This window comes from Notamacropus eugenii, chromosome 6 (assembly GCF_028372415.1).
Source record: "Notamacropus eugenii isolate mMacEug1 chromosome 6, mMacEug1.pri_v2, whole genome shotgun sequence".
Lineage (NCBI taxonomy): Eukaryota > Metazoa > Chordata > Mammalia > Diprotodontia > Macropodidae > Notamacropus > Notamacropus eugenii.
In genome coordinates this window covers 142,391,719-142,535,897 of record NC_092877.1, presented here as the reverse complement: position 1 = coordinate 142,535,897, position 144,179 = coordinate 142,391,719, and the positions used below count along the sequence as shown (strand labels likewise).

The 144,179-nt window shown below is 40.0% G+C and overlaps 1 protein-coding gene across 2 annotated transcripts; it reads right to left on the bottom strand.

Annotated features, from left to right (window-relative positions):
• Positions 1 to 41,618: 41,618 nt before the first annotated feature.
• Positions 41,619 to 139,735, bottom strand: SMAD1 (SMAD family member 1). 2 transcript variants are annotated; one of them, XM_072621174.1, is made up of 7 exons: positions 139,419 to 139,735; positions 97,523 to 98,113; positions 68,791 to 69,048; positions 63,639 to 63,755; positions 57,583 to 57,804; positions 52,385 to 52,641; positions 41,619 to 43,071 (listed from the first exon to the last, which is right to left on the bottom strand). In XM_072621174.1, the coding sequence occupies exons 2-7, from the start codon at positions 97,920 to 97,922 to the stop codon at positions 42,928 to 42,930; spliced, it is 1,398 nt and encodes a 465-aa protein (XP_072477275.1). In that variant the 5' UTR covers positions 97,923 to 98,113; positions 139,419 to 139,735; the 3' UTR covers positions 41,619 to 42,927. The 2 variants fall into 2 exon arrangements, with proteins under 2 accessions (XP_072477275.1, XP_072477274.1); XM_072621173.1 differs by lacking the exon at positions 139,419 to 139,735 and adding an exon at positions 138,663 to 139,383.
• Between the last annotated feature and the right edge of the window lie 4,444 nt (positions 139,736 to 144,179).

The following is a 144,179-nucleotide window of genomic DNA, read 5'->3' as shown; positions in this document are numbered from 1 at the left end:
TTCCAACTTCCCTTCCTTCCTCCCTCCCCAGCCATCCCACCCAAGAAGGCAAGCAATTCAATATAAGTTATATATGTATAGTTTTGTCATGTTGTATAAGACTAACTATATTTCCCTCCATCCTATCCTGCCCCCCATTTCTTCTATTCTCTCTTTTGACCTTGTGCCTCCCCAAGAATGTTTACTTCTAATTGTTCCTTCCTCCCATTTGCCTTCCCTTCCATCATCCTCCCCACCCTGCTTATCCCCTTTTCCCCTACTTTTCTGTACTGTGATAGGTTTTTATACCAAATTGACTGTGCATGTTATTCCTTCCTTGAGCCAAATGTGATGAGAGTAAGCTTCACTTTTTCCATCTTACCTCCCCCCTTTCCCCCTCCATTGAAAAAGCTTTTTCTTGCCTCTTTTATGAGAGATAATTTGAGACGCACATACACATAGCTCCGAACACACAAACCACAGAACAGCTAGAGGGGACCAAGCCAGGGCGAATTCTGCACTCAGAGACCCACGGAATATTGGAGCGAGGGAGATTCCTGCTCCGGAGAGACCTGCGGACCTCTCGCGGGGGTCCTTCGCTGGGCGCCGGACGGGGAGCGGAGTGAGGCCCTGCCGCGGCCGCGACACTGAGGGGAGGAGATCCGAGAGGGCTACAGGGACGGGATCTCCAGCGGCCACGCGGGTCCCCCCACCCACAGAGGGACCTGCAAACCTCTCGCAAAAGGTCCGTCGCGCTGCAGACACGGAGCCCAGCCCGGACCTGCGGCAGCGGCAGCGGCGGCCATGGCTCCGAGAGGCACAGATCTGAGAGGGCTCTGGAGGCGGGATCTTCAGTGGCGGCACGGGCCCCCCCACCAACAGGTGACTGACGGGGGTGGGTGAGAGAGTCTCTTTGGCGGGTTGAGAGGGGAGTGGGGTGCCCCCAAGGCTCGGGCCCCCCTGGGAGGTGGGGGCTGAGAGGCGGCTGCGGACGGGGGCTCCCCAAACGGGCAGGAGCCTGGATCCATTGTGGAAGGTCTGTGCATAAACCCCCAGAGGGAACTATGCCTGAGAGGCGGCCCTGCCCCTGACCACCTGAACTTAATTCTCACACTGAATAGCAGCCCTGCCCCTGCCAAAAATCCTAAGGCGGGAAGCAGCATTTGAATCTCAGTCCCCAAACGCTGGCTGGGAGGACCAGGAGGCAAGGTGGGTGTGAGGAGAACATTCAGAGGTCAGGCCACTGGTTGGAGAAAATGCCAAGAAAAGGGAAAAGAAATAAAACTATTGAAGGGTACTTTACCGGAGAAAAGACACTTCCTCCCTTCCTTTCTGATGGGGAGGAACAATGCTTGCCATCAGGCAAAGACACAGAAATCGAGGATTCTGTGTCCCAGCCCACCCAATGGGCTCGGGCCATGGAAGAGCTCAAGAGGAATTTTGAAAATCAAGTTAGAGCGGTGGAGGAAAGACTGGGAAGGGAAATGAGAGGGATGAGGGAGAAGCATGAAAAGCAGATCAGCTCCCTGCTAAAGGAGAACCAAAAAAATCTTGAAGAAATTGGCACCTTGAGAACTAGCCTAACTCAGTTGGCAAGGGAGGTGCAAGGGGCCAATGAGGAGAAGAATGCTTTCAAAAGCAGAATTAACCAAATGGAAAAGGAGATTCAAAAGCTCACTGAAGAAAATAGATCTTTCAAAACTGGAATGGTATGGATGGACGCTAAGGACTTTTCGAGAAAGACAGATATCTCAGAACATACCGCGCAGATTCGAAAAATGGAAGATAATGTGAAATATCTTATTGGAAAAACAACTGACCTGGAAAATAGAATCAGGAGAGACAATGTAAAAAAAATTCTGGGACTACCTATGAGAGATAATTTGCCCCAATACTTTTCTCCTTTCTCCTCCCAATATATATCTCTCTCATCCTTAATTTTATTTTTTTAGATATGATCCCTTTCCATTCAACTCACCTTGTGCTCTCTGTCTCCCTCCCTCCCTCTCTCTCTCTCTCTCTCTCTCTCTCTCTCTCTCTCTCTCTCTCTCTCTCTCTCTCTCTCTCTCTCTCTCTCTCTCTCTCTATATATATATATATATATATATATATATATATATATATATATATATATGCGTGCGTGTGTGTGTATGTCTGTGTATAATCCCTCCAACTACCCAGATATTGAGAAAAGTTTCAAGAGTTACAAATATTATCTTTCCATGTAGGAATATGAACTGTTCAATTTTAGTAAGTCCCTTGTGATTTCTATCTCCTGTTTACCTTTTCATGCTTCTCTTGATTCTGGTGTTTGAAAGCCAGATTTTCTATTCAGCTTTAGTCTTTTCATCAAGAATGCTTGAAAGTCCTCTATTTCATTAAGTGACCATTTTTCCCCTGAAGTATTATACTCAGTTTTGCTGGGTGGGTGATTCTTGGTTTTAATCCTAATTCCTTTGACTTAAGAAATATCATATTCCAAGCCCTTTGATTGCTTAATGTGGAAGCTGCTAGATCTTGTGTTATCCTGACTGTATTTCCACAATACTCTAATTCTTTCTTTCTAGCTGCTTGCAATATTTTCTCCTTGACCTGGGAACTCTGGAATTTGGCTACAATATTCCTAGGAATTTCTCTTTTTGGATCTCTTTCAAGAGATGATTGATGGATTCTTTCAATATTTATTTTGCCCTCTAGTTCTAGAATATTAGAGCAGTTTTCATTGATAATTTCATGAAAGATGATGTCTAGGCTCTTTTTGTTGTTCATGGCTTTCAAGCAGTCCCATAATTTTCAAATTGTCTCTCCTGGGTCTATTTTCCAGGTCAGTTGTTTTTCCAATGAGATATTTCACATTATCTTCCATTTTTTCATTCTTTTGGTTTTGTCTTTTAATTTCTTTGTTTCTCATAAAGTCATTAGATTCCATCTGTTCCATTCTAATTTTTAAAGAACTATTTTCTTTAGCGAGCTTTTGAACCTCCTTTTCCATTTGGCTAATTCTGCTTGTTAAAGCATTCTTCTCCTCATTGGCTTTTTGGACCTCCTTTGCTAATTGAGTTAGCCTATTTTTAAAGGTGTTATTTTCTTCAGAATCTTTTTGGCTCTCCTTTAGCAAACTGTTGACTCACTTTTCATGATTTTCTTGCATTGCTCTCATTTTTCTTCCCAATTTTTCCTCCACCTCTCTTACTTGATTTTCAAAATCCTTTCTGAACTCTTCCATGGCCTGAGACCATTGCATATTTATTTTGGAGATTTTACATGCAGAAGCCTTGACTTTTATGTCTTCCCCTGATGGTAAGCATTGTTCTTCCTCATTGAAAAGATGGGAGAAAATACCTGTTCACCAAGAAAATAACCTTTCATAGTCTTATTTTTTTCCCTTTTTTTGGGCATTTTTCCAACCAGTTACTTGACTTTTGGGTCCTTTTTCAAGAGTAGGGTATACTCTGGGAACTTGTAAAACCTCAGTTCCTCCAAGGTGGCACAATCAAGGAAGAGGAGTTTACTCCTCAGTGGTTTCCAGCTCTGCCACGCCAGCACTCCTCCTTACCCCAGGACTGTGCTCAGGGCTGAGATTCAGATCAGCTGCTCAATTCCTCCAGGGGCTTTAGGGAGGAGTGGGGCTGCCACTCAGGGCTGAGGTGCAGATCAGCTGCTCAGTTCCCCCAGGGACTTTAAGCTGAGGGCTCCAACAATGGAAGCTGGCTGTTGTCTGCTGCAGACACTGCAGCCCACTGCTTCTGCCCCTACCACCATGGCCTGGGGCCAGAGCTAGAGGAGGACTCTGCTCCCTTGTCACTGAGGTGAAAAAGTCCTCTCACTGACTTTTGAAACTGCCTTTGGTGCCTGTGGTTTGAGGGATCTAAGAACTTCTGCTGCTGCTGAGGATTTTGCCCCCAAAGCCTGCTCTGTTCCTGCTCCTCCCAGTGCTGGGCAGCCAAGGTTGGGCTGTGCTCCACTCCATGCTCAGTGCAATTCCTGTCTGCCTTCCAGGCTGTCTTGGGCTGGAAATCTCTTTCATTCTGTCATTCTGTGGCTTCTGCTGCTCTAGAATTTGTTGAGAGTCATTCTTTACAGGTATTTTAGGGGATGTGGGGGAAAAGCTAGAGTATGTGCATCTTTCTACTCTGACATCTTGGCTCTGGCCCCCTACTAGGAATATTTTTGTACACATATTTTAAGGCAACACCCTGGTACGATCACTGATTCAACAGGTGTGAATAATTTTGTAGTTCTTATTCTATAATTATATATTCTTTTTTCAAAAGATTGTGTAAGTACAACTCCATCAACTATATATTATGTGCTTGTTTCTCTTACAATCCTCCTGCTATTAAATGTTATCGCTTTTAACTATCTTTGTCAATTTTAAGGGGGTACATTGGAGCTTCAACTTGTATTATTCTGATTGTTAGTAAATGTGAAGTTTTTTCCAGGTGCTGTATCTTTATTTTAAGAAATTATTCATTTCTTTGACCAATTTCTGTTAAGGAGTATGTCATATTCTTATTACCTGGCACACAGTAGGTGATTAATAATTTTTTTCATTGGTTATTAATTTGCATCAATTCTTGATAGATTTAGGATATCAGTTTTTATTAATAATATTTGGAATAAATGTTTTCTCCAATTCCATTTCTTTCTTTTTTATTCTGTCATTAGAATGCTTTTAGGTAAATGAAAACTTACGTACATAATCAAATCAGTTTTTGTTGCTTCTTATAATTTCAATTACTAAGCAAGTAGTCAAATCCTCTTCACAACTTTGACAGTTATAACATTGAATTATTGCTTTATTATTTTAAAAAGTTAAATAATTGATCCATTTGGAATATGTTGCAAATGGTATACTTGTGAATCCAATCCCACTTTCCTCAAAATCATTTTCACTATGGTTTTTATTGACTAATGAATTCTTTCCCCAGTATTTTATAATCTTGAGTTTTTAAAACCTTAGCTTCTTGACTGTCTTTGGTTCATATTTGGGAATAGCTAATCTTTCTGTTGACCTATTTTTATAACATATATGTGTGTGTTTTTATGTATTTAAGTTGGTTGGTTGGTTGTTATCCTTCATTCTCGAAGAGGACCAAAATAACATCACCATGATAAAGTGAAATTTCAGTGTGTAAGACTGTGGCTGATAAGACCAATACTAGTTCAGAATGTTCTACCACAGATTGGACACAAATAGTCTGCGTGAACATTTGAGGTGGATACTCCAAATTTGCACATCCTACATTTCCTTTGTGCTGTTTCAATTCTGCTTTGCTCAGAAAGCACCTTATCTGATGTAGGCACACCACGCTGAGCAGTCCAGTGCCAGTGTCTCCCAAGTCACACAACCAAATCCAAAGTTCTTGAGAGTATCCTTGTATCGCTTCTTCTGACCACCATGTGATTGCCTATCCTATGCGAGTTCTCCATAAAATAGTCTTTTTAGTAAGCATGCATTTTGCATTCGAACAATGTAGTCAGTCCATTGGAGTTTGGGCTCTCTGAAGCATAGTTTGAATGCTTGGCAGTTCAGTTCAAGCAAGGACCTCAATATCTGGTTCCTTATCCTATAACTTATATCATATATTAATATTGACTCTATTAATATATGATATATCATATGTGTGTGTGTTTGTGTATATAAGTACATACTATATAGATATGCACATATATACATACTAACATATATGTATATATCGCTTTACAAAATAATTTGAAATAATTAAAAAATAAATTGAAATAATTAAATCTCTATTTCTCCTCCTCCTCTTCAAATTCCCCTTGAAATTCTTGTCTCTTTGTCCACATACATTTTGTTGATTGGCAATGTTGGTAAAAGATTGATTAGCCTTGGAGTCAAGTCCCATCTCCAGCACTGTAGCTTTCTGATCAAGAGAAAGACATTTGACCTCTCAGTAGCCCAGGCAACTCCCTAAGACTATATGACCTGTCATGGTAAAAAAGAGCTTCTATCTAATGAAAACACAAGTCTTTATATTAAAATAATAAAATATTTTTAGCTAATCTTATGCAGTAGTACATTTATATTTTAATTGGTATTGCATTAAATCTACAAATTAATTGCATTACTATTATAATCTTTTTCATTATTACATTTTTCCTTTATTTCTATTTAAGTTGTTTGGTTTTGTATGCTAATGCTCAAATATTGGATACATTCTGTTGTTATTGTAAATTCTATTTCTTTCTACCAATTTCTTCTGCTTTTTGTTAGTGATATGTAGGAATGGTTGCGATTATTGTGGATTTATCTTCTACCCTAGTGCAGCTAGGTGATTCAGTGGATAGAGTACAGAGCCTAGAATCAGAAAGACTCATCTTCCTGAGTTCTAATGGGGTCTTAGACATTTACTAGATAAATGACCCTGGGCAAGTTGCTTAACCCTGTTTGCTCTAGTTTTCTCATCTGTAAAATGAGCTAGAGAAGGAAATTGAAAACCGCTCTAGTACCTTTGCCAGAAAAATCCAAAATGGGGTCACAAAGAGTTGAACATGACTGAAAATGACTGAAAATAACAAATACAGCACTATATGGTTACTTTGATTCCATGTCATGTCATGTGATTGAAAACCCCTATGCAAAAAAGAACATAAGGTTACTAAAGAGTCAAGGTGTACATCCTTATGGAGAGTCCCACCTTTTCCAATGTCCTACATAGTTATTCTAGATTTATAGTGTTGTCCTAAAACTGACCTGCCACTCCCATTTGAATGGAGAAAGAATCCAGGATTGGTAGAGAATTAATCCCCTTCTCCCAGATTTATACAATCCATATAAGTCATAGTACCAGTTAAATACAAAGCCTGCGTTTGTTAAGGACATGAGCAAGGATATTGCACTATATCAACTTCTCTGTCTCTGTGCTGTCCATGGCATCAACCCTCAATGAGAGCAAGGGGGCCTTCTCATGGGCTGGCTTTTGTACTTAATCTACCAGGAAGTAAATGAATAACCCAAGCCTGAGTCCTAAACCAATTAGGTGTAGAGGTTTGTTTCAATACTTTCATAGTACTCAAGTCCAATTCTATCTCCCTCTCAGAGTTCTCAGGCACACTGTGGGGTTTGTGGGTATCACTGTTCTCTGCTATTGGTTCCAATCCACACTGGCCATAATACTTCCATTTGTTAGGGTCCACTGACTAGTACACCCAGTTCCATTTAACATTGTATTAGCTTTTACAAAGAGACATTTACTTCAAACACACCATGAGAACAAGCATAAAAATGTTTCCTTCAATACCTAATTTCAACTCCACCCAGTCTCTTGAGGGGGATTAGGCTCAAAATTTAGCTTAATTCCGATATATTGCACTGGTCTCACAAAGTTCATCTCCAATAGTCTGCTGGATGAACCTGCATCTCAACTGCCACTACGTTGGGTTCCTAAAGATCTCTCCCAAAAGTCTCTTTTGCTCATCAGGACATCTATGCTCCATTGGCTGTGAAACCTCAGAGTGTATGCCAAGGAACCCTCTGGACCTTTCAAACTCACAAGGTTATAGGCTCCATTCCCTTCATCTGTTGCTAAGCACCTGCAAGAACTCTGAAATACAGAGAAGACACTGAACTTGATGGGCATTTTTAATGACTTGGCAGTCAATCAAAAAGCTTTCATGTGGTTAGCTGACCAGAACCAGCTACAATCTCTCAAAGGCATTTCCCTTACACATTATCACCATTCTCTTGCAAACAGCATCCTCCAAATACCATCTTCTCACTGGTGGCCTCCACATGGAGATGCCATCTGAGGCACTCTGGGCATGCATCAGACCTCTACTACAATACTAAATATTAGCCTGCCCTACTTAGCAAATACTGTTCTAACAGCCCTCTCCTCCTCACGCCTTTGTGCCTCATTGCTCCTTAATTCCAGCCCTTACCTTAGTCCCTGGGGCCAGAATTCCCTTCCATCCACTCTGATCTCTCTTCTTCCTTTAGGCCTCTGTTGCTCCAGTACTTCAGCCACTAGACCCAGCATTTCTCTTTCTTCCTTCAGCTTTGCATTACCCATGCTCTGGTTCCCATTTAGGTTCAAAGACCCTTCAATCCTTAAAGCTCCTTCACTGCCTCTGAAGATAACCCTCAGCCACAGGTATTCCAACTGCTTCCACAGCAAAATGTTATAGCACTTCTAAAAATGAGACCACCACATCCAATCTACTAATGTCCAGCTCTTTTGTTGGTCCCACTTAGCACTATAAATAGACCTCCTGAGGGCTTCTCAGAAGATCCCCAGCCTTCCATTATATTTGAGTTAGTATGACTGACTTCCATTCACATCTTCTTCTTTCAATTTTCAAACAGTATGATCCACACACACTCTAGTGTGGCAGTATGCTCTCCCTGAGGCTTTTTTAAGTCTGAGAGGGAAATACTCTTACTCCCTTCCATTCACTCTTCCAAATTTTGATTACTGTCATCTTCCCCATATGCCCAACCCCATCCCTTACTAAGACCATGAGGATATAGATGGTTTGAAAAAGCCTCAGAAGTGCCAGAAACACCACAGAAGAGTCACTCTTGCCAAACATGCAAAATAGATCTCTATTACATATGCAAGTATAATTCAATGTAAGTTAAGAAGGAAGAGAGCATTGACAACTGGAAGTACCAGGAAAACCTCTTTCTAGTGGGTGGTAGAATCAGAGCTCAGTCTTGGAGAAGTACTGAAAGGTGAGGTCATCCTCAGGTTCTCATCCTGCAGGAAGAGGAGACTGAGAGGTCACAGAAGGGTGAGGTCATCCTCAGGTTCTCATACTGCAGGACCTCCTCATTCTACAGAAGAGGAGACCGAGAGGTCACAGAGGGTTGAGGTCATCCTCAGGTTCTCATACTGCAGGACCTCCTCATTCTACAGAAGAGGAGACCGAGAGGTCACAGAGGGGTGGAATCATTGGCCCAAGTTCACACCGCTCTATGTCTGATCTAGCTGAAATCCTTTCTTCTTGTCTGGCATCAGGTCCTTGAAACCTAAAAAAAGGACCTGGCATTTCTGCCTCTGGCCCTTCTAGCTGGTCAGCTCATTAACTTTGCTCTTGATTCTGCCCCCTTCCCCTTTTTTCTCACAATTTTCCCAAACTGGGCTTGGCAGGATCTCCTCAGCTTCCCCTGTTCTCCATTCTCCAAACCAGAATGAATTCAATTAGCACCACGGATGGTGCTCTGCAGTGCAGGGTAAGTTGAGGTAGGGAAAAGTACAACAGGTAGTTAGCAGAGCTCACAGTCTGATGTTAATTTGTTAATTTGTCAAAGGTCTCTGGATTCTCAGTTCTTTTTCTTTTAACATACTGCCACACTAGAGTGAAATCTCTCCCTCTAACCACTAGCTTTTTCACCTTTGAAGCCAGAGCTTTTGTTCAAAATTTGCATTGAATGGTTCCTTCCTTATCAACTATTATACATATACAGAATGCCAAGTGACTTTTGAGAAAGCTGGAAGTTGCAAATGAATGGGCTATAGTAAACAACTTTTCTAAACATAATTAAAAGAACAATGATTTTAAAATAGAGATATGTTTTAAACAGACTCATGTCTTTCACCATAAGAAAAGACACAAATGAAAGTACATTACAATACATTGAATAAAAATAGAGAGAGAGTTTTCAGCTTACAAATGGTGCTTGGAATGATATCCAAGGACAGTGACTCCCATCAGGTAACTACAGATTCCTGTTCCCCATTCATATGTACAGAATGTTCCTAAATCAGATATTCTTAATTTAGAGACTAACTGTATTTGCCTTCCAGGGCCCAATTTATGTAGCACTTAGGAGGGAAAAAATGAATTAGGATAGTATATTAATAGGCAGAGCAGTTTTAGGCAGATCCATTAGGGCAGAAGAAGGATTTTTAGGACCTCTCAAATCCTCACTATGGTTCTAATTTCCTCTTCCTTTGTAGAGTGCCTCTAACATGATATTCTTACCTTCACTTTTAATAATAAACCATTCTTTTACATTTTGGGACTTTGTTGATTGAAAATCTATCATATCTACTGGGAAATGATTACTAAACAAATTGTACAAAAGAGTTGTAAAAAACGATTAATATGATGAATAGACAGAAACATAGGAAATTACCTGTGAACTGATGCAAAGTGTAGTAAGCAGAGTCAAGAAAACAATATGCACAATGACTAAAACAATGTAAAAGAAGAGAACAAACACCACAAAACACTTGAAAATAAATATTACAAAATTACATAAAGCAAGCATGGTCCCAAAAGAAGTATGAGAAAATACCTCTCCTTACTCTTTTGAACAGGTGATTTGTCCATAGATGTGGAACACTGCATGTATTTTCAGATTTCCCCCCAATTTATTGATTGGTTTTATGATATTTTTCTCTTCTTCCTAATTTTCTTTTAAAAAAAGTGTTTAGGCAGAAGCAACAGAGGCAGCCACTCAACTGAACTTTCTCAATAATCCCCTCCAAACAACTTTAAAATAATGCCTCATATCAAATTTTGAAGCAACAGTTCCAACAAAAGGTCAAAGTGAGATATTTTTCCAGCCTAAGACAATTTAGGAGGTCAGCGGGAGATCCATGACAGCAAGGTGGGGGCAGTACCAGCAACGGACCTTGGAGGTGGCTGGGATAGCAGCAACAGCAGCAGCTTTGTGAACCCTCAGCCTAGATTTGGTAAGGGGGTTGGACAACTGGTCAAAAAGATTACAGGGGACCCTTTATTGCTGTTAGATGCTACTGATATTGTTTAGCCCATACACACTTCTGGGTCACAATTCAAAGACAGAGAGGAGCCCTAACACTTGCAGCTGCAAGAGAGCAAGTCACAGTTTCAGAGCCAAGAGGAGCATCATTAGTACTTGCAGTTACAAAGGAATGGGGCAACTTTCTGGAAAAATATCAGAGCACAGACCAGAAGAGCAGGGACCATCCATCTCCTCAGATCACACACACCCTGGAAGCACTGATAACTTGCGGACCTCAGCTTTGAAAACAGCAACATGAAAAAATCTAAGACTTGGGATAGTGCCTCTCCAACCTCAGGTAAGTAGAGCCTAACTTTAACATAAAGTTCAAAGTTAAGAAATAGACAGTAAAATGAGCAAATAACACAAAAAGAGCTCGAACCTGACCATAAAAAGCTCCTACAGTGGCAGGAAGACTAAGACAAAAACTCAGAAGAAAACAGTGTATAAACAACTGCAACCAAAGCCTCGAAGAAAAATGTTCATTGAATGAGCATTTGTATGCCAAACAAGAATTCCTGGAAAAGTGAAAGAAAGCCATAAAAGTGGTAGAGGAAAAATTGAGAAGAGAAATAAGAGAGAATTAGCAACTTGGTAAAACAGGCAGGAAATAAATACTGAAGAAAATAATACCCAAAAAAACAGAATAAGCCTAATGGTAAAAGAGGCCCAAAAATTCATTGAAAGAAAGAACTACTTAAAAAGTAGAATTGGTCAAATGGAAAAAGGGTACAAAAGCTCACTGGAAAAAATAATTACTTAAAAATTAGCATCAGGCAAGTGAAAGCTAGTATTTCCACCAGACATCAGGAAATAATAAAAGTCAAAAGAATAAAATATCAGTAGAAAATGTGAAATATCTCATTGGAAAAACAACTGACCTGGAAAATAAATTGGGAGAAAACTTGAGAATTATGGACTCCCTGAAAGTCATAATAATAATAAAAAAGAGCCTCTTAGACATCATATTTCAAGAAATTATAAAGGAAAATTACCCTGATATCTTAGATTCATAGAATAAAATAGAAATAATCCACTGATTGCCTCTTGAAAGAGATTCCAAAATGAAAGCTCACAAGAATATTGTAGCACAAGACTCAAGAGAAGCATAAAAATTGTAAACATGAAAGAGAAATATGGGACTCAATAAAGTTTAACTTAACATTTCTACATGGGAAGATGATACATGTAACTCCTAAAAATTTTAACATTATTAGGGCAGTTGGAAAGGGTCCACATAGACAGGACATGAATGTGAGTCAATTATGTTGGAATGACCTCAAAAAAAAATGAAGGCATGAGAAAGAGGGAAGCACTGGGAGAAGAGGGAAAGGAGGGGTAGAATGGGGAAAATTATATTACATAAAAGAGGCACTGAAAGAAGAGCTTTTACAGTTGGGGGAGAATGAGGAGGGACAGCAGTGGGCAATGCTTAAACCTTACTCTCATCAGAACTGGTTCAAAGAGGGAATACCTAAATGTACACATTAAATACACACACACACACACACACACACACACACACACACACTCAGCTGGGTATAGAAATCTTATCTTACCCAACAGGGAAACAGAAGGGAAAGGGGATGACAGAAATGGGAGGGGGATGATAAAACGGAGGGTGGATTAAGGGAGGCAGTGGTCAAGAGCAAAACAGTCTTTCAGGAGGGACAGGATAAAGAGAGAGAGAGAAGGATGAACAGAAGAAAATAAGATGAAGGAAAATATGTAGTTAATAATCATAACTGTGAATGTGAATGAGATGAGCTCACCCATAAAACTGAACTAGATAGCAGAATGGATTAGATACAAGAATATAGCAATTTGTTGTTTAAAAGAGACACACTTGAAACAGAAAAACAAACATATAAAATTAAAATAAGGGTCTGGAGCAGAATCTGTAATGTTGTAGCTGAAGGAAAAAAGTCAGGGGCAGCAATTGTGATCTCAGACAAAGCGAAAACAAAAATAGATCTAATTAAAAGAGATAATCAGATAAACTACATCTTGCTAAAAGTTACTACAAACAATGAGGTGCTATCAAAAAATGTATAGCAATTTTCTCTGATAAATGCCTCATTTCTCAAATAACCAAGGAACTGAGACAAATTTATTTAAAGAAAGAACCATTTCCCAATTGACAAGTGGTCAAAGAATATGAATAGACAGTTTTCAGCAGAAGAAATCATAGGAAAAGTCATATGAAAAAATTCTCTAAATTAATATTGATTAGAGAAATATAAATTAAAATTATAAAATACAAATTAAATTATAAATTAAAATATAAATTAAAATTAAAACAACTCTAAGGTACCACTTCATACCTATAAGAAATGAAAAATGCAGGAGGGGATGAGGGACACTAAGGAACAGTTGGTGGAATTGGAAATTGTTCTAATCATTGTGCAAAACAATTTGGAACTATGCCCAAAGGACTATCAAACTATGCATACCATTTGATTTAATAATATCTTTACTAGTTCTATACTCCAAATAGATTTTTTTTTAAAAAAAAAAAAAAAAAGGAAAAGGATCTATATGCATGTGTGCGTGTGTGTGTATCAGCTGTTTTGTTCTGTGGTGACAAAGAATTGGAAATTGAGAAGGTGCCCATCAATTGAGGAATGACTAAACAAGTTGTGGCATATGATTTTGATGAAGTGAGCAGAACCAGGAGATCACTGTACACAGTAAAAGCACCATTGTAGTGCTGATCAACAGTGAAAGACTTAGCTACTCTGATCAATACACTGATCCAAGACAGTTCCAAAGAACCCATGATGAAAAATGCAATCCACCTGCAGAGAGAACTGATTAACTCTGAGTGCAAACTGAAGTATAATTTTCTCACTTTACTTTTCTTACTTTTCTTGGGGTTTTTTTTGGCAATCTGGCCAACATGGAAATATGTTTTGTATGATTTCACATGTATAGTTAGCATCATATTTCTTGCCTTCTCTATGGGTGGAGGAGGAACTGGAAGAAGGAAGAGAATTTGGAACTAAAAAAAAAATTGTTTTAATTTTAAAAATAAACAAATAATAATGGGGGCAGGGGGAGAGAAAGAGTATGACAGAGACATTTTGTACCCACTAGCTAAATAGTTAAGCAGCTTGGGAGCCATTCTAAATGTCAAGAACAAATTTCTAAGGGTTTATGAGATATCTAAGCACAGTAAACCATGGTGAATTAATAAAGACTGATGATAAAAGAACAAAAAATTGTGTAATTGTTATGTGCAGTGGTTCTCTGGAGAGGAAGAGTGGGAGAGATACAGAGGGGAATTTAAGTGATATAAAAATAAAACTATCGATAAAAATATATTAGAAAAAAATCCTAGGTCAAATTCAGCACGGTCAAAATGCTTGTAAGATCACGTAGTGTCTGAAATCATCGGAAAAGATGCCATCTAAGCTTGAACGAGTGAACATATTGTATCTACAGTCAGTAGTAACACCTTGACTCTCCAACGCTTGCTTTTTTTAGTCATACACTCTTAATGTAGAGCTTGTCTCTAAAGAAGACATGTTGAGAAAATACTGTTGACCTCTTTCCTGCTTTGCAGAGGTGGTAGACCATGGGTATAGCATATTATCTAAACTGTAAGATTCAGGCGATTTGGCAATTGGTACGGCTGGCCTGTTTTGTTTTTCTCTGTTTTTTTGTACTTTGGCGCAAGGGACAACTTAGAAAGAAATATATTCAGAAATAAAGTGATATAAGAACAAAAGACAGCCATCTTTTCAGTTCCAAAAGCTGGAAAAACCTAACAGAAACTATAAAATTAAAGGGTCTTACAAAAATTGTCTCACAAAACTATAAACGAACACAAAATTATAAAAGTCTTCCCCCAAAATGCAGTGACAGTATAGTCTAAAATCAAGATTGAAAGCCTTTATTGCCATAAACAAAGTAAATTGATTTTTACTTGTTTTTCATGCTTCGCTTGCATGTCTCTCATTTCTCTTCCCAGTTTTTCCTCCACCTCTCTAACTTGATTTTCAAAATCCTTTTTGAGATCTTCCGTGGCCTGAGCCCATTGAGTGGGCTGGGATACAGAGGCCTTGACTTCTGCCCCTGGTGGTAAGCATTGTTCTTCCTCATCAGAAAGGAAGGGAGGAAATGCCTGGTAACCAAGAAAGTAACCTTCTATAGTTTTATTTTTTTTCCCTTTTCTAGGCATTTTCCCAGCCAGTGACTTGACCTCTGAGTGTCCTCTCCACCCCCACCTCGCCTCCAGATCCGCCCAGCCAGCACTTGGGGTCTGAGATTCAAATGCTGCTTCCCAGACTCAGGGCTTTGGGCAGGGGCAGGGCTGCTACCCAGTGTGAGACCAAGTTCAGGTGCTCAGGTGGGGGCAGGGCCGCCCCACGGGCTCAGTTCCCCCAGGGGGCCCATGCAGAGACCTTCAACAATGGATCCAGGCCCCTGCCTGCTTGGGGAGCCCCAGTCTGCTCCCACCTCTGCAGCTGCCTCCTGAGGGGGCCCGAGTTATGGGGGCACCCCACACCCCTCTCGACCCGCCGAAGAGACCCTCTCACCGACCCCCATCACCTGCGGGTGGGGCGACCCACGCGGCCACTGGAGATTCCATCCCTGAAGCCTGCTCGGATCCGCTCCTTTCTGTGCCATGCCGCCGAGGCAGGGTTGGGCTCTGCTCTGGGTCCAGGGCACAAGGGACCTTTTGCAAGAGGTTTTCAGGCTCTCTGGAGCAGCAATCTCCTCCGCTCCGTTTTTCTGTGGCTTCTGCTGTTCCAGAATTCGCCAGTGGTTCTTTTTTTACAGATATTTTATGGGCAGTGGGTTCAGAGCTAGCGTATGTGTGTCTTTCTACTCCGCCATCTTGGCTCCGCCCCCCAGTAACTTGATTTTTTTAAAAAGAGATCCAATCTTTCATTAGAAATGTATTATACACATATTTACGGAATGAGAAGTACTAAATCCAGATTCTTATCCTCAAAAAACCTACAATAAAGATGGAGAGATGTAATATATATATATATATATATATATATATATACACAAATACCTATTCTATCTGTAAGGCACATATGATCAGAAATAGAGGAGATATGCAAACAACTGTTGTAGAAACACATAAGAAGGTAACATTATTTCTAATGAGGGAACTCAGGAAAAACTCATTCCACCAAAGCCGGTTCCATTAGTATGGAATTCATGTTGACTGACCTGTAGAAGGTTATGCTCTTTGGTCTTTGAATTGTTTACCCAATAGTGGAATCGATTTATGCTAAATCATCCACCATCTCAATCAAAAAATTATTAATTTATTCATTAAACATTTATTAAGTTCAAACCATGTGCCAAGAACTGTGCTACTGGGGATACAAAGACAAAAGACTATCCCTTTTCTCAAGAGCTTACATTCTATGTGTGTAGAACCCATATAAGCTAGCATGCTGTGTTAGGGAGGGAGGGAAGAGGGATGGGGAGAAAATTTAAAACATATGGAAGTGATTATTGAAAACTGAAAACAAATAATTAAATTTTTAAAAATAAAATAAAGCCACAAAAAAAAGCTTACATTCTACTAGATGTACACTCTATTGCCTAGTTATACCATACTCCCAACCAAATAATTCAATTCAACAAATACTTATTAAGCATGTATTTTTTGCAGAACACTGTGCTAGGGACTGAGTAAGATCCAAATACAAAATGCAGTCTCATGGAATTCACAGTCTAGTAGTAGGATGTGACATTTAGACAGACAATTTCAATTCAAAAGAAACAAAAACGCAGGAGAGAGGGCCAATGAAGGGCAGTATGAGGTCCAAAGGTGGAAGGAAGAGGAGCAATTAGAGAAGATTTTCTGGAAAACTTACCTTTCAGTTGAACTTCAAAGAGGGGACAAGAATTCAATAGGTTGAGAGATAAAGGGGGAGGGCAAAAGAAAAAGAGAACATTTCACGCATAGGAACAACATAGACAAAACTGAAGATATGGAAATATAGGGGCCTGCCAGATTGTGCTTGGCCTAGAATGCCAGGCTAAGAATTTAGAACTTTACTTGCAAGCCAATAGAGAGTCATCTAAGGGTTTTGAACAGAGGAACGTGATGGGATCTATGAATAACTAAAAGCACAGATTTGCAAGACTTCTGATTGGAGTTAGGGGTCCTATCTGTGGCCATTGAACAGTTTTGTCTCAGTTTGAAAGTGTACTGATTCATTTAGAAATTAGCCATGACCTCATTAGAATCCAACGAGCTAACCAGCCACTACCCTCTGAAATGGTGCCTTGGGAACAACCACCCAGGGAAGCCAAATGTGTGAAGCTACAGTATCACAGTCTCACAACCCATTTAAAATTCATAAACCTGTTTCCCTTGCTTACTTCCCCTCCCCTGCTATCTTGAAATCCTGGTGAGACATACAAGAACAAGACTGGGGATGTAGTTGACAAAACAGAAAAGCTGTTCCTGGACAGCTCTGGATGAATTTAATAAGTAGAAAGATAATGAAAGTAGGTTGTATTTGCATAAAGCCCTCAGAGATTCATGGAATTAAGCCGAATTCCTATGGAAAATGAAAGTTCTAGGACTAAATCTCTAATACTTATGGGGAAAATTATCCATTTAATGAAGATGCATGAAGACACTGCTAACCAAATGGATACCCACAAACACAGAGAAGCACACTAAATAAGGCTTGTTTCAAATACCCTATTCATTTAATTATTCTAATGGAAACTGGAAATTTTTCCCACCATATAGACAGACTCTAAGCATAAGGGATTTTCAGGGATTCATAAATTTCCCTGGCAGTTGACTCATAAAGCCTCTCTTATCATAATTAAAAAATTTTATTATCACCTTTTGTTTTTACACCATAGTTATTAATACTCTCCCACCCTCAAGCTATGCCCCCTTCCCTACCACATTGAATCTTTTCTCTTAAGAAAGAAAAACATTTAAGCAAAGCTGACCACACAGGATGGGCTGTTTCTGACTTTATAGATGGCATTCTGTATCCATCTGCTGCCACAGAACACACAACACACACACACACACACACACACACACACACACACACACACACACACACACACACACACACACACACACACACCTCCCCATTAAAGGGAGAAATCTTCAGTGTCAGTTCTCAGGGATCCAGATTGCTTTTTGAGTTCTGTTTTGTTTCTTTTTTTTAGCAATGTTAATGTTCACAACATTATAATCGTTACATAGATTATTCTCTATTATACTTTCCTCTTCATCTCTTCCCATGTTTCTCTGAATTTCTTCTACTTATCAATTCTTACAGTGCACTCCATTTATATACCATTGTTTGTTCAGCCATTTCCTGACTGATTCCACAGTCTGACCCCCTCCCATCCCCCATAATATTGAAAGCAGAGAGACTTGAGTAGTTCTGGCCTGATTTACTTTTAGCAAAATAGCCAAATTTCACTTTTTTGATATGTAAATGTGGCTCACATCTTCCTCCTCCACTAGCATCTTCCTTCCCCTTTTATAAAAGGTGTTTGTTAAAATGCTGTGCACATATTTCATAATTTCTGACTTCATTATATTTTTGTGACACCTTGGGGAGAGGGAATGGTCACATTTACCCAAAATTCTGAAGAAATCTCAATGTGAGACTACAGTATAAGACCACTGAGTCATCTGATCAGCTGTAAGCTTTCAGTAGTGATACACAGTTTCACCACTTGATGGTGCCGAGAAAATGAAAAGACTGGTTACAGATGTGGTTGGAGGCAAGCTTTGACATCAGCCTCAAAATCCAACTGCAATTGCTAATGGAATGGAATTAAGGTTGGAAAAAATAGAAAAGCAAAGTTGGGAAGAATAAAATATATCTTTTTTTAAAGTGATGAATGCAAACATGAAGAAGAAAAAAGATTTTTGGAGGATGATAGACTTTTAAATATGAGAATAAAAAAGAAAATGAGATCAGCAGAAGACAAAATGAACCTTTGATTATAAAAATTAGAAGAGAAACCAATAATTGGGGGGGAGGATCTTTACAGCATATTTCTCTGATAAAATCTCATATCCAAGATACATGAGAAACTAATTCAAATTTATTAGATTAAGAGCCATCTCCCAATAAATAGTCAAAGGATATGAACAGGCATTTTTCAAAGGAATAAATCCAAGATATGAAAAACCATATAAAACAATACTCCAAATCACTAATAATTAGAGCTATGTAATGAAAATAACTTCACATTCACTGGATTGACAAAGATGACAAAGAAGAAGTATGAAAAATATTGGAGGATCTGCAAGGAAAACAGGCAGGCTAATGCACTGTTTGTTGGTGAAACTGTGAATTGATCTAGCCATTCTGGAGAGTAATTTGGAATTATGCTCAAAAGTCACTGAATTGTACATTCCCTTTGATCCAGCAAGTATTTAGTAGCAGCATTACTAATCCTATACCCCAAAGAGATTAAACAAAGATGAAAAGGACCCATAATCTACAAAAATATTAATAGCAGATCTTTTTCATAGTAGCCCCAAACTGAAACTAAGGTCCAGACCATTTCTTGGAGAATGAGTGGACAAATTGTGGCATATATTAGCTAATATTTATACAGCGCTTACTATGTGCCAGGCCATGTGTTCAATGCTTTGCAATTATTATCTCATTTAAACATATTGGAATATTAAAAAATGTGAAATGGCCGGCTTCATGGGAGGACCTGCATGAAGGATTACAACTTACATAATGAGGAAGAGGAAAGATGAAATGGTTGAGGAAACAAAGTTTCGAGCTCTTGAGAACGTCGATTTATTTATTAATCAATACGTGCCAATTGCCTAAACAATCGGGACCAGACCCCTTTTCTTCAGATTAGAGCTAGAGGGGAAACAAACTTTTTTACATTAAAAACAATCAATCAAATAAAGCCAATTAATTAAAAGGAAACAATTAACCAGATACAACTTTGAAAGATAAGAACTCTTATCCATGTAATGAGGAAGCACAAGTCCAAAGAACTGAAGATGAAACATGCCACCCAGCTCCTGCCAGGAAAACATGGCCTTAAAATGCAAAATGAGATATCCTTTTTTGGATACGGACAATGTGGAATTGGTTTTGCTCGACCACATATGTTTATGAGGGTTTTAAAAATTATTGTTCAACTACAGGGAGCAATGGGAGGAAGGACAATAAATGCTTGCAAAAATAATGGTTTTTTTTTTTAAAAAATGAGCTCCTATATTTCTAAATTAATAGGTAGGACATATATTAGACACTTTGGAGAGGAGGGGTAGGCACCAAAGTAGAGGCACATGCAAACAACAGATTACAACAGTGTAAATGACTAAAAACGAGAAAGATTATAGAATGATGTCATTTCAGGGCTGTAGAGCATAATTACTCCAGTAAGGAGAAGATAATATAGTAAGTCCAGCCAGGATAGTAAAAGACAATAACTATGGGGCAGCGAGAGGGCTAGATGGGGCACTGAGTTTGGAATCAGGAAGACTCATCTTTAGGAGTTTAAATCCAGCCTCAGACAATTATCAGTCACGTGACCCTGGGCAAGTGGCTCAACCCTGTTTGTTTCAGTTTCCTCATCTGTAAAATGAACTAGAGAAGGAAATGGCTACTACAGTAGCTTGCCAGGAAATTCCCCAAATGTGGTCCCAAAGAGGTGGACACAACTGAAATGATTCAACTCTAACTACAAAGCAAGATTAGAGAATCCTTTCATGGAGATCATTTACCCCTCTTTTCTAGGAAATGTTACTTTTTCTCTTTCTCTACCATCTTAAAGGTGAATAGGTCATGGTTTTCATGTACACATTATAGCCAATCATTGCATATTCTTTCACCTTTAAAATGTCTCCAACTTCTTTTTAAAAATCTATATGAAAATCCACTTTTGACTGCCCTTTCTAAACACCTGGTTACTAGGAACAAGCTGTATCAAACATAGACTAAACACAATGGAAAAGTGCCACCTAACTTGACTGCTGTAGAATGACTGCTTGACAACAAATGTAATTGAAAATTATATTTTTCTAATACATTTTTGAAGTTTACATACAAGTAGTATCACTCACATGGGGAACTAAAGCTCAGAAAGAGAAAGTGACAACCAGGGTCCCACTGTTCATAAATATCATAGTATGGCTTTGAAACATAGTCTTCTGGGTCTTCTGGTTCCACTTCACTAATTCAATTCTACGCGCATTTATGAAGGGTCTACTGTGCGCAACTCATTGTGCCAAGTGATAGGGAGAAAAGGATAAAAAGGTCAGAATCTGTCCTCAAGAAGCTTACACTTTCCTTTTATTCCAGTTTCAACAGTCTTTCCACCAGACCACACCAACCCCCTACGTGGATTCAGCATGGAAAGGATAACACAAGTGAACAGTCTGGAAATACCCACGCTCTCTGAGTTAAAGCAGTATTTAAACTTTTTTTTTTTAAGTGAAGTATCATTAGCAAATCAGTTAGAATGAATTAGGAAAGTCTTCTGTACAAGACAAAATGAACCCAGCAAAAATATTTCATAGCAGCAGGAGTTTAATTAACAGTGATTGTTTTGTTAGTCGGAAAGATTCTTCAAGGTCTTCAATATCATTCCAGCTGACAGTTTTGCTGATAGCTACAATAATGGCTGGCTAGCTCATGGGATAGGGTTCTATAGGTGGAAGAGACCTCAGAAACCATCAAGTCCAATGAGACCCAAGGAACTGAAATGACTTGTCCATGGTCACTCAAGCAGTAAGTTTGAAATGTGGGATTTAGATCTAGGTCTTCTGACTCCAAAGCCAGCATGCTTTCCATTGTATCAAGCAGCCACCTATATGTGATAAAAATAAGATGTACTGATTTATAAGTGGCCCAAAAAATTAACCATTTAAAAATTCATTTCACTTTAAAAATTCTTCAAATCCCAGTGGAAGCAACTAGAACTTCTTGGCCACATCAGGGTTAGAATATAAGCTTCCTGAAAGCAGTGTCTGCATCATATCTAGTAATTATGCCCTATCAGTAAGAAGAATGTGGGCAAAGTGACTTACAAACTAAAAACTGCTGTGTAAACGTGGGCTATGAACTCTAATTCATATCCCCAGGGCTTTGCCCATGCACCGATATGTGCAGAACCTGGAACTGAACAGCATGGAAAGCTCCTTAAGGGGTTCCCTGAGGCACACAGAGGTTAAGTGACTTACCCATGGTGACACAGTTCATGTTTCAAGTCGAATTTAAATTTTAGGTCTTCCTGATTCCAAGCCCATGCACATAGTAGATATTTAGTAAAGGTTAAATTAAATGGCAAACAAACAGTTCAATAGGAACACTGTAGAGTCAGAGCAACTAGTATTTTATACATTCCCTAAGATATATGGCTATATGGTTGGATTTTGAACAACAAAGACCGGAGTTGGAATTGCCTCAGACACTTACTATTTATGTAACCCTGGACAAGTCACATAACTTCTATCTGCCTCAGTTTCCTTATGTGTCAAATGTGAGTAATAAAAGTATTGACCTCAAGCAGGGTTGTTACTGTTAGCTTCAAATTATAAAGCAAATGAAAGGCACTTTGCAAACCTTCAAGCATACGCGTGCGTGCGCACACACACACACACACACACACACACACACACCCCTACATACATATATACATAGGTATGTATGCATATATACACAAATATGTATGTGTATATGTATATATATGTATGTGTATATTTTACATATATGCATACACATATAGGCCATTATTACTGGTAACATCTGCCTTACTTTTAGCTGTAATGACATGATAACAACACTCCAAACTCCATGTATAGATAATTCAGCGATATGTGAATCCTTCTGCATGGATTTTTTTCCTGTTTTGGTCTGGACCTCCATCTTCATCAATGGAAGGAACTCTCAGTGTGGACAGTCCTCCTTCCCCTGTGCAGATCAGCAGCTAGTGTGTGGCTTCTAACCTTAGGGAAGCTGGTGGTAGCACCAGGGATTAAATGACATGTCCAGTCACATAGCCAGCATGTGTCAGAGGCCTCCTGGCGCAATGTGTTACTAGTCAGTAAGATGAAATTAAAGGCATAAAGATAGACAAAGAAGAGAAAAAACTATCCCTAATTACTGGTGACATGATGGTTTATTTGGGACCATTTTAGACTTGTGTAACAGAGTTTTAAAAAGAAAAGGAAAAAAAAAGCAGTTTCTCATCAAATCACTGGGCTGGAAGGGACCTTGGGAGGTCATCTAGTACATGACCTTTCATTTAGCTTACCCTCCCTCTTCCCACCCCCTACCTGAGGCATCAAAAAACTTCTTTGCTTCCACTTAAAAGTACATCAGAGGAGAGACTCTCCCTCCCACTCCTTCCCCACCCTTCCTCCCATGTTTAAGCTTTGCTAGTGTCCCTGTCTTTAACTCATGCTAAGTAGCTCCTGGTGTTTTGGGGGATAGTCTGAGCACAGAACTGAAAAGGAAGAATTGCTGAGTTGGACCGATAATTACAGGCCAGCCACACGTTCTGGTTTGCATGGCTGGTCACATAGACTGGGCTTTTCTTTCTTTTATCTGTCATCACCAGCATACCAAACTGGCCTCCAGCTTAGGACTTAGGTCAACTTTTGCACCTCTTCATGATAACACTGGCCAACTCTACCTTACCTTTTTCTCCCCTACGCCTCATAGAATTAGCCAGAGAAGGCTCATCCTTTTAGGACTATGGATAAGGGGTAAACATCATTATTCCAAAGAGGTTCCCTTTAACCATAAGAGAAAACCTAGGAATATTCATAAATTATAAAACCTTTAAACTTAACATCACTGACGTCATACATTTACAGACTTCAACCACGCTAAAAACAGCAATCATCTAGACAGTTTTAAATCATACCATCATAGAATCATGGAATTTTAGGGCTGCCAGGGAGCTTAGGGACCATGTACATTAAGAATAATAACTGACATTTATAGGGCATAGATGCTTTCAATTCATTATTTCCAAATGATGGTACTGTAAAAATAATACAGGTATTATTATCCCCATTTTACAAATGAGAAAATTGAGGTCCAGAAATGTTAAGTGAGCTGTACATGATCACACAGGAAGTGCCAGAGGCAGAATTTCAACTCATCTTTCCAGATTACAAGTCCTGTGCCCTTTCTACCATACTAACATAAAACAAATGATATAAATCCTCCAACACAATCAATACAAACTTTAACAATTACATACTGTCAATTTTTTTCTTATTTCTAAATGAACAATAATGTGTTTTTCTCCTCCCTTTAAAAAAAGAAAGAAAAAAATTCCTAATATCAAGCAAAAAAAAAAAAAAATCCCACATTGGCCATGTCCAAAAATGTATGTCTCATTCTTTATCTTGAATCCATCACCTCTTGACTAAATGGTAGGTAACATAGATCATAAAATAGTCCCGTGTACTCATGGTCAGCACAGTGCTTAGCCTAGGGCCTAGCACATATTAGGAGATTAATGGATATGTATTGATTGATTGATGGTTGGCCATGGCATTGATCTTAGGTCCTTCAAAGTGGTTTGTCTGGATAATTTTCTTTTGTGAGCTCTTGAAATATAATATTGTCTCTTTTTTTAGTCATGGCTTTCAGGTAGTACAATGCTTTTAAAATTATTTTTATTTTTTTTATTCTGAAAAAATATTCAAAAAAGAGAATGTCCACATGTACAGCAGAATGCATAAGAGGATTTGATAAGCAATCATGAATTTCCATTTCATAATGCTTGCTTTTTTTAAAAAAAAAGTACATAATAAATTCTATGTCACTTATAGTACTTTCCTGTTTATCTATGTTTCCTCCTGAATTTCCTTCTGTTCTCATCTGTGCATTTTATTTTTTAATCATTTTATTAATAGTGCCAATATTTTAATAAAAGGTCAGTGGCACTCTCCAATGCCAAAGACCCATCTATGCATTTTAAAAAATATTGTAATTGTCTTTTATTTTGCATCAGTATTGCTAATTCCCTCCTCTTTCCATTAAAAAAACTGAAATGAGAAAAAAACCCAAACTTTGTAGCTGTTATAAGTGTCTGATATGTGGGCAGACCCATCAGCTTACTCAAATGGTGTCTCCACATGGAGAACACTAGGGAGCAGATGGTATCACCAGGTGGAGGATGCTAGGGAGCAGATGGTGTCTGCATGTGGAGGAAGTTTGGGAGCTGCTTCTAGAAGAGTCATGCTGATACATGAGGGAAGCACCTTGGAGAGAATGATGCAGGCATGGAAATTCTCTAATTGTTTCTGGCTGGTCTACCACAAAGTTGGGGGGGGGGGGCTGAGCTTTTCTTCCTTTGGTAATGTAGCTGGCACCTTCAAAAGAACCTGACTCAGCTCCTACCATCTCTTTGTTACATTCACATCTGGGGAAGCAAGGTGACTTCTCTATTTACAGCATCTGGTAAGAAAACCATACTATAAGAGAAGGGACCCTCAACCCAGCAGAAGGATTTCTCTGGTGGTACCACCTTTGGATATGAACTTGGTGGGATCAAGGCTGCGTGTGAACAGAACCATGGTATGAGCCCAATCTTTCTACCCCAGAGAGAGGTCATATAAGCAGAAATATGCCCCTGAGGTAATAGGAGAAGTGTTTTTATGTTTGTTGTGTCTTTGAAGCAAATATACCTTTCGTAGAAGCCATCAAGTTTTAAGTGGTTAAATGGAATTGAGGTAATAGATATTGGACCCCAATAAATGAGAGCTGTGTAATTAGTCAGGGTTCAAGTCATGACAGAAGAAAGAAATGATAAAACAACAGCAATGCTAATGGTGCCCTAAAACTCTAAAGGGTGGTATAGTGGTTTTGGTCCTGAGAAAGCAAGATTGGAGCATTCATATTGCATAACAAATGAATATACTAAGGCAAAATGGAGCTAGACAATGGGCATGGTGAAAAAATATATGTCTTTACATCTGTTGCTCATCAGCTCTCTGTCAAGAAGTTGGTAACATGCTTCACCAAAAAGTCCTCTGGAGACACAGCTGGTCACAGCAATGATCAGAGTTCTTAAGTCTTTCAAAATTTCTCTTTACAATATTGCTTTCCTTATGGAAATTGTTTTACTGGTTATATTCATTTCACTCTGCATCAGTTCATTTAAGTCTTCCCAGGATTCTCTGAAACCACATACTTCACCATTTTTTCCTATAACCCAATAATATTCTATTACATTCATGTACCATCTTTTGTTCAGTCATTCCCTATTTGATGGGTACCACCTTAGTTTTCAGTTTTTTGCCATTACTCAGTTACTATAATGTTTTTATCTATATGATTCCTTTTTCTCTTTCTTTGATCTCTTTAGGGTATAGACCTAGTAGAGTTATCACTGAGTCAAAGGGTATATACATTCTAGTTACTTTAGGGGCATACTTCCAAAATTATTTCCAGAATGGCTGGACCAATGTCCTAAATGTTATAGTGCTAGAACCAGCACATATGTCCTGAACACCGAAAGAAGCACTCATCATTCTGCAGGTAATTGAATTCTCACAGTATTAGTGTCAAATTATGCCTTGTTTCATTTGTTTTTGGTATAGGTTACCTATTGCTGAGGGCCATAATATTAATGTAAGTAGAAATATCATTCCATTCTTTCCTATATGGAGAGGAAATGCAACTCAATGTATTTTTAAATTTCATTTTGGTGATGGTATTTTTAAATCAAAATTGGGGGAAAGAAATCTTTTAAAATATATATCACATATGAGCTGTTGCCCTGAAACATAATTCAATATTTACCAGAGGCTATCTGTTTTATGGCTAAGCTTGAACAGAGGAAAACTGTAGTATTTGTCTCAGATGACTTGTATTCAACTGGATATGATAAATATCCATATTTGCCCCTAAGCCAAATTCAACGTTAATTTTGTTGCTTTTCTATTTTAGGAGAGAAGGAGACAGACAGGATTGCTGAATGTTTCTTTTTTAAAAAAAAAAAAAAAAGGTAAATAGACCTATCTGAGTTTGTCAGCATTAATGAGCAATGTCTGTTTATTCAATTAAAAAATAAGTTATTGGCTATGTTACCCAATTTTCCTATTGATCCCATTCATCAGCCATTGCATTCACAAGAAGACCCAATAGCTTTTACTTTTTCTTAGCTTTATTACAGCTGCTTCTGTAGTGAGATGCTGGACAATTCTCAGAGAATTTTATTACAGTTTTGCTAAGAGCTGCTTCGAACTTTCCCAAGGTGAATTAGTTAAATGGCAGATGAAGAGACCAGGGAAAGGGAAAGAGAAGAAAAGAAGGAAGGGAAGAAGAGAGAGGTGAAAGGCAGAGAGGAGAAAGAAAAAGGAATAACATCCTAACCCTTATCACTATGCTGGTAAGGCTAGTTTTTTCTTGAAGGGTATTAAAACCATTTTTGAGAGTTGAATAAAGGTTCTAACTATAGACCACATTCCTGGACAGCTGTATCCAAAAGAGCCACCAGGAGCTCCAGGCATTCTCCAGTGCTTGGTTGGTGGGAAAATGGGCACCCTGGGCAAGGTAGCTTTATTCAGCTGAATAGGCATGAAGTGTCTTCCATAATTATCCTGGTTCAATGTCTTCCTACAATGCCCAAGTAAATCTCTGTTTATTAATTGTCACATGACCTAGGGGTGCCTCATTTTGTTCCAGTATTGAATTGGCCTGAGTCAGGCCCAAAGCCAAATAGAAGACAAGAGGCAGAAATGGAAGAAAGTATGAAGGGGAATAATTGATAGCTTAGGAAATCTAGAACAGGTCATTAGAGAAACCTTGAACAGATGTTTCCAAATGAACCCGAAAGGGCCCAGGGATGCATATATTGATCAGACAAACTACGTTTACCAGTACTCATAGCATACAGACCACCTTACTGAGGGGACAATTACAAGAGAATTCATAGGACTAGTCCTCATCATGTAGAAGCTTACTGTCTAGAGAAGAACATTTATGAGAAAGGTTCTTCCATGACACAAAACACCTAAGCACATTTCAAAAGATTTCACTCTTTTTAGCCCCCAACCAATAAATGTGGAAACTTACACCAAGATATATCCACTATGTTGTCAGCAACCCTCCTTACAAATACACAAGTATGAAATTCTTTGGAGAAAAGTTTTATTTTTAAGTTAAAGAGAATAAAATGAACACAACACAGACCTCATAAGGGAAAAAAATGATACCTGCCCATGAACAACTCTTCCTGAGGAATTCCTTGAAGGAAATCACTACCTTCAAAGGTTCCGCTAAAGTAGGAACCTTGAGGGAAAGTGACCTCCTCCATCTTAGCATCTGTAACAGAGGAAGATAAGAAAGCCAAACATGGCCTCATATGTGCCATGGAAGCAGATTTCAAAGGATTCACAAAAAGGATAAGTAGCCCCATGGCCTAAAATTCTGTAGGAGAAATCAGCCCAGAATGGTGGAGAATTGTAAAGAATGACATTTTAAGACATGAAGAGAAAAAATGTTTCATGAGGAGGAAAAAATAGAATAACGCTGAAACACAGTAGCCTCATCAATCAGCTTGGATTTTTAAAAGAAATGTATTACATGTAATATAAATTATATAATTATATACTTATATTTGAGAGAAAGAAAAAGATTAGTACTGTATTTGATGTTTTAGCACAAATCTGCCAGAAATAATTTTTATGTAATTCAACATTATGCCTCCCCACTCATCATAAGTGATTGGCTCCATGACCTCCCTAAGGCAGTGTCCTCTCTTGCAATGAAGGTTAAATTTAGCTGTCACCTTTATTGTGTGCCTAACAAGAGCTTTAACTCATCTTCTATGGACTTTTCTAAAGTTCCCCTCATCTGGAAAGAATTTTAGGCTGCAGAACATATTTCTTCTTAATATTTTCAGTTTACCTAAGAAGGAAATTTTTTATGTTTCCATGTATACAAGATCGAACAAATGACAAGTAATGAAGGATGAATAGAAAAGCATGGCCTTGTTCTCTAAGAATACTGTCAGGGGCACCACAGGTCAGAATGATCTGAGACTGGCATAGAAGACTGAAGAGGACTGTTTTCTGCTACTTTGGGGGGAAATGAGAAAGCAGCACTGTAGGGAGATAGGATGATGATAACAAGTGCCTGAGAGAAGGAATAAATACTCAATTCTTTCTTTGCCTTTGTCTCATCTTCAGATTGGAATGGATAAAACAAAAATGGCCACTAAGTAAATGGTACAAAAGATAACTTGGTTCATAGGACTGGAGATTTAGGGCTGGAAGTATTCTTAGCAGACATTTTAACCAAGTCCTTCATTATACAAATGAAGAAACTGAGACTTAGTAATTTACCTAAAGCCACATGGGTATTATTAAGTGGACCAACTTGGATTTGAATTCAGATTTTCTTACTCCAAATTCATCACATGTTAACCTACATCTCAGTTCCTTCCCAAGTAAGGAGACAATAAAAGAGTCCCTAGCGACCCTTGATAAATTCAAGGCACTAGGCTCAGATAAATTGTATCATCAGATACTGAAAGTACTGGCAGATATGAGTGCTGACTCATATGGAAAAGACTACGAAGAAGTCCAGGCAAAAGTCTTTTAGGAAGGCAGAAGTTTTCTGATTTTTAAAAAAGGGAAGAGAAAAGAATAAGTAAAGATCAGTGAGATTGCCTTAGATTCCTGGCAGAATTTCTGAATATTACAATTAAAAGGTTGGTTAGACACCATCTAGAAAAGGAAACAATGGTTTGAAGCCCCATGGTTATTAGACTGATAGATCAGGAGAATGTTATCAATACATTTACCTCAATGTTAACAAGACATAGAAAATGTCTCCCGTATTATTTTGTGGGAAATGGCATGGACTATATATACTGGTAACACAGTTAATAATTTGAAAACTGGTCCAATGACTGTATCTAAAGAGGAGTCCTTAGTGATTCAGTATTAGCCAAAAGAAGGTACCCAGCATAGTATTCCAAGGATTTGTGCTTGGCCCTCTATATGTAACATTTCATCAATTACCTGGGAAAAAACACAGATGTCTTGATTATCAGATTTGCAAATGACATAAAATTGGAAAACACAGCTAACACTCTGGTGAAAGAATTAGGGTACAAAACAGATGTTGACAGGCAAGAACATTGTGCCAAATTCATTAAGATGAAATTTGGTAGTGATAGTTGTGAAATCTTACAAATGGGTTAAAAAAGCTGACTTTACAAGTACAAGATGGTCTAGATCAGGGGTCCCTAAAGTACAGCCAAATCCAGCCCACAACAGAATAGTTTCTACATTTTAAAATTAAGTTTTATTGTATTCAAAAATGCAAAAACCATTCTTAGGTCAGAACCAGGGAAAAACAGGCTTTTCCTGCAATAGGCTGCTGAACTTCAGTCTAGCTCACAATTCATCTGAAGTTACAGTGAACTGCCAACTAAGTATGGTTCAAGGGTATGATACAGTAGCCAGAGTGAGTGTGATATTTGTCTACCACAAGAAATATCACATCCAGAACTAGGGAGGGGATTATCTGCCTGACTGGGTCAAATTACATCTGGAGCATTGTGAGCATTCCACATTTTTGGAAGGATACACATAAAATGGAGGACAACCAGAAAAGTGTGATGAGAATGATGAGGGGTCACACCTCCCAACTGATGAAAAATGTTACCTTTCTCTTGCCAGAGAGGGGATAGATTCAGGGTGCCAGATGGATTCAAAATGTCTCAAAATGGATGTGGCCAATGTGGGAGTTTGTTTTGCTTGACAATGCCTTTTTATTACCAAAGATTTCTTTTTTTTTTTCTTCCCCTGGTAGGGGAGTGGAGAGAAAATAAAAGTTTATTAGTGGGAGCAGGGCAGGGGGCAAATGTAATTTTTATTAAAGATCATATCATCTGAGGAGCATTTGAAGAAATTGGTGTTGTTCAATCTAGAGAAGGGAAGAAGGGGTGGTGGGAAAGGAAGGAAGGCTGATAACTGACTGCCTCCAAGTGTTTGAGGGATGATCACTTGAAAGTAGGATAGACTTCTCTATGTGACCCCAGAAGAAAAGGAAAACAGGTGGGGATTGCAGAGAGAAAAATTAAGTAAAGCTCGATATAAAGAAAAGCTTGCCAATAATTACAGCTATCCCAAAGTAGAACAGGCTGTCTCAGAAGAGTGGCCTTCCCTTTCACTGCAAGTCTTTAAGCAAAGACTCAGTGACTGTATATCAGATTTGCTTTGGTTGGGATTCTCACTTTGATTTAGGTTAGGCCATCTCCAGTCTTCCTGATAAGATTTCTGTTCCCTGGACCCAGATGGCTCTGAAGGAGAAAGTGAGGCTGCTGACTTTGCACAGTCCTGCCCAACTCAAATCAAAGTCAATTGTAAGTCATGTCATCATCTCCCTGATGTCATGGTCCTCTTCAAGAATGAAGGACAAATCACAACCTGTGAGATTAAATAGCCTCTGGGATTCCTTTCTACTCTGGAATTCTATATGAAAGCGAGGAGGAAGAAAGTGGCATGAGAGTGGTAAACAGCTGTCAATTCTCTTAGCTAGAAGTAGTGTATGTGATGGGTAAATGGTGAAGTGAGACTGGAAACAAACTAGATTGTAGGGAGCTTTAAGTGATGAATAAATGTCAACAAAGACGCAGTTAAAGGATGAACACAACACAGACTTGGAGGAAGAGGGTCCTTCAGGTGGCTGTATCCATTTGGTTTCCCAGAGAATAGGGCCTTAACATGAGGAAAGATGCAAGAGACAATCTCCATAAAAGAAAGAAACAAAAAAAGATGTCAATTCAACAAGAAAAATGCAACAGGGTGGAAAAAGAGAAAATGGCTTTGCTTGGAGTCATGTGAAACAATCAACAGCTATAGTCATGTAGATTGTTATGGGTTTTGTAGATTCTGTAGTGTTCTTGTGTGCTTTGTCCATGGGGGAAATAGAAGTATTTTCTTGCCTGTCTATGACATTAGATAGAAGCTTTTGTAGTATTTCTTTTGTGTAAATAAAACCTTTCTTATGTTGTTATGAGGCAAACCTGCCTAGCAGAAGTAATAAAGCATTATGAGGAAGATACAAGGGACAGCATTTGATGGGAGGATCAAATCACTATACCACCCTGACCACCACTACCCTAGGTGGGGACAGTCCTAGACCTTAAACCCAGGAACAGCAGTGCCCCCAAACCACCATGCCTACTTTCACCAGCCCCTACAGTATTCATCCATGGAAAGGGTTAGTAACCACTTCTGAAAGTGCTGTAGCTCCTACTTCCTCAGCAGCCATAGCTATGGAAGACTGCGAAAAGAAAGTTCTCACCAAAGTCTTTGGCACTGCTCAGCAATTGGTGTAATTTTATCAATGGAAAGATATTAAAGAAAATGTATTATTACCATTACTTTTTCTCTTCCCCCTAGGAAGCATAGAGCTTCTCCATCTAACTTGCAGCTAAAACCTATACTTTGTTATATCCTCTTCTTAGAGCATGAGCTCCTTGGGAACAGGAATTGTCTTGTTTTTCTCTCTGTATCCTCAATGGTTTGCACAAGTGTTTAATGCTCATTTATTCCTTTGTATTAGAATGTCTTATTAGCCTGAGAACTTGCAGTGGAATTGAGTATCTTTGGAAGGAGCAAAATAATCTAGATACGTAAATTTCCATAGTATTCTAGGGAGGGAACATGAGCCAGGAAAAATTTTGTAAAACGTCCTTCAAAGTCTAGCCAGCTCTCTCATTCAAGGGACCAGATCCCAGCTGACATAAGTTATTTTTACTTAATCTTTCAGCCAGCAAGACACCACTAAAGGTTTTTTATCCAGAGAGTAAAATTGACAAATCATCCTAACAGAAAAACTAATCTGACAGCTTTATGAAAGATGGATTGGAGTTGGAGGGAGAGACCTGAGGCACTGAAACAAGTTCAGAGGTCTTTACAATAGTCTAGGCCAAAGGTAATGAATTAATTTAGGCAACATGGCCTGAATTAGGATTGAGTCTATGTGAAGAGGGAATGGTTTAGAGAAATATTACCAAGGGAGAATTAACCAGATTTGGTAACCAATTGGAAATAAACATTAAGGGAGAATAAAGGGTCAAAGATGATTTGGAACTTTTTTTGCACTTTGGTGACTATTAGCTATTCCGCAGGGCATAGTTGTAAGAAGGACACCCCAAATCCCCAAAGTTTAGTACAAACAAAAAACTGAAATGACAGCATTTTGCTTTTAAATATTTTAACTTCCTGACAACGCTATACTAAGAAGTAGTAGGGGATAGAGGCTAGTGTTGGAGTCATGAAGACCTAGGTTTATGCTCATGGAATCATAAATCTAGAATTGGAAGGAACACCAGAGGCAATCTAGTCAACCCTCTTAATGGATTGGTGAAGAAATGAGGTGCTTAAAGGTTACCAGGCAGACAAGGGTTACTCAGGTAGCAAGTAGAAGAACCAAGGTCTCTCACTACTCCAAGTTGTTACATTAGGGTGATCACAGAGAAATGATGTATACCAAGTAACGTCAACACTCCTTGAAGTCAGAGATAATCCACAGTGACAGGAGTTTCAGATGGTCAAGGAAAATTCAGAAGTAAAGAATGCTCCTTGGTTTTAAGATTGGGAAGGAGATGAGAAACAGCCCTTGAGGGAAGGAGACGGACAGACAGAAAGGGGTCCACTCCTGGTGACCAGCCTGAAATAACCAGTCCTTGCTTACATTGTTTTGCTTCCTGACTATAATAACCCTCTGTAATCTTATGCATGTTTATTGATATAATAAATGCTTAATCTGGTGGCCACCTATATTTTTGTGTAATTAATGCCAGTGCAGACAGGGAGTTAGGAAGAAGTTTTGATCCTATAAGAAACAGGAGACCTCATACTTCTTTCAACAAGAACCCTGGAGTCAAACAAGATGGACATCCTACCTTCATACCTTTGCACATCCCTGGAATATACTCCTGCCTTGCTCAGGCGCCACATCGTACTAAGCAAATCACCTTTTGTTAACTGTTAAATGGATTGTAAATGTCTCATTTCCCTTCAATTTTGCATCTCAGCTCCAGCCCAGCCCAAGACTGGTCTGACCTACTACAAAAGATAATCTAAAACTAAAAAAAATCAATACAAAGTTTTCTGAAAAAAAAAAATTATAGTTAGAAACTAGAGTAAGTGTAGTAGGAGCAAAGGCTTCTCCTTGAAGGCTTTCTTGGTCCCTTCAATTGTTAATGCCCTCCCTAGTCCGAAAATGACTTTATGATGATTTTGTTTTCCTTTGTATTTCTTTCTGTCTGGACATGCTGGTTCCTTTCAGTAGCATCAAACTTCTTATTGATAGGGATTGTTTGGCTGTGTGCCTAAGATTTATGTGATTTTATGAAGGCTAATCTATATTATTCCATATGCTATACCATATATGTGTATGTATGTAAAAACAACATATTATATGCCTGACATATACTAAGTACTCCATAAATGCTTATTGAATGAATATTGACTATTGGAAAAGAATTCTGAGTGCATGGTGTAGTGGAAAGAACACTGGACTTTAAATTAGAGATGCTAGGTTAAAATTCTGACTCTCATTACCTCTGTAACCTTAGGGAAATCCCTCAAGCTTTCTGGGCCTGCTCCCTACTCTATAAAGTGACTAGTTGACTTCTCAGCTCTTTCCAGTTCTGCATCTATGATCTCTCATCCTACGATCCTAAACATGCAGGTATTGAAATGCAAACTACACTGTTCTTTGTGGGAATAAACTTTGCATATTTCCCTTGCATGGATGTATTGGTGGCAGGTGATGGCTTCCATTAAAGAGTATCATTTGAATGTCTACTAGGTGCCTACCTTGGTGCTAGATGACATCAGGAATAAATACAAAGGAGATATTTTTTCAAAAATCTGACTCTTGATTTTGTGTTCCTCTGAAATGACTTTCAAGTTCTAAACAACCAAGGAGAAGTAACACAATTGCTCAATGAGATGGAAGATTCCAGGAGCTTCTCGGATCAGTTTTTGGCTGGGATCCCACCATGGGGAAGACACAGAGTCTACTTTCTAAGGCTTTTGGAAAGTGTCTTCAAAAATTCCAACATCTGAATCACTTAGGCTGGTCTGAGAGATTTGGCAAATCTTGAAAGAGTGAAGTTCTGCGGAATCCACAAATAGTTTCTAGAGATAGCTCTGTTTCCCGAAGTCTGGGCTTTCATTCCTCATTGTTTATTCAATTGAGCTGTTTCTTCTTGTTCTTAGTTGGTGTTTTAAAAAATAGCTTTGGATTTTGTCATCATTTTGCTAAGTGGTATACATATAAATTCTACTCTGTGGTGATTGCAATCAATGAAATGTAGAGTCTGCCATATTTCTTTGGACATGTCTCCAAAATTAATTTGGCTTCTCATGTCAAGTCTTTTGTTTTCTCACCTGGGAGTTCTCTATATCAATGAAATCAAAGATATAGTTCCTATCCTTCCTAACATGTCATTTCCATAAATGCCTTTACTGCAAAAAAAATTGCACCCTTTGGCTCACTATCAAAAAGTAAACCCATTGATGGGGACTCCTGAATTATAGTTTTAGGAGCATGGACCCACAGAGCATGAACATGGGGTTCTCTTGTCTTTTTGGAGGCACAGTAAGTCTGAGCAGAAGTTAGAAGTTCCTCTTATTGTTTCTCCCAGGAGATAATTAGTCCCACATTAAGGACACTCTGTGGACACCTACAGACCACAGAATTAGAAATGGTGTGGACCTTACAGATCATCTAGTTAAATACCTCCATTTCACTGTTGAGGGAACTAAGGCCCCATAAGGGTTAAGTGACTAGCCCAAGGCCATCCAGGCAGAACCAGGATTTGAACTCAGGTTTTCTGACTCCTCTTTTCACTGTATCATGTTGCCTATCAAAAATGAAACAGAAAACATGAAGGAGATGACTGGTCCCCCAAATCTTTAAATCTTCACATCAGGATATGCTAGTTATTTAAGCCCAAGGTTTTAGGAAATGGTGGGGATTCTCACCTTGCCCCTGAGCAATGGGCTCTACTGGAAACTCAGTACTCCTGCCCAGGCCCTCTACCTATGCGTGGATGGGCAGTCTAGGACTGGGACACAGTGGCCTAGAACTGAAGGGGCCCCCAGAATAGCAGCACTCTCGAAGTTGACCACTGTGAGCCTCTGATGTCTGTTTCCACAAGGGGAAATGTAGATTCTTGCCCTGTTCACATCAGGGCTGGGAAGAGGGAGTGCAATCAACAGTGGGGAGGCCATAAATCTTCATCCTTTCCCTTCTGGCACAATATTTGCCCAGCAACTGGAGTAGTTTAAGGAAGGTTGGGGATCCATGATCCACCTTCTGCTCCATGTGTCCAGAACCCAGTCATGGCAAACTCTCCTTCTATCACCCAAACCAGCTGGAGTGAATTTACTGGGTTGCTCTTGCCTTTTGTGCCCTTTGAGGTAAACTCTGCTTTCTTCTGAATAAAGGATGTATTTTGTGGCAGCTGTATTTCTCAAACACACAGTCATTTTGGACATTGCTTCATGTCCCCCAGGGAGAACTTTGCGTCCCAACTCATCCCTTACAATCCCCACCCAGGTCTAGGCCACAGTTCAGAAAACTAGACTAACCCCTTTAGTTTTACCGATGAAGAACCAATATTGCAATATATTCAGGTGATGAGATTGTATACATAACGCACTTTGAAAACCTAATGATACTAGATATAAAAATTGTTAGCTCTTTGGGATTTGCAATACTAATACAAAAAAAAAAATCACTAAATTTGCATTGACTTGAATAAGGCAGAAACACTCTCTTGCTTTTTTCATAGAACCTATTGTTAGCCATACTAAATGCTCATGGAAATTGAATTTCACTGGCTGAGTTTTATCTCCTCTACACTCACCTCCTGGGTTTGTCCTGGATGGCAGGACAGTGAGTCAGGCCAATCGCCACCCCCACCTCCAAATCCATTTCTAAAAAAAACAGAGGAGAAAACTCAGGGCAAACACATAGGGGCCAAAGTGAGCCTTCCCTGTAGCAGAAGTGAATCATATTTAAAATAAAAAGGTGAACACCCGATTCATAAAAGAGGAGTTTTCCAGGCATCATGAACCATCAAATCAGTTTGAAACTACATATAAGTAGCTCTTGCAATTTGTTATGTACAATAATAACACTTTTTTTTTTTTGAGTGTGGGGAGATGTGGAGTTTAGGGGGAAGATTTTATTATTTAACTTTTAAAAATTTTGAATACTTTCCATATAAAAAAAACACAAAAAGATGATATGAAATTCTGAATTTCCATTTCATGATCTTGCTTTAAAGTAAATCACACATTACTGTCAAAACTGTCGTACTTGGTTCAAGACTTTGTAAGAATTTCAGAAGATCCTCATAAGCATCCCCACCATGCCTCAGGAGAATTTTATGAGTGCTCCACAAAGAGGAGAAAAAGATTCTAGTAACGTGATTTAAATTTGGACCCACCTGTATGTATATATTTGTGAGTGTACCATCAGTTGCGGGGGACATTTGTATTAAAAATTTCTGTTGTTTAGGTGATTAGTTGTGTCTGACTGTGACCCCATTTGGGGTTTTCTTGGCAGATACTGGAGTGATTTGCCATTTCCTTTTCCAGCTTACTTTACAGATGAGGAAACTGAGGCAAATAGGGTTAAGTAGCTTGCCCAGGGTCACACAGCTAGCAAGTGTCTGAGGCTGAATTTGAACTTGGATGCTCCTGCCTCCAAGGCCAGCAGTTCTATCCACTGCATCCCCTAGCTGCCCTTCTAAATATTCCTACTATGGCACTTTAATACTTCCTTCCAAAAGCTAACAACAAAAACGTGTTTTGCTTGTCTGTGCTTGTTTTCCACTGTGCATTTTTTAAAAAAATGCTCTACAGCCCCTTTTTTTTTTGTTTCACTACTGCCAGCTCCTCTTCTCTCTTCCTCCCTAACAATAAAAAAAAATCATATAAAGTAGGTTAGTAAGACTGTCATAACTGCTTTAGTGATTGAGAGAGAGAGATGGATTTGGAGGCTGGAACCCTTGGATTTGAATGCTGCCTAAGATACTTTCTAGTTATATGATGTTGGGCAATTTGTTTTAATCCTTCTGAGCCGCCCTTTCCTCATCTGTAAAATGTAGCTAATAGGATATACCCCATGGTTGCCGAGAAGAACCAGTAAGATAACATATGCAGAAGTGCTTTATAAACCTTAGCAGTATTCAAGGTTATCATTATCCTGTGATAAAATATGCTTGAGTCTTGGCCAGGCTGCTTAGGGAAAGGCTCAGCATTTGGGTCCTTCTAAAAAGAATGAATTCTTGTAAAAGGCAAACAACTAATATTTATTTGAGTGACTATAAGACCCAGTGTACCATGCTAGGCTGCGCTAAACTAGAGTGGTACAAGAGGATAGTTAAATTTTCAAAGCCATGTTCAGTAGTTTTCAGTCATGTCCCATTCTCTGACTCATTTGGGGTTTTCCTTGAAAAGATTCAGGAATGGTTTGCCATTTCCTTCCCCAGCTCATTTTACAGATGAGAAAACTGAGGCAAACAGTGTTAATAAGTGACTTGCCAAGCATCACACAACGAGTAAGCATCTGAGACTGAATTTGAATTCAGGTCTTCCTGACTCCAGGCCTGGTCCTCTCTGTTCACTATGATCATAATTATGAAGTGAGCTGAATGGATGAGTTTCTGAATGAAATGAATTCTGACAGTTAAGGGCAAATTTTCACGTAGACATTTAAAATTTTTTTTTTAAATCACTCCATCAACTTGGCCAAATATAACCTCCATCTGCAGTAGGATCATCATTTCCCCATTTTTAAGATAGATAAGTAGCAGAACTCATTGGTATTAGTATTTCTGAGGGCTTTCTTAAAACCAAAAGAACTAGCTCCAACATGGAAGAGCGCTCAAGGCTCATCTATAAAGTGGAGATTATCTCTGGAGAAATTTCTGTAACCTAGATGGATATCTCATGCACTGGATGAACCTTATGTTTAAATGAAATTATATCCCTTATAAATGTTAGATTTGCTTCTTTTCCCATCCTATTGAAAGAACCTGCATCAACTTCGGTCTCTTACTCGTGAGAGGGGGGTAAGGGAGAGTTAGTGGGAACATTAGTGGATGGCTTTTACTAGAAATACAAGGGAGGTATTAATATAGCACGGCTGGTAATGGTAGACTCTGCTGTGTACTTAGGCAGAGGCCCAGGGTACAGTGCTTGCCAGTTTACACAGATATGAATCATGAATCTCTAGAAGCAACCTAAGAGGCTTCAATGTCCTGAAGAGAGAAAGTGAAAAAGCAGCAAGAGAATCAGACTTTCAAAGTGACCCTTGCTGAGCAAAGAAGGAGCAGGGATGTGGAAATCACAAGAGAAGTAAATGGCAGGAGCAAGTATTAAGGGGTGGGGCTGGAAGGGAACACAACTTGAGGCCCACGGAAAAACCAATTCTGCCTTCTGTTAGCTGAATGAACAGGGATGGAGGAACAGGGCCCAGGCTAGATTGCTTCTGTAGTGGAAACAGGCATGAGAGGAGGAAAGACAAGAAAAAGTGCTTTCCTCAAAGCAGATCCAAACATCTTAACATTAAAGAGGGCTCAAACAGAGGGCAAATCCTACGTGCAGGGATACAAAATAGCCAGACTTACAAATCCCAGGATCGTATGAAGAATGAAGCTGTTTTCTTTAGCTTTCTTAAAACCAGAAAGCTAGCTCAGATATGAAAGAGTGCTCAGGGCTCATCTATAATGTGGAGATTATCCTTGGAAAAAAGCAGGGACAAACCAAAGACAAAACATATGGGAAATACAAGGGTGAGAGGGTGGAGGTATCCAAAGGTCAGTGAGTCACACGATATAGTGGTCCAGAATGTAACGGAAAGTTCTAACACCTAAACATCCCAAAAGCAGGAAGAGGCACTAAAACTGATGTAGACTGGGTAGGAGGGAACATAACACAAAAACATATTGTAATCCACAGAAACGGCTCCAGCGGGAAGCCTGGAATTAACGAGAGATTACTATTTTAACATGGAGCTTAACACTGTACATTTTTCCTCGAAGGAAGAAACAATCCTCAAAGCACCGATTGTATTTTCCTTTTCATTACTTCATGCAATAATAGTTCGAGGCTCTGAATTCCTTCTAGATCACAGGAGCACTGAGCACCAGCAAGCCCCTGAGAGGTCACCCAATCAAACCCCTTTTTGCAGATGAGGAAACAAGAGCTTGGAGTACTTATGTAACTTGCTCAGGGCAGCTGATGTTCAGACTAACCATTTTAGCAGGGTCTCTAGACTTGCAGATCAAGGCAATGCAATAACTAGTTTACCACGTTTCACCTTTTTTGTTGTTTTACAGAAGTCAACCAGCACATGAGTATGTCAAGGCATTTAACATCTGGCTTCTAAGGTCCCCTTCCTTTTCCTCTCTACAAAGGTGAGGGAATAGATTTAGAATTTAGCAAACTACTTGAAAAAGTCTCTCATGATCCTCTTGGGGGCCCTAAATAAAAAGCTGCGGGCTAGATAATAGTGCAATTAGGTGGATTTGGAGCTGTTTGAATGGTCAGACTTAAAGAACAATGATTTGTGGTTTTGTGTCAACTTGAACATCTCCAGTAGTTCCCCAGGCATCTGTGTTTGGCCCTATTCATTTAACTTTTTTTTTATCAAAGATATAAAGGCATGGGTGTCTTGCTTATCAGATTTGCAGATGAGAGGAAAGTTAGGAGGCATAGCTGATACACAGGATTATCTAATTACAAACCAAATAGATTTCAACAGGCAAAAATATATTGGGACAAATCACGAGGAAATTTAATATGGATAAAAATATGCCTGGGGTTCAAAAAGAAAACCCAAATTCATTGGTACCAGATGGAGGAATGGCTAAGGTTATCTTAAAAAAGAATTGTGGGGTTTTGGTGGGCTATAGGCTCTCTGATTTCAAAAAGGGGTTCAGGAGAAAACCATATAAGAAGTTATCAGTTCTTTCCCAATTTCATCCCTATACACATTTCCCTTTCTCTCCAAATGTGTCTACCTCCGGGGCAGGGAGGGGCGCGCGGTGCAACTTTGAAAAAAGAGACCTCCACTGGCTCTTTTCCAGCCAACTTTTGCCCTTGGATACTCCAGTCTCAACTTTCCTATCATAGCAGCACCTACTTCTTCGGATCACCTATGCCCACATCCACCTCCACACCTGAGATCTGTTGGTTGTAGAAATATAGTCAGGATTGCTTTTTTTTAAGGTATGGCTACAGTTCCTCTTCAGTGAATTAAGATAACCATCGCTTTTATTAACCTGGTGGTTCATTCAGTCAGAGACAAACACTTCTTGGATTCTCTGGGTTGTTTCCCAAATGGATTTATCTCACTCATTTTCCTATCCCCAATCTTCCTCAAATCCACATTTTAGTATATTAAGGACAGATTAATCAGCACTGAATACCTGAGATTCCCAGCAAGTAGTTCTAAGTCTGCTAGTACCTTTGGAAACTGTACTGAAAAATAAAACATCCACCCCCAAACCCAAGCTACCTACAAAATACCTACTTCTTCATCTAGGAGTTCATGCTTCTTTTTCAGTAGTGGAAATAACTCTGAATTTGGAATGGGACGACCAGGTTTCAACTCCCAATTCTGTAATTTGCTTGCTCAAGGCAAATATCTACCTTCCTGGAGCTAAATTTCCTCATCTATAAAATGGTAGGGATTGGGGGAGGGAGATTTCCACAGTCCCTTCATCTATTTCTAGATCTATGAATTGAAAGCATCAATTTAGTCCACACATGAAGATATGGACCATTGCCTATTTGACTTGGACTAGTATACAGATCTGTCAGAAGAGTAGAAAATCTGAATGATCATGCAAGTGGACTTGGAAAAACTGATGACACAAAGTGTTTAATCAAAGTAAGCAATGACAGGTTTATTTAAAATTTCCAGTAGAGAAGACCCACTAGTTTTGGAATAAAAGTACTCAAAGTACTACAGTTTAAGTGAATATAAAAGATTAGCAGAAAAAAATAAAACCAAACATAGTACAAAAAAACCTTGAAAATAAAAATAATTTTAAAGTTTGAAAGGAATTCAAAACAGGGGTGTTCTTTTAAGTCCTCCAAACATTTAAACAGTGACTAGGTTTGGCAAAATAATGCACTTACAGATAAAGCCAACTTGCTAACGTAAACTATGCAAAAATGCTCAATCCAAGTTCATTGTACAATATTTTGAAGGAGACTCCATCTCCTGGCTCTGGATTACTGATTTTTTCCCCAAAGATACATGGATTACTCAGTTGCATAACTGCTTATTTAGGGGGCAATGCAAAAAAAGGGGGTTTAAAAGTAGGATAAAGTTACTATAAAAATTAAATGAAATGCACAGTAAAAGTTCAGATATCAGTCTGTTTCTTTAAACTAAGAAACTGGGTTTACAGTATGGTCTACATTTTCAGTTGCCACATTCCCCTTCCTTCCTCCCCTCCCCCACCCCGAATACTCCCCAAATCTGCTAGTCTAATCAATTCTAAACTTCCAAATACACTGTACATACACATTTAGCAGAGAGCAGATGCTAACATTATTGTGACAGCAGTGTGGTCAGCCCACAAATTTTAGAAAGACTATTACACATTATATCATCAAGATTAACCTTTAAAAAAACAAACAAACAAAAAAAAAGAACAACCCAGGAACTCTTACTAAACAAATACTTTTTAAAAATATTGTGAAAAGCCCATTAAAAAGGAAACTCTCATCATGGGCTTCCAACCAGATAAAAAATACACTTCAGAGAGACTAACGGCTTAATGCTAAACACCTGCCAAACGATGCCCTTGAAAGTGCCAAATACAAAAGGATCTCTTAGGAACGCTTGTCCCTCAGACGAATTGTCCCTCATTTGGCCGTATCTTCTTGAGCGATACACAAAACCCCGCTGAAAGATCTGCATCCAGTCGACTTTACAAGAGAATGTAACAATGTAAACGAAATGAGTTCTTGATACCGACAGTATGTTACAATGGTTTTAGTTTTTCAATCAAACAGTTGGTCACAGAGGTCAAGTATTACCAAAGGCTCCTTTTTCAGCCTGTGGTCAGTTTGTAAATGGGTCTGACTCATACATCCTTCAAGTACATGCAAGGCTCAAGAGTTCCAAAAGAGGCAGAATCCTGGGGATAGGGGGTAGGGTGGGGTCAAGGGGTAGCAATTATGACACAGATGAAATGGGATTATGAGGTGAGCCCATCTGAGTAAGAACTTTATCCAACCACTGTAGAGGGCCATGCAGATGGATCTCGATCCAGCAGGGAGTGCTGGTGACATCCTGCCGGTGGTATTCTGCTCCCCAGCCCTGGAAACAAAACATAGTACACATCAGTGACCTACTCGGTTACATGGACACTGTCAGATCTGCTGAAGAGAAAACAGGACTTACAACCAGGTGTCTCAAACTCTGTGAATATAAGTAGAAAGCACGTTATTTTATTGCTTGACTTTATTACAAAAAGCAGATAAAGTGCAGGCACTAGTTACTCTTGATCGAAATAGTTATGGGATAACAGAAGGGCAAATTTAGAATTGCAAAGGTGAAAGAAGGCGAAACTGAGGCCCAGAGATATTTAAGTGACTTGCCCAGAGTCATGTAGGCACAAATAGCAGAGGTGGTACGTGAACCCTGATCCTTGGAGTTCAAATTCACTGCTCTTCCGTTACCTTGAGATGCCTCTACTGAAGAGGAGACTTCAAATCCTGCTTCTAACACTTGCCATTGGTGGACAGATAAGCCTCTCTGCCTCTCTATGCCTCAGTTGCCTTGAGGGTAAAATGGGAATACTTGCACTGTCTCATAGAAAGTAGTGAGAAAAATGTTCTAGAAAATGAGTCATTGAGTCATTTTAGATTGTAAGCTCTCCTTGTGAAGCATCCTTTAGGTAAAGCTTGCCACTCACCTCCTGATCTGAGAGCTAATAGATCTAAAATGTAGAATAAGACATAAGTTTCTGAACATGGGCAATGTGGGAATTTGTTTTGCTTGACTATGCATATTTATTATGAGTTTCCTTTTGAGGGTGGGTGTTTATTTTTGGGGGGAGGAAATAAATGTTTATTAATTAGAAAAATAAGAAAACTTACATTTAAAAAGAAAGCAAAATATAAACTCTGTGAAGATAGGAACTTAAAAAAAAACTGTCTTTGAATTCCCAAAACCTAGCAGAGTACCTGAAACATATGAATGGCACTTAATTATTGAAGGGATTTATACAACAAAAAACAAAACAAAATATCATCTTAAAACATTTCAGGTTATTAACTTCACAAAAATTCTATTTGGTTTGGAAGTCTAGGAGAGGACAGGACTCTTGGAATCCAAAAGATTTATTCTAGTATATGTTATCTACACTGGAGATGCTCTAAGAACAATCCTAGCAATGGTTGGCCCATCACTGGAAGAACAACCTATCTGAACATAAGAGGCTTACTTCCACAAAGTTGATCCCCTAGTAATTCATTTCTTGTACAGCACCTTATGAAAACAATCTAGTAAGGCCTGAAAACTGGATTAGTAGAGACTTTCAAGTGATGGCTTCATGGATATTCTGAAATAATAACTAGGAAAGGAAAAAAACTGAAGTGCTGAGGTAGGAGGAGACACTACAAAATAGAGACTTTGGAAAAACTCCATCCATCAATTGGGAAAGATGAACCACTCTAATTTAGAAAGACAAAGTACCTTTATGAAGAAAAGCACATTTCTAGTGAAGCAAAACCAAAACAAAGCAAGCCACCAAGTTCTGGGCTGGCACTGAATATGTTGATCATGCAGGTGTTCCAGCACAATGCTTTTATAACAGCAGCATCAACATCGGCATCAGGCCTTCTCTAATACTGTATATCTGGGTTCCTAGAGAAGCAGTGTGCTTCTTGAAGCCAAGTTAAGAGTGGAGCACAGACTTGCTTGGGTTCTCCCCAATCTGGAAAGCCCTAGTTACTCTGTAATTGTACATCACCAGGTTGGTCAGTCTGAGGAATTTTAGCCCCAGGAACTCTCACCATGGGAGAGTGGGTTGTATGGGAGCATGCCTGACTTTAAGTCACAATAAAGTAAAACATTAAATTATAATTTGAATAATTTTTATGTATGCTCCTTATATAGTATGTTTATACATTTAAATGATTACAGTAAAATAAATCATTACTTTAATACCTGTACTCTTTTTTTAATGACAATCAAAGATAGATGTTTTATTTTTCCCAGCACTAGCCATGAAGTCTCCTAAGGATAGCAACTTTGGAGTTACAAGTACTCTAAAGTCATGCTCACTTGTTCCCTCAAATAACACTATTAGTTGAATAGTACAAGGATTATCCTCATTTTACACACGAAGACAGTCTATTATCCATGAGCTAATCAAATGAAATGCTCTTGCCAGAGGTGAGGTGGTTGGTCAGGACACCTTCATCAACTCATTCCACCACCACCCTCAGTCCCACTGATGAAACTGATGCTGAGGGGTCAATGAATTTAGGTTTGGGTCAAAAGCTACCCAATGGCAAGCAGCTCTATGTCCATGCAATGAAGACTGAGGGTGCCAGGGGAGAGAAACTCCAAGACTAGCTGCTATGGTGTTGCTCTTCCAACAGGATTGAGGAAACTGCAAAAACAGGCATCTCCCTCTTCCTATAGGGCTGTGACATGCCATACACTTTGGGCAACTCCCACTGAGGCTGCAGCTGGGAGGACAGGCTGGGTGTGGGAAGGGATGGAAATAGTGACCAGGTGTCCGGAATGATCTGAGCTTCTGAAAGGCTGATGCTTAGTACTTGGGCACAAGAGTGAAAAAAAGTAGGGGGATACCCCAGGAACCACCTGGAATGGTTCATTAAAACAGTAAGTCAGTCAACAAACACTTATTAAATGTTTGCTAAGTACCATGGCACCATGCAAAGCAAAGGAGACAGAAAGACAAGAAATACTGTTCTTATCCCCAAGAAACATGTCTACATGTAAATAATTACGTACATACATTTATACAAAAAAGAAAAAAGAAAAGTAGTATCTCAGTGGAAAAGGGAATGGAAGAAAGGTAGGGAAAGGTCTCCTGCGGAAGACAGGATCTGAGCAGAGTTCAAAGGAAGCCAGGCAAACTACAGGGAAGTGCAGGGGCAGAGGATTTCAGGCACAGAGACAGCTAGCATGAAGGCCAGAGAGGGGAGGGGGAGAGTTACCTTTGAACAACCACAAGAAGGCTGCCATGGAGAGCCACAAGAGTGAGATGGAGAGCGGAGATGCAGAGCAGTGGATGGGAAAGGGTGTGCCAGTCCCTTGCACCATGCCCTAGCCCCACCAAGAAAGCCCTAACAAGCACCTATTTAACAATAATTAGCTAAACTGAGGAGCTACCACATAGTCTGCCTATTGCTCCCTGCTCCACTTACTGCAGCTGAGTTTATGGCCTCCTGCCAGCCCTATGTCTCTTCTCCCCAGAAACTAAAGGCACCTTTCCCATCTCTTGCCTCAGGTACAGAAATTCCTAATTAGAGCTCTGTCCGGAAGTGCTATGAGCGCTATGTGCTATGGTATGGTTTAGTGTTCTAAGGGAAAAAAAGTTCCTTCTAGTATATTCATCAGTACCTCAGCAGGTAGATTTTCAGACAATAAAATGTGGGAAAAGAAGTGTTTTGCTTAGTTTGGGGCAGGAAGGCAGAAAACCATTAGTGGAATCTGGGGACCATAAGACTTAGGAGAGCACATTTAAAACTAATGGCATGGACTAGTCAGTTAGATCCATTCTGATTCTCAGACTAAGTGGTGTATAATACTATCAAAAAACGACTTTTATTTTGTGTAACAGACCCATAATTAATGCTGCAAACTAATTCCTGAATAATCTCTATATTTTTTCTATATTTTTACTATATTTTTCTACCTACTAAGCGATTCCAAAAATTTCATCTGACTGGAAAAATCAACAACCATAAAGAAAGTTAAAATAGAGAGAATGTCTTCTCCAAAGTATTGTAAGCTGCACATAGTTACCATCTACCAGGGCTACCAGGCCAACTCAGATCCTTACACCTCTATTATATTCTCCTGGGGCCTTGCTGGAGCACATCAAAAAGGGAATCTGTCCATCCAGACAGAAATGATGGAAGGGACCTTTGGCTACTGGAACTATCAGTGACGTCTCATTAGCTTCTGGTTTTAAAAACAGCAACAACCAAAACACAATAACTTCTCCGTCCAGTTATGTTTGACTTTTCATGACCCCATGTGGCATTTTCTTGACAAAGATACTGGAATGGTTTGCCATTTCCTACCCCAGGGAATTAAGTCAAACAGAGTTGTTAAGTGACTTGCCCAGGGTCACACAGCTAGTCAGTATCTAAGGCAGGATTTGAACTCAGGTCTTTCTGACTCCAGGCACTCCAGCACTCTATCCACTGAGCCACCTGGCTGCCTCTCAAGTTTTCCCTAGGCATATTCAAAATGAAGCACAATTTTATTTTTTCACTAATAAATAGTCAAGAGGTCAGCAACCACTGACATAGGAATGTCCCACAGAATGAAAGGTTCAGGTTTTGCCAAAAGACCTATTTGTCACTCACCACAAGAATTCCTTTTAACTCCTTCACATTAAGTATACCCTCTCCTTATTCTCTCCCAACAGTCTTGTTCTCTCCACCCCTCAACTGCCCTTCTTTATGACAGACAATGAGACTGTCATATGGTTCTACAGGATCCAATCAAAGATTAGAATAGTGATGATAGCTCCTTAAATTAATATTCTCCAGGATTTCCCACCTCATCTTGGGGGCAGTAGGGTACAGGGGAAGAGGAAAAGATTTGAAGTCTAAGGATCTGGGCTCACATCTAGTCCCTATCAATTACTGCCTATCAGACATTAGGCAAGTCACTCAATCTCTTTCTCTGGACCTTAGCTAACTCATCTGTTCAATGGGAGTGGGGGTAAGGATAGCTTGCTTCTTCTGAAAGCCACACTCCAGCTCTAAATCTATGACCTTCTGACCTACATACCCAAACATAGCTCTTTGTCCCAACAGTTCCAGTTCACTAGCTCCTTTCACCCAGCTAGCCAGTTCAGCAGCACTGACTTAATGATCAGCTCCTGTAGAACGTTTCTCAAGCAGGCTTGCAAAGAGTCTGCCAGAATCTCCAAGAGAAGCCCTGTTTGATTATCTCTATTTGAGATGTCAGAGAAGCTGACTGTGCTACCTCATGACCTTGCCTTGAAATGCAGCTTTCCATGATTCTCACTGTGCTAGAAAGAAAAGCAGCCCAGCCTCTCTGAGCAGGAGATTACCACCATAACCGTTTACTAAAATGGCAAAAACTAATGTTAGGGTGATGGTCTTCCAGAAGGTTCTTCAAGTGGATTTCAGGTGGACTCAAAAGGCAAATCACATGAATCTATATGGTTGGATTTTTTAAAGCTCCTGCTCCATGGCAGATAAGCATCAGGTGATATGATAGGTTAAGTTCTGTTGAGGTGTTTCCTCTTATTTCTCTCTTTTTTGTTTTTTGCTACAAGTAATGGCTCCCTGTGTAGTGGGAGAGGGGGAAGGCAACCATGTTTTCAGAAATAAAGGTTTGATATGTATATATATATCAATACCAAAAGGTATAAAAAATTTGCAATGCAAAGCAAGTTTATATGTTGCTGCCGTCTTGAATCTGTATTAAAGCCACAAAATGAATGTTTTTGAAATGTGTCATCTACAAAAAGGCGATACTTCAGCCAAGACCTTCCCTGATTAAGACGTTATGGTATCAATGTGGCTGAACAGGAACAGGGCAATGAACCTGGGAGTCCCAAGAGCTGGATTTCCAGCCCTGTCTGAGACACTGTATGATTCCTCAGGTAAGTCACTTAAACTCTATCAACCTCAGTGACTTCATCTGTAAAACGGGGATTATCATGACCAGCACAGGATTCTAGTGAGAAAGGGCTGTGATCTTTAAAGAGATGGAAATAAATGTTTGTAATTATCATTAGGACCAAAATATCTGTTTGCAAAAGGGAAGGGAGGAAACCTGCCCTGGCTAGTTTTGTTAATATCTAGTGACTAGCCACTCTTCATGTTATCGATAAGGCCTCCTTGGGTAGTCATTCCATTAGGAGATGCTTAGCACACAAGAAAGTTGTCTGGTAGCCTTGGCCCTTCACAGCAATGCGAGGACCTAGAATATTCCCAAAGAACTCTTGAGGCAAAATGCCATCCACATCCAGAGAAAGAACTATGGAAGTTGAACACAGAATGAAGCAGAATACTTTGTCTTGTGTTAATGTTTTCTTTTTTCTCATGGTTTCCCTCATTCATTTTAATTACTTTATGCAACATAACTAATGTGAAAATGTGGTTAATAAGAATGTATGTACAGAAACCCTATGCCATCTCGTGGAGGGAGGGAGGAAGGAGGGAGAGAAAACCTAAGACGTATGGAAGTGACTGCAGAAAACTGAAAACAAATTAATTTAAAAAAAAAGAAAGTTGTCACCAAGGTCCTTGGCCCCGTCAAACGGTTTAACAGCAGAAACTGATGTGATTTTATCAGCATAAAAGACATTAAAAACAATGCTTTACCCATTCACCCAAAGGACCATAAGACCTTTCCAATTCATTTGGAGCTGAAACCTTCCACATGTGTTAGCCTCCCGTAAAGTGAGTTCCTTGGGAGCAGAAACTGTCTTACTTTTCTAGTTACATTTTCTAGCATTTAGAACAATGCACAGAATAAGCGCTTAATAAATGCTTTCCCCCCCATTCATTTCATTCATTCATAAATAGATATTTAACAAATTCATGCTACAAAATCCAATGTTGCTTGGTTAAATATTCAATGTAAAAAAACCAAAAAAAAACCAGACATGGTTTTTCTTTTGCAATTTCTTTTTTGCATACCCAAAAGTACCATTCAGAGTAATGCAGTTATGTCTTTTCAAACTGAGTATTCAGAATAATATTCTTGGAGAAATCACAGGATTTTAGAGCTGAAATGCGAGGTCATGTAAAAACTCATTTATGGCAAGAACACTGGATTTTAAAATTCTATTTATTCCTTGTATAAACTGCCCCGCCTCCCCAATCGCCAAACTTCTGTTTCCATATCTGCATAATTAAAGGGTAGCAACCAGAGGATCTGTACAGACACTTCTAGATTTAGATCTTAACAAAAAGCCTATGAGAAAAAAAAAAACAAAACACCTCTTTTCTGAGGCCAGAGATGTAAAGTGATTTGCCTGAGATAACAGGAGTTGCTGATTTGCATCCGGAGGGATTTTCCAAGTGGGGATCTGCCCACACTGATAAAAATAACAAGTTGGGATGATTGTCTTAAAGCACTGAATTCTTATATAAAATTTTACATGAAACGCAGAGCCAAAACAGTACTCAACGCTCATCAGAAACAAATTCGCTGGGTCTTGAGGGAACAATACTGCATTACCATATTGGTCACCCCTGAAAATAAGAGTGCACTCCTATAATAAGATCCCTTGGAAAGGAAAATTATATCCATGTGCATACACAAACAGAAAAATAACACATTGAAGTTTAGCATAAACCAATCTGAGAAAGACTGGCACAAGCAGAAACCTACTAAATGGATCTGCTTCTTTAAATTCTTTTGAGAACACACATGCAGGAAGACAGATTTAGAAAAGGGAATATGTTATGTCTACCTTATCAAGAAACTGCTTGAGCGGTCAAAGAATAGGAAAAAAATAAAAATTAAAAATACACCCTCTGCTTCACTTGTGAAAAGGCTTCCTTACTGGCCAGCTAATTAACAAATAGTTCTTCAAATCATCCTCAGAAATAAATACCATTCAGAACAGGTTTAACAACAAGTGGGGTAAAGCTTCTGAAGACAGGACATAAAAGACTGTGGGCCGGGCCCCACCCAGGTGTATAATTAGGCAGGGAGGTTTCCCAAAGTAGCAGAGGGAAGCTGCCTTCTTCATTTTCTAGATGCATCTGCCTCCCAGGGAATTAATTCAGGGATAAGAAGTCATATTGCCTCCAATCCGCCACCAAATCCTGTAGAAACCTCAACCAGTATTTAAATACCCATTTAAAAAACTGCCCTTGGAATCAAGAAAATGTAGGTTGAAGTTCCTGTCTCTGACATACGGTAAGCTGTGACCAAGGCAAGTCCCAACTGTTCTGTGCCCCCAGGCAACTCTTTAAGAGTGCATCTTACAGACCAGCCTGCAACAGGAGTTCCCACAGGGGCAGCGCCCCAACATCAATACAATCCCAGGTTCAGACACCAAAATTAAATAAATAAATAAATTCAGTGGCTTCTTATACCTTTTCCTGATGTCACAAATAGAAACAACAGAAATAAACTACTGCGTAAATCTTTTCCACCTCCACTTCATGGCTAAGGGCATAAAATACAGTCCAACTTTAAAGATAAGGGGACCGTGCAGCACGCTATTGAAAATTATTGAAATATTATTGAAAATCATGACAAGCTAAAAAAAAAGTCTGGATTTCTCCTCTTCTGGAGGAGAAAGGATTGGAGGAGAAGAAGTTACAAAAACCAAAAACAATTAAGTCATTTATTTACCCCTGAAACACAAGATGCAAATATTAACTTTAAAGAAGTACTAAAAAATGAATATGGGAGAAACAAGAAAACAAGGAAGAAGTCCTAATAAACGTACTCCATGACCGTGGATTCTGGCCCGAACACAGGCTCTCTATTGCACAGCATCAGCCTAGCGGGGCAGGCTCCATCCTAGCAGAGTAGGGACTTTATTAAGCCTCCCCGTTCTCCACATTTTTAACTTGGTAGGAATGCTTTAAGTTGGATGAGATTTTCCTCATTCACATCTCTGAAAACTACCTCTATCGAGTTAAACATGTCTGGGAGAAACTGTTATCAATTTTGACATTAAAAGTAAACCTTTTAAATTATGAATAGGGACAATTCATCAGATGGTTTGGTTTTTTTTTTAAGTATCCTACACCATGGAAAGAATTAGATGTCTATGAAATAGCTGGAAATTGCTGGGGGCTGAAGACTATCCCCGAATATGGAGACAGACTGATAAATAGAGAGATGGGTGCATATATTTGAATATTATATGTGGATTTTTAAATGCTTGTATATAAATTTATACTTATATGTAACATTTATTTTTGTTTATATATAAATATGTGTATATGTATACACATATCCAGAGATAATCTTAGGTTCCCAGCAGAGAGAGAGAGGGGGGGGGAGGGAGGAAGGGAGAGAGAGTGTGTGTGTATGTATGTATGTGTGTGTGTGTGTGTCTGTGCGTGTGTGTCTGTGTGTATGTGTGTATGTTGGGGAGGGAAACAACAGGTGATTTCACTGCGGTAGGAGAACTATGTAAGTCTGCTTTCTCTACACATCTGAAACATCTCTAATTTTTCTCATAAAATGCTGCCCAGAATCCCAGACAACATGTGCCAGGGCAAGGAACAGAACCCAGATTTTCCTGACTCCTAAGGTCGGCCTCTCTGAACTCGAGGAAAGAAGTCATAGAAAACTTATGAGACTTTTAAAAGGAAATTCTTCCTGGAGTTCCACAGACTTCCTCCCTCCCCCATCCAGCCCATTTCCAAAGGGGCTTTGCTGGAGAAGCTGCTGGGAGGAGGCTGCCCACCTTCACGAAGCTCATCCGGATTGTGCACATCTTCGTGAGCTCATAGACCGTCTCAAAGCCGTGGTTGACTGACTGGGCCAACAGCTGGGCAAACTCCTGGTTGTTGAAAATCTTGAGGCTGCAGCCACTGGGGATCTTGCACACGGTGGTGGGGTGAAAGCCATGGTGGTAGTTACAGTTGCGGCTCTGAACAAAGATGCTGCTGTCACTCAGGCACTCTGCATACACCTCCCCTCCAACGTAATACAGGTGAACACCTGAGAGAGAAGCAAGGATCAGTGGAGTTAGAACTGGGAGGATGGAGAGCAGATACGATGTGCAGATGAGGTTTGGGGGAGGTGGCAAATCAACTTAAAAGGAAAACGAAAATGTGAGTGAATGCCAAAGAAGACATAAGGCAGATGTACTTGCCCTCTCTCCACATCCATCAGCAGGAGGCCAGGGGGCTATGGAAGCAGAAGGGCACAGAGATTGCAATGGAATATCTCTTTTTCCTTTTTATTACTTCAGTAGGGGGAAGGGAAAGGAATAAGCATTACATACCCCTACTACGTGCTAGGCACTGTGACAAGCATTTTTCACAAATATTTTCTCATTGGGTCCTCACAAAAATCCCAGGAGGTGGGTGCTATTATTATCGGCATTTTATAGTTGAGGAAATTGAGGCAAATGGAGGCTATGGCTTGCTTAGGAACAAATAGTGCCTGAAAACCAGATGTGAACTCAGATCTTCCCAAAACCAAGACCAATACTCTAACCATTGCACCACCAACTACCTCCTTAGACAAGGGAGGATTAACTTCTGCAAGAGTGTGGAGTTTGGGGGACGGAGCAAGGTGCAAAATCCAGAAAGGACTGGGACCTAAAAGCAGAAAGAAAGGATCAAGAGAAACTTTTTTTCTTAAAGAAGTAGTGAAGCAGTTAAGAGACCTTTTATTTATTTATGTTTTGGCTGAGAAACAGTAGCTCATGCTTTGTTCCAAGCTTGATAAAATAATAACATTAATGCTATTTTATATAACACTTTAAGGTTTGCAAGGAACTGTATCTCATTTGGTCCTCACAAAAGACACGTGCTGCTATTAACCTCATTTTACAGAAGAGGAAACCGAGGCAGGCTTGCCCAGGGTCACACAGCTAGTAAGTGTGTAGAGGTCTTTCTGACATCAGTGCTCTATTGTGCCATCTAGCTGACTTCATTGTTACGGTTCAGTCCTTTCAGTCCTGTTTGACTCTTTGTGCCCCCATTTGGGGTTTTCTTAGTAAAGATTGCCATTTTCTTCTCCATCTCATTTTACACAGAGAGGAAACTGAGGCAAATAGGGTAAAGTACCTTGCCCAGGGTCATACTGCTAGTGTCTGAGCCCAGATTTGAATTCAAGAAGACTTATCTTCCTGACTTCAGGCCCAGAACTCTATCCATTTCATCACCTACCTGCCTTTAAAAAAGGATAATTTTTCCAAAATAGGCATAATTAATGTCAAAGTAACGTTCTTTAGAGGTATCATATGTGTATGTGTGTGTAGATATATATGTGTATATATACACATATATATCTACACACACATACACATATATATATATGTATGAATGTATTGCTCAGTATTTGGGAAACTCCAAAAAAAGCATGGGAGAGAAGAGGTATTAGACTGACTACCAAACTGAAGGTCTACAGAGCCATTGTGCTGACTTCGTTGTTGCATGCCTGTGAAACATGGACAGTCTACCAGCGCCATGTCAGGAAACTGAATCGCTTCCATTTGAACTGTCTTAGGAAGATTCTGAGGATCACCTGGCGGGATAAGGTACCAGACACTGAGGTCCTTGCTCAAACTAAACTGCCAAGCATTCAAACTCTGCTTCAAAGAGCACAAACTCCAACAGGCTGGCCACATTCTTCGAATGCAAACTTGCATGGGGCAGGTGATCACATGGTGGTCAGAAGAAATGATACAAGGACACTCTCAAGGTCTCTCTCAAGAATTTTGGAAATGACTGTGTGATATGGGAAACATGAGCATAGGATCACTCAGCATGGGTGCTGTGCTCCATGAGCAAAGCAGAATTGAAATAGCTCAAAAGACACATAGGATGCACAAATTTAGAGTAACCACCCAAATGTTTACTTGGACTATTTGTGCCCAATCTGTCGAGGAGCATTCCGAGTTCATGTTGGTCTGATCAGCCACAGCTGAACACACTGAAACTTGACTTTATCACAGTGATGTCATTTATCATAGTGAATGTCTTCATTTGAGAATGAAGGACAACAACCATGGATGTATATATAATGCCTGTAAACGCAGTATCTGGTGTTGGAAAAATTGAAGCAAAGTTTATTAGCTATGGCAACCAAACTCCAATCCTGGCGTGGCTTCAACAACTGTTAGAAAATGTTATATTGACCACGTTCTTTATTTTTATTTAATGCTAAACACGAAAGCATTGCTATTCAACAAGTGCTTATTTGTAGGAGACATCTCACTTTTTCCATCCCTTCCCCCCAAACACAATGACCAAGGTGACATTCAGGAGCCCTTGCTTGGCAGCTCTGCTGTGTGAGTGTTGGAAATCGAGGTATTGTTTGGGAGAGAGAGAAAAGTTGAGAAACCAGAGAGGCACAGGTGAAGGAAGTCCTGATGAATGAAAGCCACACAGATGCTAGGTCAGGAAAAGCTTTCCTGACCTAGGGGGAAAAATGATTCACACTGGGTGAAAACTGATCTCCCTGAGCCCACCACCTGCTTCACACACCTTCCTGTGAGAGCTCTGGTCCCAGCAGCATTAAGAAACGGATCTAACTCTGCTTTGAAAGTAAGTACATTCAATTTTTTTTTTTTAAGAAGAAATGAAAAAGAAGGCGGAGAAACACTTAGAGAGATCTGACCCCACACCTGTGTCATGATGAATTAAAGGAGATTAATTTCAATAGGCTGCCCTGTAAATAGTCCTCAATCTAGGGTGTCTTTAAAAAGGCCATACCTTGCAGTTAACCAGAATCTGGCTTAGTTCAAGCAAAGGCCCTTATCCCATGGAAGAATCACTGAGTGTATAAGGTCTAGCGGACCTATATAATTATTCACATGCCCATTTTCTGCAAAACTGCTAGAAAGTCATAAAGGGAGAAAACCACTTCTGGGACTAAGAAAAGATGAGCAAATGGACCCCACTTTTAAAAGTTACTACTGTTGGCCAGTCTTTTCAAGGGGATTTAAATCAAGTCCTTCCACTAAGCCTCCAGAGTTACCTAGTTCTTGATCCCATATAGGAACTCAACCCATAGTTTAAGAATTGCTGAAGTGGTCAGAAGTGGAAAAAGTTTAAGAATCTCTGATGCTAGGCCAACCTCCTCAGTTGCACAAATGAGAATCCTATTGAGAATGGGAGAATCCAAGGCCCATCACTGAGTGCCACCCAGGGGCTTCTGTGGGGCACACTACTGGTGTGGTGCAAATGGAGGTTAGAGAGCAGCCCTGGTCTGAGCTCCAAAATTCCATACAAGGTGGATGAAACCAAAGCCTCAACTGGAATGTGGGAAAACATCTGCAGCTCACACCTAATGTGCCAAAAGTGAACTCTTTGGGATGTGTTGTAATCAACAGATTCGATGGCCACCATGTTAACTGCTGCACTCCAAACCCTGGAATATTACAGAACAGAACCATGTGTTTCAGTTAAAGCAAGGGAATGGGGAGGGAACAGGTCACTGCTATAAGTCTAGAGAGGTTTCACTGATTTAAAAAAATTAAGATTTAAGATAAAAGGAGATTCACTTGGAAAGAGTCTTAAGGCTTCTAGCAAACATTTGTTTAAGAAACAGACATCATTTTAAAAATCTGGTGAAATTCACAACCCTCTCCTTAGATCAATGCCACAAGGAACATGGGATAAGCTCACCATGTTGCTCTGTTCCAATTTTTTGGAAGTAAATGGCTATTACAATATGAATTTAAATGACATTTTGGAAAAACTTAAGTAGTTGTGAATGAGTCAATTTCCACCTTCCCTTCTCCTCACACACAGCCTCACTGGTTTGTATTGGGAGGGTGGGGCTGGAACTATGGAGTCCTCAGTCCACCCAATTTTCTCTATTTATAAAGACTGGAATTCCCCTTGCTTGACAGATAACCAACTAAGGCCACTGAGGTTAAGTAATTTTCCCCAGGTGATAGGTATTAAGTACCAGAGCTGGGATTTGAGCTCCTGCTTGCTAGACTCTAAAAGTCAACAGTTTCTCAATGCACCATACAACACTGGTTGGTCATAATCTTAGAGAGTTGTCAGGGGTTTATTAGGCGTTAGAGAAGCATTTGAACCACAAGTGTAGTCATAAAGAGTCAGACATGGCTGAAACAAAACTCAACAACAAAATCTGCAATTGGACATTAGAGAAAGTCCTGGGATGAGATCCAAAATTCCTTAAAAGGTGAATGAAACAAAAACTCTATGAAACAAAGGATTTGGTCCATACTGGGATTTCATAAATGTGGGAAAGGCTTACCAGTGAGTCTGCTGGTGCTGAAAATCCCTTCACTGATAACAGAATAACAAATCTGAGGTAGTGTGGTGAAGTGCACAGAAGGTAGCATGGTGCCTTGGATAACCTCTCTATTTTACTAGTTACTTTTCAATAAATCTGAGTCATGTAAATTGGTTCAGAGGAGCTTGGTTTGCAATATGTACATGAATGGTAATCCCATCTGGACATAGGTACAAAATACAATGAGCTCCAGACTCATTCTCTCGGTGATTAGGAGAAAGAATGGTTATAGCTCAGAAAGCGTAGAAGTTGTATTCCTAGGTGGGGAATGTGAAAGGCTGGTAAGGAAAGGCAATAGCCATGGAAAAATGTTTCTTAAGAATGGATTATTTTGTCCCAATTTATAAAAGAGTCAAACTTCTGAAACAGCCAACATAGGGAAGCCATTATTGATGTTAATTAAAATTAATGTTGTTATGAGAGTTGGCAGACCATAAAAATAAATGATTTAGAAAGTGAAGGACTTCCTGGTAACACATACATTCCTAAAAAAAAAATTACAAACCACAATAAACCAATAGAACCTGTGTTGATATTTGCTGAAACTTCTTGTCCCAAGAAGAGCAGGAGGGACCAAATCAGTTCTGGAACAGAGGCAAGGGAGAAAAATATTCAAGAAAGGACAGAGTACACACACATATACACGCGCATACACACCTTTCCCAATGTGCCGTCTGGTGTTTTCAATAGTAGAATTCCGGTTAACATTGGAGAGGAGCCCAAGGCAGAACCGGTTCTTGTTGTTGGAAGGATCAGTGAAACCATCCACCAACACACTTGTGGAGGAGGCATGGAATGCTTCACCCACGCGGTTGTTGAGCTCATAGTAGACAATAGAGCACCAGTGTTTGGGCTCCTCATAAGCAACTGCCTGCACATCTGCAAAGAAGAAAAGGTTACAGTCAACCCCAGATGGAATGAATGAATGTCTGCTGTTTCCAAAGTTGAGTTACGATCCTGCAGTGACATTCTAGATAAGCAATTGCTATTGAAACAGAGCTTTAAGACATCCAAAGTCAGTAATTCTCACTGAAGGATCACAGGAGCGTACAGGTATAGCTGGAAGGGGCCTCAGAGGCACTATCTTGTCTAAACCCCTTTTTTACAGATAAGGAAACAGAGGCTGAAAAGTTGAAGTGACTTGCCCAAGGTCACACAGGTAGTTAAGCAGATGAGCTGGGATACAAACCCAGCTTCCAGATCTAAGCCTGAAGATTCCCTCCTCCCACAATTTCTAGTCACTATCTTAATAGTTGCAGATTAAAACTCCCTAATACAATTTAAGAAAAAAAAATTGGCAAACCAAAATGGTAGCCAGGCATCCAAGTCACCATATTTACAGTACACCAACTGGATGCTATATAATATATAGAATCCAAGATGGACCCAGTTTAGAACCTGGCTTTACTATCTACATGAATTCAACAAGTGTCAGAGGGAAAAAAACAACCAAAAAACAAAAGACCAAGTAGCAGAAACAGAACTTTGATGGACACTCAGGCCAGGAAACATGCCAGGAAATGCCAGTGTAAAAAGGATTAAGTTCCACAGAACCTCAGTATTCCTCGGCTTCCACAAAGCCATTGAAAACAACTTTTTAATTATTGGTAAGAAGCTACTCTACTTTTAAAGTTGCCAACGAACTCTCAAGGCCACGTCTTTGCCCCAATTCTCAAACTCAGGAAGAAATCTTGCCAGCTGGCCATTCTTCCAGAATGAATCATATCTGTCTCCCACAGATGTCACGCAGACTTCCTTACATTTGCTTTAAGTCATGCAGAGCAGGTGCGTTTTGTCTCTCCATTCCCAGAATGGGCCAACAATGGAAATTACCCAACTTCACTGACAGGATGCAGCTTGTTAAGTCAAGTCTCTTAAGACCAACAAATCTCTGTACTGAACAGGCTCCTGAACATTTGCAACTAAAAGGTTTTTTTTTTTTTAAAGAAAAGTCTCTATGTAATAAGATTTCCTTTACCACTAACTACAGAGGTTCGATCCACTATGCCAATATACAATGACTTGAGGATTATGAAGTCTTATCTATATAATCATTAGAAAGACAGACAGAAAGAAGGAAAGAAAGGAAGGAAGCAAGAAAGAGAGGGAGAGAAAGAAAGAAAGAAAAAAGAAAGAAAGAAAGAAAGAAAGAAAGAAAGAAAGAAAGAAAGAAAGAAGGAGGAAGGAAGGAAGAAAGAGAGAAAGAAAGAGAGAGAGAAAGAAAGAAAGAGAGAAAGAGAGAGAGAAAGAAAGAAAGGAAGAAAGAAAGAAAGGAAGAAAGAAAGGAAGGAAGGAAAGAAGGAAGGAAGAAAGAAAAAGAAAGAAAGAAAGAAAGAAAGAAAGAAAGAAAGAAAGAAAGAAAGAAAGAAAGAAAGAAAGAAAGAAAGGAAGGAAGAAAGGAAGAAAGGAAGAAAGAAAAGGTAGGAAGATACCTCAGGAAGGAGCTGAGTCCTTCACGTCAACAGAGAAACCACAAATCATAAAATGCTTTCAGTGACAGGATTTGGGAAAAACAGAAAAGGAAATGAAAATATAAAAAGAAAAAAGAAAATACTACTCAGTGTTTTGGTGGCACACAAAGATATGTGAAACCAAAAATGGAAACTTTTTCTTCCTCTCCTAATGTCTGCTCTACTATGGAACACAAAGAACCAAGAGGAGAAGTGGAAAGAGAAGTAGACTCGAAATAAGAAAACTCCATTTAAAATTTTGGCTCTGCCACACCCTACCCATGTGACCTTAGGTGAAGTGTATCACCTCTCTTGGTCTCAGTCTTCGCATCTGTAAAATGAGCAGAAGTGCCGAGATGAGCTCTCAGGTTACTTTCAGCTTTAAATCCATAATTTAAGTGGAGTGATTACTAAAAGGAAACTGAACTCTGAGTAAATGCAAAAGCAATAACGGTTCCAGGGAACAGATAAATACTTCCCTGCTCCCAACGCAGAGGTACAGAGCTATCAGACCAGACTACTGTAGACATCAGACATCTAACTGTTTTTCATTTACAGTAGGGGCTTCAATCTAGGTGGCAGCTATTAGGAAAAGTGAGAATTTCCAGGAATAACTGAGTTTTTAAAGCTATCAACAGAACATACATATATATACATGTAATATACATATGTAATTGTTTAAAACATACCTATGTGTATGTTCTATATATGTATGTACATGTGTGTATGTTCTATTGAGAGCCTTAAAAACCAGTTATGTAGAAATATAACAAACATATAATATGTACATTACAAATAAAATATATAATATAAATATATAATTATATTAAAATATATACTTATGCACATATATTTGGAAATGAAGTTAATATAAAAACAAAGTATATCCATTTTTTTAAAAAATCCCAGATTTTCCTAAAATTAGCATTTCTATAGTATGTCAAGGTTTTCAAAGCATTTCAATCTATTATTTCATTTAATTCCCATAACCCTTTGAAGTAAGTGCTTTTATCACGGCCATTTTACAGATTTTTAAAACTGAGAGCTGCAACAAGACATAGATCCTGGCAAATGTGGGGAGGAAAATGTCTGAGCTACAAGGATCAACCCACAAGTGAGAAATGCTACCTAAAGGACAAATTCATTTCCTGAATTCAGGCTCCTCAGGCTTATCTGGGACACAAGCCGGACATTAAACAAGGGTAAAGAGCTGTTTTGGCTTGTCAACCTCGCCAAGGTCACTTGGCTCCTCTGCTTGCTTTATGCCTGGACTATCTGTTCCCTCTCTGCTTGCTGCTGTTTCACTATTTCAATGCACACTCAAGGGTGTGTGGTGTTAGGAAGAAGTTAAATTTTTTTCACTTCTTTATCCTGTGGTTTGTGGTCTTTTTATGTTTGAGAAATCTATGCTGGAGATGATACGCAAGCCGCAGGATGAGAGCCCAGAGGAAGAGGCACAAACTCTCCCTCTGACTGCAAAGCCCTATGTAGTAAACCCTCATCAGAAAGGCGACTGAGCTAGTCCTTTGAGAGCTGGAGAAGCATGTGGAAATGCAGCATCTAGATTCCACAGAGACATCAGCAGGAGTCTGGAAACTACGCCCATAAGAAGTGAGGTGCAAAGCCCAATTCATTACTTTTTGCATTTCTAAAACAGGGCCAAAGTATAAGCCCTCTGAGTCTGCCAACACTTTTATAGATTTGAGATATCGGCCACTGTGTGATAACCAAGCTTCATATCAATAAAAAAGTGACTGGGGAATTCTGGTCAAGTCCAAAAGGTCTACTTTCTTAATGAGAATAGTTAACACTTAATACACTACTTCCTACGTGCCGGGTACTGTACTAAGAGCTTTACAAACATTGGCTCATTTGATCCTTACGACAACCTTGGGAGGTAGGTGCTGCTTTATCCCCATTTGAGGAAACCGAGGCAAACAGAGGTATACATGGTCAAATGGCCAGTAACGGCCTCTTAATTTTAATTAAAAAATAAATGTTGTACAATGCATGCCTAGTTATCAAATGGCATCTTACTTCAATTTGCAACTACACTCAAACTGAATTAGCTATGCCTTGTGCCAACTGTACCAGAAACATCTCTTCAATGAAATGCTATTTTGGGACAGGAGTCTATGCAACATGACTACCATGGTTACTGATAATCACCTGCCAATCAGATACCCTTGGAATCTTCAAGGTCATTTGTCCTGATCTTGCACCCTCTTAGGCCTTTGCAACTTGGCATCTCAGACTGGCAAGAACACAGTCCTTGCATCAGATGGCTCTAAACACTCCCACTCTCCTATCCCCAGGGAACTTCCCAGTGCAATGCCAGTCCTGAGGGCAGAGGATGGTGACCATGCAGGGAAGTGCTGGCAGTAATTTTAATTAGTTCACCAGCAGCAATTATCTGTGGCCAGGGATACTGCTGAAGTCAGAGGATGGGAGATTTAGAGCTAGAGAGGTCCTTACAGGTCATCTAGTTCACGCTCCTCATTTTACCAAGGTGACCCAGAGAGGAAGAACAACCTGCCTCAGGTCACATGGATACAAAGTGCCCAGGTCAGGATACACACCCAGGTGTGACTAACTAAATTTTCTCTACTGCGTTACACTGCTTTTCTCAGAAAGAACTTGAATGGGTCATAAGAGCGAGGCAAAGGAACTTTCCAGAAGACCCAGTCTCATCCACTTCCAATTTTGGAATTTCTGACCAAGTTCCTAATTCCACATTACTATCTCCATCCCCTGCTCAGCATCCCTTCACCCTTATTTCAGGTAATGCCTATGATTTCTCTTTTTTTCTAATTCTAAATTAATAGGTGTTTAATTATGGGGCAGAATGACAATAAATTTTGTTCTAGTTAAAATTCAAATTTATTGTTGTTGTTCAGTCAGGTTAGTCACATCTCACTCCTTGTGATCTCATTTGGGGTTTTCTGGGCAAAGATACTGGAGTGGTTTGTCATTTCTTTCTCCTGTTCATTTTCCAGATGAGGAAACTGAAATAAACAAGGTTAAGTGACTTGCTCAGGGTCACACAGCTAGTAAGTGTCTGATGCCAGATCTGAACTCAGGAAGATGAGTATTCTTAACTTCAGGCTGGGCACTTTACCCACTGCACCGCTCAGTTGCCCCTTCAGATTTATATTTGTCCTTTTAAAAAGGCTTTTGGTTTTCCATTTGTTACCCAACTGATTCTGAGCATCTGATTAGTCCAACCTGGATGCTCAGAAAATACAGCCACTCCCAAATATACTGCTCTACATGTTAACAAGAATGCACACGGAGGAGAGCGGGGTACAGACAAGACCCTCTATGAGGACACGTAAATGTGAACAAGTGAACCGAGAAGTGCAAAAGAAGACTGAGACTGCAAGGTTAGCCATATTTGGGGGATGAATTCCTCTTTTTAATTTAAATGATGGCTGATTAAAAGTTTAAATGATGTCTTTGTTTCTCTTTTTACATTCAGTTAGGAGAAACAGAGGGACCACAGTGAGTTAGAGACCTGCCTTTGGAGGCCAGAAGATCATACCCTCTTAAAGATACTGGCTGCATGACCCAGAGCAAATCAATCAGCCTCTCAGCGTTCTCAGCCAGTGGTAGCAAACTCAGGTCAGGTGGACTTGGAAAACCTCAAATTAACATTATCTATGATATATCCCATTTTTATTCATTTTGTTAAAATTTCCAATTACATTTTGATCTGTGGAGTTTTGCAACAGGTCATTGGGACAGCTTTGTGCCCGTAATGGTCTCAGACTTTAAGGTGCTTTAGGTATTCATCTGGACTGGGGAGGAATTTCTTCACTGGGGTGTTTCCTCTATCAGTGAATTTACAAGTCTAGCCATATTTGTGAAAGGATAAGCAAAGTGCCTGACACATAGGAGACCCTTAATAATCTCTTCTCCTATCCTTGTCATTTCTGGATCTATCTCTCCTCTGCCCTACAGAGAAGCCTTTCCTTTCAACAAGGATTTACAAAAGGAAAAAAAAACTAAAGCTTCAGCCAAATTAAAACCAACCAAAACACTGTCCACATCAGGCAGTGTAAGGGATTATTTCACACCTTAGGGCATGATTTCCACTAGTCTAATGTAAACACAGTTACAAAGTAAACTGATGTTATTGATGTTCAATATTGCTTATAACAAGTCATTAAAAAACAAACAAAAAAAGAAAGGAAAAGGGCACATTAACATTTATACTTGATAAACATAAGCCCAAGGACACTCATTAGCGGTCATTTGTTTTACCTCCTCTGTTTATTTCGGGAGGCATGGGAGGAGCCATCATGTTTGTATCCATCGGCTGGGAGCCATCCTGGGTCATAGGGTCTTCTGGAGGAAGGTAAGCAGGAGGAGGAGTATCCGCTGTAAAGTTGGGGGAAAAAAATCACAGAACTTTATCCCTTCAAGCCAGATTAAATACACACACAGACACACAGACTCACAGACACACACCCCTTAGCCTTGACATACCTGGTAGATGAAGCAAGTTTCCATATTCACCAAAAGAAATAACAAGTACGAGGCAAACTGGGGTTGGTCCCAGGGTATAGGCATTTTAGTTGAGAGGTGTGCTTCCTATCCAGGGATCACTTTCCCCAATGTCTGCCCCATTACTGCTGCCCTCCTTCACCTTCTCCTCTAAATGCTCGCCACTCTGAGGGTCAGGAAAGCTCGTCTCCTGGGGTAACTTTATTGCTGGTCAGACTATCCTTTCCCTCATCCCTGTCTTACTATGTCCCGATTTTGTCCAAGGCACAAGACTTCCTATTTACAGCTGTCTCTCCACTCCCCTGACCTCAACAAGGTGTACGTAGAAGACAAGGGTCTTTATGCAAAGTGAATTGTTTATAAGTTAGATATAGCTTCTGAAAGTAATTGCCACAATGCCTTCCTATACTCAGTGAGGGAGAACAGAGAGTTAGAAAAATCCTCTCATTTCAAAATGAGCCACACAGCACCCACTGCACACACCAATGCATGCCAACTTCAAAAATCTGACTGCTTTTCCCATTTTCAAAGCATATAGGAAAATGGCCTGAATGATGACCCTTTTGATTTTAGGTTAAGAAGCTTCAGAACATGTTTTATTCAACATGCCCACGCTGAAAGAATTGCTGCATTCATCTCCACTACAATCTAGCAAATGAGTGATCTGTAGCAAAGCAATTGCTGGGTTATCAGTACTTCCTCCTCCCCACCCATTCTGGGAATCCTGAGATTTCAAACTATCAGCACAGTTTAACAGTGGAGGAATTCGTTAGCCCCAGAAAGCTCAGCTTGGCTCTTTAAGTGTACAGTTCAGAAAAGCACCTAGCCAATTTACAGATCAAAAAGCATGATAATATGCTTTTAGCAATGAGAACTCAATATTCATTGGTCCTCCCACATAAATCTTATCCCACCCTGAAGAGTAGGAAAGAAACAAGGATTTATTAAGTGTATTAAATATTAAGTATTAATATGAATAATTTATATCAATTACATCAATTAATTTATATTAATAATATTAATATTAAATATTAAGTATTGAATATTTATTAATATTTAAAAATATTATCTCTTTTGAGCCATACGACAGGCTGAAGAGGTAGAAGCTATTGTGATCTCCTTTACAGATAGGAAACTGAGGCAGGCAGTCATTGAGTGACTTGCCTATGGTCACATGGCTACTAAGTGTTTGAAACTGAATGCGAACTCAGGACTTCTTGACTCCAGTTCCAGGGTTCTATCCACTGTGCTACTTTCTCCAAACAACTCTCACAGGATATTCTGAGCTACTACAGACTTTATAAGGCCAACCAGACCAACCCTTTCATTTTGGAGAGAATATGGCAGTGCTGGGATCTGAACCTAGGCTCTCGACTTCAGATCCACTGCACCATCTTCACCCAGTCACCCCAGCTAAGTGTCCTTAGGGATCAAATATTAACTAGGGCAGGGAGCTAGACAGATGGCACCATAGTGCATAGAGCTTCCAGACCTAGGGTCAAGAAGACTCACATTCCTGAGCTTAAATTTGACCTCAAACACTTACTAGCAGTCTGACCCTGGGCACGTCACTTACCTGTTTGCCTCAGTTTCCTCATCTGTAAAATGAGTTGGAGAAAGAAATGGCAAACCACTCCAGTATGCCAAGAAAACTCCAATGGGTTCGCAAAGATTCAGACACGACTGAAAACGACTGAATAACAGTAACTACCTTCACAAGACCAGGTACTGCCCTGGCATTTAAGGCAGCTAGGAGTTTCAAGCTATCAGTACTATCTTTCTTCTCTATGTCTAGGGATTCCCAGGACAGAGGAGGTAGTCCCACAAAATAATAAGTTCAATGGCCTGGGAATCAGAAAGACCTGGATTCTAGCCCTACCTTTTTAATACTAAGTAAATATGTAAGATTTGGCAAGTCAGTCTACCTCTCTGAGAGGTCAGTTTCTTGCCCTGTCTACCTTACTTTGCTGAAATAATAAGCTTCCCAACTCATTTCCCCATATAATTTAAGTTCTCCAGAGCAGACTATTTCCTCTTTTGCCTTTGTATCTTTGAATCCAGTGTCTACGATATAATACTTAATAGTTACTGAATGAATGAATAGGAAAGTAAGAAGGTGTAGGCCCATCACAAACATAAAGACTCATTATACTCCAAGTACATCCTGGCTCTGGTCTCTCATCCCACAGTGGCTAATGGAGGGTGCCTGCCTAAAGAGTTTTTAAGGGAATGACTCAAAGGCCTGAGCTGGGGACCCGGGGCCTCCTCTGGATGCCTTTTTCACCCTCTCTCCAATTCCTTTTAATTCAATTTCTCCACCACAGCTGCATTGCTGACTGCTTCACCTCTGGCCAGGAATGCAGACAAACAACCTCCTCAGAGACCAGATTCAATGAAGTTCTACAAACCAGCTGGTGGAATGAATCGAGAGAATTCTCTCACAGGGGACAGAAGAGCATACACAGAACCACGATGCTGTGATGTGTGGTGATTCATATGGGGAATGGTTTCAAGAATCAGGCCAAAGCTAAGACACTTACAACACTGGTACCAAGTTAATGGTTTGTGTCAATCAGGGTGGTACAGTGGAAAGGACACTGGATTTGCATTCAGAGGACTGGGGTTTAAAGCACAGCTCAGCTGGGATATCTAACGATACTGTATAAGCCACCTGACCTCTCCAGGCCTTAATTTTCTCCTCTGTAAAATGGGATGGTTGGATTAGATAAATCTTTGAAGTCCCTTCTCTTTCTTTACGCTTTCAGTGAAGAAGAATGTTACCTACCTCCTCACAGAGCAGTGGTGGACCGAATACAAAGAGTAAGAATACATTTTTGGACACAGTTAATGTGAGACTTAGGTTTACTTGACTGTGTATGCTCATTTATAAGGTTTTGTTTTTTCTATTTTTTGAGGGAGTCAACAGCGTCGCAGATAGGAGCACCAGGCATGGAGTCAGGAAGGCCTGAGTTCAAATCCGTCCTCAGATACTCACTAGCTATGTGACTCAGTTTCCTCATCTGTAATATGAGCTGGAGAAGGAAATGACAAATCTCTCCAATGGTTTTCCCAAGAAAACCCCAAATGGGGTCATGAAGCATCAGGCACAACTGAACAAGCAATTGGAATGGGTAGTAGGTAAGCAAGTTCATTTTAGAATGCTTAATTAAAATCAAGGCAAAAAACTCTGATCAGGAACCTGTTTTTCCTCCTTTGCATTTCATCTCTCCATTCCTTTCCCTTCCGGATGATCCTATCTATCCCAGGCACGCAGTAACAATGGTTTACCCCGAGAGTGGAATACACTTAGTTCCTTCAGATCCCAGGACATTAATTATTCAACACTATCCATTCTTCTCCTTAGAAAACTAGCCCTGCCCCCACTGGGCACCCAACCCTTAAATGGATCATTATGTTACTCACTTTCCCTCCTTTCCATGTGTCTGCGAGGACACAGCCTTGAGACAAAGGCAAAGGAAGAGAAAACACCTCACAAACCTCAAGGGACTATTTTTAGGGCACAGTCAACACTGGAGCGGAATTTATGGGAAGAGGGGAATGAGAGAAAAGGAAAAGAAAGAGCTGGGAAGGGAGATAAAAAAGGGAAGAAAAAAAGAAAGAAAGGAGGAAAGAAAAAGAGAGGGGGAGGAGAGACAGAGATAGAGAGAAAGAGGGAGAAAGGGAGAAAGAGAAAAAGGGAGGAGAAAGAGAGAGGTAATGAGAGAAAGAGAGAGGAAGAAAGAGAACGAATCCCTTTCATTCAGTGACTAAAACTACATTCTTGGCCATAGTCCTTCAAGAAAGTAAAATATTTATTGATGTCAAGTATATTTGGTGTATCTGTTCCCTTGGTCTTCTGAGGATCTACCAGCTGCTCATGGAGCCTTGATCCCCACCCGCCTTAGCTGCTCCTGTAGCTTCAGAAGGGGAAAAGGCGAGGATTTAATTCTTCTCTCTGACCTGATATCACTAAACAAGACTTGGGCAGGGGAAGAGGGCAACAGTAATTCTGTTGTCTCTAAGACATTAAACAGGTGGATGCTTTCCAGGACTTCTGCTGCAATTGTTTTGTAGCTCTAGTATGTTTGTTTCTTGTGATTACATCAGCATTCAAATCCATTTAATCAAAGGGGGGCAGGATGAACTGTAGGGAAACATCTTTCTTTTGTGGAATAGTAACCCAAGGCTGAACTCACAACTAGGTATCTTTCCTGTATTGAGATGATGTGGAAGCACACACATGCGTGCACGCACACACATACACACACATGCAGACACACACACACACATGCAGACACACACACATGCGCAGACACACACCCTTCCCCACACAAGGACCAAAGGCTGCAACAACCTCACTGCTCCCAGAAGGATGCAGCTGTTTTCAAACCTTTTAAGATTGAAGTGGGGGGGTGGGGGTGGAGAAAGGAAATCTCTTTTAAGCATCTGTGCTGATGTAGAAATTGGACCATACAACAGCCCACTAGTCATCTGCTTGCTTGGCTGTGATGCTGCTTTTTGTCAAAATCTGTGTTTCAAGAACAATTTTGGGGAATAGCACTGGCCACCAGCCAGAGAAACAACAAGGACTTTACAAGGGTTCAGAATCACAACACATCACTAGAGCTAGCTGACTCAGCTCCTGGACATTGGAGAAAAAGAGAACACTGACCTGACTTTACTCCCCCCTCCCCCAGGAAGGAAGGAAGGGAGGAAGGAAGGAAGGAAGGAGGGAAGGTAGGAGGGAAGGAAGGAAGGAAAGAAGGGGAGAGAGACAGACATACAGAAAGACATAAAGATAGACTGAGAGAGAGAGAGAAAGAGGGAGAGAGAGAAAAAGAACAGAAGAAACCAAATTTCACACCAATTTCATTTCCATGGCCCTCAGTCACGCAGAGGCACAACTTACCTGGCATCTGAAAAGGACTTCCTGGATCTGAACTGGTGGGAGAGTGCGGATAGGTGCTGCTGCTGCTTCCTGGAGAGTTTGGATAGCTGCTGCTGGGCGAATGAGGGAAAGGGTGGCTGTTGGGTTGTGGGAAAGAGTCTGGGAAGGTGGCATTGAGTGGCATGTGAGGCTCATTTTGTCCCAAGTTACGGAACTGAGCTAACAGGCTGTGCTGAGGGTTATATTCACTGTGTCTTGGAACCAATACAGGTGGAAGGACTGGATGGGGAGGAAAAAGAAACAAAAATGAGATCAGTGACGCTCTGAATTAGATCTTAGCAAGGCTGAAACAAGTTATACATAAATAAATAAAAATATAGAACATAAGCTGTAAACATATAAAATCAGTTTAAATCTACTAATTTTCAGTAAGGACCTTCTGTGAGCAAAAGCACTCTAAGTGTCTACTCTCTAGGAGTTTCTAATCTAGTGGCCCTTTGTAAGACGTATATACAAGGAATAAGCCAGAAAAATAAAATATTGTTGGAACTGGGGAGAAGGGAAAGAATGGGGATGCAGTATTGGAGAAAAGACAGAGAGAGGGAGGGGGAAAGGGAAAGACGGAGAAAGAGGCAGAGAGAATGAAAAAGGGGTAAAAAAACACCTTACTCAGTTTAGAATAGGGGATGGGGAAGATTTAATATCAAATGTCCAAGAAAAAGGTAATACTTAAGGTCTGAGCTTTAAAGGATGGATAGTTATCATGGCTAACATTTATTTGGTGCTTTTAAGTTTTACAAAATGCTTAATCCCTTTTTTTTTTCCTACCAGTCTGGTCACTTAAGTATTATCATATTCTCTCCAGTTTATAGATAAGAAAATAGTCTCAAAGAGTTAAATGACTTGCCCATGGTCACAAAGCAAGTAGGGAGGCACACTAGTCTTAGAGGACCTGGGTTCATATCCTGTCTCTAAAGCTTTATCTTGTGGGACCTTGAGCAAATCGCTTCACCTCCCTTGGCCTCAGTTTCCTTATCCTTAAGTAAAATAAGAAAGTTGGACTTAGATGGTCTCTGATGCCCCTTCCGGTGCTAGATCCAAGAAACCTTTTAATCACGTGAAGTAGAATATGAACCTAGGTCTCCCAACTCCAAGTGTGGTGCCCTTCCTACTGTACCAGGCTAGAGAAAGGGCAGGGTATTCTAGATGTAAGAAGCATAGCCAGAAGGAGGGAAAGCAGTTAGGGAAAAGTGAATATCATTTGTTTGAGGTCCATGAAGAAACGCGGAAAAGATTAGAAAGGTGTGCTGGATCCAGACTGCAGAAGACTTTGAACACCAAATTAAGCAGTTTGGACCTTGTTTTGTGAACAATGGGGAAACACTGAAATGTTGTCTGTTTTCACCCAGATAAGAGATATTCACTGCGAAGACAGATATGGCAAGGGGAACAGGAAGGGAAGAGCACCCAGGTGTGAGGCAATGGGGGCCAGCAGGAGGATTGTGGGAATGCAAAGGAGGGGGAAATGCTAAGTTCTGAGTAGAGAGAATCAAAATGACTCTGGTTACTGCTGGATGAGAAAGGGAGGGAGGGAGGACTCATAGTTTATCATCACCTCCACCTCCTCATTACCCACTCACTCCTCAGAGCCTCGTCATCTGGCTTCCTTCCTGACCGCTCTCCTTCAACTGTTCTTTCAGAGGTCATGGACAACCTTCTAATTACCTCATCTCAGAGCCTCTTCCCAGGCCCTACCCCGCTCAGCCACGGAGCATTCGTCATGCTGGACCACGGTCCTTCTATCTTGAGATGTCGCTTCCTTTACTGCTTCTGCTCCTTCTCAATCTCCCCTAACTTTCCAACCATCCCTTCTTGGTCTCTTACTATGGATCCCTTCTCTACAGCTTGCTCCTTCATGCATAGGACCTGTCTTCAGCCCTCTCCTCCTCTCTCAGTACTTTCTGCCTTGGTGGCTACACTTTCTCCCAAGGCTTCAAAGCATCATCTCTGTTGGAATGCATTTAAAAATCTCACTCAGCACCCAAGTCTACTTAATTTCAGACCTATGTCTCTAATGGCCTATAGGACATCTTGAATGCATTACCAGCACCTAAAACTCAACTGAAGAAAGCGCTCTTTGCAGGGGGGGTGGGGGGGGTGCAATATGATTTTTTCTCCCTGTGTCTTCCCTTCTTTCAGTTCTATAATGACACCGAGGGACTCATTTAAGAAACTAAGTTGCCCAGGGGATAGGGATAGGCAAAGCTAATAGGCAGGATTCTAGTGTGGATAAGGTAGATCTGACTCTTCCCAGGATGGGGGAGGGGGAAGAGGGAGGGAGATCTCCCACAATGAGTTTGAAATACTTCTTAGTAATCATTCCCATCACTTGAATGGGTCAAAGACACAAAGACAAAGCAAGTGTCAGAGAATCCCAGCCTAGGCTCTGACCTTGCTACCTGTTTGACTTTGGGCAAACAGATTATTTCATTAATTTGGACCTCCCTTAGGTGACCTCAAAGGTCCCTGGCTGACATATAAATAAAAGAGAGCAATAACATTTTAAAGGAGAAAAATCATGACAAAAGTTCCTCTGCTTATATCACCTCCACTACAAATTTTCAATGTCCATTATTATTTTGAAATACTGATAAATGCTAGCTAATGCAACCTCCCTTTCACTGTGTCCTCATCTTTAAAAATACACATTCTGTTTTGTATCCCAAATTCCTTTAGAGGAAAAGGCAGAGTAAGAATTTCCATAAAGTGTCTTCTGGAAGGTACCAGTCAAAAATATTTTTTTATCACCTTCAAACCTTAGTAATATTCCATGTGCCTTTAAAGCATCGGAGCCAGAACCGATCAACAACCATTTGCTCACAAGGAGCTCACATTCAAGCTCACATCCACAGATGAGAAAACAGCCCTCCGGAGACCCTGAAAAGTAACCCCTGCTCAATATCCACACAATTGTTTTTAAGACTCAAATATCAATCACTGCTCTCCAGCCTTCATCGCCATGTATCTGGAGAGAAGTCCAAATGATGACAAGCTTCATTTTGGATGGAAAAAAGTACCAAAAACACCCCACTCTTTTCCCACCCATATCTTATTTTTACACAATGACCCACATGACATCACAGGAAGTTAGGGAAGTTACAGCTTCAAAAATAAGTTGAAAGGGACTACTTTAAATTATCCTTTACAAGAAAAAAAATACTGCCGAAAGATTCCATGACCTATCCCTTTCTCTACCACCTCCCCCACTCCCTCCAAAGTCATCCGGGTTAGGTCTGGGGAGTCAGCCTTTCCTATAGAAAGATCCTAACTTACTATAGCCACCTCCCTTGGCAATTTGTGAAAGATACCTCTAAACGCATTCTTGGGGAAGAAATTCCTGTAGACAACAGATTCAGAGCCCTAGAACTACAAACCCAGAGACAGTTCACTCTCTGCTTTCCTGAAATTTCCAAAACAACAGCAAGTATTTCTATGTCATTTTAAAGTTTGCGAAGCACTTTGTACAAGGGACGGATGAATGAATTTATTAAGCACTTACTGTGTGTTGAGCACTAGGTGGAATGCTGGGGGTAAAAACACAGAGAAATGCCCCCCAGCCCATATTATAATAAGAGGCCCATACATAAAGGAGTATGTAGACAAGGGTAGGGAGTCTGGGGCTAGGAAATCACCGGGAGGGTGAACGGAACACACCCTTTCCTACAGCAATGGTTGTATTGACTGATTCCAGTTCTCAGACTAACCTCAAAACTGTGCTAGGTCACTGCAAGCATTCTTATTCCCCTTCTCAGATCACAAAGCAGAATATGAGAAAGAGAGCCAAGTCTGGCATTTTACTCCCTATAGCATACTGCCTCTCCCAATTAGATAGTGGGCAGGGCAGGTCTCTGTGCTTAATTTATGGGCAAAACAATGAGTACAAACTCATTCTACAGGAAAAAATAGAAATAGGTAATAGACTAGATGATATATATGTATGTGTATATATGTGAATATATGTATATATATGCATATGTATTTATGTATGTATGTATGTACATAAGTATGGCAGTACTTATAAGTATGGCTAGAGTTAGGAAGAGCTGGGTTAAAATTCTACCTTAGACACTTACTAGCTCTGTAACCCATGGCAAGTCACACAACTTCTTTTAGACTCAGTTTCCTCATCTTTAAAATGGGGGTACAAATAGCACCTATTTTTCATAGAGCTGTTGTGACAATCAAATAAGATAATATGTAAAGTATTTTGCAAGAGATGAAAGAAAAGGGAAAAAATCTATCAGTACAAAAATATTTATAACAGCAAAAATTGGAAATGGACATTTCCATCAACTGGCAAATGGCTAAACAAGTTGTGGTATGTGATTGTGATAGAATATTACTGTGCTGTAAAAAATGATGATTTCAGAAAAACCTGCGAAGACTTTTATGAACTGATGCAAAGTAAAGTAAGCAGAACCAGTTAAATGTTGTACACAGTAACAGCAAATGACATACTAAAGGATGACCAACCGTGAAAGACTAGCTACTATGATCAGACAATGATCTAATACAATTACAAAGGAACCCATGATGAAAAGTGCTATCCACTTCCAAAGAAAGAACTAATGAACTCTGAGTGCACATTGAAGTACACTTTTTTTTTTACATGTTATTGGGAAATATCTAACAAAATAAGTAAATATATATGTATATATATTTTAAATTTAAGTGTTTTGTAAACCTTGAAGTGCTTCATCAATGCCAACTATTGCTAGTTACTATTATTCAGCTTCACACCATTACAAAGAAGTTTGTTTAGGAATATCCACGAATATAAAAATTTCAGGGAAAATAACATGTCAGACAACCTGATCCAGATTACGTCTGTATTGCAAAACACTTTTATTAACAGAGGAATTGCTATGAGTCCTACTCTGATGCTTTATCGCAGCCTGGAGATGCTGCATGCTGCCCCTGGGTGTTGGATGGCCATTCCTGTGCGACCTTTGGATCAAGAAAGACTCTCTGAACTTGGGCTGCACTGATGTGTTGATAGAGATCAGAGGCATCATCAAAAGGTCTTTTGTTTGGGCTAGGTGAAGTACTCTCCTTTGCCTTCAGGAATCACAGCACATTATGGGGAACATGCATATATGAAAACACATCCTTTTCCCATTTAGTACAGAAACAAGGACATTCTCTGAGGGCACCACTATATTACAGCAGAATAAAATAAAGTACTAAAAAGTTTAAAAATGCTGAAATAAAATAAGTTTAAAAAACATCAAGTCACTAGAAACATCTGTCATTTCTATCCTTAGTAGAATGCGTGGTTGGGATGGAACGCCAGAGACAGTCAGGTGAAGCAGGTTGGACCTGGAGTCAGGATTCAAGTTCAAATTTGACTTAAACACTTACAAGCTATGTGACCCTAGGCAAGTCACTCAAACTGTTTGCCTCAGTTTCCCCAACTGTAAAATATGAGGAGAATGATAGCACCTACCATCCAGGTAGGCTCTGAGGATCAAATGAAGTATTTTACTCAGGACAGAGTAAATGTGCTCCCTACAATACATATTATATTTACTATATAATGCTCCTCCTCATTCGTACCCCTAAATGATCTCCAAGAGCTCTTTTAGCTAATATATTCTAGGAGTAAGTATTGCAAAGGGAGGAGAATGATCACTCAGACAAGTTAGGCCTGCAAATGGACAACTGAGGCAAAAAGGGTACAAAAAATAAGTTATTTCTACTTAAATCTACACAGAGATCCCTCTAAGATAGTGAAGCCCAGACTCATCTTAGACACTGTTACTGGTTACTGGAGATTTCCTCCCTCCTCTTCCTTTTCAAACCTATGGCCCCATCTCTCTCATTCTGCCCACAGGGTCATTAGGACATGCATTACAGATCTTCAGAGAAGGAGAAAACCCTACAAAGAAGCATCTGTTTTAGGCTATTATCTTTGAAATTCTCCTACTGCTGCCCACCTTAGGAAGAGATTAGCTCTACAGCTTCTATGCACCCCCTTCTTCCTTCTGTATTCTTGAGTTGTTTGGTCTTTTAACCCTACCACCTGGAACAAAGTAAAAGCAGCTTCATAAATGTTTGCTAAAATTACATTACACTGGACAATGCATTGGAAACAGCTGCCTTTTTAGTCTTGACAAAAAAGCTGAGCCTGTGTGACTGACCACAACTGAGAGCAGGAATACGCCCTGCTATTTCTTAGGTTTCAGATTGGAGCCATTTTTTATTTTACGGTAAAACTAGAGGACTGAGTGCTACAACGTTCTTGGGTCCGTGATTCCTGCAGCTGTCGCCTTTAGCTGCCTAAGTGTGGCCTCCTAGGGCTACTCTCAGACTCAATTCCAAAGGATGGTTCCTGTTCTCTATATCTTTTCAGACTCCCCTTTCAGCTGGTACGAATTGGAAACATTTCCCTTGAAAGCAAAACCCAATAGCCCAGCAACTGAATAATTCATTTCACTCTTTCAAACTTCTTTAACCCCCAAATCCTGCCAAGTCTGTGAACCAGAGGCCACTTAAAAATCAGGCCGAGTTTGCTGCTGTCTTCTTCTGTGCTCTCTGCTTTCAGGCCGTCTGCCCCAACTTGTCCTAGGAGAAGAGCCTCAGACGAATCCTTTGCTCAGCGCCTTGCCTCTATTTTCAGGTTAAAGAACACACACACACGCACACACACACACACACACACACACAACCCTTCTCCAGTCAACTGGGAAACCAAACCAAGAGCAAGGCAAGAGTCCCAGGGGTTCGAGGAAATACTTGAGCCTGCAATTCTAGTCTGTTTTTACTCTGCTGCCAAAACTCAGAGGAGCAAAAAAGTACTGGAGAGAATTGAAAAAAAGGGGTGAGTTCTGGGAAGGATTTCACCCTGTGTTCTATATGGGGGAGGGAGGGAATATTTTGCCACCCCCACCCCCACCCCCGGTTTAGAAAATATGGCTTGAAGTGTATACTCACCACATCACTACTGACTGCACAATTGTTCCTGGTAGCCAGGTGAGATGCCTAGCCAAATCAGTGCCTGGCTTTGCTTGGTCATGTGCCCCTGGGAAGGGAGCTTCAATGCTCCCTCTGTCCCAAGAGATGCCTCTTCTCTAGCTCTAACCTTGGCAAAGAAACAGGCAAGTCCATGCCCAGGACTGTGTCCTCCACCTCCTACCCACCTTCTGGGTAGACTGGAACCAAACCTGGAGATGTAAAGTCTGGTATCACGAAGAAAAGAAAGGACTCCTTATCTGCGCTTAGCACAGAGCCAGATGTATAGTACAGCCCTTATTTACTGACTGACTTTTCTCAGAACAGTCAAGTGGAAAGTATGGTGGATTTGATAGCAAAGGCTTGGGGCTTCCAACAGCAACCTCACAGACTGATGGAGGGAAGGGGCCTTAGAGATCAATACAAGGGGTGCTCCATTTGGAGTTAGAGGCAGCTGGTGGCACCATACAGAGTTCTGGGCCTGGAGTGAGGAAAATCTGAGTTCCAGTATGGCCTCAGATACTTACCAGCTTATGCGATCTTGGGCAAGTTTTTAAATTTCTCTGCTTCAGTTTCTATAAAATGGGGATGATGAGAGCACCTATCTCCCAGGGTTGTTGTAGGAATCAAATGAGATACAACTCTGTTGTTGTTTAGTCATTTCAGTCATGTCAGACCTTTCATGACCCCATCTGGGGTTTTTTCTTGGCTAAGATAAATGGAGTGATTTGTCGTTTCTTTCTCCAGTTCATTTTACAGATGAGGTAACAAAGCTGTGTTAAGTGACTTGCCCAGAGTCACATAGCTAGTAAGTGTGTGAGGCTGAATTTGAACTCAGGCCTTTCAGACGCCAAGCCCAGTGCTCTGCCCACTGCATCACCTTAGCATAGCACCTGGGCAAACAGTACAAGCTATGTAAATGCTTATTCCTTCCCTCACCTATCATGAGATAATATTTATAAAATGCTTTATGGACCTTAAAGTGCAATAGAAATGACAGCTACCTTTAATCTTGGTTATGCTGTATATTATTTCTAAGACTTTGGACATCTCACTTGACCTCTCTGGGCCTCAGTTTCCTACTCTGAACAAATGAGAAATTTGGCTTAGATATGACTTGAAGACCCTTTCAGATCTAAATCTATGATGGGCCCAGAAAGGATAAGTGACTTGCCCCAAGATCACAAAAAGTAGTACCAAGTGAAAGAACAGGGATTTGAAATGTAATCTGGGCTTTAAATCTCAAGCTATCTCCACTGGTCCAAATGCTCATGGGAGTTCAGACATCTTGTCCCTCAGAGCCCTGCTTTGATGATCTGTATTATGAAGGTGCTGAACTAAATAATCTCTAAGGTTCTTCCCAGATTTAAATCTAAGCTGCCGAGATCTCAATCTGGCTTCTTCTTGCTATCTCGCTTGTCTCTGAAACACCACTAGGGTGTGTTGAGAAAATATAAACTCAGCATTGAACTCCAGTGCTCACCCCCTGGCACTGGGGGATGTCATGGTGGTTCCCCCAACACTGGCAAGAGCTGAAGCAAGGAGTCTCTTAAAACCTACTAGCTCTGTGACCCTGAGCATTCACTTGATTTCTCTCAGACTCAATTTTCCTCATCTTTAAAATGGGATACAAACAGAACCTTTTTCATAGGGCTGTTGTGAGTATCAAGTAAGATAAAGTAAGTACAATGAATTGGAAAGAGTCCTACTACCTGCTCTCCCTCGACAAGATGAATCTGTACATATGAACTGAAAATGGCAGCACCTTATATAACATCTTTTAAATAGTGTGGCAGAGTGGGAAGATGGCTGAATTTGGAGTCAAAGTAAACCAATGCTTACTTTGTAGTCACTTAAACTACACATGGCTCCACTGATCTGGGTTTCAGTTTCCTCATCTTTTAAATGAGGAGTGATAGCTCTAAGGTTCCTTTCCAGCTTTGCAGAATCTCAGCATTCTTTATTTTAAAACTACCAGAGTATAAAAGTGCAACTTACACATTTCAAACTGTCATCAAGTAACTTTTATATTTGGGAGGGAAAAAGTATAGGCTCAATGATACTATCCCACCCACCACTCAGCATGTACCTCCGAACAGGACAGAGACGCAATGTCCCATACGTCCCCAAATGGTAATAGCAGTACTTTTTGGTAACAAAAAAAAAAATATTAATAAAGTGGATACTGGAGAATGGCAAAACTAACTGTGGCAAATGAATTAAATGGAACATGACTGCAGTATCATAAGGAATTCAGAGAAACATGAGAAGACTTGTATGAACTGATACTGGATACCTTAACTGAAGAAAGGTAGAACTATGGCAAATGAATCAAATGGAATGTGATTGCAGTATCATGAGAAACTCAGAGAAACATGGAAAGATTTGTACGAACTAATGCAGAGTAAAGAGAACACATGCAACAATTACATTATAAAATGAAATAACAGTAAGATACAGGAAATCAACTTGGTTTTAAAGAGGGGAGGGGGGAGTGGGAATAGGGAATTTTGTAAATGTAGCTGCCATATCTCTTGGTTTTGTGTAACTATTTTTGTTATAGGGGAAAGGCTAACTGGGGGTGGGGTGGGAAGGTGGAGATTATATCCAGGAATGACTGTAACATCAAAACACTGCATCAGTAAAACAAAGAAAAATCACAGTGTTGATCAAATGGTAACTTTTTATTCATACGAACAATCTGAAGGTCGGAAATAAAAAGTAAACCAATATTGAAGCAATAAGGGGGTAGGGGTGGCACTCACATGCTCCCTTGATTTCCCTAGATTAGCAGCATAAGGAAGGTCCTCAGATATTTGGGGGAACCTCCTGGGGCTGGGGAAATTACAGGGGGATATAAATGAGTCCCACAACATGGGCTGTGATCTGCACTGCTACCAGTAATACACCAACAAGACTGCAGCGCCATTAAAGGTCTGCATGGAGCAAGGTTGGGAAGCAAAGCAGGAATGACATTTATCTTTCCTTACTATTTTGTTCTGCATCTTAAGTTCAGTAAAACAAAAAATAATACAAACATAAGCTATAAAGAGACCTCAGAGGTCATCTGACCCCCAGTCTCATTTTACAGATGAGGAAACTGAATCAAAGAGAGGACAAGTCTAAGATTACAGGGAGGAAGGGAAAAGGGAATGATCTGAACCCAAGTCCTCTGATTCCAGGGTCAGTGATTTTCAAGCACATATGGGAATCTATTTGACAGAAAAGAGAAGTAGTAATTTTCTATGAAGAGAGGTAATTAAAAACTTGAACTGGTACTTGGGAGTAAACGTAGTGCTATGGGGATGAGGATGAGAAAGCATAATCACAGAGATGAAAAAAAGATCTCATAAAAATTCAGAAATTCTATCCTTTTGCAGAGGTAAAGCAGGAAATATTCAGGTTTTTTTACACAAAAAGTTGAACTCCACACCAAGAATTTACCTATCAATATATACATTAACTATAATATCGAATGGAAATGGAAAGAACTGCCCAACATACATGCATGTGTGCATGTGCACACATACACACACACACACGAATGTTCAAATTACGAAGTCATAAGCATGACTACAAAGAAGAGATAGGAGAAGACACCAGCACTCCCACCCTTCTATGCAGATGTTAGAAGTCCAAGAGTGTGGAAAATTGCACATATTTTCAGAGATTTTTTGTGTATTGATCAGTTTTGCTAATGGTTTTTTGTTTTTGTCTTTAAAAATATTATGTTTATAATATAGGAAGGTGAATTTTCTGTGATTAAGAAAAGACATTAATAAAAAGTTATTTTTTAAAAAAGAAATTGTCTATTACACAGTTTGGCTTGTTGGCTTTGATTAGAGGAGGTGGTAGAGGGGGGCTCCCAAGAAGAGAGAACTCCAATGAACCATGTAAAACTACAAAGGGAGCGGACAGGGAGATAAATGAGAAGGGCAGTGTTTGTCCTACCATGTGAACACTGATACATACTTTGAAAAAATTTCACACGGTAGATTATACATGAACAATCAATCTAAACAAACCAATCCCCGGACCACATGTGGAAGTGAATGCCTCCTTCTACATGTAATATCTGCCCCCTCTCTGCTGAGAGGCTAAAAGTACCTAACACTGTCCTCAATGGTTGCACTAAGTTATTATTCCTGGAGTCCTTATGCAATGATTACAAATTCATCAATATGGACTATATGTGATAAAAAAAAGGCAGAATAAACGAATCGTTTAATAATGCCTACATTTTCACCCAACATACTAGCAAAACATGAAAACATCAGGTTTCCCAATATCAGAAAACTACATGTAGTCAAAGCCTCCTACCAATCTTTTGCCACCTGCTAAGGGGAAGTCAGTTCTCACTGGAAAATCTGAAAAATTAATGGACCCTCGATGCCACGGGTTCTTAAACTAGGACCCAAAAATTTGCCCTCCTCAATATTTTGATAATTGTATTTTAATGCATTTTGTATTTTAGTTTCTTTTTTCATAATAAAATTTTATCCCTCCCCATTACATGTTAAAACAATTTTTGAAGTTTTTTTAAGTTTTGAGTTTTAAATTCTATCCTTCCCTCCTCTCCCCAGCCTTCTCTGAGACAGTAAGCAATCCAACATAGTTTAGACATATGCAATCAGGTGAAACATTTCCATTTTAGCTTGACTTCTTTTAAAATTCTATTTTATGCATTTAAAAACATTACTGAAAGGGATCCATAAAGAATTATATGAACTGATACTGAATGAAATGAGCAGAACCAGGAGAACATTGTACACCATAACAGCCAGTGTTGGAGGACTGTTTCTGATAGACTTAGCTTTTCACAGCAATGCAAGGACCTAAAACAATCCCAAAGGACTCGAGGCAAAATGCCATTCACATCCAGAGAAAAACCTAAGGAACTGGAATGCAGAATGAAGCGGACTATTTTCTCTTGTTTTATGTTTTGTTTTTTCTCATGGTTTCTCCCATTTGTTTTAATTCTTCTTTGCAACATGACTAATATGTAAATGTGTTTAATAAGAATGTATGTGTAGAACCCATACAAGATTGCATGCCATCTCAGGAAGGGAGGCGGAAGGGAGGAGGAGAAAATCTAAGACTTATAGAAGTGATTGTTGAAAACTGAAAACAAATAAATTAATTTTAAAAAAGGGGATCCATAGAACTCTGACTGCCAAAGAGGTCCACACTGTTGTGGTCTGGATGTTTCTCAGTCACGTCTGACCCTTGATGATGCCATTTTGGGGTTTTTTTGGCAGAAATACTGGAGTGGCTTGCTGTCTCCTTCTCCAGTTCGTTTTACAGATGAGGAAACTGAGGCAAACAAGGTGAAGCGACTTGCACTCAGGAAGATGAAATCTTCCTCTCTCCAGGCCCAGCACTCTATCCACTGTGCCACCTAGCTGCCCAAGGAGAGGAGGGAGTCTGCAACTCAAACACAAAAAATTTAACAGACCCTGCAGTTTAAAAAAAAAAAAAGTCCCATGTATTCCAAATTTGGCCTTCAAAGATACTGAAGATAAGAAATCTCCAACCACTGCTGTGCCAATTAGTGAGGAAACAGAGGCTCTACTCCTGAATGAGATCAGTCTGCATGGGCCCAAAAGGAAGTCAGGCTCCTGATGAGAATTTTAGTAAAAACCACAGGTGAGAATATCCAAAGCCAACTTGTAACCCACACTCCAAGAACCTTGACTCACTGAGATGAGTCAGGCTGCTTCTGGTAGAACTGCCTTAAGAATTAGGTGTTTCTCTAGGACACACACTGCCCAGTGTAAGACAATGACATAGATTTTTCCAAATCTATCTTCCAGTTTGAGTATCCAGTGAAACTGGGTGGTGGTGATGGTGGGGGCGAGCAGGAAGAGATGAGAAGGTAAAGGAAAAAACACCGAATTAGGAATCAAGTGCCATGGTTTAGTTCCAATGCTGCCAGTAATTAGTTATATTATCTTGGGCAAGCCCTTCAACCTTCAACCCCCTCTGGTTTCAGTTTCCTTCTCTTATAAGCATTATCAAGTGAGATAACATTTGTAAAGTGCTTAGAGCGGTGCCTGGCACAGAGCAGAGGCTTACTGAAGGTTTATTCCCTTCCCTGTTAAGTGAGAGGGGTAGAAGAGATGATCAACAAGAGGACCTTCTGGCTCTGACATTCAACAATTCTACCATAATACAGTAAGAAGAGCACTGGTTCCAGAGTCAATAGGTTCAAATCCCACTTCTGACACTACTTGTGTGACCTCAGCCAAGTCATTTAACTGCCCTGGGCCTCAGTTTCCTCATCTGTAACATGAAGAAGAAAGGTTAGCTCTAAGAGCTTATGATGAACCAATGGCTCCCAAGTGGTAGAGCCACCAGCAGAGATTACACTGAGCTGATGTTCAAGAGGAACATTTTCTTTTTCATCCCACTTGGTAGTGTGAATTTAGATTTCAAGAGCCCAGGAGGATGATGAGATAACACGTCCTTATTCTCCATGTGGGGACTTTAACTGTATCTCCAAGACTGACGGCACTGATATTTATTTATGACAAAACATCTGATGTTTCTAAACAGCTGTTCTTTTTCCCCATTCAAGAGCCAGCTGGCCAAAGGTTACACATTTCAATAGTATTTTACCCACAGCTGTTACTTAACTTTTTGCCATTTTATTTAAATAGCACTATCAGGAACAATGCCATCCCCATAGAAAGCTTCCAAGATGAGCAGAGAGGATACTGTCTTCAGTTAAAAACTGCAAGAGCTGCTATGGAGACCCAAGAATAAAACAGAGGAAGCATAACTAAAGGTAAAAGAGAAATTTAAGCAGAAGAGTATAAAGCAACTCTTGTCATCAATTCTTCATAAAAGCCTTCCCAAAGCTACTGGTACCCCAATTTAGAAAGCTGTGGAATGTTCATCCCTTAGTTTTACTTTGTATACACTGGCCAAACCGTCTTTCCCTGGGATTGCCACAAAGCACAACAACCCAGAAGATGGCCAGGACGAACTATAGCTCATGCCAGAATCATTCCTGGGCTTTAAAATTCTCAAGCAAAGACTGTTTGTACATCTTTTAAAATATATGTGTGTATATGTGTGTGTGTGTGTGTGTGTGTATCTCTCATATACATATATTAAAATATATGTGTGCGTGTGTGTGTGTATCTCTCTCATATATATATATATATATATATATATATATATATATATATATATATATATAGCGACAGAGAGAGAGAGAGAGACACTCAGGTCTTATTAGTGGGCTTATACTGAGCAATCCAACTTTCTAGGACTCAGTTTCCTTTCGAATTACATAAAGGGTTTGTACTCTAAGGCTTGTCACTTTTTTTCCTTGGACACGTGTGGGTGCACATACAATGTTCATTAGACACTCTAGGCCTCAGTTTCAGGCAGAGTTCATGGAGGAGCCTCTAGTGAAAATGCTTTTCATTTTCAAAGCCCAAGTTCCACTTAATGGCTGGCTTAGAATGATTATCAATAGTAACAGTTTCTCTTTCCCTCCCAGCTTCATTTAGTTATTTTTTTCCTTTGGCACTAAAAGGGTCATTCCACAACTACTTCTTAAAGAGGTCTATTTTACTCAATGGGCATTACCTCTCTCTAAGTGAATACCTGAAAAGGCCAGGGTCCCCCACTGCATCCTGGACCACCGTCAATCATCCTGATGAATATCTGGTCACTGGATTCAGATGGCTCAGGAGGAGAAAGTGAGGCTGGTGACCTCCATAGCCCTCCCTCACTCAAAACAAAGTCCAGCACAACTCATGTCATCATTTCTCTGATGTCATGGTCTTCTTTGAAAATGAAGGACGAACACAACAACATGTGTGTGTATGGGCATTTATGGGAATGACATGGCATCACTGTAAACTTTATCTTCCTTTGTAAGAATAATCAATACTCCTGGTCAAACCACTTACATTTAGATCATAGCTCTAGAGAGGGAAGCTTAACCCACACTTTTTTACATATGAGAAAACTGAAGACACTCCCCTCCTGGACCCAAGCAGTTTTGTACACATTCAGAATATGACTCAAATCAGATACCTGATAGGTCAAAGCTTAGGAGATGACCTATTCGCTGACTCTCCCATTATTACAACGAGGATATTGAGGTCCAGAGAGATTAAGTGCTTTGCCCAAAGTCACACAGTCAATGATTAGCAGAGTAGATACTGGATTCCAAGCCTCCAAATTCCCTGGCTAGTGGCTTTCCACTACACAAAACACTGACTATACTTTCAATAAAGTAAGCCACATGGACAAGTTACTGAAAGAGCACCCCGAAAATAGTGAGCCTATATTTTAAGGAGCAGTCCTACTAAAAGGTCTCAGGAAGAGGAAAATCTTGCAAAAGGGGTAGAGGGAAGAGGCAGCTGTTGAAGTAGAAGAGCACAGGCTGCCTAAAAAGGGAGTACTGGGAAAAACTTCACTGGAACCCTTGCAAACTCCTTCCCCTTGAGGCGGTGGCTTTGCTTACATCTTGCCCACCAAACTACCTAGTGCTTTCATGTTGTCCCAAGGCTGTCCAAAGTACCTCCCCCAGGTGCAGGCTTGCCCTCCTAAATCTGCCTTGCTTCCTTCTTCTCAATTCTTTACAGAAAAGAGCCAGAGGATATAGATTTGAACCCTAGCTCGAGATCTTCATGTGATCACCTAAAGCAGGTCACCTCACTCATCTGGGCCAATTTCTTGCTCTGGAGAATGACCTCTATGATCTCTTCCAGCTTACATCCCAAGATCCAGTGAAGAAAAAAGGTTTAACTAGGTAGAATAAATCACAAGATGTCAAAAAGGCTAGTGGGGAAGAAGAGTCAAATAGGATAAGATGCTACCCAAAATTACCTTCCCAAAGGCAGAATATGCAAAGAAACATTTTGGGGGCAAGGGGATCCTTCAAGTACTCCCTGATTATTTTAGATAATCTCCTCCTCTCTCTCCAGTACTAAAAAAGATGGCCACAAACTAACCCATCCCTCCTCTTCATGTAACAGATATGTCATAATGCTTTGGAAAAACTAGTCTTATGGACAGAGCATGGGATTCCCACTTAGGTGTATGACAATGACCAAGTCATCTTATCAGGTCTCAATTCTTCATCTGTAAGATGGAGACCAGATGCCATCTAAGGTCCCCCTCCAACTCTAAAGTTCTATAGTTTTCACACTAAAAAACCCCACAATATGCTTTTCCAAGATTCACTGGTTGTCTTCAGATCTTCCTGACATTTGGACTGACAAGGGTGGATTTACTTTTAAATTAGTCAGGAAATACCAGAAATACCCACCTTCTTTCCTGCCTACTAATATAATTCTTAACCTGAAAGAAAGAAGTCATGACAATTCTACCTAAATTAATTTACTTATTCAGTGCCATACCAATCAAACTATCAGATAATTATTTTCTAGAGCTAGAAAAAATAGTATCAAAATTCATCTGGAAGAACCAAAAGTTCAGAATATCAATGGAACTAATGAAAAGAAATGCTAGGGAAGGTGGCCTAGTACTACCAGATCTCAAATTGTATTATAAAGCAGCAATTATCAAAACCACTTTACTTGGTAATGGCTAAGAAACAGAGGAGTAGATCAGTGGAATAGGTTAGGTGCTCAAATCTCAGTAGTCAATGAATATAGTAATCTACTGTTTGATAAACCCAAGGATCCCAGATTCTGGGATAAGCACTCACTGTTTGACAAAAATTGTTGGGAAAACTGGATAAAAGTGTGGTGAAAGCTGGGCATAGACCAATGCCTGACACTGTACGCAAGATTAAAATCCAAATGGGTACATGATCTAGGTATAAAGATTGATACTATAAACAAATTAGTGTAGCAAGGAATAGTGTATCTATCAGATTTATGGAGAATGGAGAAATTTTTGACTAAACAAGAGGTAGAGAACATTATGAAATACAAAATGGATAATTTTGATTACATTAAACTGAAAAGTTTTTGCACAAACAAACCGAATGCAACCAAGATTAGGAGGGAAGCAGAAAACTGGGAAAGAATTTTTGCAACTAGTGTCTGTGATAAGGTCTCGTTTCTAAAATATATAGAGAACTGAGTCAAATGTACAAGAATACAAGTCACTCCCCAATTCATAAATGGTCAAAGAATATGAACAGAGAGTTTTCAGAGGAAGAAATTAAAGCTACCTATAGTCATATGAAAAAATGCTCTAAATTACTATTGATTAGAGAGATGCAAATCAAAACAACTTTGAGGTACCACATCACACCTATCAGATTGGCTAACATGACAAAATAGGAAGATGATAAATGATGGAGAAGATGTGGGAGACTTGGAACACTAATTCATTGTTAGTGGAGCTGTGAGCAGACCCAATCATTCTGGAGAACAATTTGGAACCATGTCCAAAGGGCTACAAAAATGTACAAACCCTTTGACCTAGCAATATCATTTCTAGGACTGTATACCCAAGAGATCATAAAACTGGGAAAGGGTCCCACAAGTACAAAAATATTTATAGCAGTTCTCTTTGTGGTGGCCAAAAACTGGAAATCAAGGGTATGCCCATCAATTGGGGAATGGCTGAATAAATTATGGTATATGAATGTAATGGAATACTATTGTGCTATAAGAAATGATGAACAGGAAGACTTCAGAGAGGCCTGGAAAGACTTATATAAACTGATACTGAATAAAAGGGGCAGAACCAGGAGAACTTTGTACACAGCAACAACCACAGTGTGCAAGGAATTTTTCTGGTAGACTTAGTACTTCATTGCAATGCAAGGACCTAAAAAATTCCTAATGAACTCCTGAGGCAAAATGCCTTCCACATCCTGAGAAAGAACTATGGAATTTGATTGCAGAATGAAGCAGACCATTTTCTTTTGTGTTTTGTTTTATGATTTTTCTCATTCATGTTAATTCTTCTATGCAACGTGACTAAAGTGAAAATGTATTTAATAGGAATGTATGTGTAGAACCTTTGTGAAATTGTATACCCTCTTGGGGAAAGAGTGGGGAGGGAGGCGAAGAAATCTAGGATATATGGAAGTGATTGTAAAACACTGAAGACAAATAAAATAATTTAATTTTAAAAAATAAACAATTATTAGGCACCTAAAAAAAAAGTCATGTAAGGAAAAAAATAAAAACCAAAGAACCAAAAGAGAAAGCTGAAGAGGCTGTGCGCGCGCACGCACACACACACACGCGCACACACACACACACACACACACACACACACATACACACACAATGAATGTTTTGATTCCTCCTTAGGCCCATATTACAATGAATGTAGTAAAAGATGAGCTTCCCCATGAACAAAAGAAATTCAGTTTCTGGTATCTGCTCCCACTCTGGGAGAGCAGATTGGTATCTGTTTAATCCTGAATCTCATTATGTTAGCAGTGATCCTGGAGAAGAGACTGTCATGTAAGCTGAACGTTCAGCTGGATGTTCGACAGAGTGGATGCTATGACTTGTCACAGTGAGCACAACCTAACCACAGACAGATGAACACTACACCAAAGCGATGACCATTGGGCTGCAACTGCAAATGACATTCATTTATTCATGGAATATGAGTAGGATGACTCCTATTAAACAACTCCCTCGGCAAAAGGGAAAAAACCCTAGCATGTACAAAGGTCCTGCCTTCAACTTTTGATCTCACAACAATATCTCAGAAAAGAAATGCCATAAGCAAAATATTTGAAGAGAAGATGTACATATTCTAAAGTATTTTGCACTGCATTTACCAAAAACAGAATTAATGAAAAGGAATATACTTCATGAGGTTAGCTAAGAACACTTCCAGTGCTGCTTAGTAACATTCATGCCCTTAGCCTGAAAGCTACTAGCTAGCATTTATCCTCTCATCTGGGATATGACTAATTCCACAGATACAAAGGGGAAATAATGTCTTCCAGAGATATTCGTAATCTCAAATTTCAGAGATATTGACGTGAATCAGATCTTCTCCCACCTTTCCAAGATGGAGAGCTACTAAATGGTCAGACTTAAAACCACATTTCCAGGCATCAGTTTTCACACTTAGTTTAGATGGAATTTTATTTCTACTTCAGATTCAATAAACTCCAAAGGTTCATGGTTACCTCCAGGATTAAATGCAAAATCCTGTTTCATGTTCAAAGCCTTCATAACCTGCCTCTTCCCGCCACCACCACCCCCACATCTGTAGTCTTCTTACACCTTACACTGCACACCCTGCTGTGAGATCCAGTGACACTGACCTCATTGTTCCCCACACAAGGCACTCCATCTCCTGACTGAGCATTTTCATTGACTGTTTCTCAAGCTTGGAAAGTTCTCCTTCCTCATCTCTGCCCCCTGGTTTCTTGGGCTTGCTTCAATTCCCAACTAAAAGATCACCTATTATAGGGATTCCTTCCCTAATCTTCTTAACTCTAGTGCCTTCTCTCTGATGACTATTTCCAGTTAATCCTGTAAAAAGTTGGTTGATGCATAGTTATATGCACTTAATGTTTACCAGAATTCATAGAACAAAATAATGTCTGTAAAGAATCATGACATAGCAGAAAAAGCTGTGGATGGTGTTGGAAGATCTGAGTTTTGACCTGGCTCTAACAGGAACATGGGACCTAAAACAAATCGCTTTGCTTCTCTCAGGGTCAGGCTCCTGACTTTGAAAAGGGAGGGTTAGACCAGTTGACTTCTAAGGTACCTTTTCACCTCCAAATCAATGACGCCATGTTCCTTCTAGCTTTGACAGGCAGGATGCTGTGCCTCTTTTTTTTTTTTTTTAAAAAAACAATGATGACAATGACAAAGTGTAAAGAATAGAACTCAATGATGTGCAACTAGACAATGTGATCAAGAAGTGGTTGAGGAGTCGATTTCTCAGCTGTCCAATGGTCCAAAGCATTCAAGGACGGTGTGAGGAGCTATAAATTTAACATATTTAAAGTGAACACCACCTGCCTTGAAGAGAATTTCTAAGAAGAGTCTGGTGCCATCAACTTCAGATATAAAACATTCAGCTTACTGTGCTCAAAAGCCTCTTTAAAACCTTTGATGTGAGTAAGTCAAGGAAAAAGTCAAGATGACATGGGAGACATCTTAGTGAGCTTGAAGACTTTTCCCAGAACTCCAAAACTGCCACATCCCAAGGAGATGGAGCTAGAATTCAGTATATTTTGATATTCACTGACCAAAATCTCTTGTACATCAATCTTATAGTGATAAAGTAGTCATTGAAATTCATGATCTGGAGAGACTTCCAGGAGCCAAGATGGCAGAGTGGTCAGTAATTGTGATCTCCCTCCCCTTGTTGACCTTGACGAGCCCAGAGAATATCTCCCCGGGAAAAATCCTGGAACAGTGGGAGCAGCAGAAGGGGTAAACAGTCCCTCAGCCCATGAGGCTAGAAAGATTGCTAAGAAAGGTTCCTCTTGCTGTGACTGAAGGGGACCAGTGCAGGATCAGAGCTATCTGAGACAGCTCCACCTCAGCAAACTGGGAGAAGATCCTGAGCCCCAGGGGGCAAAGTCCACAACCACCAACACTGGGAACCCAGACGTGCCTCAGCACCCCAGGGGAATCAGGAAGACACTAGCGCAGACGCAATCACCAACCACTGAGCCTGCCTATACTATAGCTCAGCAGAGGAGAGCTAGCTCCAGGGAAACTCCATGGAAACCCAAAAAGACTTCACCTGGCCTCTGCTTTCCAACACCAGCCATCTCAGCACCAGGTAAACTGCAACATTTTAGCTTCTAGTTGAAAGAACCAGAGGCCATAACACACAAAGCCTCAAGTTTTAGGCACAAGAGCTGTGGGACAGAGTCCCCTGTGCCCCAGATGCAGAGATCTACTTTAAAACCAGGAAAAGGGTGATCATCATGAGTAAGAAGCAAAGAAAAAAAGACCACAGAATCTTTCTATGGAGACAGGGACCAAAACACAAATAACAAAGAGGTCAGCATTGAGACTGTGCCCCATCTGAAACATCAGAAGGGAATATGAACTGGTCTGAAACACAAAGAGCATTCTTGGAAGAGCTCAGGAAGGATTTTAAAAGTCAAATTAAAGAAATAAAAGAAAAACTGACCAATGACTTTAAAAGTATGAAAAAAGAATTTAAAAGGAAAACTGGACAAATGGAAAAGGAAGTACAAAACCTAACTGGAAAAAATAACTCCTTAAACATTTGGATAGATGGAAAAGGAGATGCAAAAGTTAACTGAAGAAAACAATTTCATAAAAATTAGAATCAGACAAGTAGAAATTAATGATTCTATGAGACATCAAGAATCAGTCAAATAGAATCTAAAGAATGAAAAGATAGAATAAAAATGTAAAATATCTAATTGGAAAAACAACTGACCTGGAAAATAGATCCAGGAGAGAAAAATCTAAGGATTATTGGTCTACCAGAAAGCCAGGATGATGAAAAAAAGAGACTGGACAATATCTACCAAGAAATCAAGGAAAACTGCCCAGAAGTCCTAGATCCAGAGGGCAAAATAGTCATCGAAAGAATCCACCTCACCTCCTGAAAGGGATTCCAAACTAAAAACACCAAGGAATATTGTTACCAAATTCCAGAACTATCAAGTAAAGGAGAAAATACTGCAGGCAGCCAGAAAGAAACCATTCAAATATCAAGGAACAACAGTCAGGATCACACAGGACCTTGTAGGTCTACATTAAAAGATTGGAGGGATTAGAATATGATATTCCGTGAGGCAAAGGAGCTGGGACTACAACCAAGGATCAAAGTTGAGCAAAATATTTTAGGCAAGGAGATTGACATGCAATGAAATAAGGGATTTCCAGACCTTCCTGATGAAAAGACCAGAGTTCAATAGAAAATTCAGTCTTCAAATGGAGGTCTCAAGAGAAGTATAAAAAAGTAAACAGGGGAAAAAAACGAAATTCATGATCTGGTATGTCCTTAGCCTTCCACTACTACTTGGTAGCACAGAGAGAGCCTGGGTCATCAAAGGCTCTGCTAGAACAGCACAAGCCCTGGCAAGTCCTACTAAGATGGAAAAGTTTCAAGTAAGAGCCTAGGAACTCTATGTCTGTCATGGGAGGACAAGTCTAGTGAAATCCAGAAAAGCTGACTCCTCCCCACAGGGCTGGGTCCAAATGGAAGTGATCCTGGGCTAATTCTATCACCTCTGTAAAATGAGGCTTGACTAGGTGGCCTCTGAGGCCCCTTGTGGCTCTAGATGGATGGTCTCTGACCAAGCAGGAGGGATGTAGTAGAAAGAATAGCTATCTCAGGAGTCACAGGTTTCCCTCTTTTACTGTGTGAACTTGGCTTAGACAATTCACTTTGACTTATTATCATTAATATTAATAATTGCTATTTTTAATCCTCATTTTACAGACAAGGAAACTGAGGTAGATAGGTGAATTGCCCAAAGTTATTCAGGGAGTAAGTGGAACAGGCAGAACTCAGAATCACATAGCTAAGTAAGTATCTGAGGTTAGATTTGAACTCAGCTCTTTCTGACTGTGGGTGCAGAGCTCTCCAAACTGTTGTCACCTAGTTGTTCTGAATCTTAACTATCTGATCTATAAAATGAGGGAGAGGCTGGACTAGGTGACCTCTGACGTCCCTATAACCATAAAATCTGTACTATCGGTTAATTTGCTGATCTGATACTGCGAGACACAGATATTTCTGCACAGAACCTTAATCCATGGACACATCAACACAGCCTGGTGTAAGAGGCATGAAACAGACATTGGGCTCTCGAGAGCTGGCTCTGTCACCGATTCAATACTCTGCTCATGGTAGGTGTTTAATTGATAGCTGCTGAATGGATGAATGAATGGCTCCCTTCACCTCTAGAGATGTTAGTATCACCATTAATAAAAAATGGGCTGAGATGCTTTAATGTCTCTTCCTCAAAAGTATTTTCCAATAATTTATCATTTTAACTTCTCAATTCAACTCCCATCCATCTTCCCCACAGCTGCAAAGTTGATATTCCTGAAGAACACTTAAGAGGCTCCTGACTGGCTCTAGAAAGAAATGAAAAACTCTGGTATTTCAAGCCCTTCGTAACCTAGTTTCTAGACTGCTACCACATGGCTCCCTATCATGCTAGACATTCAGGCCAAACTGGTCCCTGTACATGCCATTCTATCCATTGCCCTGGTGCACGCCTTGGCACAGGCAGCGTATGCTGGAATGCTCTCACCTCTGCCTCCTGGGATGCCTAGCTCCATTCAAGGCTCAGCTCATGGGCTCCCTCCTACACTAATGATTCCCGGCTGCTAGTACTTAACCTCTCCCCATGATGATTTTGCACATTTGTATTTACTTATCTGTGACATGTTGCTTCCTCTCATTAAACATAAACCTGTATTCCCTCCCCATCTCCTGGTGTTTATCATACCTCAGGCCCTTAATACAATTTTTCTAGAGTACTACCTTTTAAAGATTTTACCAAGATATCAAGTCCATGTAATGCACAAATGGTTCTAAGGTAAAAATGACATCCAAAGGGTTTTGGTTCTTCCAGTTGGCAAACCTGTTGATTTGTGTAGATTTTAGCTAACCATTTGTAAGGCAAGAGAAGGATCAAGAAAGAGACCTTAAGTAAACACCTGATCCAAGCAACCCATTTTAGAGCTGAGGAAGCCTAAGCCCAAAGAAGGGTAACTCACTCATAAATGGTACCTTTTTATTATTATACACTCCTTTGCACATTGTAGGGACATAATAGAAACAAAGATTCAGAGTGGGAAGGGACCACAGAAATCATCTCATCCAATCTCCTCATTGCAGAGATGAGAAAACTAAGGCATACAGATTTCAGGTGACTTATCCAGTGTCATGAGAAGCTAGGTTAGGACAGTGAATAATATAGCGCCAGGCATGAGGTCAGTAAGACTCATCTTCCTGAGTTCAAATCCACCTTCGGATGCTTATTAGCTGAGTGATCCTGGGCAAGTCATTTAACCCTGTTTGCCTCAGTTTCCTCACCTGTAAAATGAACTGGAGAAGGAAATGGCAAACCACTGTGATATCTTTGCCAAGAAAACCCCAAACAGAGTAACGAAGAGTGAGACACAGTTGAACATACCCAGTGTCATAAAGGTATTAAGTGGCAATGGAATGATTTGAATCAGGTCCTTTTTACTATGAATCCAGCATCCCTCCCACCCCATTTTACCACATTTTCTTCTTTCATTAAGTAAATGCTGAATTCAGTTGAGCTGCAACCAGAATTCAGTGTTTTCTTCCGGTCTCCTGGATCTCAGTCCATTGGCTCCTGACAGCGTATCACCCACATACTAATGTACAAGCTAACCTGGCTGTAACATCTACTAACACAACTACAGAATTTCAAGCCTCAGGGTTTAACACATCCTTTCCAGTTAAGTTCGAGGCTGGAGAAGACTATTTAATTTTCAAAGGCCTTGTGAAGAATGCCAAGAATTAAGACCAAATGGCAAGAGATCTCCATCAGACCACTGTTTAAAACAGTAGATAGCAACTGAACTGACTTTTCAAATAGTAAAGAGTTAAACAGATTGTTTTTCCTTCCCACTACTAAATCCCCTTTATTGAAGGGGGATGTAATAGGGGTGAGGGTTTTAGCTATAAAATTCAAACCCTGAATAAAACATGTTAGTCAATGCCTGATAAAGATGTTAGGTTGAACCCTCCCACACATTCCATAATACTATCTGGAAGATCACAGATTTAAGGACTTTAGAAGTCACCTATTCTAGCTTTCTCATTTTATTGATACAGAAAGTGATTTACCTAAGATCACAGATAGTAAGCTGCAAAGCTGGCAGTGATGAAGAAAGCCATGTAGGCAAACTAGCCTGCTGGGTGGTTTTCATACATTTCCACATTAGAGTTTACAAAATACTTTCCTCACAAAAAAACCAGAGAGCTTGGGAATGAGAGTTTTATTATCACTATTTTACAAATAAGGAAATTTGAGGCTCTCAACAGGCTGATCTTGACTCTCATTCCTGCACTTTAACCTTTTTTGGAGCCCAAATCAGCCTTCAGAAGGTTCTCCTTACTATCCAGAAGTGACTTCTGTTCCACCTTTGCTAGATCTGCCAATGGTATCTTCTGTCCTCCCTTGTGATGAAAGTTCCAGTGCTAAGGAAGCCTACCCACTCTTTGAAAGCTGGGATTTCTCCTCACTACAACTTGCAGGTGAATGCCAAATGATCACCTCCTGGTGTCAGAAAACAAATCTGAAAGGAGACGAAAAGAACTGAAATATGAAAAATCTCAGATATGAATTATAAACCTCAGGTTTGTCTGCTGCCTTCTAAGTCCCCCACCCTCTCCTTTTATTCTGAGATCCATGACAACACACACACACACACACACACACACACACACACACACACATACAGAAGAGTCAAGAAAATGTCTTCCTTCTTTGAAAAGACTGGGGGCTTATAGGTATGGAATTTTGAACATACTTTTGGACATATTTCATGTGTTGGTAGGTTCTATTGAACGGCCTTTTTTTCCCTTTTATTGCTACAATTTTTGCTACAAAGTATTGCTTGAAAGGAAAAGGAAAGAGATGAGATTTTTGTAGAAATGAAGGAAATAGAAAATAGGATAAGTCAAAAAGGTTTAGAAATATCTACAACTGTCTTAAATCTATAACATAACAAGCTTATAGGCACAGTAACCATAGCATTAATTTTAGCGTTAGCAGAGCTGAGTTCAAGCCACAAGTCAGATTCCAACTGTACAACCTACGTAGTTGGCCATCTCAGTATTCTCACCTACAAAATGGGCAGAATAAAACTGTCACTGCCATGGTGACAGGACTGAGTAAAGTGAGCAAGTAGGAACATGACTTATTATTCTCAAAGTCATCAAGGAAAGATGATGACAAGCTGCAGAAGCAGCCACAAAATGTTCTAAGTCCGTTGTCAACAAAGAGATCTCAGGAGGCTAACAGGGACTAAAGTTTGGAAATGAAAACCTTCCATTTGGGCGTGTTCTCCCTTCCCTTTCCTATAAAATACTTAAGAAAAAAGAATCAGAATGCTAGGGAAGGCTATTTAAGCAACTTTAATAATTAAGAAGTCTTGAGTAACAAAAATCATCTCATACAGGACATTTAAATGCAAGAAAATTCCAGAAAGGCAGCACACTATAGTGGCAAGTCAGAAAATTCAAACCGGTGAGTGATGAAACAGACTACTCCTCAGATTTTAGGTAACGAAAAAAGAGATGAAGTTGTAGTCATGGGGTGTTTTTAATCAGTTCTTCTGGAGTAAAAGACCAAGGAGAAGATTTGGATCTGGAAGGGACCAGAGGTTGTTCAGTCCAACAGCCTTTCTAGATGAAAAAAACTGATCCCACAGATGTTGAGGGACTTAGCTACAGTCACACAGGCAGAACAATCAGAGATGGAATTCAAACCCAATCCTTTGTCCTTAAACCTCACACTGCTTTTACTGTGCCATATAAGAGACTCCTCCACCTCTCCCAGGTGCTCACAACTCCTGGATACAGATTTTTGTCCTGAGATTGGCTTATTCTTTAGGAATTCAGCAGAAAATACCAAGGAGGTCCTGCTCCTCCTTTACAGAAACATCGACAAGTATAATGGAGCTGGTTCTGTGCAGTAACTTACCTAAGATTAACAACGATATGGTTCACAAATCAACAATGTTCAGCAGCAGTTTAGAATTCTATGCTCTTTTCCTAGAAACTTAGCCTAGGAAAAGGATTAAGTATACCTCTCTTAATGAAGCCAAGACTGCCCTATAACCTAGTTAGCTACCAGTGGTTATCAAAGGGAGTGGATGCCCTCTACCCCCAACTGCAGTCTGCTGCCTGCTCTTCCTGCCTTGGCATTGAGCTAGAGGCCCAAAGGCACATAACAGCTACAAGTCCTGGGAAAGAAAACAAAGAAAGCAGGGGAGGGGAAGAGGAAGGGAGAAAATCCCAAGACCTGAGTAATGGGTTTGAAGGCCATTCCAAAGGAAAACCTTTGTTGTGAGATCAACTGTTTAATATGCTACCATTCCTTCCAGCAAATGCCTTGAGTTTAAAAAGTCTGAAAACATTTATCTAGTCTCATGAATACCTTAACAAGAATTCCATCTACAATCTTACAACCTACATCCAAAATGGTGTCCTAGCTTTCCCTTGAATATTTACAGCAAAGAGGTGGCAGTAGCTCCCACAACGTTCCACTCTATTATAACTGATCAAAGCTTTTCTTGACATCAAGCCTAAATCTGATCCTTTGTAATCTATAGCCATTTCTTCTACTTTGTCTGTGACCAAATACTTAGCCTGTAGAACAGAAGAGTGGGAAGGTGGCTGGGGGGAACCATCTTTAAGCCCAAATCTTTTTTGGCATGACTGCCTTTCAAATACTTTAAGACAGTCATTCTACCTTTCCCCTTACTTCTCTTTCACAAACTAAATATGCACAGTTCTATCAATTGATTCTTACATTAAAGGGGATAAAAAGATGCTTCAGCATCCTAGTTAGCATCCTCTCAATCCTATCCAGTTTTTTGAGACCCTTCTTAAAATGGTGCACTCAGGAACTGAACACAGGATCTGACCAGCACGTAGCACAGTGAGGTTATCATCTCCATATTCCTCGTTGTCATCTCAATGTGGTCTAAGACTGCATTCATCTTTTGGCTGCAGTTGTTACTGTTGCTACATCATCCACGCAAACTGAGCTTGCAGTTTGGTAAAAGCCCCAGATCTTTGGAAGACAGATGGGAGCAGGGGTCACTCCCTCCCTACATCATCCCTGCCCACTTCTCCCCAAGAAAAATTAGCCTCAGGCAACCGCCGCAAGGTCCTATCACTAAGGCACACCTTCTTGGAGGCTACCTTTCCCCCAATCCTCTTTAGATGTGATTTGTATTTGTAAGTAGATAGGTCACCCATTCTCCTAAAATAACTATATAGCAACTCAATGATCCTGTATGTGTCAACTTCCTCCATCTCCACAAATGAATTCTTACATAAGAATTTGAATATGGGGAGGATTTCCTTGTCTTTTCTCGCCCACCCCCATCCATGCAAGTGGAACATTAAACGGGCTATAAAGAAGTAGCCTCTCCTTACTCCTCCTTTGGCCCTATTCTTTATATAAAATGACTGGAAAATGTGGTTGGCAAAAACTGTTTTAAGTTACACGACCATAAGAGCTTCCCAAAACATCATACTGGAATCATAGCATGGTGCTTGCAAATTACAAGGACTTAACAAAGCCAGGATACCTTCACTTTCTTCACTTCTACTTCAGATCTACCTTTCTGAATATTAGTAATGGTCTGGAGGCAGGCACAGACTCCTGCCTCTCCTTTTTTCCACCTACCTCTTTGGGAAATGCAGAATTCAAACCACATGCTGCTGCCAATATATATAAATCTTTCTAAAAACTATATGAAGTTAAATTTAGAAACCATAAAAACACTTAAGTTAGAGGTCCTGGCATCACAGTGACAACTGGCATTTTCTCATCATCCTTCTCCTTCAAAGGTGAGACAATTGTGTAACAGGTGACCCAGTTTTCACTTTCTAATTGTGTGAAACATTGAAGGGAGGCAAGAGGAGTAAGAATTTCAAATATCAAAAAGTTATTTGTTGTTTTTATATGATTTAAAAAAAGAAAATGGTCATTTCGCTATCTTCAGCATCACTAGTCTTCTAAGGGATTCACTTAGGGGGAGTGTGCACATATATATATGTATATATATAGAATAAATAAGAAGGGTTCACCTACCAGGGCTTTCTACTCGTTTGTAGTGGTATGGATTGATGCAGACCTCCTTCTGCTTGGAGCCAAAGGGAAACTCACAGCACTCCAGTGGTTTCAGTTCATGGTGGCTCTGAAGGTCTGGCCAGCGCCACACTCGACAATAAATGACATGCGGGAGCCCCTTACGGTGGGAGACCTGCAGCCTGCCATCCAGCGATCGCGGAATGGTCACACAGTTGCTGGGCTGCCCTGGACAGCTCAGAGCCTTTTCTAACTCCTCCATCGCACCCTTCTTTTTCTTCAGTTTTTTGACCAGGGCATCGACAGCCTTCTCTGCCCATTTTTCTTCTTCATCCCCTTGTTTCCAACCCAGAAGCCGCTTCACAGCTGGGCTGGTAAAGGAGAATAAACTTGTCACGTTCATAATGGAGTGCTTTAAGGCTTCCAGATATGTTGGGAAATCAAGACCTGGAATGTCCAGAAAGCAAGTGCTGGGAAGGACCGAAGAAGATGCTGAACTCTAATTCACACCAGGTTTTAGAAATCCTGAAAGGCGGAAACTAACATTCCCAGTGCCAAAGAAAATCAAGATAGACTTCTACCCAAATCCAGGACCTAGAAGAGAAAAGAGGAAAGGGAGAACAGGTTTTTAAAATGGACTTTAGTGATATCCCACAGGTATCCAAATACAGACGTCAGACTGATTAAACGAGTATCACAGGGTAAAGAAACAATTTTCACAGAATATTCAGGTGCTACTTTTTATTAAATCTTACATTTCAACTATTTAGAAGGATGAGAAGGCATTCAAACCACTTCTGTCACTACTGTTTAATCCCAAGAGAACAAAATCAGATAAGCAGTATATATGCCAAACTAGTCACAGCAGCAATTCATGTGGTAACAAACAAAAACTGGAAACAAAGCCGATGAGCAGTGATTATGGAACAGCTACGCATTTTATGGACAGCTCTGAGCGACTAAGGCATTTAGACAATTATAAATACTCAAATTAACTACAAGGGCTTTAACTAGGAAGGAAGACACTATCTGCATCTAGAGAAAGAACTGATGAACAGAAGCATGTATAGAAAGGTTTTACACAGACATATATACATACACACATATTTGTGTCTAATGGTAGCTAGGCTGGAGTAAGAAAGTGATATAATATATATGCATATATACATAAATAAAAAGAATAATAAGTTATACATAATAGATTTCCAGTTTTACATGCAATTATCTTTTCCCCCCATTCTACTGTTATGGAAATGCTTGTTTTATTTCTTAAGTTCAGAAAAAATGTTTTAAAAAAGGAATGGCTAAGAAAATGAATGCTACAGAAGACTACTGCGCAAGAGAAATGAAGAATTCAGAGGAATATTAGAAGACATACATAAACGGATGCAGTGAAGTAAACAGAACAAGGAGGACAACATAGTATACTAACATAAAGGAAAAAAAACTAGCAAAAGGCAACTGAACTCAGTTTAAGTGCAAGGACCAATAATCAAACAACTCATTCTTCCCATTAAGGGGGTGAGAGACACTGAGGCACAGAATGTGACATACACTGTCAGCTGTGAACAACCACTGCGCTTGGTACAAGAGAAGGTTCAATGGGAACGGGGCGGGGTGGGGGTGTAAATGTCTGGGAAATGACTTATTTTTTTTTAATTGTTATTCTGAACTAATGCAAAATAAAATGAGCATATATATTCATGCATATAGAGAGAAAACAAAATAATTGTAAATAAAATAGTAGCTCATTATTATGTATAGTATGCTTTTACAAATATATATTAAGCTCAACCTTTATATTTCAAAAGTGGAAATGATTATTGTGTAAAAATAAAAACAATTAACAAAGCGAAAGCAAAAAACAAGTGTCTTTCCCACCAATCTTTTGTCAGCGGTGAGAGTACTAAAGAAACCAGCACGTACAAAGTCTGAAAGTGGACAAGGCTCATTTTTTAACATCGCAGAATAACAGCACCCATCCCCTCTCAAAGCCAAGGGGCCCCACATTTTTCGTTACTGTCATCCTTTTCCCTTGCTCCCCATTTTAACTATTTTCAACACTCCTACCATACCATGTCTACTAGTAGTATTAACACTTCACCTTAATAAACTAATAAACTTAATAAACGCATTTTGATGCCTTACCTACATTAACTCCTTTATTTACCATGTACTCAACCCATTTATCATCCATATGATGCCCCCATCCCAAGATTCTGGTGGTTATAAATAATTTCTGCCTGAACAGGAAATGACACTAGGTCAAAATGCCTGGAATCAAACCATGAATTTTCACTGAACTTAGGAACTTTTCATAAACCTGGCTCCAAAAGTCTCGAAGGGGGCTTTACTCAAGTTTATCCTAACTTTTTCAGGATAGGTTTTGGCACTGCCATTTTAGAACTGGGGAAGACACCAAAGAAGTTAACTAGTTGTCCAACATCATCTGTTTTTGTGTTGAGTCCTTTCAGTTGTGTCCAACTCTTCATGACCCTATTTTGGGTTTTCTTGGCAAAGACGCTGGAGCAGTTTGCCATTTCCTTCTCTAGCTCATTTTAAAGATGAGGAATTGAGGCAAATAGGGTGAAGTGACTTGTCCAGAATGACAGAGCTAGTGTCTGAGGCCAGAATTGAACTCAGGAAGATGAATCTTCCTGACTGCCAGCCTCTGCTGGGATACTAGCCACCCCAAGATCACCTATAATACTTGGTGAGAGTTTCTTTAATTTTTACTCTTGGCATAGAGAACAACAAGGTTGTTCAACAAGATGACACCTAAATGGGTAATTTAGTTACAAATTAGAAAACTCCCAGTAGACCAAAAGCTCAATTAGGTTAGGGATCTAAACCTTACAACAAACATGAGTATTACTGTGATACCGAATGAGGAGTATGAGGAATTCAAAGATAAATGGGAAGACGTGAATGAACTGATGCAAAGTCATGAAAGTTAAACCAGGAGAAAAATCCATACAATGAAACAAAACATCCTAAATTGAAGCAATACTAAAAAGTGCAGCTCTACAAAAGTTAATAAAATGTAAAGGACAATCTTGGTCAGGAGAACAATGATGAAAAATCCTTTCCAGGAGTCTTAACTTACAGTCTGTAAACTTTTTTTTTTTTTAATATTTTGGTAAGTATATTTCAACATAATTGATTTCCTTTGTAGTATTTTATTCCAGGCATTTAAAATCACGATTCCGAGAAGGGCTTCCATAGGCTCCACCAGCCTGTCCAAGGGATCCAAGATACAAAAAAAGTGATGAAGCCCTACTGTGGGTAGAGAGGAAAGACCAAAGATGGCATGTGACATATTCTGGTTGCTGGACGCCTAATTAGTTGGCCTTCCTTAGGTGTTTTTATTTCTGTTACAAAAGAAGGTTCAAGTGAGGGGTAGAGGCAGACTATTGGAGAAGATTGTGTTGTAGAAAATAAAAGTCATCAGGATGACTTCAAACACAAATTAAAATTAACTTTGTACCAGAAAGAATGGTAGTTCAAGGCAGGTACTTAACTAAGTATCTGCTGAATTGAAAACAAGTTTTAGGTCCCTACTTCAGCTGTGAAAAATAACAGGCGCATTTTGCTAATGCTAAGTCCAATTAAGCAGTTACCTATTACATGACAAATATAATAAATCTTAACAACCACACCACTCATCGCTGTGCTACACATTTGGAATACCTACTTTATTGCCACACAACAGCTGGTGTGATCCCAGAATATTCTTACAAGTGCGAAAATAAACTGAATGTAACCAATAGAAAGAGCCTCAAACTATTCTCCTCCTGACCCCCCTCCCCAATATACACCAAGGGTTCTTAACCTTTTCCGTGTCATGGACTTCTTTGACAGTCTGATGAAATCTACAGACCCCCTTCTCAGAATAACTAGTTTTAAATGTTTAAAAATAAAATACACAGGATGACAAAGGCAACCAATTATTTTAAAATACAATTACCAAAAGATCAGTAATAAAAAAGTTAAGAACCTTTTGCCTAGACCACACTTAGCCACATGAGTAGCATGAGTTGGAATTGAATTCCAACACTAAATTAAAAAGCATTATTTGAATTATCCTTGGAAAAGGAAGCTATTTAAACCAAAAAAATCTGATAATAATAATGCTAACCATGATGACAATGAGAAAGAGAAGGAACGGTCAGGGAGATGAAGTTTTTTACTTATAAGTTTTATTAACAACGAACATAAATTCAACCAACTAAGCTCATTTAGTAACTTTATATTTTATTCATTTCAATACAAATCAGCATAACTTTTTAGCCACAACTATAATATAGCTACAGAATAATGAATTTGAAGCCAGAGGCCCTGGGTTCAAATCATCTGCCATTTGTTATCTGTGTGCATGGTTTTGAGTGACTTTACTTCTCTGAGTCTCAGTTTTCTCAACTGTAAAACAAGAGGGTTGGATTTAAGCGAACTCTAAGGTCTTTGCTGGCTCTAGATCTATAACTGTATGACCCTGTGACCTTTTACGTCTGCTGGAGGATTCTTTTTTCAATTCATTATATTTTATCTATTTATTCATCTATTACTTTTCCTCCTCTCTCTCTCCATTCTTCTGTCTCTGCATCCTTTCATAAAGGTTTTCCCTTTTGTATCCCTAAGTCCTCATGGCACAATATATTCCCTTCCATGAATGTATCAGAATTTGTTCCATCCCCCCACTACTGAATATTTAGGTTGCTTTCTGCTATTTTCTAAAATTACATATACTATGAAAATCTTTTGAGGAGATAACTAGTTCTTTTTTGTTTTGTTTTTTTTAACAGCTCAGGGTATACTCCACTAGATGGAAGTATTTATTGGCTTTTTAGAAAAAGAAAGCCTTTTAGATGAGGCAGGACTGCTCTATATTCCCCCTCCCTCACCTCCCACTGCTTCAATGAACTCCATCATCAAAAGGAAAATCCTCCATTGGGCTTTTAAAGCCCTTCACAACTTGTCCCTCTTCTGCCTGTCCAGTTTTCTTACATTTTGCTACTGGGCCAAATATTCTATACAGTCCAGTAACACTGTATTTCCTTGCAGTTCCTCAGACAAGACACTCCATACCCTCATTCCAGGTGATTCACTGGCTGTTCTCCATTCCTGGATGCTCTCCCTCCTCATCCCTCTTGGATGGAATCCCTCTTGGATTCCTTCAAATCTCATCTTGAAGGCTTTCATCACCCCACTCCCTCCCTGCCCCCCAATCCAGTGCCTGCCCTCTGAAATTATCTCATTTTTACCAAGTACAGGTCATTTGTACACAATCCTTTGCCTGTCAATCTCCCCTTTAGAATGTGAACTCTTTGGGGGCAGAGACTTTTTTTGACTTTATGCTGCTTTCAGTCAGTCAGTCAATTATCATTCATTAAGTAGCTATTAGTATTCTGTACTAGGCTACACACTGGGGATGCCAAAAAAAGGCAAAAAACAACAAAACCCCCCAAAACCAAAAACCCAAATGAAACAAAATGCTATAGTCCCTGCCCCCCAAAGGTGCTCACAGTCTACTGGGGAGACAACAGTAATCCACTATGCACAAAAAGATGTAGACAGGAAAAGTCAGGGGTAGTCTCACAGAGAAGCACTGAGAGCAAGGAGGACAAGGAAAGGCTCCTTGAGAAGGCAGGGCTTTAGCTGGGATACTGGAGGGGCTTCTGAAGTGGTTGAGAACTATTTTTTAAGGTAAAATCTTTTTAAGATAAAACGATACAATCTCTTAAGAAATTTATCCAGACATGCAAGAGGCATGTGGATATGGCTCATTATACTATCACAGCTTTTATAACTGGCAAATTTACCCCTTGACCCAGCAATACCACTACTAGGCCTATTTCCCAAGATAATTAGAGGAAAAGGAAAATAACTTACATGTTCTAAAATATTTACAGCAGCTCTCTTTGTGGTGGCAAAGAACTAGAAACTGTCGGGATGCCCGTCATTTGGGGAATGTCTGAACAAGCTGTGGTACATGATTGTGACGGAATACTACTGTGCTATCTGGAGCGATGAGCTCAATGACATTAGCAAAACATGGATAGAGTTGCATGAAATAATGAACTAAATGAGCAGAATCAAGAGAACGTTGTACAGTAACAGTAATACTGTTTTAAGCACAACTTCGATCCACCATGTCATTGTATCACAAATACACAAATTAACTACAAAGGCCCTAGGAAGGAAGATGCTATCCACATCCCGAGAAAGAACTCTCTCTCTCTCTCTCTCTCTCTCTCTCTCTCTGTCACATGTGTGCGCGCACACACAAGTCTAATGGTAGCCATCTCTAGGGTGAGGAGGGGAAAAGGAGGGAGAAAATATAGTTACATAATAACTTTGTTGTATGTTTTAAAGAAATAGCAAGTTATACATAATAACACATCTGCAGTTTCAGGTGCAATCCTCTTTTTTTCAAAATTCCACTTAATTATGGAAATGCTTGTTTTATCTCTTAAGTTCAGAATAAATTTTTTTTTAAAAAAATTGGTAAATTTCTATTTTCTTACTTTTGTCCCAAAAGAACTGACCATGTCAACTTAGAACCAATTAAAATAAAGGGAGAAAGCAAATGAGACCTCTTTCCCTGATGTTTATCAGCCTCAAATCATAAGACAAAGTCCATGTTGAGAAAGAAAGTGGAACAATTAAAAAGAAAAGGAACAAGGTAAAGGATTTCTTCACCAACAAGTATCTTGATTTTTCTCCTTTACTTAATTCAATCAAATTCAAAGCACTTTAAAAAAAATTACTTAGTAAAACCTCTGAATTTCTTATCTTTCAACCTGAGTAGAGCTGAAGTTTACTTTTGTACTACTTCCAAAATGACTTGCAAAATAACTGAATACCAGACGAGATGGAGGAGGCTTAATTAAACCAGCTAGAAAAAACAAACTTTCCAAAGGGCTTTCAGCACATTCTTTGTATGTAAAATGGTTGCTGCTTATTATAATAACTTATCAGTTCATTATAGCTGACTCTTATCGGTTCATTAAATATCTCCCACTAGGTAGTTCTTTGCTAACAGTTGGGACAGGCCAATCTGTATACTAACAAGTATCTTCCTAAATCAAAGTTCTGATGAGGTCACTCTCCGGTTCAATAGCTTTCCATGATCCCTCATACTTTATAGGATAAAATACAAACTGCTCAGACTGATACTAAAGGTCTTCCAAAATATGGCTCCAGACAACCTTTACAATCTTTGTTCATGCTGATACGCTTCACACAACTCATATATTAGCAGACGAGCATTTATTAAGTGCCCTCTATATGTCAGAGCTGTGTTAAAAGGATGTAAAAAAGGGGATGTTTTAAGGGGATGTAAAAAAGGAAAAAATCACCTCTTATCCTCAAGGAGTTCAATTGGGGAGATGACATATGAATAAGTACGTACCCACAAGATATATACAAAGTAAATGGGTAGAAACCTCAAAGGGAAGACACGTTAAAAAAGGCTGAGAAAGGCTTCTGGCAGAAAATGAGATTTAAGCTGAGAGTTTAGGAAAGCCTGGGAAACTAAGAGACAAAGATAAAGAGGGAGAGCATTCCAGGTATGGAGGACAGTCAGTGAAAATGTGTAGAGTCAGGAGATAAGAGGCTGGTGTCCTTAGATTACATAGTACATAGAGAGGAGAAAGGTGTAAGAAGACTGGACTGGTCAGGTACAGGTAGGAAGGGGCCATGCTTCAAAGGACCTTGAAAGGCAGAGGACTTTATATTTGATCCCAGAGCTAATAGGGAGTCCCTGGAGTTTGCTGAATGGGTATGGGTGTATACGAATATAAGTATGAGTGTGTGTATATGTGAGAGTGTATGTGAGTATGAGAGTATGTGTGAATGTGTGAATGTGTGAGAGTGTGTGAGTGTGTGTGTGTTGGTCAGACCTGTGTTTTAGGAAGATCAATCTGACAACAGAGAGGAGAGGATGGATCCATTAAAGTGAACTGTTGGCTACATCAAGATATACAATTCTGCAACTCCTTCCATTTGTAAGGGTCCCATGCTTAGACTACACAAATGTTCTCATCTTCTCCCTCTTGAATTCTATCTACCTTCAGGTCCGAGGTCCTCATGAAGCCTCCCTGATTCTCTCTCCTTCCCTCACCATTCAAATTCCTTCCTATCCCCCATCTTCCTAGTCACATATACATTTATATTAACCTTCCATTCCTCAACTCCACACTCCAAACTTCTTGAGTACAGAGACAGTTTTATTTTTATCTTTGTATCTTCGATTACTCATTTAGAACCTGGCACATAGGAGGTGCTCAATGTTGATTTGACATTTCTTCCAACTTCAAAACTTTGAGTCTAAACTGAAAGCAAAATAAATCATTATCTGAAAATATTCTCTAACTCAGAACGGCTTCACCACAGAGACTGACTTAGTAAAGTTCCAAATTAGAAAAAGTTTTAATAGCCAAGCAAAGGGGAAGTGTGTATTTAATTTGGCCATTTTCCTAGGGTTCTTTGAATGGGGAAGGAGGGACCAGGATAAAACACACTAGCCTATTCAATCCCAATTTAATCAGTCAATTCCATAAGGGGGGAGGATTTTCTTTATCTGAGGCTATAGCCTACAAACACAGAATGAGGTAAACATGAATATTCATCCACAAAATGGAAACTCTTTTGATGCTAGACCTCTAATTCTCACTAAAAATTTGAAAGAAAATTATTCTAATCACTACAAAGGAGTGTTGTAACGATCCAAATCCCACCATTCCTGAGAGAAAATAGAAATAGAGTAAATAGGGCTAACCCAAGTGCCTGGTGGATCAGTCTCACAGCAGAGGAAGCTTTGCAATTCTGCTACTAGACACTAACTGAGCGGCTACAAAAAAGATTCCATTATAAACTAAAGAAATTATCCAAAAAAATAAGACACCAAAAACGTAAAAAGGGAAGAGAATCAAATCGAGCTCAGAATGCCCTTTAAAATTAAAGTGACAATAAGAGAAATGGTCTAGTCAAGTGGTCAGAAACACAGCAAGAAAAATGGGTTCTTTCCTTGTTACTGCTTATCTTAAGGTCACTGTTCTGTCCTTAACCACAAAACATAAAAATCTGTGGCATAAAGATCAAGAATGACAAGGGGATCTGCTTGTCTTAACAATTCTCAATGAAGAAAACCATATTTTCACTAAAATATTGTTTTAAAAAATTTCATTTATGTTTATATTTTCCTCCTGACAACAGACAGATAGTGCCTACTATATATAATAATCTCAGATTTGAAACTTCTAGCTCCTTCCTACAAGAAGCTTTTCTGCTTTCCCTTTCAAAATTACTTTAATATTATTTTGCTTTGATTCACCTGGTTACGTGGTTACCTCCCCCCCATCTCTTAGTAACTTCTTAAAAGGCAGGGATTATATTTTTGAGCCTTGGTATGTCCAGCACCTAGCACGGTGCCCAGCCCATGGGTACTTAATGATAAATGCTTGTGAAACTAAAGTGAAATTTACATGACTCTCACCATAGAAAGACAAGCAGACCGTATGGTCTAGTTAAGCAGAAATTCACATTTCCAAGTCAAAACTGGAATTCCTATTTTAGGAAGCTTCATCAACAGCCTGAAACCATAATCAAAAGACATAACCTCCACGACTCAGTTTTCTCCATTATGAAACGGGAGCTCATACTTCTACTCTACTACAGCCTTGGAATGTTATGATGATGAGAGATGTCGGAGCATTTTAAGCTTCTCAAGGAGCTTTGTGACAAAAAACAGACTTTAGCAAACAACAATATTGTGGAGAAGTATGTGCTTCCTCCCAGAGAAGGGGGACTATTATAAGAATAAGCTACCCTGTTGCTCTGGCAACTTAGAAGTTTTCTGAGGTCAAAGATTCATATAATCAAATATATAAATTTAAGTATCTGAACAAATTTCAAATGCTCTTTTCTTCCAAGGCACTCACTCCTCAAGTTTGACTCTGCTTTATTTCCTCTTTCAAGCAACAGTTCTTAACTTGGGGTACTACAGATAAGATTTCAGGGGGGCTGTGACTTTAGATGAGGAAAAAATAATCTTTTTATTTTAAGTAACCTTTGATTTCCTTTGTAAGGTATTTTATGCATTTAAAAAATTGTTCTGGGAAGGGCTTTACTAGTCTTCCAAAGAAGTCCATGAAACAAAACAGGTTCAGACTCCTTGGTCAAAAGGGGTAGCAAATAACAGAGTTCTCTATGTTCCCAATTCAGAACTGTGAAAGTTAAGGCTAGAAATGATCTTAGAAAACTTAGTCTATCACCATCATTTTATAGATGAAGTAACTGAAGCCTAGAGGAGAAAAGTAACTTGATAACATTTATACAATTCTTTAAAATTTACAAGACATTACATATATTATTTTATTTGATCCATCAAACCTGCAAGGTGGGTGCTATTATCCCCATTTTACATATGGGAAAACTGAGGCTAACAGAGATTAGGGGGTTTGTATAGGCCACAAAGTTAATGTAGAAAGTATACTATATTGAGCTGACTCTGAACTGAATACAGGAGTGTGTATATGTCTGTGTGTACAGCACATGTGTGTATATGTATACACACATATATGCATATATACACATTTATGTATATGTACATACACAGGGAACTGTAGGAGTTTGTGTGAATAGGTGGTTGGAATGGGATGTATGAAACAGTCTGATAGAATGAAGGCTGCTTAGTCAATTTCAGACATACCTTTTCCAATTGAAACAACATCATTTCCCTTCACATAAAATATGAAGGTCAGAGAGTAAAGGTAGAAATTCTATCAGAAACAATGTTTTCAGATATAACTAAAAAAGAGAGATTAGAATAAAACCGTTAGTGGAGAAATACAAGGGGAAAGCTTATATGACCTGATATATGGCAAAGAAAGCAAAGCCAGGAGAAAAACGTACGTCAGGGCTACAGTAAAGTAAATGAAAGTACCATAAGATTGTCTATGATGACCAAACTTGGTTCCATAAACCAGATGATGAAACACCTATGTCTCAGCAGAGATGTGAAGCCCAGTATAGAACGCTCCAGCAATGTCACTCCACTGATCAATTTGGCTTAACCTTGTGTTCTTCTTTGTTATAAGAGAAAGTCAAAATTGGGCGTGAACAGGAGGAATCATAGCCTGATGAGAAACTGCAAAGGAGACCAAGAGCAAACGGAACTGTATGAGAAGGAAGGCAAGATAGGCTGGTCATGTGGAGAGGGCTAATGGCAGGTGGATAGCCAAAGTGTTCTTTTTTTTGGATACCAGGAAAAATCCAGGAAAGTCTGTAACACCTGGGTACAGAATAGTCAGGTGTGGATGAGTTACCAATGCTTATGTAAATACTGGGTTTGGGGAGTGTTTTATTAAATATTAAATTTACTTATTGCTTGCACTCTACACCAATTATTCTTCTCCCTATTATTTTTTAAATTAATTTTTTATATGATGACAATCCACCTTTCTCTCCCACAGTTCCCATCATCAAAAAAGAAAACAAAATCCTTGTAACAAATATGTACAGTTAAGCAAAACAAATTAGATTACCAGTTATATCCAACAAATATATCCCAGAGTCTTTGGGAACACAGACCACAAGTAATATCCCACAATAACGAACAGTTGAGGAGCCAGCGGAAGAACTTTACAAATACATGACATTACAGGTTCTTTTGAGTATTACAGTATAGGGAAAAGCATTGGGATGGGGTGGGAAGGAAAGGTCTCGACAAATGGCTATAGTCCAAAATACAAGCATTTTTCAAGAAAAAAATGTTAACGGTATTTTTAAATTGACATCTTTGTGACTTTTTCCTCACACTCATTTCTGGATATGTATCTTCCTATCACTATCTTTGTGTCTATTAACTATTTTAAACATTAACTCTACAGCTTCTCCCTGGTTGTCTTCCATCTGAACAGGAAGGGAGATCTTTTAGGGGATACAAGACAGCAGATCAGAGGAAAAGGAAGTAGGGGGGCTTTAGGGAGGATTGGGAAGGATTGGAGGAGAAAAAGATCGGATATAGCAAAATGGTCATTTTCAAGTATTTTCCTAGTTGCTTTTTAGTAAGGTACAGGTTTGACGAGGAGCATGGGTGTCATCCACACAACAAAATCAGTTTATGATGGACTTCCAAACCTAAGAAGCTTGTATCATCCTTCTAACAGTTACTTTGGATGAAATCAATTCCTGCTTATCCCCAAAGGTTTATCTCCACCCAATTCTTGCTTATCTCCAAAATTCAGGTAAAGACCCACAGGTCAAAAAAAAGATCAACAGGGTGCTAATCCCAACCTAGAGGTCCTTAGCTCACCAAAAATGATACAGTCTTTTTCAATTTATTTGAATTCCTTAAGATTCCCAAGACCCATTACCCTGGGAGAGTCATTTTACCTTGGAAGTGAAGCAAGGCAGTATTGAGTAACAAGAGTGTTGGGTTTGGGTACTGAGTGGGAACAATTGATTTAACTTCTCTCCAACCTCAGTTCTGTCATCTGTAATAAGGAGTTGGGTTAGAGTGGCAGAAAGGTATGAGCTCCAACCTTACCTTAGACCCTTCACAGCCTGTGTGACCTAGGTAAGTCACTTCTCTTCCACTTTCATACTCTGTGAAATGGAGACAAGAGCACCTACCTCACAGGATCAAATAAGATAATTTATATAAAGCACTTTGTAAAGCATTAAAAATATGAGTCATTAAGTTTAAGATTCCTTACAGCCTGAAATCTGTAATACTATCATCCTATTAACCACCACTCTGTCTCCACCCTTGGTATCAATGGACTTCACTCAAATACCTCCAAAGAAATAAAACGTACCAAACTTACTTACCCAATTTGCACACAAAGATGCCCATTAGTTAGGCAAAGGAAGAAAAGTGGTTCACATTTCCTCCTTTCTCCGCTCTTCAGATCAAAGTAATTCTTCACAGTTTATCCCCAAGTGGGAATCCAGAACCTCAGCACCTTAAGAGCTGACTGGTCCCAACTACACCTGAGAAAGGATTTCTTTACACCCTTCCCAACAAACGGTCACTTGGTCTTCTTTTAATGACCATCTTTTCAGTCCCAGATGCCCTTCCCTGTCACAGGAAACCTACCACATACCAAGAGAGAGCCAATCCCAGAATGACCATCGACGTCTAGAACAAAAATCAAACCAATAACTATTTACTAAGATCATGGAAGTCACTGCAGCTTCATGATGTCCTCATTTTATGATGTTTTAGGCACTTCAGCCCCGAGTAATTTACAGCTCTGATCCATGCACCTCTGACACTGATGCTGGCCACTGCACCTCTCCATTATCCTGGTCAGAGCATTTGTTTCAAGCCCACAATGAAAGGACAGCGATTACTCTGTGACTACCCCCCAATCACAACAGCTTGAACACTAAGAAGGAAAGGCTATTTTCTTATAAGCCCATATAAAATAGGGACAACACAATGGCTCGAAGATGGATGCACTCATACAGACAAAAATGAAGAGTGGTTTGTGTGGCTCAGGGGTCAGTCACTGGTCACAGACACATAGTGGGGTCTCTTAGAACCCTGAGTTAGATGAGGTGGGATGATTCAGGAACTGGAAAAGGAATGGCTTTCCCAGAACACCCAAGTGAGGAAGGCCAACAGAAGCCATCTAGTCCAACACATACTGAAACAAGGAATCTTCTCCATAAAAATGGCAATTGGCCATGCACACTTATCTTGAAAATCTCCAGTGAGGTACAAGATACTCCATCCAGAATCAGCCCACCACACTGGGCAGGAGAGCTCTAAGTGTTACAAATCTTCCAGAAGAAATCTGCCTAGACAGTCTACCTACTGCTCCCGGTTCTGACCTGGAGGTGTAAACAGAAGTCTCATTCCTCTTCAATCATATAAACTCTTTGTCTACTAGGACATTTTAAAACAATTTCATTTAGAGTACCCTGGGTACCCCTAACGAAACTCAAGAACTGGAGTGGACTGACAATACGTACTTGTGAGTATACAATTACAAGAGCATTTGTTTTTCTCTCTGTTAAATATGTGACTGTTCGTACTAGGTCCTTCTCTAGATTTTAAACTTCTTGAGGACAAGAACTCTTATTAATTGCTATACACATATAGACCCTGCATTTCAATCTTTGCTATCTCTCCTCATCCACTTTGTTGCTTCTATCAGGAAGTTTTCCCTGTCTCCCTCTCTGCCCCCTCCAATTCCCAAACAAATGTCTCTCTAGCTTCACAACCCATAATTCATCCTCAGAAGTAGAATGGAAAAACCACCTTCCATCAATACCACAGCCTTCTGAAATCTCCAACTGCCACTGGCTCCACCAACACACACACATTAATCTCTGTTCACCCCCAGCTCCAGAACTAATTGGTGGTCAGTCCTTTAAGTGTCTGTTTCCTCAAAGAGGGGAAAGATTGAAAGAAATCAAATGGACTTTTAAAAAATCATGTTCTTTAAATCATTTGAGGCTTTAAGGGTGTTGCTGGGTAGAAGCAGAAAGATTACAACTAATCATTAGTCACAGAAATTATTTTTAAAATACCCATCCTATTGGATTAAGTCACTCTTCTAGAAATTAAAAAAAAATCAACCTTACAATCTGCAAACAATAGAGGAAAATTTCCACTAGTGGCCAGTTACGAAGCTTCTATTATTATTAAGAAGGCAAACCATTAACCAGTAAAACAAAACAAGTATGTCTAAATTCCAAGTACATGGCTAAAACAGGGAGGGGGGAGGAAGAGGGAGGCTATCTGTGGGAGAAATCTGATTTTCCTTTTATCATAAAAATCCTGATGTGCCTCATTTTCCTGAGATCCTTCCCTTTTCCTGACGTTTTGAACTCTTCACTAAGCAGGTGCTGTTTACAACAGCAGCACACATCTGGAAGGGTGTACTGAGATACACAAAGGCAGGATAGCCCAAACTTTCTTCCTATATTTAGATCTGTCAGCTCAGCCCTTAATTGCATCATTTAATCGGGGACCCTCTAGAAGGGAAACACATCCATATTCATCACAGGGAGCGAAGGAAACATCTTTACAAGCTATATCCTTTTACAAACCAACATATGGTCTCACTCCTCCTCTGGGAAGGGCATGGAATTTTATTTCTTTTTTATCATTTGAAAAAATCACTTCCCTTCTCATTCAGTAAAGCTGGGTGGGGCTGCTTCCTTCACAGGTGAGGGGAATAAAACTTGTTAACTTGTCACTCAGGAATTTTTTAAAAGTTAACTATTTTTTTATATAAATGCAGTTTTAAAAGAGGATATGGGGACACAGATAAACTTACTTAGTGGGGAAATGAGAAAACAGATATATTGGACAGATTACGGCCTTTAAAGGAGAAGTATTTTAACATGATACTTAAACCCTTAAAAACATCCAAGTCATTTTAAACTCTCTGAAATTAAAAGACCTTATTACTGCCGTCCCCTAATATTGCAACAAAATATCTTTCATAATTAAATGAAGAGACTGTATTAAAAACAAAACTAACATTCAGAAAATATGAACTAGCTTTTCACTGAAGTTTCTAAGTTACATATATTGTTTGCCTTAGTACTTATCTTACTAAAATTGGAAGGGGTATGTGTATGTTTATTCTGTATTAGGAAAGGGGGGTAGGGGTGGAGAAAGAGACATTGATCACAGTCTTCAAATATCTGAAGGGTTGACGTGTTCTGATTGGCCCCAAGGGACAAAAACTAGAAGCACCTGGAAGGTATAAGAAAAAATTAGTTTTCCTAAGAATGAGAGCCATCTATTCCAATAGGCTGCCTTTGAACTTAGTGCTCCACCCCCACTCCTAACCCCCACCTCACTGGATGACCACTTGCCTTGGATTTTGAAATTCTTGTCCATGTCACAGTTGGACTCAGTGGCCTCAGAAGTCCTTTCAAATTCTGAAATTCTGTGATGGCAACTTAAGACGTTGATCTAGCCCAGTCTCCCATCTGATCCAAGAATGCCCTTCATAGCACAAAGAGTAACTCATTTCTGAACAGCTCTGATTGTTTGGAAGTTTCTTCCTCATATTGGGCATAAATGTGCCTTCCTTTCATTCTAGATGTCCTTTGGAATCAAGCCAAAAATTTAATTCCTCCTCCAGATCACAGCAATTAAAAATTTTAAAGGGGGTTTTCAGATTCAATCTATGTTATCATCTCTGAGCTAAAACATTCATCTTTCCAAAAAACTGTCTCAGATACAGGGATTTAAAACCACTTCCCATCCTGGACACTGCCCCCTAGTTATGCTCCAAATTGGAAATATCTCTCTTAAGATGTGGCACTCTGAACTAATACTATATTCTAGATAGTTTCAGAAAAAGGGGAGAGGATGACAGTACTGTTACACCTCTCACCTCCTGATAACTAATTCTGTTAAGACAACCAAAGCTTTTGGAGGAACTGCAAGGTTGACATGAGTTTTTCATACAAGCCAGGTCTCTCCAATCTTGTACGTTGTGTAATTTATACTGGATTATGCAGATATAAAATATACGTGTATGTAAGTAGACACTTCTCTAGACAAAGGCTATGCTGATTCATTTTTTAAACGGAAATGTTTGTTGGAGCTCTTTTAAAAATTGCTCTCACTTCCTAAAAACTCCTTCCTTCCCCAAATCAAACCCTTTCGTGAACCAAATTAGTTGTTGTTGTGTGTTTGTCCGTTGCCGAAGAAGACCATGACATCAGAGAAATGATGACATGACTAGCACTTGACTTTGTTTTGAGTGAGGGAGGGCTGTGCAAGGTCACCAGCCTTACTTTCTCTTCCTGAGCCATCTGGATCCAGTGACCAGATATTCATCAGGATGAATGGAGATGGCCCAGGATGCACTGGGAGACCTTGGCCTTTTAGGCTAAGGCTCTTTCAGAAGGTACTCACAAGCAAAAAGGAAAAAGTACAACAGTATGTTGGCCATATCACCCAGGAAACCACTTGAGACAGGAAAAAAAACACATACCTAAAAACTGATTCCTTTTTCAAGGGAGGAGTTAAGAACAGGAAATAGTTATTTCCCTTGAGAATGATCATTAAGATAAGAAATAAAGATCCTAAGATCTAAGACATTTTCGTTTATTGATAACTTTTTCCAGCCTTAAAGATATTTGGAGAGAGGACAGTACTTAGAGACTGTTTAATAGCCAGGAAGAGTAACACAGTGGTAGGAACTACCCATGGGGTCTGAGGCACTCTAGGGAAGACCATGGGACCCCCACTGTCAGGATGTTTTAAGTGCAATAAATAAAATACGTAAGATCACAAAGGAAACCAATTATACTGAAATACAGTAATCAGAAAAATTTTTTTAAGTTCATGAACCACAGGTGAAGAACCCTTGTCCTAGAGTAACAATATCCCTGTTTCTCCTTTTCCATTTTATAAATCCAGCCACTTGACTATAAAGATTAAGTAGGTATGATGACAAGCAAATACTAACATGGGTCAGGATTTCTTCCAAAATTCTACATGAAACTCAACAGCTACCTGCTTCTCATCTGCTAAACTCAACAGTGGACTTGAAACTCTACCTCAGGCTGACCTATGCCCAGGGTTGGCAGGCAGGAGAAGGAGAGTAATTGTCCTAAGAAGAACAAACAATACAGATGCTGAAAATCTTAAAGAAACCACTGGTTTTAAGCAATTTAAGAAGTGGCACCTTACTAAGAGTTCAGTTGTTTCTCCAATTCTGTCCCATCCCAAATCATTAACTTTCTCCACCCTCCCCAACATTATTTTCTTTGCTCCCTATTCAATTCACTAGCTATTTACCAAGTCTACAGCAAGCAGTGATAGGAGTGGAGAAATGAGAGATGACACCCAGCCCTTGTCCTCAAAGGCTTACAATCTAGAAGGAAGGTCAGTTAGCATCACTAACACAAAACAAGACGAGATTGTGAGCAGGTGCCACTGAAACAACTAAATCAAGATGTCCAAAAAAAAAGATTAGATAATTCTGGAGCTAAGAATGATGTTAGGGGCTGGAGATTAGGGTCTGAATGTTGTTCTCATGGGTGGATGTTGAAGATATTTGGGAGTAGGTCACATTACCAAGGGGAAACGTGTAGGGAGATAAGAGGGTCTAAGGAATAGAACACTTGAGAGAGGAAGGGCAGTCATATAAGGAAGACGCATCCCAGAGCAGATAGGAAGCAAACGCAGAGTATGGTATACCAAGGAGAAAGGACTGCGCTGCTCTCAAATACTCTAGCTGCTTAGTTTTAGCGATAACACTAGGCAAGGGTCAATCACTGCTTCTTCTGCTTTCCCTCATGAGTTCGGAGGTAAATGACTTTACTCTAACCTTCAATAAGTATTGAAATAAGACCAACTCAATTTTTCAGATACTAATGGAAAAGAGCATAATGGTGTAGATCAGAGTTGTAAATGCTCATGCCCCTGGACAGCCTGAACCAGATTAAAATCTAACTCGGAGATATTTGACCAAATAAATAAAAATATGGCAGAACAAAAATAATGTTAATATGTTTCTCTAAGTCAATATCTAGCCCGCAGTTTATTGGTCTATTTGAATTTCATACTACTGGTGTAGGTCTTAAAGCCTAGAGGTCATGGGTAATGCCTCTGACATACATTACCCGAGGGACCACTGCTCTAGAATACCGAGCTGGGGCTACTATATAACTGTAGTTTCACATATTTATGAAATCTGGATGAAGAAAAGACTAGAAGAGATTAGTGGTAGAAATAATCCCAAATGGCAACTTTTCTTTAAGAATTAATTTTGAAATGTAACAAGGTTTGTTTTGATGCTTTCCGTGCCAAATTACTAACTGTTTTGCATTCCTAGAATACTATTTAATTGTCCAGATAAATGAGATAGTACCAAAGTATGCTGGGTGATAGGTAGATGCCAGACTAGAATTTACTGTAGATAACGAAGCTTAATAGTTCCAAGATAATAAACTTTCCCCATTGTAGATTCCTTCTCTCTCAAGACACAGAATATTATTAAATCAGAAGGAATGACTAAAGAGATAGCTTCAAGAAACCTAGGAAGACTTGTATGAGCTGATGCAGGATGAAATGAGCAGGATCGAGAGTACAATTTGTAGCATAACAACATTGTACAGATAAAAAATTCTGAAAGATTTCAGAATTCTGATGAATACAATAACCAATCATAAATTCAGAGGACCAGTGATGAAGAAGGCTAATCATTTTCTGAAAAAGACATGGTAAACCTTGCAAGAAAAAAATGTATTTCTGGATAGGGCTAATGTGGGAATGTGCTTTACTGGAATGTGCGTATTTGTTACAAGGGTTTTTTCTTTTTTCTTTTTCCAATGTAGGGGGAAAGAGGTGAGGAGAGGGGCATATTAACATAAAAAAGCAAGAATCATTGAGGCATTTTTAAAAACTGCACAGGCAAAAAGCTTGAAAAGTTAAATGTTGACTTTATCGTCCAACTTAAAGGGAAAACAATCTGTATCTAATGGAGATAAATGGTTTCATTAAATTCCCTTCTTCTATTCTACTTTGTATACTAAATGGTTCATTTATTTGGTGTTTATTAAGGTCAGAAAAAAAAAAGAAAACCTGCATAAAATCAAAAAACCAAAATGTCACTAAGGTGGGGGACTTCCAGTTAAGATGGCACCATGGAGGACTGCAGAGAAGCCCAGCTCTCCCACATAAACTCCAACAGAAAGTTGAACATAGTCCCAGAAAGGGGGCAGGGGAACCAGGCAGTCCCACAGGCACGAGATTTCATTGTTCTGTCTGTGGTATTGGAAACACCAAATACAACGTCAGGCCTCAATAAATAAACATAAATAGGTTTGGGAGGCCGCAGGAATGGTCCAACTTCCTGAAGTTATAAGGCAGGAAAACAACTCTTCAAATCTTTGACCATACCATTTTCGGCAACAAAACTCAAGCAACATGGAATGTTCTAGGCCCTGATAACCAGCCATCTCCTTTACCTATTGAGCAAGAAAGTCTGAAAGCACTAATTCAATTACTTTATATTTTTAAAAAAACACCACCCTTGCCAAGACGGTGCTATTTTATCCTTACTCAGTATCATTGCATCTGATATCAGCGGGTTCCCTCCACACCAACAAGAACCAAGTTTTATTTCAGGAGGATGCCAAAGGCAAACCTATACCTATTTAGAGCTTTGGGCACAGGATAAAACGTCTCTCTCTTATCTACTCCATTATGTAACAGGCACATACCTTAAAAAGGAAACTACTGCAGGATCAAGGGACAAAGGTGTTTTTTTTTTCCATTTGCAGGGCAGGTTTTGCTTGTTTGCTGTTAAACAGAAACAAAAGTGTTCCCATTTATTCAAAGACTTGTCTTGAATCTTCCTGTTAATCACTAAGAGTGATAACAGGGTTGGATGTTGTAAATATATATTCCCCAGAGCCCAGCACATAGTAGGTAATCAATACATAAAATTCATAAATGCTTGTTGAATGAGTCAAAGTAACTAAGATCAAATATTTAGAACTGGAAAGAATCATAGGACCATCGGTCCAGAGATGTAGAAGAACTCCAGAGGCCATCTCCTCTAACCCCTTCATTTCAAAGATGAGTAAACAGGCATGATAAAGTTCAGTCATTTGCCCAAGGTCGCAGAAAGTAAACAGCTGTGCTAGTGATTTCCACTCCAAATTCGCCAGATTTTTCCACTACCTCTGCTGACTCCCACTCAAGGAATTCTTTCAAGCAACAGAAAATTATATTAAATTTTAAAATGATGAATGGATTGCTAAAAAAAAAAACAAAAACAACTCATTGTCACCTACTGCAATCAGAATAGAAGCTTGGTAGTGAGTTAACTATGGGACAGTAAGAAAGGCTCTCAGGTGACTAGGGCAAGAATGCACCTATGTGCTATGTAGATAATAATTGGCTGCACTGTACTAGTTCCTTTATTTTACTGTCCTCATCCCCCCTCCTTATTTCCCAGTACTCTACTGCTCCCTTTCTTTCTCCTTCCCTACCTGAGACTGCATCCTTGTACCCCATAAGCACATCTTATCCTGTGGGTTCCATTTTCCAGGAACATGACAACATACTCCAGAAATCTAAGGAACAAACTTTCACTAGAGTCTATTCCAGTTCCAAATACTGCCATCTCTAGGATCCAATCACTCTGTATCAATATTAACTGGATACCTCCAATAACAAAAACTTACTTCTGGACAGCACTTCACACAGTTTAGCAAGTACTTACCTTTCCTCACAACCACTGAGAAATGGTAGCTAATGTGAACATTATGATCAGCCCTGCTTTACAGATACTGTAACTGTTTTATAGATACAATAGCAATATGGCTACAGTAGATTCAACAAATATTTGTTGAATGAATAAGCTGAAACTTGAGGGAGTAAGAAGCATGAACCAACCCTATCTACACTACACATAGTAAACAGATCTCATCTCAAATCACCTTTTGCTTTATAAGGATTCTCCCTATTTTAAAAAACATTAGAATCAATTGTAGGAATATGATTACCTCCATTTTACATATAATGACAACTAAGGTGGTGAATAAAGTTAAGTATCTGAAGACAAAGCCTCAGAGTCAGCCAATGATAGGTTGGCACTCTAATGCCCGTGATTCGTAATCCAGTGTTCACTCCAGAATATTTTGTGTTGAGAAGAAAGGGTGCATCTTAGAAATAAAGCTAGGGATACAAGGAATTACAGCATAAAAAGCACTGGGCTGTGAGTCAGGAGGGCTGAATCCCAGGTTTAACTCCTCTGTCACGTGACCTTAAGTAAATTACTTGAAATTTCTCTGGGTCTCAGTTTATCCCATAGGTTTGAACTAGATAACCTCTCAGGTCGCCTTCTAGCTCTAGAAGTCTCTGCAAATCCACCTAGCCTCCCTTTCCTAACACACAAAACTAGAGACTAATCTTTGTGAGATCCAAGCCTACAACCAGACAAGTTAACTTTGGACTTTTGCTCATTCAACTTTTGAAACATCAAATTTTCCTTTTGCTGTCATCTATATGAAAGGATCAAAGCTGGAAAGGGTCCTTAAAGATAATACAGTCCAACTTCTTCATTTTACAGATGAGAAAATTTAGAGCTACCAATGATTTATCCAAGATCATAGAGCTAATGAGAGGCAGAGTCAGACAGATTCTGTGTTGGAAGTAATCCTTAAGATCTAATTTAACTACAGGTCCAGCCCTGGGGCAGGTTTCTTTATTTTTGGTGACTCAGACAAATCCCCACAGCTTACCTAAATCGTAATGGGATTGTAAGGGGCAACTGAATTGGTAGAAGTTTTCACACCAAGAGTACCCTATAAGAATGAAATCCTGGCTCCTTTACATGTATCTGGGACACCCTATTTATGCTCCCCTTTCCCAACTTACAAACTACATATTACATAAAGATAGTATGGGAAATGGGAATACAAAATACATTTACAGGGTAAGAATAACTCGTTGTGCAAGAGTAAATTTTTTAAACTTCAGAATCTAAGTAATCTAAGGATATGAGCGAACAGTCCTCAAAAGAATTGAAAGATTTCACAACTACATGAAAAAATGCTCCAAATCACTCATAATTAAATAAATATGAATCAGAACAACCCTGAGGTTTCACCTCATAGCCAGTAAATTGGCAAAGATGACAAAAAATGACAAAAGGTCAGTGTCAGAGGGTTGCAGAATGAGAGGCATACCAATACACTGGTGGTAGAGCTGTGACTCAGTGCAACTATCTTAGATAGTAATTTGGAGTTATGTAAATCAAGTGACTAAAATGTCCATATCCTTTGAACCAGAAACTCCATTGCTGAACTTACACTCCATGGAAGCTATCAAGAAGAAAAAATTCCCACATACATCAAAATATAGCAATACTTTGTGTGATAGCAAAGGATTAGAAATAAAACAAATGCCTGCTGGTCAGAGAATGGCTAAACAAATCATGGTAAACGAATGTAATGGAATATTCCTGACTGTAACAAATCACGTATGTGATGAAGACGGAGAAGCATGGAAATATCTATATCAAGAAAATAACATACAGTGTTTACAATGTAAATGCAAAAAGCGACAATACATTTTAAAAAGTCAAAAATGAATTTACCAAAATGATAAAGCTCAAGTAGAGATTCTCGGAATGAAGAGATACCTCTGTGGAGGTGGGAGGTCGACAAGTGGTATACACCACACATACTGTCAGATTTGAACTGAATGCACTATTTATTGTGTAGGGAGAGGGACACACTAAAAATACTATTTGGTATATGGTTGGCTGTCAGGGAGGGGAAGGAGGAAGGATTCTGGGGCTAACTATGATTAAATTTAAAAAAACAGAAGATATTAATAAAAACTTGGCTCACACCAAAGCAGAGCCATTTTTAATGGCCTATTTTTATTCTTAGCATGCATCCTTTCTTTCACCCAAATTTTTTTCTTAATGTTCCACTTCCTCATTTTTACAAATTTGGGCATTTTAAGATGACAGAATTACATTTTCCCATAATAATCTTACTCTGAATACCAAAACCTTGTCTCCTCTTCCAAACTTAATTTGTTGGTTTCTCCAGGACAAATACTGTCATATGACTAGGGACTCAGGCAAGGGGAAGCTGCTACTGGCATAAGTGACGAGCTTGGTGATCCTGACTCACTGAGCAGAAGAGAACAGGGAGCAGAGCTGACCTTGGAGTCATGAGCATAGACCTCTTGGTACAAAGTCCTGTCTGACCCACACTAGTCCTGAAATCCTGGGCAAATCACAAGCCCTTAGGTTCCTAGACAATTCTTTACAGACTACCTAATGCATATTATCATACTCAGAGAGGGAGTGTTCACACCAGAAATTCTCAGGGGGCTCTTAACCTTGAATTGTGTGTAGACTCCTCTGGCAGTCTGATGAAGCTGAGGGATAATTTTTGGGTTTTTTGGGGGGGGAGATTGGGTCTTCCTATCTACCTCATGCTGGAAGTACAGCAGCCCCTTATGGCTCCATCTCATTCATCAGCACTGGAGCTTTGATCTACTCCATATCCAACCCAGACTGGTTTGTGCCTCCTTATTCATGGAATAAGAGAGAGTAAATGAGGTTTATATGTTTATTAATATAATAATGTCTGTTAATATAATAGGATTATAATGAAAAACATAATGCCGGATCACTGCTTACAATGGGTACAGACTATTTTGCAGGTTCCCATTCACTGATCCAAGTGTTTATAAGGGTAAGCAAGAAGATGAACAGATCAATAGTCAGTGGTTCTTTAGTGATTACACGCAAATAAAAACTATTGATCAACTCAACTAATTTTTTATTCGAGTCACTTTTGCTGACATTTAAGTTAAAGGATAAAGAAAATTAAACCCACCCAACCCTGAGAATTATAGACTTAAAACTGGAAGTAAACTTAAGAGATCACCTAGTACAATTGTCTCACTGACTTACATTAGAAACCATGCCCCAGAGGACCTTCTGCTCTGGAGATCCCCTTTCTGCAGGCCTGATTCTTCTGGACTAATTTTTCAGGAAAGACTCAGCCCATGTTCCCCTTCACTCCCTACTCTCTTCCATAGCCTAGTCAAACTTAATGTAATCTTCATCTCCACACCACCCCTCTTCCCTTTCCAGTTCCAAGTGAAAACCATCTCTGCCACTGTTCCTGGATAGGGTGTGCCAATGCATTTCCGTATGACTTCACTCACCATTTCTACCACTTTCTAGACTAAAGTGCCCTTCTCTGGATGCCATCCCCTATGTGTGTTGTCTTCCCTATTAGAATGTAAGCTAACTGAAAATAGAAATTGTCTTTGTTTATGTATTTGTATCCCCAAAACTTAGCTCACTGCTTGGCATGTAAGCACTTAACAAAATTTTTAAATTCATTTTCCAGATGAGGATATTGAGACCCAAAGTGTTAAGTGATTTGTTGGCATTCATACCACTAGCAAGAGCAAAGCTAGGACTGTAACTTACAAATCCATTACTTTCCCCACTTTCTGTGGCACCATGTTCCCTCTTTCCTGCCATCTTGTATAATCCAAATGAAGCCACTTGGAACAAAAACAAGAAAGGGGTTGTAATTAATGATGTCAGACTACAAAGCCAACATGGGCAAAACAGGAAGCTATGGTAGTCAAGATGGCAAGCTACCAACAACTTTGCTTTCCAAATATTTTTAACTAGACCCAATGTACATCTGGTAAAGCAACTATATTTACCACATCACTACCCCCAACTCAATTAACTAGGTCACTCCTGAAAACAAAACTGATATACCACTCCCATACTATACCCTGTCTACTTTTAGCAGAAAGAAAGTTTACGGGACAGATTTTAAAGAAAACTTTGAAAATGTGCTTAATAGATCAGGATAAACAGTTCTTCTAATTGCCCTTCTCAAAGCTCTTCTCATCAAGGAAACACGGATGAATAGAGGGAAAAGAAAATGATGGTCAGTATGAGAGCAGAATTTAGAAGCTCTATTTTCCTCCTCCACACCCCCAAAAAAGTAGGTGGAAATACTTGAATGTCACAGAAACCTACAGAAATACAGCTGTGGCATATTCTTGCTCTGTCCCTACTACCACAAAGAGTCCTAGGCTAGGTTATATCAGGTTATGATCAGCGGATCTAAGAGCTGTAAGAGAATGGAGAGAGACTCTAGACCAGTCCCCTTTACCCTCATTTTACTGAGGAAAAAACAAACTAAGGGGTTAAGGTCACACAGGTAATCAAAAGCAGATATGGATTCTGAACTCTGGTATTTTCACTCTAAATATATTCAGTTACACCACAACACAGAGAACGTTCGCCTCTGACACTGCCCTTTGTCCTCTGTGATATAATAAATAGGTATTAAACTACTATCATGTGCAAAGCACTGTGCTAAACTATAGAGACTCTAAGACTAAAAACTAAAAAAAGATGTCCAAGTGCTCCCAAGAATTTACATTCCTCTGCTAGACTTTCTTCCACCTAGCTAACGATAAGCAGGTAAATCTGTGCTCGGGAGATGAACGATAACCCTCTGCCTGCCAGACTTGGGCCATGGGATGTGAAATGACATATAATAAGGGTTACTGGTGTCTAGCTTTTCAGTAGTCTGAATCATAACTCTTCTCGGTCTATCTTAACCCCCTCAAACCAGTATACCCTAATAAACAACATTCAAGAATAGTCTTTCCCATCATAACAAAACTTTCTCCCCGATTTGTAATTTCTTGGGTATAGACAGCGCTCAGTAGAGATTAGCAGCTGTGCTGCAATTTTCATAGACATTTTATAGGTTGCTACAAGTCAGATCACACAGCCAACAAATACCATGTGAGACTAGCGCCCCTCCCCATTCCCTATCCACCATACCCCATGGTGCCTCCAAAGGCATTAACTAATGTTAAATAGGAAACCAACATGGCCACTGAGAGCGAGGAGGCTTTACCAATGGGGGCCAAGTCAACTTCCTCTCTAGAAGATCTTGACAAATCAAATGCACAATTCTCACAAGCACACAATCCTCACAGCAACACCTGTTTCGAGTATATGTGCTTTTTCCAAACAAAATGAGAACAATTCCCTCCCAACCCCAATCCCCCTTTGGCCCCCAGAATCAAAGAAGGCAAGGCTCAGGGAAATCTACTCCTCTGACCGTTAGAATAAGGGAATTCTAATTTTTTTAGGTTAATTACTACGAATAAAAACATTTTCTTAGCACATGCATAGAAAAACATCCTAATATTATTCTATCTAGTTTCGATCAAATCAGTAATGCCCCAGAAAAGCTTTCTTATCATATAAGTTGAGAATATTGGAAGAATTTACTGACATTTTTTTAACAAAAAGGATTCTCCCTTCTTGTCTTCTAAAAACTTGAATCTTGAGAGAATAAAAATTAAATTACGGATCACGAAATTAATGAAATGAATCCCTTCCCCCTAAAACTAGATTAGGTGAAGAAAAGACTTTGACCTTATCTACCTGCAGCAAAGCTCACCCGTCTTTATGGCCTGCTACAAAAAAGAGCAAACAAATGCCAGTATGTTATCCTAATGTCACCTCAGATGTCAGCCAAGTCAGGCTTTCAATAACTTGGGCTACAAACTACAAATCACATTTTGCTGGATAAATAATCATTTATTAAACATCTACTATGTGCCATGCTATGCTAGGAGTTTACACCTAAGTAAATACAAAAATAAATGCCAAGTAATTCTTGGAGGAGGAGGAATTAGAGAGGCATTAGCAACAGATGGAAAAAAAGACCTTATGTAGGAAGTGGAAGTTGGGTTGAACTGGTCTTTAAATATGTTTAACTAGTAGCAGAGGTGAGGAAAAAGTCCTTTATAGCAGTGGGGGTAAAGGGGATAGTGGAGAGGGCAGAGGAATGTTGTATATAAAGTACAGCAAGAAGGTTAACTTGGCTGGAATAGAGAGTTGTGAAAAGGAAGAACATGCAACAAGACTGGTGACATACAAACAAACATAAGAGAATATCAAGATTACAGAAAATCGTGGAAAGATACAAAAATTAACGCCTGGTGACAAACCAGGAAAACAAAACACATGATGACAACAATGTACATGGAAACAACAAAACTGAATGAGGCAAAATTGTAATGAATACACTTGGCACTAAAACATACGAAAAGACAACTCCTTCGGAAAGAGGTGGGACACTCTGGGTGCAGAGTACTGCATCTGATGCCAGCTGCTCTGTACGATGCCAGGTTGGTCTGGCTAACTTAAGTTTTCCTCTCCTCTTTATTCTTCATTATAAGGAGTGTCTATGTGAGAGAAAGACAGAAGATGGATATGGTAGAAAGTGTAGGTGATATAAAAACAACAGATAGTAATAAAATTCATTTTTAAAAAAAAGTCTGATAAGATGGGCGAGGACCAGATTGCAAACACTTTCTTGTAAGCAGTACTTTTTTGGGTCTACATCTTTATCCCGTTATTTGGAAGGATTCTTTTCTTCATTAAGTTCCCAAGAATACCAACCAAGACAGAAAGAAAGACATTTCTCTTAACCTGTGGTTTATGAACTTATTTTTTAAAAACATTTTGATAACTGAATTTCAATATAATTGATGTAATTCATGCATTTAAAAATAGGATTTTGAGCCTGACAGCCTTCATTCCTTCATAGGCGTCACCAAAAGGGTCCATGAGGCAAAAAAAGGTTAAGGATCCCTGTCTTACGGAAAGTAGTGGACAACAATTGAACAAAACTAGCCAGAATTTTAAAAAAAATCTCAACAAACTAGCCATTCCTCTTTCATCATAGCATCATAAGTCACCTATTCTGTACCTCTAAACACACACACACAAATACACAAACATCTTTTAAAAATAAATCCAATCATAGAAAGTAACCATATAAACCAAAATATTCAATAGCAATTCTTTTTCCAGTTGTTAGCAACTAAAAACAAAGTGGTTGCCCATTGTTGAGAGAAGGCTAGACAAACTGCAGCACACGAATGGAATGAGGAGATATTGTATTTTAAGAAATGACAAAAAATTCAGAGAAATTTGCAAAGGCTTATATGAATTAACTGATACAAAGAAAACAGAGCCAGGAGAATATTATACATGGTGACTGTAGTAACGTAACTGAAAATAACACTAAAAAGCCTCTACACTCTGACTAATTGTGAAGAACTCATCTTGGCCATAGAGAAAAGATAAACACAATTTCCCCCCTCTCTGGAAGAGGCTGGGGACCCCAAGTACAAAATGGTGCATGTTATCACACTGAATGTAGCATATGCTACCGGAGCCAGATGCTTCGGTGGTTTCACTTTTGGATCGCTGTTTATCTTCACCACAAGGCAGGGCTCAATGGGGTGGGAGCAGAGGAACAAGATATGGCTAAGTGACTAATGTAGAAACAAATGACATCTCTGAAAGACTTAAGAACTCTAATCAATGCAATGACTAACCATGATTCCAAAGGACTGATGAGGAAGCATGCCACCTACCTTCTCACCAGGAAGTCATGGACTTAATATGGTTTGGTTTTTTTTTGGACAAGCCTGATGTGTGAATCTGTGCTGCTTCTCTTTCTTTTTTTTTTAAATCAAAGGGGGGCAGGTGAAATGGAGAGGGAGATATTGCATTCCCCCCAAAAAAGAGAAAGGTGAACAGGAATTACAGAGAAGTAGGATATTATATACTTGGAAGATAAATTCAGCTTTCTCCTGCTTTTCCTGATAGGATATAAAAGGCACAATTATTTTTGTGGTTCTTGTCTTTATCAACGGCAAACCAATGACAAAATTTTTATTTTTCTTTCCTTCCAGAAAACAGCAACAAAAAAAAAGGCAGAGCAGTGTATCAGGATCCAGCAATGCCTTCTGGAGCTGTCTAAGAATTACGAAAGACATCAGAAAAGACAGCAAACAATTTAACAGTTTTAGTTACGCTGAAGCTGTTTTTTTGTTTTGGCTGGCTCAGCTTCCTAAGTAAGTTTCCTCCTTTATGTTTTATCTAGGAAGTAAAGGGGAGTTATAGCTTGTATGGATCTAGCCGATCAAGCCTTGCGTTACTGATCCATGAGCAAGTTCAGTGTTGGGAAATTGCCAATTGCGTGACTTCCAGCAACCCCCTCCCAACACTGCCCATCCCAAGAGGCTCAATGACATTAACTATATGGGTTAATAATATAAAGCTAATTTTAAAGTTCCTTCAGGACCATTTTCTGCTTGGCTTTAAGATAATGGCCTAGGGCTTTAGACAACATATTTGGCCCAGTCCTGTTATGGCAGCCTTGTCAACTCTAGGCCAAGCATGAACTGGCCCTTCAGTCTTGAGCTGCCATCATGCATTGTTGGAAGGAATTTCCATGAAATTCCATCATGAAATTCCAAGTTTTGGAGCTGAAAGAAACAAAAGAGGTCAAGTTGTTCAACCCCTTCACTTTATAAATGAGGTAACTGAGACAAAAGAGAGGTTAAATGACTTGTCCATGGCCACATCAGATAGCAAATGGCAAGAACTGGGATTTGAACGAAGGTCTTATGACTCCAAAATTCAGTGCTCTTTCCATGTTTCCATGGTGGAAGCATATAGTCTGCCCAAAAGTTGCTAAATGTGGCCATGTCTATTTGCAACATACAAAGAATTTAAGAGCGGTTTCATACTGTATGTTTTTTTCTAATAACCATTCAAAATTTCTATAAATTTTTATTCATAAGTTATTTGCTCTTAGAAATTTTTCCTGCCAAGCTAAAACTGAATTACCAGAATACAATTTTAAACATAACAGATAAATAAAGATACAGAAAGTGACTAGGAACAAGATTTTTAAAAATCTCAGACAACAATAATTTGATAAGGGAGTTTCAATTTCTCTCCCTGACTATTATATGCACACATTATAACACAGTTCAAAGGCTACAGAATGCATCTGTGTGTGTGTGTGTGTGTGTGTGCATGTGTGTGTGTACATATATCAAATCAATTCAATTCTACAGAAAGTTTGTGCAAAATACAGTTATGTAAAGCCATTATATTCACATTTTACCTCCATAACATAAAGTACCTCCTTTCATAGAGATATCATGTAGTGAATTGTTTTGCCTAAAGTTATGATTTTGTAGAGGGGCAGCTAGGTGGCTTTAGTGGATAGAGTGCCAGTTCTAGAGTCAGGAAGACTTTTCTTCCTGATTTTAAATCTGGCTTCAGACACTTGCTAGCTGTGTGACCCTGGGAAAATCACTTCACCCTATTTGCCTTAGTTCCTCATTTGTAAAATAAGCTGGAGAAAGAAATGGTGACCCACTCTAGTATCTCTGCCAAGAAAAGCCCAAATGGGGTCATGGAGAGTCAGATACAACTGAAAAATGACTGAACCACCATAAAAATGAATTTGTGGAACCAATCAGAAGAGTAAGAAGAGCCTTTGAAATCCTTTTCTAAATAGGCCACAGGTCAAATGACATTCTATCTAGGGTCCCATGATGTTAAGCAGGGTTCAGTTATAATGTGTTAGCACTGTTGTTGCAGGCATCACTACAAAACATTGCCTATGATACCATTATTATGGGCAGGGTGTTATAATGGAAAAAAACCAGTACTTGGCATCAGGGCAGATGTGAATTCAAATTCTACTTCTGACCCATACTAACCTGAAATCCTTCAGCTTCTGCAGGTGTAAAATGGAAAAGAATGAGACCTCCATTGGCTATCTCACAGGGCTGTTATTGTTATAAGTATCAGATGGGACAACGTAGGTTAGCTCTTAAAGGGCTAGATAAATACCTTCTATTATTGTTTAATAACCTAGACCCCACAGGACAAGTATAACAGTGTAACAGGCGTAACTGGAACCGAGAGTGTACCATAATGTAGTCAAGTGCCACAAAATGACATTACATTTTACTATTAGAATTGTCACCAAAACAGGACAGGTTCCCCAGTTCTGTCTTCACTATTACACCAGGCTATCATGTGGAACTTCATAGTTTAAAAGCATATCCATTATGTAACTAGCTCCCAGAAATGGGCCCCAAGAAGTGAGAATGTAGGAATCAAATGAGATAATATTTTTAAAGCACAATACCTGGCACATAGCAGGTGCTTAAAACATGTTTGTTTCCTTTCCCCTTTCCCTATTACTGTCCCATTTTATAGATGAAGAGACTGATGCCCAAAGACGTAAAGGAATTTGTCAAAGGATCACAGAGAACTGAACAGACAGAGCCCACATAGAGAATGTTGGATGATAAGGTCTATGGAAATGGAATGGGCTAGTTGCAAGGTCGCCAATTCCCCCTCACACCTTTTGTCTTTAAGTAACGATGAGTGGCCACCTATCAGGAACCCTGCAAAACATTCTGTGATTGATTGACTGTGTTACATGGACAAAATGTTCCTATTGCATCTCAGCATTCATATAACCTATATTGGAGAGGAGAACCAACGCGCAATAAAAGTGCAGAAAATGCAAAGTTCCAAGAGGTTTCACGAGTCCTTTAAAGCAGCATCTGGCTGCTGATGTCTCAAAGGTCAGTTCGACACAATTAGGATGCCTGAGCCCGCCTTCTGATAAACCAAATGCCGCACAACATTAAGAATCAAATAAGATAATATTTGTTATTTTTACAATAGATATTATCATCAGAATAAGATTTTTTCCTACTCAGAGAAGTTGTTGCCAAATCAGTTAACCAAGAAAAAGGGAAGATGACTTAGTAAATTTCTAAAGTTTAGTGGCTTCGTTAGCCCAATGTGACCTTCCTCCCCCTCATCTTTCAATGAGAATTAGCAGAGCAGCACACAAATTTTTGTCCTTGACTCTGCCTTTAACCTCCCAGCCCATCTCCCATTCTTCACAATTTCTGGAATATTCCATCACTTTACTTCTATCAATTTACGCAGGCTACTTACCAACCAGGCTTAAGTTCATGGTCACATCCTTCAATGCCATCCTCATTACCCTAGATTCTCCAGCATTCTAGACCTTCCAACCTTCAACTGAGTATCACAAGACTTGGCAACTGATGGGATAGGACAAATGAGGAAGAGGGAAGACTTGAGGATGACTCCTAGGTTTCAGTTCTATTATAAGCAACCGTGACTTGGAAGTAAATTCAGCCAATTACTCATTCATAATTCGGTTCCCAGCAAACTGCTATCCTCTGATTTCCCCGAACCTCCCTCCCAGATGCCAAGCATGATGGTCTTATCCTCAGTCCTCATTCTCCCTGACCTCTCTGTAGCAATCACAAACTGCCATCTGATTCTTGAAACTCCGCCTTCCCCCCTCCCCCCCAGCTGCCATGACCTCACTAATTCTCTGACCCATCATCTACCTGCAGCCAAGGGCTCTCCCTCCTTCCTCAGTGGATTAGCTGAAGGGAGGGAGGAGTCATTATTCACGACTTCCTGTTCAGGGATACCATGTACAGTGCTCTGCAATTCTTAAAGCACTATAAAGGAGGTGGGGCTTAAAAATAGGTGAAGAGACATCCCAAGGACTAGGGGGTAGGAAGTAGCAGGGCTGAGTCTGAGCTGATCTCACTCCAGATGCAGATTCCTCTTTATCCTCAAAGAACCCCCAAATTCTTCATCTGCCTCAATCACCTCCATCATCCCCACACAAAACTGCCAAATCTTTCTTTACAGCCAGACCCTCTTCTGCAAGCTTGAGTTCATCTCCAACTGGCCTACTCAACAGACCCATTTGGAAGCACTTCCTTAAGGGGTAGTTTTCATTTTGTTGTTTTTCAGTCTTTCTGACTCTTTATGACCCCTTTCGGGGTTTTCTTGACAAAGATACTGGAGTAGTTTGCCATTTCCTTCTCCAGCTCATTTTACAGTGAGGAAACTGAGGCAAGTAGGGTTAAGTGACTTGCCCAGGGTCACACAGCAGTCTGGGGCTACATCTGAACTCAGATCTTCCTGACTCAGGTCACCTGGCTTTGACCTCTTCTCCAACTTCCAGTTCATCTCCAATTGTCCTACTCCACAGACCCATTTGGTAGTGGCCTTGTTTTTGTACCCCAGGGGTACAAGATGTTAAGTCAACTTTTACTTCACTCCTTGAAATCCATACGCAGCAAATCCATTAAGATCACAGAATTTAGACCTGGAAGGAGGCTCAGGTCATCTAATTAAATTCCCTCCATTTACAGTAGAGGAAACAGATGCCCAGAAAGGTCATGTGACTTGCTATGGATAACACAGCCAATCAATGCAAGAGATGAGAATCTAACCTAGGCCCTGACATCAAAGGCAGAATTTTTTTTCCCCTTTTCATGGCTTTCCTTTTCTATGTCTACCTCCATCACGCTGGTCCAGATCCACTTTTCATCACCTTGCTGGCATCATTTCAGTATTCTCCTAACCAAGCTCCCGGGTTTCATTAACTTCTCCCCCTCCCCAAACAATCCATGTTGTTTGTGAAACCAGTCTCCAAAGATGAAAAACAAACAAATCAGTTCCAAGAGGTAAGTGAATTGTCTAAGGCCACATAGGCAGTGACAGAGCTATAATGAAAACTCTCCTGATAATTCTTGACCCCCACACCCAATCATACAATATCCAAGGCTCCCTAATTAAGTCAACATTCAGCATTCATTACCTTGTCACATCTACCAAAGAGCTGGCAGAAAAGGACGCACACAATGATCATGCTGTTAGCCAAACTCTGGATGGACACTAGAGCAGTAACACATGACAGATGATTAAATACCAAATACCTTCCCAGAAAGCCCTAGCTCCATACACAGCTATCAGATACTTGTGACTAAGGAGGATCTAAATGAGTATAATGCCAAAGTGCTGGAAAAGTCAAGTGTGTACCTTCAAGATGGAGTTATTGGGATGATAGGGAACATAAATCCTACGATTATATTCTTTCAGTTTCCTATTTAAGGAGTTAGCCTGATGTAGCAGAAAAACATGTATTTGGAGAGAGAGGTCCTAACTTCAAACCCTGGCTCTGGCACTTGTACCTCTGTGATTTGGGGCACATTACTTAACCTCTGTAAAACCAACAGATTAGACCAGATGACATCTAAGGTTTGTTCCAATTCTAAACCTGCGACCGCATGGCTTTATAGGCTCTGAAGATGCATAATAAATCTTCTCTCTCTTCCGTCAAAACAAAAAAAGTTGTGATTAGGTAACTAGCATTTGAAAGCAATGCCTCATTTTTATTAAAGTTAAAAGTTTGCTTTATTTCTAGTGTTTCAAAGTGAGAAAGTTATTCTGAGATTCTTACATTTTACAAAAGAATACCATAAAGAATCCACAGAAGAAAATCGACAATAGTCTACCACCTATAAATAAGGAAAATAAAAATGAATTTAATATACTGGCCGTTGAATTCAAGGAAAGAGGGGGGAAATCAGCAGAGGACAACTGACCGATGAATGAAACGCTAATAAAAAAGTGGCCCCTGGAGCAGGATGAACCGAGTAACTACTCGTGTTTCTACAATTCTACATTTAAAAAAGCAATTCCCTAAGTGAGAGAGTGAAAGGATTCTCCCCATTTACAGAGGAGTACATTGAGACTCAAAGAGAAATGATTTATTCGGGGGAGAACTTGGGTTTTCAGCCTCTATGCTGTGCCTTAAGCCAGATAACACATAAACATACTCACTCAACTATTGAGGTGAAGTAGTAACTAAAATTTAGTAGATGAGCCACTATGGCATGATGGGAAAATGTGCTGGTTTAGAAACTGGGAGACCTGGGATCTAGATCCAGCTCTGGCCCTTGCTGTGTGACCTCAAAATTCAGTTCATTCTCTAAGTCTCTTTTCACTCATTTGTAAGATGGGTGGGGGTGGCATGTTGGACAACATGATTTCTAAAAACCCCATGAAGTTCTACCATCTGACGGCTCCAGAAAAACTAGCTAAGAGGCACTTTTTATCCATTAACTCCATCATAGATCTTTGCTCTGACTCCAAACCAACAGGAACTGCAAAGATGGAAGTTGCTCAAATTCTGCAGAGCTGGGCCTTTTCTTAGAACTCTGTTGTATCTCTCCCTTGGAATCAAGTTTGTTTATTTTATGAAGGTTGTTCTGGCCTTTCCTGCCTGAGATACAGCTATCCCTATGCAAATGAAGCTTCTGAAGAACAGGCAGATTTCTTCAAGCTAACCAGCAGAAATAGTGGTCCTTTTTGACTACCCCAGGCCTCCCTAGGGCAGGGGAGTATCTCTCCATCCTCAGACACTAATGCCTCAATGTATCAGAGATTGGTAGCATTACACTGGGTACATCCTCTCTGATGTAAAATGAGGAAGCTGGTTAGATGACCTCTAGAGAGCCCCTTCCAGCTTTCAATCTACAATAGAATGATCCCTATACTTGACCTTGTCTCTTTTCATTTAGGGGGGAGGGTGTTAGGTTATTTTGTATTACACAGCTATTTGGATAGGGGTAATAAAAAACATATCAGATATGCAACCTGGCGAATGGAGAGGACTGGCAACTTAGGTCAAATTGGACATTTGTATTCAGGCCACTTACAGAAAATGGAGAGGAAGAAAGCAATGAGATTTCAATCTGGCACACACACATAGGAGACTATCACCCATTTGCTGCTGCAGAAAGGCCAACCTGACAATCTCTGTATGAAAGAGCAAACCACAAATAAAAGTAGCATTCCGGAGGCTAATTCGTTAACCCTAAATCTTCTATCCCCTTTAGTGATGTACATTTTCACAGCTTTTAAATTAGATTGACCACTTTTCCTTCTCCATCCTCTCTCTTCTCACCTCTACCGCTCCACCCCTCCTTCCCCCAAAAAGGCACAGTCTTCACTTTTCAGCTAAGAATAGAACAGATGTGTTCTGGCTCTTTGAAAGGCAAAAACCCCAAAAGAAAGTGCATATAAAGCCTTGCTCTGTACCTCAGACCTGGCCGCCTAAAGGGCATGGCCCTGCTATGATCTCATTTTAACATGTAAAATCTCGGATCTCCCATCTTCCAGTAATGCTCCACTGATTGAATTAGATGCAGGGTTTTTCTTTTTCACCCGCCCTCTTGGAAAAAAATCAATTTGAATTTGCAAAAAACAAACAGATCTATGGATGCAGAGTTTTCCCTTTTCCACCAGCCCTCTTGGAAAAAAAAAATCAATTTTGATTTGCAAAAAACAAACAGATCTATGGTTGTCAGACCTGACTCTCAGATGAGAACATGTGAGAGAAAAGAACAGTGTTGTGCCAATGACTTCCTGACCCTGTCTTCCCCTGCCCCACCCCCCCCAACTGTGCTGGACTGATGCAGGAAAATCTCAGCAGCTCACAGGATAATGAAAGAGAACTAGACTGAGTTCAGAGCCCTGAGTTCTGAGATCAGTTATGACACTAACTAGCTACATGACCTCACCTCAAATGGACCAGTCATTGCACCTCTACACCCCAAACACTTTCATCCATAAAACGAGATAAGTAGTGGTACTACAGAGCAAAAGAGGTTTCTGAGGACAGAGGTCAAAGCAGGGTTTTGCTACTTACTATCTTACTACCAGCATAACCCACATTTCTCCTCTCGGTGGGACTCAGTTTCCTCATCTGTAAAATGAGGTCACTTCCAGCTCTAAAATTCCATGATCCTATGATGTCTGTAATATAGAAAGATGACCAGAGATAATCAAAGAGGAATTAAAAAGATTTCATTGTCATGGAAACACCTCTTTCTCACAAATTTTAAGGCCTGTCCCCTCAGAGACTCAGATAACTATTTCAACACCAACATATTACTAGTGAGATCTTACTACGCAGCACAATAAATTCCAGGTTATGCAAAATAAAGAGGGAGATACAATGACATTTCAAACGACAAAATAATTTAAAAATCATTTGAGCTTTTGGATGCTCTGAATTTTTTCCCCTTTTGCTTTAAATTTGCCATCCTATTTATGCTTCTCTTAAATTTGAACATTAGCCAACTGAAAAGAAAAGCAAGTAGTGCATCCCCCAGATATATGTGTATATATGTACACACGCACACATACACACACATATATTAGTTCTTAAACTGGTAAATGGATAGGACTGAAAAAACTATTCAGAAAGCTAAGCTGGGACAAACACTTTCACCCAAAATCAAATTCTGACAAACCGGGACCAGGAAAACAGTGATTAAAAAAAAAAATCTCCAAACTCACAAATCCTCCGTTGCCCAAATGATTCCTTCCATCTGCACTCCCAACAAATCAAGCATCTAACAAATAATAAAGTTAATTAGCATTTGCTATCACTTCCTAAACATCTTCTAAAGGAGAGCCTAGCCAGAAAAGAAATAAATGAGAGTCCAAGGAGAAGCCAAGGACCTAGATAATTCATAAACTGGATAACAAGCCTGAATAATTAAGAGCTGGCTTACAATCCAATCAAAGATTGTTTTCTTTTCTCCTGGATTGCCTAAGCAGTCAAGTCAAACATTTCTTTTTCTGCTTAAGACTTTGCCAACCAATTTAAGTCTAGTACAAAGAGAAATAAAGCAGTTTCCTGTCAGGTTATAGCAGATATAGTTTAACCCCCAAAACAAAAGAAACCTAGCAACAAGAGAAGGATGGAGGGCTAGAGAAATGTAAAGAGATGCTCACTTTGCTCTCTAATCTTCTCTGATGTCTTAGGTAGTACATATCCTTTGCGATCTTAGGAATTCTGGGATGTGGTACCCAAATCAGTTTGGGAGGAGATGATTCAAGTATTCCCAGCATCAGTTATCTTGAGTATTAAAGAAAAAGTTGCTCAAAAAGCGATCTCATTTCAACCTTGAAATTCTCTGTAAAACCACAGTTGATAAATTTAAAAATGTACTATCAAGTCTTTTTTTTTTTTTTTTACTCTTTTAGAAACACAAAGAAGCGTTACTGGGAGTCTGGGGCCTTTTTCATAAAAAAGAAAAAAAAAGGGCCTATAACACTCATCTCTGAAGTATAATACCAAATTCCAGCTTAGCTGCTCCTGTAATATGGTTTAATTATGATGACTGAACTAATAGGCTGACATCATAGACTTTTACAGGCTGACCCCATGTCATCCTGATGTATCATTTTGCACCAGTTCAGTGCTGTAAATCAATTTAAGATCTCAAGCAGGTTGAAAAGGCTGGTAATGATGCTTTCTCTGCAGTCTCTAGGGACTCTACATTATACACAACTTACATTATTTATAAAGCTCAATGATGCCTCCATTAGCCTTGTAAGACTACACAAATGAGCCCTTTTATACACACACAATACACAACTTGGGCTGTATTATACAGGCTGCTGCAGTTTAAATATGTCTGGCTAATTACACCCAAGTTTATTCCTTCTTTCCAATCATTTACCTATTAAATTTCATCTTTAACCCAGAAATACACCTATTTTAATATTTAGGGAAATATGATTTCCCAGCCTCCTCTAAAAAAAAAAAAGATGTATTAATTGAACTTGGGTGTGTTGTAAAATTTCCTACAATTACCTTTCTAATGTAACAATGTAACAAGGCAACATTTATTTATTTTTAAATGACTGAAGCTACCACTTCTCTTAAGTGCAGTGGTCATCAGATCTTCAAGGGTATAAAAGAGGATACTGAGAGACAAAAAAATGTATTTGGTTAGATACCTATGGTTAGAGGGGTCAAAACTAAATCAAGGGCAAATCCCCACCCTCAGGGGTAACTCAATCCTTCCTTGATCCTCTCTAGAGGTTTCTGCATCACCTAGCCCCAGAAAATCATCTCTGAGGCTCCTAGTTAATAGTTTCAGAAGAATTGCAATATTACAAGCTGAACATCACCTGCAAAGAAATATCAAATAACTCCAAATGGGAAAGGATGGGAATGCAGTGAGAGAAAGCACTTCGAGTCTGTATAATATACTTAAGCCCAATACCCACAGACAAAAATGGCAGTGATGCAAAGAACACCGGTGCCAACTGAAACGTTGATGCAGTGAACCCTGATCCAACCTAGATTCCTTTTAAAAACACTGGTTCCACTAGAGCTCACCAGCCTTCAATAAAAGGTAAAGTGGTAATTATAAATAAACAAGATGGATATCACAGCACAGTCTTCTCATTGTGTTACCGAAGTGTGGGCATGCCATCCCTGAAAACCAATTAGAAAGAGACATGTTCGGATAGAAAGCTGCTCTTTGATCCTGCTACTTAAGAGTTTCTTTCAGAGACATCTAGGAAGGCAGGCCCAAATCGTGCCACTTTGCATATTTTGTTCTATATTTTTAACTTCAGGTCCAAGACAAAAAAACCAAAACTCCAAATGTTAACATGCCAATTTTCATGGCAGATCAGAAAGCCACTGGCTTCGCTTGGACCTTGGAGCTGGGCCTTGGTTTTCGGGACCAAGCCTCCGAGGAAATTAAGGTTTTCAATCACATCACCTTTCAAAATTTAGTGGGAAAAAATTTCTGCAGTCGTGGTCATCTTAAAGTCGGCCAACGTTTGTTCCTCTTTCCCATAATACACCTAAGGGAAAAACCCTGTTCCTATAAATGCTCCCATATATTAGGCATGTAGAAAAACAAGCCCACGTTTCTCTCTCAGTCTTCCCTCTCCCTCCCCCCCACCCCCCTTACATAAACTACTAAGGGAAACACTAACAAAGGCTTGGGAGACAGTAAATGACACAGTTGCTCACGAGCAAACTTCGCAATACACACGGAGGGAGACGATCGGATCCGGTCCAGGGGGATCCACGGGCGTGGGGGAGGAAGAAAAGGGGGAGGGGGGGCCAGGGGGAAAGGCAAGCAGAATCATCCTCCACCAAACCTTGGAATACATTAGAGACTTTGGGTCCGAACTTTCCTTGACCTCGACCCCAAAGATTGAACGAAAGGAACAGAAAGGAAAACAGGGAAAACGGGCGGGGGTGGGGGCCGGAGAAAGGCTGAGTTTTCTTTCTTCTCAGCGATCCACACTCCGGACAAACTGAGATCGAGAGTATGCGTATAAAAGAGTGTGTGTGTGTGAGTGTGAGTGTGAGCGTGCGTGTGTGTGTGCAGACACACACACGAGACATACCCAGCCAGGCAGTTCCTGAAACTCCCACAAGTTTGGCCGCCCCCTCCCCGCTCTGCGGGCGCAGGACACAAAGGGGCGCCCCGAAGGAAGGGAGAGGGAAAGCGGGAGCAAAGTCAGGGACCCAGGAGCCCGAGGGGAGCCGGCCTGGGCAGGCCGGGACGGCCAGGGCAGAGGCAGCGAAGGCGGCCCCCCTCCCCGGCCCAACAAAGACGCCAACGCAAAGTTGGAAGCTCAAAGCGCACCCCTGCAGCCGGCCAGGGGAGAGGGGAGAGGCGGGGGCCGGGGGGGCCTAGGTTTCTAAGAGCTTCGGGCGACGCCATCATGGGGGGGGCCTTCCATCCTCTTCTCCCCGAGAAGAAAAAGCCCCATTCCCCCAAGCCCACGTACCCCAAGGGGCCATCCCGGCGCTGCGGCGGGAGTCTGAAATCAGAAAGGGGGTTAGAGAGAGAGGGCCGCCGGGGGTCAGTGGGGAGGGGGCGGCCGGGACTGCAGCCATCCAGGATTCAGCCACCCCCACCCCTTCCCGGACGGCGGCACCCCCCCCACACCACCCTGAGTCCGGCTCCGGGGCTGGGAAGGAAGGGAGCGAGACGGAGCGTCCGGAAGAGAAAGTTGGGGTCTCGGGGATCGGGGGGTTCCTCGGTTTTTACCCCGTGGGCGGCGCGCCCCGCAAAGGCGAGCGCAGAGTCACCGCCGGCCGCGCCGCCGTGGTCTTGCTGCCGTGGCTCCCGCAGCTCTGGCCGCCGGTGCCTCCCCTCGCTCCTGCTCCGGCCGCGGCTCCCGCGGCTCCGGCCGCCGCACAGTGGGCAGCCTGCGCCGCCCGCTAGCTCGCTCCCGGCTCTTCCTCCCTCTCTCTCTCCGTCTCTGACTCTCTCTCTCTACCTCTCACTCTCCCTCCCTCTCCCTCTCCCTCTCTCCCTCTTCCTCTCGCTTCTCTCTCTCTCTCTCTCTCTCTCTCTCTCTCTCTCTCTCTCTCTCTCTCTCTCTCTCTCTCTCTCTCTCTCTCTCTCTCTCTCTCCCCCTCGTCCTATCTCTGTCTCCTTCTCTCTCCTCTCCCTCTCCCTCTCTCTCTCTCCCTCTCCCTCTCTCTCCCTCTCCCTCTTCCTCTCCCTCTCTCCCTCTTCCTCTTCCTCTCTCTCCCTCTCTCTCTCTCCCTCTCTCTCTCTTTCTCTCTTTCTCTCCCTCCCTCCCTCTCCCGGAGCCTGGATTGATCTGGTCTCGCTGGCGTCAGGGAGTCGGAGCCGCCCAGCCTCCACTACTCCACTGCCAATACACAACACACACACACACACACACACACACACACACACACACTCGCGCGCACACACTCACACACACACACACACACACTCACACACAAACGCTCCACCACCGCCACCCCAGACTAGGGATCCTCTCCAAATTACCGCGCTGAGCACGCTCGGAAGCAACAGCTGCTGCTGCGGCGGAGGCGGAGGCCTCTGCCTTAGGGGCCCCCGACCAACACGGCGGGGGAACGGACTCTGGGGACAGCTCCCCCCGGCCCCTCCAAAAGAGGGGGTGTGCAGTTAGAACGCCGCGTCGGGTCGTTCTGCAAGTCTGCTTGCTTCTCCTAGTCGGAGCGACTTGGCGTGGATGGTCTTTGCCAGTAAAGTTCAGGGCCGAGAGTTTTATTTTCTAAACTGGCGTTCCCCTCCCCCCGCCCGTCCTGGGTCCTCCTTCTGCGAGGGGGTTCTTCTTTTCTGTTTGGTTTTAAACTCAACAACCAAGACGCTCTTTCTCCGCTCCCCATCTTCCCCCCACCATTTCCAGGCCCCATAAACTCCCAAGGGCACATAAAACATACAGAATTAGTCGCTCACCGCCTTTCCAGACGAGGGCTGCCTAGCTTAGTCTGCCCTCGAAGTCACTAGGTTAGTTCTGTGCCAGATCTAGAACCCCTTTATTTCAACACTTAATCTTTCAGACCCCAAGTAAGGATGCATGGCAGCAAAGGAGACATTCCTTTAGAAAGCGCAAAAGCTACAGACTGGAGGGCATTTTTTCTAACCCACTGGCAAGCCCTTCGGAGATGACCGAACAGCTTGAGGCTTTACCTAGGCTTCCTAGACCCCAAAAAATGGCATTTTTACTCATCAGAAGCACTTCTCTTGGTCACGAGTTTGGAAGCTGGCATGAAATCTTGGGGAACTAAAGCGATCACCTGAAGGAGACCCAATCTATTCCAAGATTAATTGCCCTCTAAGTACCAGGCTCAGCCGTCAGAGCTGGAGTAGTAAAGACGAAACAAAAACCAATTCCTACCCTCAAGGGTCTTGAATTCCACCCCCTGGATACAAAGCATAAATAGATAAATTTGGCCAAGATTACGGGGAGAAAGAGAGCTCTATCCCTAGTTGAGTTTAGCTTTTAACAAAAAAAGTGTATTCACAACAAAATAAATGCTAAAAACAACCGGCCACTGCAATTAAGGACAACACTCCGTTCCTACTTAGGAATTCCTTTTCTTCATTTTTTTTCCATTTATTTCCCATTACTCACCTAAAATGAAGCTTTCTTATGGCTTCCCTACTCATCTCCACCCTTTAAAATCTTTGGTTTCTTTCAAAACAGTTAATGAGGAACCGTCTTCTAAAGTAGAGCTATTCACCTTTAGAAATTATCTTGTGTTAACTTTGTATTTACCTATATACATTCTTGGAGTGTAAACTGGAAACTCGGGATTTACACCTTATATTTTTGTACCTTCAGTGCCTGTGTCCTTCACATAGTAGGCACTTTATAAAAAGTGTGTTGCAGTTCCTAAGATTTAGAGTTGAAAGGGACCCTCCGAATTCGTCATTTATTTCTGTCAAAAATGCACTCTAAATTTGAACTAAATGAACTCTAAATTTGGGCTCCAATCCTATCTATGCACAAGGCCAGGCATTTGATCTTAACCCTTTCTTTTCCTGGGCCTTAGTTTACTCATCTGTAAAATGAAAGAGTGGTGGTAGATCACTTCAACAGTATTTTTCTGCTTCCCTCTGTGACCTCTCAAAATATTCCATTACATTTTGTTACTTTTTAAAAATAGCTCTGTTCCTTTATATTAAGCCCGAAATCTTCCTACATAATTTCCATTTATTGGTCTAAGTTTTCTGCATGCAAGCCAAGCAGAAGTCTTCCATATGACATTCCTATGTCTTTTCCAAAATTATTTTATTCTTCACCTCCCAGATATAAGCAATATCTTCTAGACTGTCTGATTTTGGGCACATCACTTCCTCACTCTGGGCCTCAGTTTCCTAGTTGATAAAATGGGAGTGGACTAGTGGTGGTAAAATAGAATCCCTTTTAGTCTTATGATCTGGAGCCCAGCCTCCCTTCTTTTTATAGATAAGAAGCCAGATCTGCAGAGGGGAAATCCCTTGCCCAAGGTCTCACTGTTGTATACAGCTATTGATAAATATCTGCCTTTACATAAAGACAAAGAATGATTGAATGAAAAAAAATTAGAAAAATTAGTGGATTACATGCATTACAAAAAGATCCACCAGTGTTTCCTTAAATAGCAACTCCATTGCTACATTTAAGTGTGTGTTTATATCAGCGTCCCAGGTGCATTTAAGTGTTAGTTTGAACTTAAATGGCCTCCTAGGATAGCTACTATTAAGAGGAATCCTGCAGTGATAACCACTGGAGGGGGAGGGGGGGGAGATTTGAAAACACTTTTACTGGGAAAGCCTAGAGGTGGCTATAGTACAGTTCTATACATACAGATGACTAATGATATGAAGTTGATATGCACGTATAATGACACTTACTAAAGGATTCACATATTGAACTTACTTCAGGGATTCTGCTCAAAAAGTTCACCCAATGTACTCCCCATTTTCCCCACCTTGATCCATAAGAGTGATGCAGTTTAAGAACCCAGTTTAGCTGGAGGACCCTGCTCCTGTGAAAAGCCTCCTTTCATGGTTCTAAGTGATCCCTCTCAAGTTGTCTATTCTGGAAATTCAGATTTATGGGGTGCTTTTTCCTGAAGCAACAGCTTTGCAATAATTGCCTTCCAGGATCTTTCTGCCTGTCAGAATTTCACATTTAATTCTGAATTCTAAAAATTTAAATCCCTTCATTGATGTTTTTCTCAGTTCCTCAACAAATAAAGCTAAGTAAAAATTCACACCAATCATTTCATATTTTCCGAACAGCATGCATTTTGTAATTTCCACTTAATGGTGTTATTGGTAAGATCCAAATTTGCTTTTATCTGGATTAGAGTTTGAGTTGCTCCTTTCCTGTTCTGTTTCTGTCTGTCCTTCCATGTATCTCCCTGCTTTCCTTTCTTCTTTCTTTCCTCCTCTTCCTAGTCTTCCTCCTTCCCCTTTGTCTTCCTTCTCTTCTCTCTCTTTCTTTCTTCTTTTCCTCCTTCTCCTCTTCCTTCTGTTGTTTCTCCTTTCTTTCCCCCCTCCTCTTCCTCTTCCTCCTTTATCTTTCTTTCTCTCTAGTCATTATTTTTTTCTGCTGAACTGTCCATTGACGCTTCCCTTTGGGTGAGCCAGTATTTACCAAGCACCTACTATAGGCTAAGCTTTGTGTTAGACTCCCGGGGTTACTAAGATAAAAACAGCAAACAGTGGTTGCCTTCAAGATGACATTTGGCGAAATACTAGATAGAAACAAATAAGTATAAGCCAGATAATTTGAAGAGAGGTCACCAACGAGGGGGAACAGGAAGAGCTTTTCACAGAAGCTGGAATATAGCATGATAACAATGTTAGTATTTATGGAGTATTTGAAATGTTGCCAACCTTCCCCAATCTGTGCCTCACAGCAACCCAATAGGCACTGTTATTATACCCATTTCATAGATGAGGAAACAGAAACAGACAGGGTCACACAGCAAGTGGATGACTGAAGCCAGATTTCAAATCTAGTTTTTTCTCACTCCATCCCTCTCTCCAATGTGCTACCTAGCTACCTTGGAAGAATAAGAACTAAGCTTTGCAGGAAACTCAGGATTCTAAGAGAGAATTCTTTACAGGCATGAGGAACAGACCTCCTTTGCAAAAGGCACATGGGGAGGAGATAGAATACTGAGTTTCCTCTTCTACTTACCACCCTCTTATCTTTTCTGTCACACAGAACTTCAGTATTCTCATCTTTAAAACTCAGTTAAGTGTGGATCTTAGGGTTCACATCGATCTATTTAGATGTGATGTCCTGTGTCATTGCATTCCTTTGGGGCACCCAACATGTGACATCAATTCTTCTTCAAATTGTCTGACATGGGCCAGACGATGTCATAAAATCAAAGAGCCTTAGAGATGGCCATAGCCTGAGAGATTATTAAGTGAAGCCAAGTCATCAAGTCCAGGGTCTACTTCACTTGTGCTGATCATTAAAAGTTGGAACTTTTAATTCAAATAATCATCCTGCTAACAGAATGCTAACACTAAGTATTCATTTCTTAATTAGCAGCAAAATTATTGACCTCTCATTTGTAATATTTCGCTAGACTCCCGTAAGGTAACAGTTGCATGGGTCTTTTCCCCAAAGGGAAGATGTCATTTTCCTACCCAAGGTCTTTTGAGCAGTGTCTCTTCTTTCCCTTTCCTTCAAAATTTCATGTCTAAACTCTTAGCCTCCTAGCTGTCTCAGTCCCTCCCTGAATCCAATCCATCCTTCACAGGTGTATAACCAGAATCATCTTCTAAAAGTACTACTTTGATCATATCACTTGCTCCTAAAAAGAAATCTTCCAAGGCACTCTGTAATCTTTCAAATAATGTTCAAATGCCCACAGCAGGTGTCAAGCTCGGATGCCATCTCCAGAGTACTGTCTGAACCAGATTAACATGTAATTGAGAAATGTTTAAGAAATAAATAAGAATACTATAAAGCATAAATAATGTTAATTTGTGGTTTTTTAAGTCAATATGCTATCCACAGGCATCCATTTCCATTTGTTTGACACCACCTACAGCATGAACTTCATCCAGTATCCCCTTTAAGAACCCTCGGTTTTAGCCTATTGGGAACACTCACCATTTCCTGAGCACTGCCTTTCCCATCAATGCTGTAGTCATCTTTTTCTTCTGCTTGGAATGCTCTACTGCTGCCTCACCCCTCAACCATGAATCCATCTCTACTTTTAAAATCTTCAAGGTCCAAGTCATGTAATAATACCATGATACCTTCTT

Excerpts from the sequence above, each read along its gene's own strand:
- SMAD1 (XM_072621174.1), bottom strand. The coding sequence starts at position 97,922 with ATGAACGTGACAAGTTTATTCTCCTTTACCAGCCCAGCTGTGAAGCGG. Across the intron at positions 63,756-68,790 it reads AAGTCCTTTTCAGATGCCAG|CGGATACTCCTCCTCCTGCT; the intron begins GTAAGTTGTGCC and ends CCAACTTTACAG. Across the intron at positions 52,642-57,582 it reads CAGACGGCACATTGGGAAAG|GTGTTCACCTGTATTACGTT; the intron begins GTGTGTATGCGC and ends CTTCTCTCTCAG.